The sequence below is a fragment of the Monodelphis domestica genome, chromosome 4, assembly GCF_027887165.1.
Source record: "Monodelphis domestica isolate mMonDom1 chromosome 4, mMonDom1.pri, whole genome shotgun sequence".
NCBI lineage: Eukaryota > Metazoa > Chordata > Mammalia > Didelphimorphia > Didelphidae > Monodelphis > Monodelphis domestica.
In genome coordinates, this window is record NC_077230.1 from 350,635,545 (window position 1) to 350,766,075 (window position 130,531).

A 130,531-nucleotide genomic window follows, 5' to 3' on the forward strand; every position below is an offset into this window, starting at 1 on the left:
GTGCTTCTCTTGCTTGTATTTTCTTTAACCCTTGACCTTTAATAAACCTTGTAAAATAATACTCCTTGCAGAGAGAAACTAATTTCTACCTGCCTCAGTTTCCCTAAATTTTAACTGTCACAGCACTTACTATGTTGAAGGCAGGGATACAATTAATATAAAAGAAGACAGTTCTAAAAAAAAGTGTATAATCACAATTTAAAAAGAGGATACGGGGTCAGCTGCTAGGCTCAGTGGATTGAGAGCCAGACCCAGAGATAGGAGGTCCTGGGTTCAAATCTGGCCTCAGACTCTTCCAAGCTATGTGACCCTGGGCAAGCCAGTTGCCCCCCATTGCCTAGCCCTTACTGCTCTTCTCCCTTAGAACCAATATACAATATTGATTCTATGATTGAAGTTAAGGGTTTTAAAAGAATAAAAAATCAAAAAAATCAAAAGAGTATATAAGCATTCTCTAAAAGGGGAAACAACACACAAAAGAAGGCAGGTAGGGAGAAGAAACCATTGAGCACACAGTGTGGCTTGTGAAATTTAACCAATCAAACAATATGAAGTTATTTCTCTGGGTGTAATATCATTTCCGAACAAGGCATGAAATCTGTTAATAAAGGACAGGTCAAAAGCATGTCCCCATTTCCTCCAAAAACCTAGAGGAAGCGTCAATTTTATACCTAAATGTGTCTTCCTTCAGATTGAACTGACCAGTTATTATTGAAACCTTTCCTGACAATCCTGATTTTGGATATTTTAATGAGGAGATAAGCCAAGCCTTCTCATCTCCTCTCCATTGCCTTGTTGTTGGGAGAGGGAGGGATAACGCTCAACTTGTGAGGGTCAATCTACACCTAGGGGAAATGGCTTGTCAATGTAGCAGAGTATCCCCTCTCTGGCACTTAAGGAGTAGAGTGTTAGCTGGTCTCTAAGCAATCTTGGCCAGAAAACATAAACTATCTCATGCAAGCTTTTCTTGGCTCAGGCTTCCTTTTCTAGATTAGAGCTTTCCAAATTGTGGTAAGGGGAGAATTAAAGACAAAGGGACATGTCACCCTAGCTGGCTCTATTTTAGCCATAAGCTAAAGTAAGGGTTCCTGCCCAGGTAGATGCTTTGGTGCCTAGGGGTGATCACATCCCACACTTAAGAGACTGCCTGCGTTTTCAGCAGAGGGGTCTGGACAAAAATAAGAGGAAAAAGGATGGATCCCATTGATTATTAATATTAATTTTCCTCACTGTCAAAGGGTCATCACTGTTCCATAGAATTGAAACCAGGCAGGGTAGAAGATGCAAAGTGAGTCATCTGACATTTCCCTGATATTTCTCTCTTCTCGTTCCCCTCTGATCACATCAGTGCCCTTTTCTGGATTCTCAGCTGGGGGAGTCCACTGAGGCCCTGTGCTGAGTCCTCTTCTCTGGTCCCTCTGTATTATTTCACTTGGAGATCATTAGCTCCCATACATTCAATGATCATATCTATGATGAGGATATACAATTGTATTCAAACAGATATAACCTCTTATATGACTTCCAGTCTTGTGGAAGGGGAAAGGATGGTGATATTAAAAAAAAAAGGGGGGGGGAAGAAAAAGAATTCTTTTCAATGGAATCATCATAGAGAAGAGGAGAGAGCAAATGTTTTTTTATATGTTAGCATAATGCATAAGCCAGGGGTCCCCAAACTTTTTACACAGGAGGCCAGTTCACTGTCCTTCAGACCGTTGGAGGGCCAGAGTATAAAAAAGAAACAACTATGAACAATTCTATATACTACTGTCTGGGATAGGACAAGCTGCAGCACAGGCTGTGATGGGCCTGTCACACCTTGCACAGAGCCATCACAGCCACCTCTATACTGGGCAACAGTATATACAGTGCAGAATCCCCTGCCCCAGATCGCAGCTCACCATGTTGATGTCTTCCATTGTGAGGCCACATAATCCTTTGCATGTCACCTCCTTCTCATTCAGTTACTCTCAGAACAAGGTGCCATGCAAAAGATTATGTCACCAGAGGTAGTACTGTACCTGAGCGACTCCACACTTTGCAGGGCCACCACATACAGTACTCCAGTAGCACAGGATGTGGATCTCCTCTCACTGACCACCAATGAATTAAGTGACCCTTCTTGAAGTTCAGTGGGGCTGGATAAATAGCCTCAGGGGTTTACATGTGGCCGGAGGGCCATAGTTTGGGGACCCCTCCCATAAGCTATGAGCTTATTTGGTTCAACTCCCCAACAAACCCTGAAAAATGATGAGTACCACTTTGATCCCTTGTACTTGATTATTAATTATCTCTAGAATTTCTGATTGATAATCTATTTTTTTTTTAATATTTAAGATTATTTTATTTGGTCATTTCCAAACATTATTCACTGGAAACAAAGATCATTTTCTTTTGATAATCTATTTTTATTAAAGGTAATAAGTGATTTTCCTTGACTGTCTAACCTCAGGCTCCTCACAGAATAATGAGAAAATTAAGCCCCTGGGACAAAATCATATCTTGTGCAAAACCTTTGTGTATCCAGTCAGAATCAACAGTTACAATACAAGGGTATAGAATGATCTCAGACTGTTAATCAAACAATTTGTTAAAAATTAATGTATCACTTCTCCAATTATCTTAATTCAAACATGTATATTGAACAATGTAGCTGTGTGCCAAGAAAATGGGTATCAAAATAAAAGCTAAAGCTGGGCATGGTGAAATAGCATTTCTTGCAGAACCTTGCCCCAGGCAAATACATACACACAGCTGCCTTTTGCCTCTCATTTTTCACCTACCAAGGAACACTGGACTCCTGAGCAACTGTAATATTTATTGAGAAAGGAAATGGGGAATTGGAAAACAGGGAGATAATGGGAGGTTTGTAGCAGGGTATGGAGGAGAGAGGGGAGTGAGAACACTGCTTGGTGAGGCAAGGGAGGGAGATGCCCCCTGCTGAGAGGAAGCAGCAGGGGTCCGATAAGGCCGATTTGTCTTGGAATGACTGAACTGAAGTTCAGCTCCCTCTATGACCAGAAAAGATAGTCCACTTACCTGACTGCAAATTCAAATAATATAAAATTTAATAACCAGTTGGGGTTGGAGTTTTTTCTCAGCTTCAGACCTGAGGCCAGACCCCAGAGGCTGGCGGAGGGTTCTCCCACTCCCATCTACTCTATATCAGTCCAGTTAGTATAATTCAGAATCTTAGCAGTAGACAGAAAGCAAACAAGAACAGGTCTAACCTTCAGAAGTGATTGGGCCTGAATCTTAGGGCTGAATCAAGAAGAGGTGGCACACTACACCAGACTGGGCTGAACAAGCTCCTCTCTCCCCCAACACCAGGAAGCAAGTCAACCAGGAAGGAAGGAAGTGCTAGTCACAAGACCCAACTGCCACTCCCAGTTGCCCCTTCCCCCACAAACTGTCAGTTTTGTTTCCTTTCCACAGCACAGCTGGATCTGGGCTCATGACAGTCTGTAATATTAGAGTAATTTTAGGTGTGAGTTACCATATGAATGACAAGTGAGTTTTGTCTTGGGCTTTTTGTCTTTTGAGGGTGGCCAGCCTGCTGGTGAAAAGTCTGGGCTACAGCCCTGACTTCTCTGGCTTTTAAATTCCAGACAGATGCGTGGTGGGATATTCCTTTCACTACAATGAATACTTCAGGTATTTAAGCCATGTCTGTACCCTCAGAGAGATAGCCCGAGACAAGTATGTTGTGGCTGTTCAGAAGCTCTGAAATCCTCTGAGGAAACTGGTACCTGAAATATCTCCAGCTAAGTTGCTCACAGGTTTTAGCTCTGGGGAGCACATGCTTAATAAAGTGTTTTGCATGTATAGTACTTAGTCGTGTGCATTTTTACCTTTGAAGAATGTGATTTCCATGATGTGTATAGACCAGAAAGTTCAGGACAGATGGAAAGAATGAATAAGGAGTTAAAACCACAATAGCTAAACTTTGTGCTCAAACTCATCTTAAATGGACAGAGGTCCTTCCATTTGCACTGTTCTAAGGATGAAACCCAGAGGAGATTTACATATGTCCCCATATGAGATATTGTATAGACAGCCAGTTGGATAGGAAGGACCTCTAAACCATCTTATCTTTCCTTTCAGGGAGGGGAATGTCAGTTACACAGCTAGCTGCCGAAGATAAAAAATAGTCTGGAAGAACTGAGAAGTCTAGGACTGCTAGTGCAAAGGTTCCCACTCAATTTCTCATTACATAACATAAGACCAGGGGACAAAGTATACATAAAACAAACCCACAGAGCTCAGATGGATTGTTCCATATGATGTAGCTCTCACCACTCCTACATCAAACAAGGTAGTAGGAAAAGATTCACTATGCCCATGATAACATACTGAAAGACAATATTATGAAACTCCAAGAATCCGTTCAAATACAGATGCCTCACAAATAACCCTTGATAAATAAACATAGAGACCATGAATCAAACAAAATCAAACAAGAAGAAATAGAGATACTGAACAGAGAATGTGAAACAGAAATACAATAATGTCCAAGGCAGATAGTATAAATTTGGATTAGATTAATGAGGATTAGTGTCGCCTGTGAAACACAGGAGAAGTGGTTCCTTGTGGATCCTGGCAGTTTATTTGGGTGGATTTAGAATCCCATAGAATTATTAAACCTATATACGAATTTCAATCTCAAACCTAAACTAAAATATCATTAACTTCTACAATCAACCACATAGGAATAGAATAATTGCATTACAAACACATATTAAGAAAGATACCTACATTCATTCAAAAAAAAATCTCACTTGCACACATGAGGATGGCACAAACATGCTGTATAAAGTTTCACTCACCTGCATCAAAATATTCACTCTTAAATGCACGCTCACATTAATCTCACACACACATGATCCTGTAGTTCAGGATATCTGACATAATCTTTCAAGGTGAGATGACAGGCAAGTATGTATCCTGTAAAGGAGAAGGCACCCCGGACCTGTGACAAACTTCAAGCAACACCAAAGGATGGAAGATACACAGCAAAGAACTTTGAATCAAAGACATTATAGGGAATAATCTTCAGGAAAATGGGTCATGTAAGATTAATCGCCGATCACATTAACTTCCAATATAGGGAAGTACATTCCCATATAAATTGGAAGAAATATGCATCCATCCACCACAACATAACTAGAACATGAACAAATTTCACATTGACATTAGGGGCTGTGCCATAAATAAGGACAGCCCATAAAATGTATATTTGTAAATAGATCTCTTGTACCAGATGATATTTATGTATATAAATAACATGTGAAATGTGTAAAAATAGCAAATATATATATATATATATATATATATATAGCATAATAATGATCTAATCCAGTAATATAGATAGAAAGGAGAGTTAAAATACTAACTGGAAATAGACAGGGACAGAGTAGTTAGGGTGGAAAAGGGAATATTATAACTAGGGAAGGTAACATAGGGACAGAATAAATCAGATTTCATTTAGATACAAGTTTATATATATATATATATACATATATATGCATATATAAATGTTATGAATTGTTACATTGGAATTAGCATTACATAAGGCATAGGATAGCTCAATTTTACTTAAGATTTAAATTTTATATTGATTGCTATAGGAATGACTTTTGTATTAAGAAATTGTTATATTGTAAAAATTTTGTTGGCACATAATCCTAACCCGCTTCCCACAACTCAGTCTTAGCATAAAATAGGAACTTAGATTAGCAAACAGACAGATTAGGATAAGATTTATTATTTTGGGAGGGGGGAGGTTAGATGGGAAAAATAAGTAGCATTGATAGATTAGAATAGACATAGAAGATAAGTAACTGGCATGGGCCAGGGTGGCACCACGCGAACAAAAGGAAATGGAGGATTTGTGATAGAGCCTGGCACTAGAGAAAAAGTGCCAGACTGAAGAGTATATGAAATTGATAACCTTGACGGGGAAGGGGCTAAATATATACATCTCTGTGATATTGAAATCACTTTAAAAAAGACTGATATGTATTAATTTAAGGTGGCCAAGGAATTCACTTATGTAATTCCTAAATGAACCACTCAAGTCAGCTGCCAAATTTTTATGGTGTTTTAATTACAAACAGGAGGAAGAAAGTATTAGAGGGAGAGAGAGAGAGAGAGAGAGAGAGAGAGAGAGAGAGAGAGAGAGAGAGAGAGAGAGAGAGAGAGAGAAGGGAAAGGGAGAGGAGGAAAGAGGTTTAACTCAGACCCCACTCTGGCTTACGCTGAGCAAAAGCAGGCTTTAAGGCCTTGGATTAGCCAAGGCAGGGAAAGGGATCAGACCTTATCATTCACGGGACCAATCTGAAGGAAAACAGTCTGCAGGGCTCCTCCAACTCCAAGCACCAACCTCCAACTGACTCTCTCCTCCTCACAGGAAGCCCCGAGAATTCCTGAGGCTCTTCTGTACCTCACTTCCTGTGTCTCACATGTGCCAATGGTGGCTCTAGCTTGACCTAGGACCACCCAGAGGTCTGTCCTTTTTGCAAATGTCTGTTGAAGGCCATATTCTCAAATAATTAAATCTTGAGTTTGCTGTAGCCCTTCCTAGTCTTGTTACCCTGAAGTGGGTAGAGAATGTAGTTTCTAAGACCTGATTCTGTTATTCCAAGTATCTCTATTGTTATTGATCAAGAAATAGCTAAAACAAAATTTCTAAATAATGATCTGAATAGGGTGGAGTAGTTTTGAAATTCACAATCCCCTCCTGAGACCCAAGGAAGACTAGTCTCTCAGATGGGTCTTGTAATCATACCAGCTATGAAATTACAATAGTTAGAGATAAGGGAAAAATAGGAGAGAGAGAGAGAGAGAGAGAGAGAGAGAGAGAGAGAGAGAGAGAGAGAGAGAGAGAGAGAGAGAGAGAGAGAGAGAACAAAACCAATATTTTGCTGGGCACATTGACAAAATCCAATTAGGGGACAGTACCCTTTGGTAGAAGAATGTACATTCAAAATAAATTCAGTCAACATTCAGTTCAATCAACCACACCCCAAGGTTCATTCTTGATCTTGATATAATGTAGGTTTTTTGGCATCGTAATGCAACAGTTCATTCTCTGGATTTAGGAGTTAGCAAGCTTTTCCCCTGAAGATCTTTCTCAAACAACAACAAAAAAAAACTTTTCAAAATCTTGGATTTTTATTAAAGTACAATCCCCCCCAGAAGAGGGTGTTAAAAAAATCCAGTTCAGCTCAGGATGCATTGTTGAGTTATGGGGGTGTTTGAGTCAGTTATTAAAAAGAATTCAAAAACAATAAAAACAAAACAAATAAAAACAAAAAATATAGAAAGGGAAAAATATGGAAGAAAGTTAAATTTTTAGGAGAAAGGAAAGAAAAAAAAATTCAAAATCAGAATCAAAATACCAAAATCTATGTATAAAATGTTGAGTAAACAAGAATAACTTCATAATTGGCCCTTGTAAAGGTCCAATTTAAAGTAATTTCTATTCCATAAGTCTGTAGGACAGAATGCAGTAATATTTCACTTACCCATCTGTAGCCAAGACTACAGGAAGTTGCCATACTTGTGAATTTTAAAAGTCTCCATCTTGGTATAGCACCCAAAAATTGTGCACACCCACACTACACGGGCATGTGCTAGTCAATGACAAATCAGAAATAACTAACTGCCCACCTGGGCTGTCCTAAGCCAAGCTAGAGCCAACCATTGGCACTTGTGAGGCACAGGAAGTGAGGTAGGGAACAGCCTCTGGAATTCGCTCACTTCCTGTGGAGAGAGCTAGATGGGAGTTGGTGTTAGAAGCTTGGACAGGGAGGATGCCCGCAGACAGCTTTCCTTCAGATCGGTCACGTGAGTTAAGGACTGATTCTTTCCACCTTGGCCTTGGGCCTAAAACTCCCTCTGCCTTGGTCAGAGGTTGAGTAGCCCCTTTCCCTTTTCTCCTCTCTCCTTCTCTCCCTCTCCTTTCCCTACTCCCATTGTGATTAAACCTCCATAATCTCCATTCTGACTTGAATGTTTCATTTTAGGAATTTCATAAGTAAATTCCTTGGCGGCCATTGTTCAATATTACAACAATCTTAAAAAGGTGAAATTTTCATCTTTACAGTTGGCTTACCACTTGGGGGAAAAAAGAACTATATCAATCTCCTGATCTTCTTCCTTCTTGATTCAATACTAATCACCTGGGAGAGGTCCCACCCCGGCTACCCCCTCCGGCTCTTGGCCCTGCTTTAGTACTTTGAAGGTTTCTCGAACCTCAATAATTTTCCTGAATTTTCTTGCCCTCACCCCCACTTCCTCTTCACTCCGTCAGTCCTTTTACCAAATACCTTGGCTTAAAGACACAGCTGCCAGAACAGGTAGGTATAAAACACCTTTTCTCTCTTCTCTTTTCTCCTTAAGTTAAATTGGGGTCAACAGGTTTTTTTTCTCCCCTTCGTCTCTCATTTCCTTCTCCCTTTACGTTAAGGAGGTGACTCAGTGGATTGAGAGGCAAGCCAGGCTTACCTAATCAACTGATTAGCAAAGAAGGAACCTTAGGAGAAGGAGCTCTTAGGAGCAACTAGCCGGTGGGGGTGGGGGGGGTGGGGAGGGGGGACAGCTGAATACAGCTAGGGAGCTAACTTAAAACCCATTTTCCTGCTTTCCTGGCCTTTCTAGTCTTAAAAATTTAAGTGGTCTTTGCTCAAGGAAGATAGCACATGATCCTAGCAGTTTTAGCCTGAGGGATAAAGAAGATTGCTGGGACCCTCCCATATACACACTTTGTGAAAGAAGGAGTTTTAGCTCTACCCTTTGTTTATGGCCTATTCACTCCTAATCAGCCTTTTCATAGCTTCTGCCTTCCCACATAAGGCTTTTGTGACCCCTCCTAGAAGCTTAATAAGGAGAATTTACAACAGAATAGGCCCTTAGCCTGTATAGGGTTGTAGACAAAAAAAAAAAGTTACAGGCAACTTAGTCATTGACTTAAAGAAGGAAAATGTGGTTCCAACCAGTGCATGACCTGCTTCGAAACTGGCTTATACGTTCAATAACCAAGTCCATTAGATTTTTAGTAGGTGTTCCTGTAGGATGGTTTTTTCAGAAACTATAAACCTCTTGGTGACCCTTACACTCATCTTCCTTGGAATTGTAATTGTTGTACTTATAATAATATACCTAAACTCTAAGAGAGAACACTCCCTTGTTCCTTCTATTACTAAACAAATTAAGGAACAAAACACTTTTATTGATCAACAAATTAAGGAACAAAACACTGTTACTGATCAATGAATTAAGGAACTACACACTTTTATTGATCAGCAAATTAAGGAACAAAATACTGTTACTGATCAACGAATTAAGGAACAAAATTCTTTTATTGATCAACGAACTAAGGAACAAAATACTTTTATTGAACAACAAATTACGGAAAAAAATAATTTTATTTATCAACAATTGGTGGAACGGGATGAAGTTAGGGAGAAAAAATGGGGAGAGATAAAAACTTCCTTGGATGAAGTTAGGGAGGAAAAATGGGGAGAGATAAAAACCTTCCTGCAACACATTGAAAGGGAGTTAAAAACATCCCACAATAGGAGTGATTTATCTCTCTATCCCCCATCATTATCAGATTCCCTGACCCACCCTGCCCAAAATGATTTGGCTCAAATAGCAGCCCCTTCACACCAACTAGCTCCTCCCCATCCTGACCACCCATCCCCTCCCCCTGCCATTCTTTCCCCTCCCACCCTGATTTCCTTCTATTCATGTTTCTTACCCTGCCTCCTCAGCCCCGCCCCCTGTTCCTGTCCCAGCCCCTCCCCCTGCCCTCCCCCCCACCTATGCTCATGCTCTAGCCCCGCCCCCTTTTCCTGTCCCAGCCCTTCCCCCAGCCCTTCCCCCTGCCCTCCCCCCAACTCATGCTCTAATCTCCAACCCCCATGCTCCAACAGCCAATAATCCTAACCTTTCCCCTTCTCTTACCTACCCCATTAAAAACAGAGCAAGTAGCCTAGAAACAGTAACACCAGATAATTTAGACAGAAGCTTATTTCCATTGAGGGAAGTACCCACCTTTAATAAAGAAGGGAACTTGGTGTCTGTAAGACACTATACACCTTTTAAACCTGATGATTTAGAAAAATTCAAGCACAATGTTCCATCATTTCAGGCAAAACCAATATTGGTTATAGAAAAATTAGAAAATATATTCAGAAACTTTGACCCTTCTTGGTTGGATGTGGAGAATTTGTTAGATACATTTCTGACAAAGAGAGAGAAAAAATAATGTCATCTCTCTAGCTAATAATAAAAGTGGTAGAGGAGCTCACCACTGGCCAACTGTAGATCCACACTGGAACCCCAATATTATACAGGATCACACAAAACGAGTCCTGGCCAGGGAAGCATTATTTTATTTTATTTTATTTTATTTTATTTTATTTTTTAAAATATATTTTATTTGATCATTTCCAAGCATTATTCGTTATAGACATAGATCATTTTCTTTTCCTCCCCCCCACCCCCCACCCCCCATAGCCGACGCGTAAGTCCACTGGGCATTAGATGTTTTCTTGATTTGAACCCATTGCTTTGTTGATAGTATTTGCATCAGAGTGTTCATTTAGAGTCTCTCCTCTGTCATGCCAGGGAAGCATTATTAAAAGCCATGAGAGACTGCTCTGATAGCCCTGATGCATGGGAAAAATTTGAACAGTCCCAACAGGAAATTGATGAGACCCCCTCCCACTTTATGGACAGACTTATTGACGTAGGAAGTACATATATGGACCTTGATTTGTCCAGAGAAAAGGACAATTAAACATATACGCAGACAATTCATTAGGAATTGTTGTTCAGCAGTAAAAGACTACTTTGAAACTAGCTGTCCCAACTGGGAGTCTATGGACCTCGAAGAACTGAGGAAAGTAGCAGCATATGCCTATAAGAATCGTACAAAAAACCTGAGACACACAATACATCAGTGACAGACTTAAAAAAAGAAATTGAAATTTTAAAGGAACAATTGAAAAGTAAGGGAGAGACCATGGCCCCTTTGCAGGAATCCACAGATAGATCATTAACAAACCCCTTAATATGCCCCTTCTGTGGGAAGAGAGGCCATGCAATGATAGTCTGTAGGAGCTGGCTACGGAAAAATGGAAATAATAACACCTTTAGGAATAATAACTATAGGAATCACAATGCCAATCAAAATGACAGTGCTCGAAATACAGAAAATGATACTACCCCCAAAAAATGCCCAACAACAATATATAAGAAATGGAGCTCGACCATGCTACACTCAGGGTAAACACCCCCAACAGCGTGGAGGGTCCCAAAAAACTGCCCAAGCATCTTTATGAAGGTGTGAAGGGGGGTGAGGGCTTTGGAATCAAAGAATGAAACCTTTGATTTTCCAGACCCTGATATTTTAATGCCAATAATCCCTATATATTCCTCCCCAAACAGTAAGGAACCTCATGTCGCTTTAAAGGTAGGAAATTCATACTATGACTGTCTTTTAGACACTGGAGCATCTAGGTCAGTTCTAGTAAGCAAACCAGATGAGAAATGTGATTCTATTGGCCCCTTAAATGTAGTAGGTGTTTCAAGAAAACCATTAAAGGTCTGGATGCCTGCATCCCCCACAAATTTTCTGGGGAGAGATTTACTATGCAAATTACAAGCCACAATAATGTGCGCCCCAGATGGCTCCCTCTCCTTAGAAGTGCCTGAGGAAACCTTAAATTTACTCCCTGTATTTCTCTCAGAGAGCCAGGAGACAAAGGAGCCTCCCACCTTTGAAATACCTATAGATATATCAGAGTCTCTTTGGGCCACATCTTCTACTGATGTAGGCTTACTTAAGTCAGCTGCTCCCATGCAAATAAAAACTAAATCCAGCCCACCTCCTTGCATTCCTCAGTATCCTCTCTCCAAGGAGGCAACAGAGGGCATTACCCCAATAATAAACTCCTTAATTGACCAAGGAATAATTTTCCCTTGTAAATCTGAATACAACATGCCCATCCTCCCCATTAAAAAACCAAAAAGGGGGCCCGATGGCAAACACCTCTATAGATTCGTACAGGATTTGAGGGCTGTGAACAATCACGTTATAAAGAGACACTCCATAGTCCCCAATATCAATATTATTATTTCTTCTATTCCTAGCACAGCTACATACTTTACAGTAGTAGACTTATGCTCAGCCTTCTTTTCTATATCCATACATGAGAACTCAAGGCATATTTTTGCTTTCACCTGGAATGGCACACAATTTCCTGGAGTTGTCTGCCCCAGGGTTATGTAGAAAGTCCAACCTTATTTGCACAAATTTTGGGATAAGATACAGATAATATAAAATTTAAAAACAGCAAATTAATAAAATATGTAGATGACCTACTCTTGGCTTCCGTGGATGCAGAAGCATGTCAGGAAGATAGTAAACACCTTCTTTCGGAATTGCACAAAAGAGGTCATAAGATCTTGAAGGATCAAGTTCGGTGGTGTCTCCCCAAAGTAGAATATTTGGGGTTCATTCTGACAGCTGGTGCCCGCTCTATTTCTCCCAAGTGAATTGAGAATATTAAAAAATTGAGTGCTCCTACCACTAAAAAACAGTTAATGAGCAATTCTGGGAGCAATAGGGTTTTGCAGACAATGGATTCCTTGCTATGGGGAAATTACTAAACCTCTTATAGCACTAACAAGGGATTCGGACCCTGAACCCCTAAAATTAGAGCCTGAACACCTGTCAGCTCTATCAGAGCTAAAAAAGGCTATCCTATCTGCCCCTGCTCTAGGCATCCCAAATTACAAGAAGCCATTTACTTTGTATGTACATGAGCGAAGAGGAGTAGCCTCAGGCATTTTAACTCAGACTCTGGGGCCTTCTCAGCTCCCAGTTGCTTATTATTCAGCCCAGCTGGACCCAATAGCTTCAGGAGCACCACCATGCCTTAGAGGCGTGGCTGCTACTGCTTTACTAGTGACAAAAACCGTTGATCTAGTATTGGGATGCCCACTAACAATTATGTGTCCACACAAGGTAGAAGCATTATTGCTGAGACAGAGAACACAGGCATTTTCTGATCAGCAAATTACAAGGTATGAAATAACCTTGCTAAATAATGAAAACATTACTTTAAAACGCTGTTCAACCCTTAATCCTGCCACCTTGCTTCCAGACTTACCAACTTCAGGAGAACCATTACACAGTTGTCTAACACTAGTGTCCATGGCAGAAAAGCCTCAAGATGATCTCTTGGACACTCCCTTAAAGAACTCAGACCTGATCTTATTTACTGATGGTTCTTCTTTCATGAGGGATGGCATACGCTACAGTGGAGCTGCTGTAGTCACAGAATTTGCCACTGAGTGTTCAGCTTCACTGCCCTCTAACATTAGCGCTCAAGGAGCAGAACTCATAGCTCTGAAACATGCCTGTATAATTGCCAAAGATAAAAGGGCAACAATTTATATGGATTCTAGATACGCTTTTGGCATTTGCCACTCAAGGAGTGACCACCCCAGGGTCAGGAATGGTCCTACACAGTGTTGCTCATGTAGATGGCAGACTTTCTGGCTTTGGCTACAGGCTTCTAGTGAAGCTCATGAAACACTCTGGGGCCAAGGCACCTAAGGCAAAAAGAGCCAGCAAAGCTGAGTGTGAATTGTTCAGTTGGTAGACCTTCCAATCAGTGCCATGACAACTGCAAGGTGGAATATGCATTGGTGGCTCCTTGTCCCTATCCCTGTTCCAGACATGGCCATAACCATTCTATAACATTTCTATGGCCCTTTCACGGTCTTTGACACAGATGATTTCATTTGAATTTGACTACATTCCTTTGAGGCAAGTGCTATTTACCCATTTTGTGGAAAGGGAAACTGGTTAGAGACAGTACCTTGTCCAAGTTCTCACTGCTAATAAGTAAGTGTCTGAAGTAGAATTGGAATTCAGCAATCTATCACCTCCTACCTGTCTCAAAACTCCTCTGTTCCCTAGTCAAACCAGCCCTGAATCTGGCTTCTATGACCCAAGACTGTGTCCAGAGTTTCTCCAGACTTCCCATTCCATTTCACTTCCTTTTGTATGGGGTACAAATTGAGGGGACCTTGAAAATTTTCAAGATTTACCCTCTTTAGCCACTATTTCAAAAACCTGGGAAGCCATTTTCAAAAATGAAATGCTTTATTGAGAGAGAAAGGAAAAGGTCAGGCCCAAAAGTTACAAGCTCCAAAAGTAAAAAGGACACAAAACAAAAGACAAAAAGCCCAACACAAAACCCCCAGATTACAGAAATACCCCTTATTTATAGAAAAATACAACCTTCAGACTAAAGGACATCATCCTGACACATTCACCCTAGTCAGGTCCTAAAGGAGGTACCCTCCAAATCAACCTTCCCTGGCTAATGGTCAAGGATCAGAATCAGGCCCCAATCTACACACAAACATTTTGGGAGCAGGGCTGATTGGGGGTGCCTTCCAGAGCCTCCCATCCACCTGGACTCATGCACAGGTATTTCTTACCCCCCCCCCCCATGCAAATTACAGAGGTTGAGTCAGTAAGAGATGAGAGGGGACAAAGAATACCAAATTAAAGTGGCCAATGGTTAAACTGAGGAAGAGGATTATAGAACAGGGAAAGTGGAGCAGCTGAGATGCAAATCCCATAGCTGTAATGATTAAGCTGTCTTATGTTTGTTATTTATTTTATTTTATTTATTTTGACTGATCCTTTTCCACCTGTCGGGAACCCTGGGGTTGTGAGTGGGGCTGGACCCTGACCGCGGCAATGTTCAGTGCTCTAAGTATCATATTTGATAATATTTATTAATATTTAACTTGAAGCAAAGGGAAAGTAAAAGACTAGAGAAATAGAGAGAGCTCACCAGCCTCCCACATGGAAAAGAGGAGAGGGAGGAATTACCTCCACTATATATAAACAATGCAGTGAGGCACAAGGGGAAAGGGAAAATGGAATTTTGGGAGCAGGAAAGAATGCTAAGAAATGAAGTACAAAGATACAAAATTTCTACTTATCCAATAAAGACATTAGTTGTTTCTGTCACATTCAGGTCAAAGGTAATTAAAAGGCCTTTGTATTCTGAATGGGGTGAGGAAATTATATCCTCCTAGGGATGCTGTCTCAGAGAGATCAACTTTACTAGCTCTTTCTCGCGTCCTGGGCATATACATTTTGGAGACTTTAATTTTGCCAATATGGTTGAGAATAACACACTAATTTCTCACTCCACACCCTTTGGTTTACACCATCAACTGCCTCACCCTTCATCACCAGTCTTTGAGACCTAATTATTCTCCTCTCCATCCTCCTTCCTTCCATCTTCCCGAAAGTACAATACACATGTCCACACTCCTTCTGAGGAATTTAATATTATCAAGAGGTTCCAGGGGCTGTTACGTGAAAAACTGGAAAGAGAGCCAGATCTGGAGATGGGAGGTCTTGAGTTCAAATTTAACCTTAGACATTTTCCAGGTGTATGACGCTAAGTGCATCACTTAACCCCAGTTGCCAAATCCTTACCAGTCTTATGTCTTGGAACCAATACTTTGTATAGATTTTGAGAAGATAAGGATTTTTAAAGGAAAAAAAGGGACAGGGGAGTTCAAGCATCTCTTGACTAAAAGAAGAGATAGTTCTCTTCCATTGGAAGATAGATAACTGCACTAGTATTTCTGGTCTTAGACTTGGACAGTGATTCATGGATGTAAAAGACATGAGAGGAAAGGAATTTCCCCTTTCTGAGGTGCTGGGGGCCATTAGTCCACGACACCTTGACAGAGTCACGTGTGGTAGCTGGGGAGACCACAGAGTGGTCCTTGGCAAGATGTGACTGCCCACTCTATCCCTCTTGCATGACTTCTTAATTGGCATAATTATTATTCCCCCTAGTCTCAAAAGAAATAATGCAAGAGCAAAACACATGTACCTTAATTCCCTAAAATAGCACCAAAAGATCTGACCCTTAAACCCAATCCCAAAAAGACTATCATGGGGTAACTTTTACTTAGGTGCATAATTCCCAGTGAAACTGCAGCTACAGGCCAAGCCCAAAACTTTCTCATGAAGCCAGCACACAAATCAATCATAGAGGCTCATACAATACATACAGGTACAGTACAGGGGCCATAAGCTTCAATATGCCTCAGTAACTCAATTACACAAATCAGTAACTCAAACTCCCTACTAAGCCACCTGTGACGAAATCATTTATCTTGTGTGCAACCTTTATTCTGTCTTTAATTACAATACAAAAATATAGAATGTTAATCAAGTGATTTGTTAAAAGTTAATGTATCATTTTTCCAATTATCTCACTTTGATTTTGTATACCTGCGTGCCAAGATATGGATATAAAAATAAATCCCAAGCCTGGGAATGGGGAGCAGCTGTGAGATGCAAAGCAGTCCCATGGCCATAATGATTAAACTGTCTTCCGTTTGTTATTTATTTTATGTTATTTATTTTGACTGATCATTTGCCACCTGTCAGGAACCCTGGAGTCTCAATGTTACAAACAAGAGTGGTTGGCATAAACGGTGACCAAGGAAATATGGTTTCAAGACATTGTCTTGAGTAAATCAAATATAAAGTGGTCACCAGGGAAAAATTCCCAAATATGAAATATACCCAAGACAGCTGGGTTTTTATGGAGATTTTAATTAATACAAATAAGGAATTAATGAAAGAGAAAGAGTAAGAGGAAACAATGAGAAAAGGGCTAGGCCAGCATAGGCCCAAGCCCTAAGAGAGAGATCAGTCAGTCTTTAATCCACTCACCACAAGATTTGTCCCAAGCAAGTTCTAGTGTTCAGAGAGACCCACCATTTCAGCTCTTGAGCTCCACTTCAGCTTCCAAGGCTGAAATCCTCCTCCAGAGGCCTTTTGATTCTCCTTTTAAAGAGAATTTTCTCCTATGTCACCTCCCCTAGGTTCTCACATCTACCAATCACAGTAGACGTTTTCACAGGACTGACCATTCTTAATTCACACCTGAGTAGACTAAACTTTTGAGTAATTCACACCTGAGTAGACTGAAACCTCACACCTCTTTTGTTAAGGCTTGTCCCTTACAAGCTTGCAAGTTTCCTGACCTTTATAGGTACTTAGCACCTTCCTAAAAATAGATTTAGCTTAAGGCTTTTGCTTCACCATAAGTATGAGTTAAGTACCTTCATTGTTCACTAAGAAGTTTACAACATTATCTTCCCCTAAAGTATGCTTAAGTATGGGTGGAGTAATGTTAGAGTTCTCACATTCCTGATCAAGTACCTTCATTGTTTAAAATGGGGAATGGTCTTAACCAAATCTTCTGAAGTAGGGTCTGAGAATTTTTAAGATTCACAGCGAGTGGGGCTGGACCCTGACTGCAGCAACTAACATATTGTGAAATAAATTCTTCTACTTCAAGAGATATAAAAATTCCTGAGGTCCTAAACTTTTATTTTAAAATTTTGATTATCTTTCCCTTATAAATAACTAAGTTATATTTGTGACATTTAATTGTAGATTAGTCAGAATCTCAGTAATGCAAGGGAAAAGATTTTGTTTAAAAATATACATGCATAGACCAAGTAGTAAAATCAATTAAGAGCAAGGTATCATGGATATGGTTATTTTTTTCTTAAAGAATAAAAATTCTACCCATTATCAATAATATTCCAATTCTAATCATTGTCATAATTTGGAAATAGGTTGCTTGAATGTTTATATAACCTAGCAATTGTTAAAATATTTACCTCAAATAAGTGTAAGGTTCTCACTAACTTTCCTGGAAAGAAGCTTTATTTATGTCATGTCACTATAGTGGTAAAAAATTATGCTATTCTATCTTAAATTCTATTTAAAATTAGTATGATAGAACTTTTAGTGTTTTCTCTAAGAATTCTCTTAGTGTAGTAGGAAGAGGGAGGGTAACAGGTGAATGAATGTTTCTATCCTAGCAATTCTAAGCAATTCCTTTCAGCGTTAATGTACCTAACTTCTCAAAATGTGATCTTAAATTTATATTATGAATGTATTATGGTTCACACAGAAGCATTTACAGAAAAAACTGACATATATAAAAAGTAATCTAGATATTATCTCAAAAATTTATCCTAACCACTTGAACCACAAGTCTTTCAATTCTAATATATTGACATTAGCATCTTAAACAGTTAATCCAATTATTCATAAATCATTGCATTTTTATTTTTGTTTAACTAATTGTAATATATCAATTGTTGTGATTAAAAGGAAGGCATGTTTTCTAACCTGAGCTTCTTTAGGATTTTGTATTTATAGTTTGGACTTTTGCAGTTGTATCACATAGCCAAATTGTGCAATTTTGATTAAAAATCCTTTTATTCCTGTCTACTTCTAGAAAAGCTCATATTTTTACTTAATAGAAGTTTATAGAAATTATAATATTTAGGCATACTCAAATAAATTCTTAAAATTCCTGCTACTTCTTTAAGCCTTAGTTGTAATATGTCTTATTATCAGATTAAGACTTATCCCAGCTATCAGATAACCTTTCAAGTCTTTCAAATTATAACTCTAAAGTTTAGATAAGAGCTGAACACTTTTATCTGTTTAAAATATTTTGTTGTATTGGTCCCTTAATCTAAATGTAAAATTGTTGCAAGCACTTTTGTTCTCCTTCTAGTACTAGAGGAAAGGGCTAAATTACTTTTGGAACATATCCAAGACTGCTTGACTGTACTTGTAGTCTGAGAAGATCTTTGCTTTTTTTTCAATCCTTTTTTAATACTTTAGTTACATGTTTTTAAAACCTTGATATTAAATCACTCCCAATATATTAATTAAAAACTTAACAATTTCCAAATTCACTTTGTTTAGAGTTCCCCAACAATGTTTCCTTAAGATTCCAGTTTTCCTTTCAAACTTCTGCTCCAAGCAGAATAAAATCTTCAGTTTTTGTCTCTATTACTCTTACTATAAATAGGGGAGAGATGACTACCTTTTACCTATATGTTATAGCCTAATAATGAATCTTATTTTGCCACAGTCAGGGTCCAGTCCCAGTTGCGACTCGAGTGTTTCCCAACTGGTGGTGAAGGATCAGTCAAAATAAATAAAATAAAATAAATAGCAAATGGAAGACAGCTTAATCATTAAGGCCATGGGACTGATTTGCATCTAACAACTGCTCCACAATCCCAGTGTCTTATCTTTATTTTTATACCCATTCTCTTGGCATGCATATACACAAAATCATAGAGAGATAATTGGAAAAGTGATACATTAACTTTTAACAAATCACTTGATTAACATTCTATATTTTTGTATTGTGATTACAGACTGAAAACCAGATAAATGATTTCATCACAGGTGGCTTATTAGGGAGTTTGAGTTACTGATTTGTGTAATTAAGTCACTGAGGCATATTGAAGCTTAGTGTACGTGTACTGTACCTGTACGTTTTGTATGGGCCTCTATGATTGATTTGTGTGCTGGCTTCATGAGAAAGTTTTGGGCTTGGACTGTAGCTGTGGTTTTGCTGGGAATTGTGTACCTAAGTAAAAGTTAACCCATGATAGTCTTTTGGGATTGGTTTTAAGGGTCTGGTCTTTTGGTGATGTTTAGGAGAATTAGGGTACAGGTGTTTTGCTCTTGCATTATTTCTTTTGAGACTAGGGGGAATGATAATCATCTCAATTCATAGGTAAGGTCATACAAGGAGGATAGAGTGGGCAGTCACATCTCACCAAGGACCACTCTGTGGTCTCCCCATGCATGATTCTGTCAAGGCATCATGGACTGATGGCTCCCAGCATATCCCCCCTTTTTAAAAATTTTTTGAGCTGAAGGGACTTCAGTTCAATTTGGTCTTGCTGAATGGTGAACCCTAGGTATCAGATGAGGACTGGAAAGCAAAAAAGAATAAGAAAAAATAAGGCAAGAACAAATCCACAAGCAATAAAGGTATGGATCAAATGATTGTTGGAGATAAGGGAGGAGATGCTATCATAAAAAGAATTAGCAATGGATGAAGCTGAGTAAAGGGAGGTAACAGAGTGACTGATATCCATGATTTGTCTGTGTAGTGTGAACTCCTTCTAGGGAAAGTTGCAGGTGATCTAATGAGTTCACTGATATCCAAAATAAGGGATGCAATGAAGGGTTTAGGATGGTTTAAACTGTTGGAAATTAATTGTAGGGTATAAATGTCTAGATATCATACCAATCAATAGTCATATTAACAGGAAGCATAACAAAAGGTGATTATTTAACAACAAATGCAATGGTAGCAGGAATGGAGGGATTAAGACAATTTGTTAAAATACATAGCAAGAATTTTTATAAGTAGTTGGGGAAACACTTATTCAATCAATGCATAGGCTTGAATGGGTTTGGAACTTTTCTTTTCACTAGAGTGCAGTTATACACCAGGAGGAGAGAGAAGCAATGAATTTCCACAGAGAAAAATGAGTAACAGGAGATAAGGGGCTTTCCATGGCAGAAATACCATGGGGTACAGATAAAATAGCTAGCATGGCAAAAAATAAGGCATTAGTATAATCAGGAGGTATAAATTGTTGCTTGTCCATTCTTTATTTTCCTTGGACTTCAAGTGTCCCAATTTGTCCCCAAGTTGGTAGAACATCTTGTTGTTTTAGCACAGTCTCTGTATCTGCATTCTCCCAGGCTTATTGTTGGGATGGGAGTCATGGCAGGAATGGGTGAATCTTTCTGGAATCCAAGTGTGTATGAGAGTATCCAGGGGAAAAACACAAACAGATCCTTGCCCCCAAAAGAGGGCTGGGACTACCAATGATTAATAATGATACTTTTTCAATTGACCTTTTATCTTTTTTTTTTTTAGATTAATTTGAAATTAGCAAGAGTTTTGGATGTATGTGTTGGGCGATTATCTGTTTTGAAGGTTTGGGAGATACAGAGAGCATATTGCTTCAGTATGGGTGGAAGTAAAAATTTGATTAGAAAAGTTATCCAATGATACACAGATGGGCAGGATTTAACATCTATTCCAAATAACAATTGCTAATATTGATGAAACTTTAGCTGAATTTTCTTTTCTTTTCCTCTTCATAGATCTCGTTTGTCTGGACTATGATCTATGTGGTCCATGTTGCTTTGGATATGTCATTTTATTAAGAAAATTTTGGTGGAACTAGCATATTGTGAAATAAATTCTTAACTTCAGGAAATGTAAAATTTCCTGATGTCTTTACCTTTTATTTAAAAATTTTGATTACCTTTCTCTTATAAATAACTAAATTATATTTGTACCATTTAATAGTAGGTCAATCAGAATTTCAGTAATGCAAGGAAAAAGATTTTGTTAACATAAACTAAGCAGTAAAATCAATAAAAGCAAGTTATAATGGATGTGGTTATTATTTTTAAAGGAACAAAAACCCTACTCATTATAAATAATATTCCAATTATCATAATTTGGAAACAGGTTGCTTGCAAGTTTATATAACCTAGTAATTGTTAAAATATTTACCTCAAATGAATGTAAGGTTCTCACTAACTTTGCTATAGAGAAGCTTTATTTATATACATGTCACTATAGTGATAAAAAACTATCCTATCCTATCTTAAAGTCTATTTAAAATTAGTATAATAGAACTTTTTAGTGTTCTCTCTAAGAATTCTCTTTAATGTAGTAGGAAGAGGGAGAGGTAACAGGTAAACTTGCTGTAAAGGGAGGAAGGGGTGAGTGTGATGAAACAGGTTGACTCAAAAATTAAAATACATCTTTAATAGTATTATTTTAAACTTAAAATTTTAAAGGGATAATGAAATCCCTTTTCCAATAATCAATGAAATTATTTGTAATAAAAAACTGCTTCTGTTTCCCAGCAAGTGTAGGATTAATTATCTCTAAATGTTGGGAAAAAGAAGGAAGGGGTAGCAAGGACTCAGAATGAGTCATCAAGTTTGTCAAAGCAATTGTCAAGCAATTCTAAACAATTTCTTTGAGGGGTTAATATACTTAACTTTTCAAAATGTGATCTTATTGTATGAGCCTCTAGGATTGATTTGTGTGTTGTTTTCATGAAAATAAGTTTCTGTGAGCAGGAAAGTTTTGGGCTTGACTTGTAGCTGCAGTTTTGCTGGGGATTCTGTGCCTAAGTAAAAGTTAACACATGATAGTCTTTTGGGATTGGGTTTGAGTGTCTGATCTTTTGGTGATATTTTAGAGAATTAGGGTACAGGTATTTTGCTCTTGCATTATTCCTTTGGATATTAGGGGGAATAATAATCATGTCAATTCATAGGTAGGATAGGTAAGGGATATTGATGAGAGAGGTCATGTAGGGGAAACTGAGTGGGCAATCACATCTTGCCAAGGGCCACTCTGTGGCCGCCTTAGCTACCACAAGTGACTCTATCAAGGCGTTGTGGCCTGATGGCTCTCAGCACTCCCCCAGCTGAAAATCCAGAAAAGGGCACTGATGTGATCAGAGGAGAACCAGAAGAGAGAAATATCAGGGCAAATTAAGATGACTCACTTTGCATCTTCTACCTGGTCTGGTTTCGGTTCTATGGAACAATGATGCCCCCGTGACAGTGAGGGAAATTAATATCAATAATCAATTGGATCCATCCTTTTTCCTCTTATTTTTGTCAAGACCCTTCTGCTGAAAAGGCAGACAGGCTCTGAAGTGTGTGACCCCAATAATGTGATCACCTCGAGACCCCAAAGAACCTACCTAGACAGGAAGCCTTACTTTTGCTTATGGGTAATAAAGATCCAGTTAGGGTGACATGTCCCTTTGCCTTTCATTCTCCCCTGAACACAATTTGGAAAGCTTTGTTCTAGAAAAGGAAGCCTGAAAAGCTGGGATGAGATGGTTTATGTTTTTCCTGCCAGGTTTGCTAAGAGACCAGCTAACATTCCATTCCTTAAATGCCAGAGAGGAGATACTCTGCTACATCAGAAAGCAATTTTCCCTAGGTGTAGATTGACCCTCCCAATTCCAGGGTTAGTCCTCCCTCCCCCAGCAACAAGGTAATGGAGAGGAGCGTAGGATTCTTGGCTTACCTCTTCATTAAAATATCCCCAAACAGGATTGTCAGGAGGGGTTGCAATGATGACTAGTCAGGCCAATCACAAAGAAGACACATTTAGGTATAAAATTGACCCTTCCTCTAGGTTTTTGGAGCAAATGGGGACATCCTATGGACATGTCCTTGATTAACAGATTTCATGCCTTGTTAGTAAATGCTGCAGTCAGGGTCCAGCCCCACTTGCAACTCCAGGGTTCCTGGCAGGTGGCGAATGATCAGTCAAAATAAATAACATAAAATAAATAACAAATGGAAGACAGCTTAATCATTAAGGCCATGGGACTGCTTTGCATCTCTGAGCTGCTCCACTTTCCCAATGCCTGATCTTTATTTTTATACCCATTCTCTTGGCACGCATATACACAAAATCATAGAGAGATAATTGGAAAAGTGATACATTAACTTTTAACAAATCACTTGATTAACATTCTATATTTTTGTATTGTGATTACAGACAGAATACAAGATAAATGATTTCATCACAGGTGGCTAACTAGGGAGTTTCTAAGTTACTGATTTGTGTAATTGAGTCACTGAGGCATATTGAAGCTTAGCGTACCTGTACTGTACCTGTATGTATTGTATGGGCCTCTATGATTGATTTGTGTGTTGGCTTCAGGAGAAAGTTTTGGGCTTGGCCTGTAGCTGCAGTTTCACTGGGAATTATGCACCTAAGTAAAAGTTACCCGATGATAGTCTTTTTCAGATTGGTTTTAAGGGTCTGGTCTTTTGGTGATGTTTAGGAGAATTAGGGTTCAGGTGTTTTGCTCTTGCATTATTTCTTTTGAGACTTGGGGGGATAATAATCATGCCAATTCCTAGGTAAGGGGCATTGATGAAATAAGTCATGCAAGAGGGATAGAGTGGGCAGTCACATCTTGCCAAGGACCACTCTGTGGTCTCCCTGGCTACCAAGCGTGACTCTGTCAAGAACTGATGGCTCCCAGCAAGTAAATGATATTATATTCAGAGAAATGACTTCATATTCTTTAATTGGTTAAATTTCACAAGCCACACTGGGTGCTCAATGGTTTCCTCTCCCTACCTGCCTTCTTTTGTGTGTTGTTTCCTTTTTTGAATATGCCCATATACTCTTTTTATTTTTTTTAAACATTAACTCCAATCTCAGAATCAATGTTGTATATTGGTTCTATGGTAGAAGAATGGTAATGGCTAGGAAATGGGGGTCAAGTGACTTGCCCAGGGTCACACAGCTAGAAAGTATCTGAGGGTAGATCTGAACCCAGGACCTCCCATCTCTAGGTCTGGCTCTCAATCCACTGAGCCACCAAGCTGCCCCCTATATCCTCTTTTTAGACTATTATTATATACTTTTTTTAGAAGTCTTCTTTTTTATTAATTGTATCCCTAGCCTCAAAACAGTAAATTCTCTTCAGTTCTTGATTGGATTAGATTGGATTAGAGAAAAGGAGAGGTGCTCTCCAACTATTGAAGAAGCCCAAATGTTCTAATTTTTAAAAAAATTTTAGCAAGAAAGCACGTCAGAGGCCAGTGACATTGATTTTGATTCTTGGAAAAATTCTAAAACATGATTGTTATCACTACGCCCTTTCCTAGATGTTTATTGCTATTTCTTCAAAGAAGAGCAAGCTTTCATCAAAAATAATTTCACCACTGAGTGTATTTTCTTTTTTGACAAGGTGCCTAGATTGAGAGATCAAAGTACAATGAATGGTCAGTTCTCTTACAATTTTACAAAGCATTTATTAAAGTTTCATGTGCCAATTTTTCTGCACAAGCCAAAAGATGAGGACAAGAAAATATCTATCTGCCTGTGTGTACATGAATTGTACAATAGAATTCCCCAGGGGATGTGAGGTAAAATACCTCTATCCTAGGGTACCCCAATGGTGGGTGTTACAGAGTAATGTAATGACCTGGCATCCCCTGGCATCAGTGTGAGTATCAACGTGCAATGTCACCATGGAAGAAAGAGCTAGAGGGGTTATAAAGGTAAGCCTGAGAAGGAGAGAGACTGGTTTTACTTCTACCCTTGAATAGATTGAATCACTGGGCTGTTGCTTGGCAAGTGGTAGCATTAGAGGGCGCCAGTCTGGATTGAAACCTGGGACCAGATATTACCTTAAATGAGAAAGGCTGAAATCCCCCTCTTTTCTTTATTCTCTCTCTCATTTTATTAATAAAAGATTATTAATCTGGCCAGGTCCCTTTTTATTGGTTATAAGGATATTCTGCAGGACCCATCACAAATTTGCCAGTTAAAAATTCAGGGCTAAATATATACATCTGTGACTTCTCAGCCTATGGATAAAAATTAAATCCTTGGGAGCAAGTGAGAATCGCAAGTGAAAAAGATATACAGAGTACTTATTTATACAGAGTACTTATTCCAAGATGGAAGGTATGAGTTATATGTTTAAAATTTAAAATAAAAAGAACTTGCTTTTAATTGCTCATCTTGTAAAATGGCTACTATTACTGCTAACCCTAAATATTTGAAAATTAAAATAAGTCAGCATTTCTCGTCCACTGGCATTACAGGACAAAAAGAAAGGAAGGAATGAAAGGGAAGAAACAAGCATGTATTAGTCACCTACTGTGTGCCTGGTTCTGTGCTAAACACAACACATATATAATTTGATTCCCACAACAACCCTAGGGGTAGGAATTGTTATGCTCACTTTACACTTAAGGGAACTGAGGCAGATACAAAGGGTCACACACTGGATCCTACGGTTAGTTGATAGGTGAAATCCCAAATACTACTATATTCTCTTAGAGGGAGCTCTAAGGCATTGTAATTAAAATTAAATCCGTGCTTTAACTCCAAGTAAGTTGTGCTTAAACATCCAAAATGGATTTATAACATTCTCCTTTTGTGGACATACCTTCCCTTCACCACCAATTTTATCTTATCATTCAAGTAAATAAAACTGGAACAGATGGAATTAATTCACATTTCAAAACATTGTCTGACTTTCACACCCAAAATGACAAATTTCTCTTTAAAGTAAAGTTTTATTGATACATTTTGGAGGGTTTTTTCCCCTAACCAGAATTTATCCCATCATATTCTACAAAGAGACATTATTTAAAACAGATCATATTTATTGCAGAGGAAAAAATAGAAAGGAGGGAAAAAAGGTCAAACTGATCAATACATTGAAAAAAATGGCAGTGGTGTCTTGAAAAATCCCTCCTCTAGCAAAGAGAAAGGAGTGGATGCTAGCACCGGGTGAGAAGATGTGTTTCAGGCTCCTCCAGACTGGATGAAAAGGCTGATCTACAGGCATTCTTCACAAGCCACTGACAAAATTTGTCAGGGACTTACTTACTCTCTGGATTGGCCATGGAGGAAAATGCTCTTTTGTACCTTTTCCAAGGCAGGAAACAGTATATTCAATGATGATCTAATTAATGGTGTCATTAGTACCAAGAGAAGAAAACTCTAGAAGCCAGTTCTCATGATTTTGTATGAAGTCGAAGGATACATGATTGACTTTGGTAGCATTTGTGTTGCTGTTCATGTTGGGTGCCTGACAGGAGATGGCGAGACTCGCCAAAAAATGAAACCTACTAGGAACAATATGCAAGTCACGAGAACAAAGTAAATAAATTTGTATACGAAGTAGCAACATGTGCCGCCAGGTTTTGACTCTGGTATTGAATGTATCTCCACAGGAATTTTCGGTTCTTCATAAACTTCATAATCCAAAGTCAGTGCCCATGTCTCTTTCATGAGATTTTCCATTGAAAAATGATCTGGGTAGGGGCTCTTCTAGTAGAAATCCCCAAAGTGATGTCTCAGTTCCTGAGGCAATGATTTCTCTTCCACCACTTGCACCTGCAGAGGGAAAGGTTAATGTTAGATTAGCTTTAAAGTGGTCAAAATGGCCATTTGGGCCCAGGCAGTGGCTGCTTAGCCCAGAGCTCTTTCCACTGTTGGCCTTAACCTTCCTGCACTATCAGGGGGTACCAGCTGATGCCTCCCCTTTTATCTGGTATCCAGATGTTTGCTCTGCCTCCACCCTTTGCTGCTAAATCACTGAGAAGGGGATCCCTTGTTATCTTCAGTTCTTCTGTGGGTTAGCTCAAGCATAGCTTGGAGATGTGAAAGAGGCAGCCGCTGGTGTATGTTCCTTTTTCTGGGAGTTGGACAGTGAAAGGGAAGAAATAGAAGTCAGAGCATCGGAAGAGAGGGGAGAGTCAAGTGATGTCAAAATTTTGAGCAAAATTAAGTGGAAAATGACATGACGAAAAGCCACTAAGTATAATTATGTTTTTCATTCATTTAATTTTTTAAAAGCATTAAGAAAGGCTTTCATTATATTTTCCTCATGTGTTCCTTTTGTACACCCTCTCCCAGAGCCCATTGCCTTGGGACTCTCTTTAAAGGTGGAGGTGACTATCCTGCCATGTGTGAGTGAGGCTGGCCAGAGCAAAGAGAGCTTCCTGTTTTCCTGGAGTCCTTTTGGAAGCCTTGAGTCATTTGGGGACCTTCTGGCTTTGAGCCTCAAGAGATGGATGAGGCCTGACCCACCTCAAGCTGCTAAAAGAAAAGATTCTACAAAGACTTGAGAAGAGGTGAGAGTCTCATGTCCCTCTCTATCTCCAGCTTGCTGTATCAGAGACTTTGGGGACCTTCCCATTGGCTTAGATCTGAGTTACTTCACTGGATAGGAGGAGATTCTCCACTCTGTATTATCTGGTATCTTTATGCTCCTATGAATGCTTCCTCTGATTTCTGTTTGGTTTTTCTTTTAAACCCTCACCTTCCATCTTGGAATCAATGCTGTCTATTGGTTCCAAGGCAGAAGAGTGGTAAGGGCTAGGCAATGGGGGTTAAGTGACTTGCCCAGGGTCACACAGCTGGGAAGTGGCAGAGGTCAGAGTGAACCTAGAACCTCCCATCTGTACTCTGATTTCTGTTTTAATACAGATTGGGATAAGTGGGTTTTCTTGGTTAAGTGCCAGGTATGCCCATTGTGGAACCCATCATTGGTGGGAAAGGGGCTGAGCCTTGGCTATAAACCTTGGGGTCCTTCTTCCCCTTCCCCCCAGTAACAATGCAGCCATCATAATTTAGATGGAAGCTCTCTGTCCCCAGAATGTAACTCCTGCCTGCCATATACCCAAGAATGTTAAGACCAATATGCCACTGGATTGGAATGAGCACATTTCTCCCCATCAGACTTATTACTAGTCTCCATGAATTATCCCATTTGAGGCTGACAGCCTGCTTGACTCAGCCTATTATGGGCATTAAAATGCCTGCCTTGGAGATGAGAAAACTCAAATTTAGATGGAGTAAGACCGTGGACTATGGCCATGGAGTGATGCCCATGTCAGAAGCCCTGATGCAAACCCCATAGCTCTAGTAACTCCAAGGCCCTTCCCAGGCCAGCTCTCAATTTGCACAGATTTGAAGGGGAAAAGAAAAAAGAAAAAAGCATTTGCCCAGGAGGAAACCTACCTTTGCTATGTTGCTGCTGGAAGCTTTCTCAGTCAGAAGCACAGGTTGAGCTGGGCTGTGGGTTCTGAGCCAGCAGGCCTGGGCTTTTATTCCCCTCTCCCAGATAACTCCACCCCCCCTTCCATCCCAAGAAGGTGTCACTTCCTCTCTTCCCATTGTGCCCCTCACTCAGAAACCCTCCCAGGGGGCAGTTGTTTACATTGCCTACTTAACACCTCCTTTAGCTCCTTTGAACTCTGGGATACTTTCTCAGTGCATCAAAGTGCTCAGAGACAGACAGACACATCAGTATCATAATTGTTAACTAAGTGTAAAGTACCCAGAGTGAAGGAGGTTCTAGTTCTCACTTCAAGGCAGGGAGCTCTTTGCCAAATGAACCCACAACAGGACTGATGACAGGAGCTCAGTGGCTGAGTAAATCCCAAGTTTTACATTTTCTGATTTCTGAACTGGAGAACTCCCATCTACTAGGAGGGAGACGAAGTATGCCCAGGAGCTCTAGTTGCTAAGTCCATGGGCCCTGCAGTGCAGCCATGGCATCAGAAACAGCAGCTGGAGGGCCAAACAGAAAGGAGTGACCACCCCAGGCTCAGGAATGGTCCTAGGCAGTGTTGCTCATGTAGATGGCAGACTTTCTGGCTTTGGCTACAGGCTTCTGGTGAAGCCCATGAAACACCCTGGGGCCAAGGCACCTAAAGCAAAAATAGCCAGCAAAGCTGAGTGTGAATTGTTCAGTTGGTAGACCTTCCAATCAGTGCCATGACCACTCCAAGGTGGAATATGCATTGGTGGCTCCTTGCCCCTATCCCTGTTCCAGCCATGGCTATAACATGTCTATGGCACTTTCAAGGTCCTTGACACAGATGATTTCACTTGAATTTGACTACATTCCTTTGAGACAAGTGCTATTTACCCATTTTGTGGAAAGGGAACCTGGTTAGAGACAGTACCTTGTCCAAGTTCTCACTGCTAATAAGTAAGTGTCTGAAGTAGCACTGGAATTCAGCAATCTATCACCTCCTACCTGTCTCAAAACTCCTCTGTTCCCTAGTAAAACCAGCCCTGAATCTGGCTTCCATGACCCAAGACTGTGTCCAGAGTTTCTCCAGACTTCCCATTCCATTTCACTTTCTTTTGATTGGGGTACAAATTGAGGGGACCTTGAAAATTTCAAGATTTACTCTCTTTAGCCACTATTTCAAAAACCTGGGAAGCCATTTTCAAAAATGAAAGAGAAAGAAATGAAAAGGCCAGACCCAAAAGTTACAAGCTCCAAAAGTAAAAAGGACACAAAACAAAAGACAAAAATCCCAAGACAAAACCCCCAGATTATAGAGCCACCCCTTATTTATAGAAAAATATACCCTTCAGACTAAAGGACATCATCCTGACACATTCACCTTGGTCACGTCCTAAAGGAGGTACCCTCCAAATCAACCTTCCCTGGCTAATGGTCAAGGATCAGAATCAGGCCCCAATCTACATGCAAACATTTTGGGAGCAGGGCTGATTGGGGGTGCCTTCCAGAGCCTCCCATCCACCTGGACTCCTGGACAGGCATTTCTTCCCCCTCCAATGCAAATTACACAGGTTGGGTCAGTAAGAGAGGAGAGAGGACAAAGATTACCAAATTAGAGTGACCAAAGTTTAAACTGGGGAAGGGGATTATAGCACAGGGAAGAGTCTATTAACCTATCACTAAACTATAGTTTTAAACCTATTTACAGTACAAACTCAAATGATATCCTCAAATACCTTGTATAATATTTTAAATTTTAAAAAGTAACATTTAATACTCCAAGTATTATATTTAATAATATTTATTCATATTTAACTTGAAGCAAAGGGAAAGTAAAAGGCTAGAGAAACTGAAAGAGCTCACCAGCCTACCACAAGGAAAAGAGAAGGAGAGGGAAGAGCTACCTCCACTATATATAAACAATATAATGAGGCACAAAAGGAGAGGGAAAAGTGAATTTGGGGAGGAGGAAAGAATGCTGAGAGATGAAGTCCAAAGATACAAAATTTCCACATATACAATAAAGACATTAGTTGTTTCTGTCTCACTCAGGTCAAAGGTAATTAAAAGGCCCTGGTATTCTGAATGTGGTGCGACAATCCTATCCTGCTAGGGATGCTGTCTCAGAGAGGTCTACTTTACTAGCTCTTTCTGACGTCCTGGGCATGTACATTTTGGAGACTTTAATATTGCCAATACGGTTGAGAACAACACACTAATTTCTCACTCCAAACACTTTGGTATACACCATCAACTGCCTGGCCCTTCATCACTAGTCTTTGAGACCTAATTATTCTCATCTCCATCCTCCTTCCTTCTGTCTTCCCAAAAGTACAATAGACAAGAAAGTAAAAGTTCCCCCTCTTTGAAGGGACCAATCATAGCTTTCAAATTGCCTAGCACTGCCCATGGTGCAGGAATGGGAGGTTGTGGGGGGATTGGGAGAATGTTGTCAGTTTCACTGTGGGATCAATTTCTCACCTTCTAGAAGGGTGAATTCTCAACAAAAGCGTTCACAGTTTCCTGGCTGATGGACTTTCTCAGGGTGTGAATTCTTGAAGTGCTTTAGGAGATCCTCCACCTAATTCAAGTTTCTGTTGATTCAATCGAAGGGCAGACAAAGGAGAATTAATCCTGTCTTCACCAATCAGCCAAACTACCTAGTGGGTACTAAGTAGAGGTAATTAAGTCATTTTTAACCAAAGTGTTAACTCCACCTAGGCAAAGAGAATAAAGGATTTCCTTTTTACAAGTGTAAACTCAGAGTAGACAAAGAGAACCAAGAATTCCCTTTCTCACTTGTACATAGGAAAAGTAATTAAATAGCTGAGTAGAAGAAGGCCTGGAGTGAGGAGAGACTTCAAGCAGGAGAGATATCTAGAAAGCTATTGCAGTAGCCCAGTGTGAGGCCATGAAGGCCAGTCTGGGGATGATGACAATGGCAGAGAGGAGAACATGGCAATAAGAGAGGTCTTGGGAAGATGGAACAGAAGGGACTTGGCAAGTGATAGGATGTGGGAAGTGACAAAAAGGAATGTTGAGATAACTATACCTAGGTTGTAAGTCTGGGTGACTAAGGATGATGGAAGTGAGTTTAGCAGTATATATATATATATATATATATATATATATATATATATATATATACTGAGAAGAGGGGAGAATTTGTTGGGAAAGTTAACAATTTCCAATATGCTAAAATGTCTTCAGGATATTGTATGAAGCTCTGTCTCTTAATTTATATACCAGCCACTGCCATGGGCTATGTGGGTTTTCCTCTCTGTGCTACTTCTTATTTGGTGAGGGTTCTTTGACAAGCATTGTGGAAGTTGTAGCTAGCCATAAAAATGAAGTAACAGTTCTAGTTGGGCTGAAATGTCTCTTTTCCCTTTTTTAGTAATAAATTCTCATAAATCTGGTGCTGAGCCTCCAGATCACCTTTTATTTGTTACTCCAGTCCAAGGCAGTCCCCAGCTCACCATCAAGAGAGGTCACTTCACAAGCCCAGAAATGGCAAAGAGCCCTTGCCTTCCCCACTTGTCCTGGCTATTTTATCTTGCCCCTAATGTTACAACTACTCCACTTTTCATTGGACAGTCTGAGCCATGTGTTGTGATGGCCAGGCATGTAATTATGCCATGACACTGGGTCAGAGGCCATAGGGGCTGTGGCATTGTCCAACCTTAATGAGTCAACTAGGAGTTGTATTTCTGTTAACTTCATATACGATGGATCTTCAGTGGACATTCACAGCTGAATATCCAGAAAATGAGCTTGAGGAGTGGTCAGAAAGGAGGAGAACCAGGAGAGGTATTGAATGGGTGAGGAAACTTCTGCTGAAGAGACTCAGTTTTTTCAGTGAAATGACTTAAGGTTCTCAGCTGAGAGGGCTAGAGGAGCAATGATAGATTTGAGGAGTAAAGAAAAAAATTTGGAAAACCTGTTATAGTGATAGAGATTGTGAATTGATTAGGGAGACAGAAAAAGAATGTATTTTGAGGATACAGTTGAGATTATGTGATAATATTGTAGTTGACCCAGTTGGCATGGTTTCTTGATTTTCTCCACCTTCATTCAACAGCTAAGTTTGGAAGAACAAAGGCAAGAACTGGTGGGAGTAATTCAAGTTTATAGTTGTTAGGTCAAATCTACAACAGGATAAGAGGGAAAGGGAATCAATAGAAGACTGTTCAGAGTTGAACTGATTTCCTAAGGGGTCATGAGGAAAAGGAGGAGAATCAGTGTGGGGAGTAATAGCCTGAGAAAGAACTGAGAGGTTAGAAGTCATATTGAGGGTTTGGAACAGAGGTATGGGTTTCAAAGTGTAAAAATGGAGACTTGAATCCAGGACTTCAATCCCCAGAAGTTCTTGCTCTACTTCCCCAGAATGCTTTGTAATCTCACTGAATTCTCACCTGGGCCCAGAGCAAATTATGATATTAAGGGTCTCCACCATAGGTGGGGGCTCTTCTCTTCTTGTCTCTGCTGGCAAGCAGACGGGTCTCATGATGTGAGTGAAATTGAATTGGGCCTCTTGGCCCACCTGGCATGTGCCGTTCTTAATTGTATTTTTCTTAAATTCTCAACCTTTAATAAACCTCTGAAAATATCATACTCCCTGCAGAGAGAAACTAATTTCTACCCTCTATCAGTTTCCCCCCTGAATTTTAATCTTTACAAAAGGAAAAGGAAGAGGAGGAATGACCAACAGATTTATTTAAATAAAGGAGTTTCAGAGTACATATAGTAGAACACTTTTAGGTATTTTTGGCTAACTAAAATTCCACAATTAGATAAAAGTCAAAAGTATGATCATCTCTGGTTTATAGGTGAGTTGCTGTAGAGGAATAGGTCACGGAAAATAAGTCACTTATGGAAATGTGAAGTCAGGAAAAGTAAAGTTTCAAGGAGTATCAATATATTTATCTGCTGGACCCCCTTTGTATGAAGAGAATAGTTGGGGAGAAGAAAAAAAATGTGAACCAGGTACTGAACTTGTTGAGAAAAAAAAGGATAATGATCTGGAGGTCAATAAATATTGCCATGCCAGAATTTTGATTAGGTGATAGACATTGATTGAATGAAACTCAAAGGAGCCATTATTGAATAATGATAATAGAGGAAGATGGGGAGCTCTGTCATGAGGAGGGAGTCAGATCTCACTGAATTTTTAAAAAATGGAAGGAGGGAACAGGAAGGTTTCAGATGAAAGCTAGTTGGAACAGACATTTCAGAGAGTACAGTGGATTAGTGGGTCATGTTAACATGGTATGTCTCAGGGTAGGAAGGTTGAGGGCAATGTCAAAAAGAGAGCAGTCCTTGGTCAGTGGGGGATGGAAAATGTGTTCTGGTGAATGACAACTGGAGATCCTGAATCATTGGGATAGGGAATATATGAGAAGATGGGAATATATTAATCATTAATAAATGAGTTCAAGTTGGTTTTCATAATCCCTAGATGTTCCTCCTCTCAGTGAGTTCTCCCTGGACTATCAGGCAGCAGAGGGAAGCTTAAAGAGGGGTGAAGGAGAAATAGGGAAGGAAGCAGTGCTAGATGGGGAGAATTGGAGAGAACATCCCTTCCTTCCCCTTCAGACCCAAAAGAGGCAATTGAAGTTTGGAGGGCTGCCTAGCCTCCTTCAAGGCAAAGGGTGAGTAATTTTCATTATTATGAAATAGGATAGCTTGTTGATTAGGAGATAGAGAAGGGGCAGATTTGGAAAGGAGAGTGATATAGAAAGAAAAGAAATCATTTTCCAAGAGAATGAGCATAGAGAAAAGGAGAGGCACTCTAGGAGTCTTGGAGATTGGAGAACACCCTGATTTTTTAAACTAACAACAGGAATAAAGAAGGTATAAAACTATGACTTTGATTTTATTTCCTGGCAAAATTCTAAAACAGGATTATTATCATCACTTCCTTTTCTAGATATTCAGTGAGTATCCTTCATGAGGAACAAATCACACTGGTGATCCCTGTCTTTTCAGATAGGGTTGTAGACTGATAAATCAAGGAAACTAAGTAGACAAAATTTTCCAGGTCTTTCTTTCTTTCTTTCTTTCTTTCTTTCTTTCTTTCTTTCTTTCTTTCTTTCTTTCTTTCTTTCTTTCTTTCTTTCTTTCTTTCTTTCTTTCTTTCTTTCTTTCTTTCTTTCTTTCTTTCTTTCTTTCTTTCTTTCTTTCTTTCTTTCTTTCTTTCTTTCTTTCTTTCTTTCTCTCTTTCTTTCTCTCTTTCTTTCTCTCTTTCTTTCTCTCTTTCTCTCTTTCTCTCTTTCTCTCTTTCTCTCTTTCTTTCTTTCTTTCTTTCTTTCTTTCTTTCTTTCTCTCTTTCTCTCTTTCTCTCTTTCTCTCTTTCTCTTTCTCTTTCTTTTTCTTTCTCTCTCTCCTCCCTCCCTCCCTCTCTTCCTTCCCATTCTCTTTTAAACCCTCACCTTCTGTCTTAGAATCAGTACTGTGTGTTGGTTCCTAGTAGCACTCTAAGACAGAAGGGCAAGGACTAGGAATTTGTGGCTTCATTATTGTCATCAATATTGTTCTCAACACTGTTTGGGGGGGGGGTGTAAGAATGGATGTAAATGAAGAACAGAGATAGAACACACAGGAAGAGAGATGATGGAGAGACGGATTGCAGAGAAGGGATGCTGGGAGAGTTTTCAACAGACAAGAAGGGAGATTCTTCTGATCCCTAGAAGAGAGTGGAGGTATATCCGGAACCCTGGTGTGAAATTGATATCATCTAATAGCCTGAAGTTTCCCAAAGTAATTGCTGTGACTGATCTAAAATCAATCATCTCAGAGATCTCCTGTGAACCTTTGGTCATCAGAATAGACTCTGAAGATTAAGGATTTTATCCTAAGAGGGCAGTCTGTGTGTCTGACCGGAAGATTGAGCTATCTCTACTACTTCTTTAGACTCAACTATTTAATTAGGTGCATAGGTATATTATATTATAGATTAGTAAGAGAAGAATCTCCAGTAGGACTGATCCTGGCTGATGGCCACAGCAAAGGACTCAAGATCAGTCTGAAGGGAATAGCATAGAGATACCTTGATAACTTCTTTCCCATACCTTTACCCAATTTGTCTTAATAATAAACCACTTGTTCAATCTAATACACAGTCAGATAAGTCTTTGAAGTATTTCAAAGAGGTAGAGGATGATAGAGTGTTCCAAGGTGTCAGCTCTAAAAGACTTCAGTTAAGCAAAAGTTCTGGGGTCATCCGCCATTGCTGACATCCTGGCAGGCTGGTATCAGAAAGACACCAAAGGGTGCTTGGCATTTTGCTAAGTCCAAGCCAAATGTCTATACCTTACCCTTTAGGTATCTTTATCTGAATACTAGATCCTGTCTCTCCCTGTACTGTGTTTCCATCACAGGGACATACATTTGAGACCCTGTGGTCAGTGAGAAAGACAATTCAACTAGCCTCATCAAGCCCAGCTATCAAATAACACCAATTTGGTGCTGTTTTACTTCCCATTTTTTACAGGGGTAACATCATAGTTCTCATCATAAGAATTGCCATCATAATTTTTGGAATCTTTAGCATCAACATCATTGTTGTTAGCAACCCTGATGTCATCAGCATAATGGCTGTCATTGTCAATGTTATGGCCCTTATTATCTTGCCCATGACCATCACAAGACTTTTTGGTGTTGTCTTCATAACTATGACCATTATCATAATTACTCTAATTGTCAAGATCTCTATTATCCTTATCACTATATCTATAATTGTTCTATAATTGTCCTGGATATCAACACCACCTTCATATTTATTGTCACCATCATTGCTTTTGCCACCACTATCATCATTGCTCTTGTCTTCACTTTCATCTTCAGTAGCCTGGTTTGCAAGTAAGAATGTAAGACACACAAAGGCTTCTCCCAAATCTAATAGTGCCACGGTCAAGGTCCAGGTCAAGGTCCAGCCCCACTCGTGACTCCAGGGTTCCCGACAGGTGGCAAACGATCAGTCAAAATAAATAAAATGAAATAAATAACAAACAGAAGACAGCTTAATCATTACGGCCATGGGACTGCTTTGCATCTCCAAGCTGCTCCACATTCCCAGGCTTGGGATTTATTTTTATATCCATATTCTTGGCATGCAGATACACAAAATCAAAGAGAGGTCATTGGAAAAGTTATACATTAACTTTTAACATATCACTTGATTAACATTCTATATTTTTGTATTGTGATTACAGACAGAATACAAGATAAATGATTTTATCACAGGTGGCTTACTAGGGAGTTTGAGTTACTGATTTGTGTAATTGAGTCACTGAGGCATATTGAAGCTTAGTGTACCTGTACTGTACCTTTACGTATTGTATGGGTCTCTATGATTGACTTGTGTGCTGGCTTCATGAAAAAGTTTTGGGCTTGGCCTGTAGCTGTGGTTTCACTGGGAATTATGCACCTAAGTAAAAGTTAATCCATGATAGTCTTTTTGGGATTGGGTTTGAGGGTCTGATCTTTTGGTGATGTTTTGGAGAATTAGGGTATAGGTGTTTTGTTCTTGCATTATTTCTTTTGAGACTCAGGGGAATAATAATCATGTCAATTCATAGGTAAGGGGCATTGATGAAAGAAGTCATGCAAGGGGGATAGAGTGGGCAGTCACATCTCACCAAGGACCACTCTGTGGTCTCCCTAGCTACCACGCGTGACTCTGTCAAGGCATCATGTACTGATGGCCCCCAGCATAATAGTTCTTGAAAACTTTCCACTAACAAAGGAATTTCAATGAAATCTTTATCAGATCTACCCTGATATGCATTTCTATCACTGTCACTTGAAGATGACATGGCATGGTCAGGATGGAGCCTGAACGTATTGCTTCATTATCTTTAGCTTGGTTTCTTAATTCACTCTCTTCTTTCATAGTTCTTCCTCTTTCTCTTCCATTTCTAAAGTTTATTTCCCTCTTTCAACAGATTCTCTAGATGTGAACTTAGACATAATTTCCAAGTTGAGAAAGTAGAGGCAGCTACTGTTTCTCTTTCCCAAGAACTGCACTTTGAATGAAAATAAATAATTATCTTAGGAAATGGTAGTTAAGTGGTCTCAAAATTTCATTTAAAATGTGGAAAATTGCTGGGGGCCATTAGTCCACGACGCCTTGACAGAGTCACGCGTGGTAGCCGGGGAGACCACAGAGTGGTCCTTGGCAAGATGTGACTGCCCACTCTATCCCCCTTGCATGACTTCTTTCATCAATGCCCCTTATCTATGAATTGACATGATTATTATTCCCCCTAGTCTCAAAAGAAATAATGCAAGAGCAAAACACATGTACCCTAAATCTGCAAAACATCACCAAAAGATCAGACCCTTAAATCCCAAACCAAAAAGACTATCATGGGTTAACTTTTACTTAGGTACATAATTCCCAGAGAAACCGCTATTACAAGCCAAGCCCAAAACTTTCCCACATACAGAAGCCTATTCTCATGAAGTCAGCACACAAATCAATCATAGAGGCCCAAGCGATAGGTACAAGTACATCAAGCTTCAGTATGCCTCAGTGACTCGATCACACAAATCAGTAACTCCCTAGAAGCCACCAGTCTAAATTTGAATTGTGTTCCCAAACCCCTCAGCCTCCATGATATAATGGTTGAATTGTCTTCTAAGAACTGCTGACTAATTATTCCATTTTATTAAAAGCAATACGTCATTTTCCTTGATTGTAAGCTCAAAACTTCTCACAGGGTAATGAGAAAATTAAGCCACCTGTGACAAAATCATTTATCTTGTGCGCAACCTTTATTCTTTCTGTATTCACAATACAAGAATATAGAATGTTAATCAAGTGATTTGTTAAAAGTTGATGTATCACTTTTCCAATTATCTCTCTTTGATTTTGTGTATATGCATGCCAAGAGAATGGGTATAAAAATAAAGATCAGACATCGGGAAAGTGGAGCAGCTGTCAGATGCAAATCCCATGGCTGTTATGATTAAGCTGTCTTCTGTTTGTTATTTTTATTGACTGATTGTTTGCTACTAGTCGGGAGTCTTGGGCAAGGGTGGACTTTGCCCGTGACAGAAAATGTCATGGAGTAAAGCAGCTAAAGACAACTATTATTACTTTTGAAATACTTTCAAGTTTTTTATACATTAAAAGTCTTTCATTATATTTACTCCTGTGTTGCTTTAAAGCAATTCAGAAGAAGCAGAAAGATATTCCAGTAGTTGAGAATATCCTGGTCTAAGGGATGTTTGCCTAACTATGAATTTACCAAAGCCAATAAAAGGAAGTAGTGTAGTCTATTGTGAAAAAGAACTTTGGAGATAGAAAAAAATGGGTTTTTAATCTAGTTCTGTCAATTACTACGTAGATGATGTGCATTTTAAAATGGCTCTGAGCCCTGGGAGACTACATCTCCCAGGACTCTCTACTCCAACTTCCTCAGACACATCCCATTTCCTTTGTGGGAGGTGTCTGAGAAGATATAAAAAGAAGGGACACAAGGGAGTTTTGGCGCCTTTTCTAGAGAGGAGCCTTGCCCTGGTTAAGAGTCTATGGTTCCCCCCATTTTCTTTAACATTCCAGACATTTATTTTCAGAGCAAAAATAAACCTATCTAGAAATCCATGAAGTCTGGCTCCATTTTAATTTAAGTCCCTAGCATAATTATAGGCTAGAAGGAAAAACCTGGTAAATTTCACTATAGGGGCTACCAGGAGCAGAAAGGGACAGGGGTCTACCTTCCATTCCCTACCTTTTTCCCTATTTACCCATCAACATTATAATGAGGCAAGTCACTTAAATACTCTTTCTCTCAGTTCCTCAACAGTAAAATGAGGATAATTAGGCTAGATGGTTTCCAAATGATTTTGATCTCTAGAACTCTAAGCTTTTGTTTTATGGTAAAAGGACCACATGTACTCATATAGAACATTGCCAGCTAAGAACTTATAGGCCCCCTTGAGGACACAGAGGGCCACGATGTGCTGGCCTCCCATGTCCTGGAGCACGTCGCCGGCCAGCCTCTCAATCCTGTCCATGATGAGCCCATGAGGGATGAACACCTTTTCCAGATCTTGCGTGTAATTCTTCGGGATGCTAAAGCAGTCCAGGTCGTAGCCTGGTGCATCATCTCCAATCCGGATACTGGGGCTCCTGTTGGCCATGATGCTCTGGACAGCTCAGCTGGGGCTTGGGGGCTGGCCAGAAAGAGGGAGAGTGGAGAGAGGAAGAGGAAGAAGAAGAGGAAGAGGAAGAGGAGGAAGCAGTCAGGGAAGTCTTAAGATGTGCCTCTGCCAGCCACAGCTCTGAGCTGAGTCTCACTGATTGCTGTTTCACCACTGGTACCTGCAGAGAGAAGAAGGAGTGTCCAAGTGACATGGCTGAAAAAGCAATAGGACCCTGGCCAGTGGCTACTGGCTTTCTTTGCCTGTCCTCGTCAGCGTGTCCTGGCTCAGGACTTGCCCTTTATCTGGTTCTCAGAATGTTCTCCCCTCCTGCACCCCCTTGATGTTAGCTACAACCTAGGCTGTGGGCAAAGAAATGAAAGGCAACCACATTCCTCTTCCTAGGAGAGGAAATATGTCAGGGAAAATCAGAGAGAGGGAGGCAAGAGGACTCCAAATGTGAACAAAACTATCTGGAAGAGATCGTGGCCAAAGGGAACAGATATTGTCATCAATGTTTTGGCATGACTTGAAATGTGTTCAAGTAAGTTGGGTGGAGCAGTAGAGAGAGGGCTAGACCTGGAGTCAAGAAGACTTCTCTGAGAATTCACAGCTGGCCTGGGACACTTAATAGTTGTAGGACCTTGGGCAAGTCACCTCACCCTGCATGTTGCAATTTCCTAGAAGGGGTGCAAAATGAGTCCCAGTTTTAGCCTGGTCCATCATCTCCAATCACAACGCATTACATTGCATGTAAAATGGGATGGATATATCAAACCACTGGCATATTTGCCAAGAAAACACCACATGGAGACACAAAGCAGAGGATACACCTCAAAATGACCGTATCTCAACAACTACAAAATCTGTCAAGTGTCAGACTAGCCTTTCACTATACTTTCCTTCTCTATTGCTAAAAAACTCCTCTGAGAAGAAAGATCCTGTAGAAACCCTCTTCACCCACTAAAAAAAAAAGAAAAAAAGAAAAGAGCAAAATTCCAGGTGAGAATTGAGAATACTGAGCTCCACAGGAATTCTTGGCTATCTTTTGTAAAGGTGAAATTGAATGGTTGGACTTAAATGAGATGAAATAATATGGTTGCTGGAATGATTCTATCTCATGTCTGAAGCTTGTTGACCAAAATAGAGGGGAAACAAGGAAGTTGAGAAATGTGAAAGAGGTTAGAGAAGATGCCTATACTAGTCCTCAGCCAGCAGGGCCACAAATGAGGAACCCCATGACCTTCTCCAAGATGGAAGCTAGTCTCTTGGGAAATTAGGAAGTATTTGGTTCCAAGGCAGAAGAGTGGTATGGACTAGGCAATGGGGGTTAAGTGACTTGTCCATGAAGTGTCTGAGGGCAGATTTGAATCTAAACCTCCCATCTGTAGTCTGTTTTCTGTTTTAATACCATTTGGGATAAGTGGGTTTTCTTGGTTAAGTGCCAGATATTCCCATTGTGGAACTGGTCATTGGTGGCAAAGGTGCTGAGCATTGGCTATAAACCTTGGGGTCCTTCTTCCCCTTCCCCCCAGTAACAATGCAGCCATCAGAATTTAGATGGAAGCTCTCTATCCCCAGAATGTAACTCCTGCCTGCCATATACCCAAGAGCATTCAAACCAACATGCCACTGGATTGGTATGAGCACATTTCTCCCCTTCAGACCTATTGCTAGTCTCCACAAATTATCCCATTTGATGCTAACAGCCTGCTTGACTCAGCCTATTATGGGCATTAAAATGCCTGCCTTGGAGATGAGAAAACTCAAGTTTAGATGGAGTAAGACCCTGGACTATGGCCATGCAGTGATGCCCATGGCACAAGCCCTGATGGCAAACCCATAGCTCTAGTGACTCCAAAGCCCCTCCCAAGCAAGCTCTCAATTTGCACAGATTTGAGGGGAGAAAAAAAGAAACAGCATTTGCCCAGGAGGAAACCTACCTTTGCTCAGGTACTGCTGGGAGCTTTCTCAGTCAGAAGCACAGGTTGAGCTGGGCTCTGGGTTCTGAGCCAGCAGGCCTGGGCTTTTATTCCTCTCTCCCAGATAACTCCCCCCTTTCCACCCCAAGAAGGTGTCACTTCCTCTCCTCCGATTGTCCCCCCACTCAGGACCTCCCAGGGGGTAGTTGTTTACTTTGCCTATTTAGCACCTCCTTTAGCTCCTTTGAACTCTGGGATACTTTCTGAGAGCATCAAAGTGCTCAGAGACAAAGAAGAGGGTGTTAACTCCCTGCATCAACTAATCAATCAGCCTCCTCATTGTTTACTAAGTGCAAAGAACCCAGAGTGAAGGAGGTTCTAGTTCTCACTTCAGGCAGGGAGCTCTTTGCCAAATGAACCCACAACAGGACTGATGAAGGAGCTCAGTGTCTGAGTAACCAGCCCAAGCCCAAGTTTTACTTTTTCTGATCTCTGAACTGGAGAACTCCCATCTACTAGGAGGGAGACAAAGTAGTCCCAGGAGCCCTAGTTGCTAAGTCCGTGGGCCCTGCAGTGCAGCCATGGCATCAGAAACAGCAGCTGGAGGGCCAAACCAAGGAGTGACCACCCCAGGCTCAGGAATGGTCCTACACAGTGTTGCTCATGTAGATGGCAGACTTTCTGGCTTTGGCTACAGGCTTCTGGTGAAGCCCATGAAACACCCTGGGGCCAAGGCACCTCAGGCAAAAAGAGCCAGCAAAGCTGAGTGTGAATTGTTCAGTTGGTAGACCTTCCAATCAGTGCCATGACCACTCCAAGGTGGAATATGCATTGGTGGCTCCTTGCCCCTATCCCTGTTCAAGGAATGGCCATAACCATCCTATAACATGTCTATGGCCCTTTCAAGGTCCTTGACACAGATGATTTCATTTAAATTTGACTGCACTCCTTTGAGGCAAGTGCTATTTACCCATTTTGTGCCTCTTCCAGACATTGTATCTTAGGCCCAGGCCATTTGGTCTGTCCTAAGCTTTTGGGAACCCAAGAGACCTGGCTGTTGGACCTTCCCCCTTTTCCTTTTCCTTCCTTTAATTTTGTGAAATCCTTGTTCTCTGTCTTAGAAGCAGTGCTAAGTCTTGGCTCCAAGGCAGGAGAGTGGGAAGGGCAGGGCAGTGAGAGTTCAGGGATGTGCCCAGTGCTGACTAACAGAACTACTCAATGGTCAGAAAAGCCCCTCTTTCATGAAGGAAAGGGGTTCAGGGCTCCATGAGGCCTCCACCCAGAGCTGGGTGCCACACCCCAGGCCAAGCCCTGAAGCTCTTTGCTCTGCTCACTGACCCTGGGAGAGCCCACCGTGCTAGATGCACAACTTCAAGGAGCCATTCAAGGGGTACCTCTTTCTTGGGGAACAGGGGGCCTGAGGATGAGAGGGATAGCTGGTTGGCTTTACCCGGGTAACAAAGGAAAGGAGGAGTCCCAGACAGGGATCACAGTGAGGGGCTGATGCTTCCCAATGGACACAAAAGGGAAGAATCCAGCCCAGGGCTGGGCCACCTGAGTGAAGGACTTGGGCCTAAGCAGAGGAAACTTTGGGACAAAAGAGATACTTCACAGCTGATGGGATTAGCCCTCCCCACTTGGGCTACTTTAACCTAGTGTTAGTCTGAGACTCCAGAAGTAGGACTTTCCCTCAGGGGGAGACTTTCTTGGGACCAGGTCAAACCTGAGGCTTTCACCTTCAAGCTAACTCAACTGGGAGTCATGGAATGTTAGGAGACTGGGAGTTTGGGGCTTCTAGATCCCAGGAGGTCACCCAGCTAGAAAGGCCACATTGGAACCCAGGACCTCCCATCTCTAGGCCTGGCTCTCAGACACTGATCCACCTAGCTGCCCCCTCTCCACACTTCTCTAAAGAATGTTTAATTATCTATTTTCTGCAATTCAGTGGAAGCCCCAGTTCAGTGTGGTTTCCCAGATGATCCTCTGTTCACTTTCATTAAAGACCCTTATTATAAGGACATTGCTCCTTCTGTACTGTTCAGATCCACAGCACCACAGACACTAGAAAGAATGAATGTGAATGGAATGGGGTATAGATCCCTTTTCCAAAGGGCCATGACAGTCAGCTTGGAATCTGGAGAGCCCACGTTTGCCCCTATTCCTTGAGTTCTCCCAAGGGAGCTTTCTGGTCTAGCCATTTCCCATGTAATGAGAGACCTGAAGGACTTCAGGGCCCTAGTTGGGTGTATCTGGTGGCCCCAAATGGAATGTTCAATACCTTTTTGCCCTGGTACTTTCTCTTTGTAGCAGAGTCCTCTGGGCAGGTACTTGGACTCTGCACTCCTACCCCTTAGGTCCAAGTGATCTCGGGTTCTGGCTTTTGAGGGGAGCCGTACCTTCTGATCCAGGTCCAGGTCCAGGAGGAGGGTTCCCAGGGTCTATGCTGTTGATCATCTTGAATTTCGGCGCCTTAGGAGCCTATAGTTTGAGACTGGTCGGGAAGGGTTTTCCGGAGATCTGAACTTTAGCTTTCTCTAAGCCGCCATCTTGCTGACCTGTCCTTTATTAACAGATTTCATGCCTTGTTAGGAAATGATATTACACCCAGAGAAATAACTTCATATTGTTTGATTGGTTAAATTTCACAAGCCACACTGTGTGCTCAATGGTTTCTTCTCCCTACCTGCCTTCTTTTGTGTGTTGTTTCCCCTTTTAGAGAATGCTTATATACTCTTTTGATTTTTTTTATTTTTTATTCTTTGAAAACCCTTAACTTCAATCATAGAATCAATATTGTATATTGGTTCTAAGGGAGAAGAGCAGTAAGGCCTAGGCAATGGGGGGTAACTGACTTGCCCAGGGTCACATAGCTTGGAAGTGTCTGAGGTCACATTTGAACCCAGGACCTCCTATCTCTGGGTCTGGCTCTCAATCCACTGAGCCTAGCAGCTGACCCCGTATCCTCCTTTTAAATTGTGATTATACACTTTTTTTTAGAACTGTCTTCTTTTATATTAATTGTATCCCTACCTTCAACATAGTAAGTGCTGTGACAGTTAAAATTTAGGGAAACTGAGGCAGGTAGAAATTAGTTTCTCTGCAAGGAGTATTATTTTACAAGGTTTATTAAAGGTCAAGGGTTAAAGAAAATACAAGCAAGAGAAGCACGTGTTAGGTGGCCATGAGGCCCACCCAAGTTTCACTCACATCATTAAGAGCATTTTGCATCTTTTCCAAGGTCTTAGCTTAATTAAATATGAGCCTTTGAGCAGCTGCATTTAGCTCTCTACAACCCAGACACGTGTAACTAGGCTAATAGGTCTTTCACCAGTATCTGTGACCCTGGATATATCCCTGAACTCCCAGGTATTTGTACAGTCACATACCATCTCCTTATTTTCCCCTCAAATCTATCGAGGTACCCTGTGCTCAATAGTACATTGAAAGTCCCAGGTCTCTGGTTCTGTGTGTCTTCCTAGATAAATATGCCTACCTTGACTAAAGACCCTCAGATAGAACAATTTTTTCTGGATTTCTTTTCATGTCCTCATGTCCGTGCTTGTGATTTGCAGTTGAACAACATTCACTTTTGATTGTTCTTCATTATTCTTGCCCTTTACTTTGTCAAAAAGAAGTCTTCAAACCTGTCTCAAGAAGGGAGAGAGTGAGCAGAAGCATGTGATCGACTTCCCCAATATATCAGTTGCCCCTGCCAACAAGCTTTTGCTGAGGGAAAAAGGAAAGAATGAGAGCAAAGGGAGAGGAATCTCAGCAGGTGCTGGGCACTGAAGCAAGCTTCAGAGGTCAGTGTCTTGGGGGCTCCCCATCAACCTTCGGGAAGCATCTCAAAAATGGATTAACAGGTTCTGGCCCCTGCAGTTGACTTCTGTCATTGGGAACTGACTCTAGTTGTTCCTCAGTACAATCCATGCTGACAAAGTCTGGGATTGCCTCCTGTTCCTACCAGGGATTGCAGGGTGAGCCAGCCCAAGAAGTTTGAATCCTATGGGAGCAAAGAATTAGAAATGGAGGATGCCCAGTAACTGGGGAATGAACCAGCTATGGTACATGTTTGTGGATGGAAGGCTGTTGTGCTGGGAGGGAAATGAACAAGAGTTTTAGAGAAACCAGAGAAGACTTCTAGGAACTGATGGAGAGTGAAGTGAGCAGGACCCAGGGAACACTGTCTACAACAGCAGCAATATTGCGTGATGATTACTATGGAGGGCTTCGTTTTTCTCAGCATAGGATGAACCAAGACAATTCTGAAGGACTGATTTTGAAAACCAAGTCCAAATGCATTACCAAGCGCATTTTCAAAACTTCATTTTTGGGGGTGGAGTCTGTTTTCTTTTGTTGTTCTTAAGTCATATGATTCATGTCTGACTCTTCATGACACTTTTCTTTTGCAACCTGGCTGGCATAGAAATAGTTTGTGTGACTACACAGGTATGATCTATAGCAAATTGTTTGATTTCTTAAGGGGCAGGGAAGGGAAGAGAGAATTATGGACTAAAATTTTATAAAATGGAAGGTTAAAAATTGGGTTTCTATGTAATTTAAAAATATCATTATCTCCCAAAATGCATGTCAGCATTTCTGGTAGGTTGTCATAATAGTAACATTTAATAGAAATAATATTGCTTTAAATTTAGTACTTAAATACTCATAAAACATAATTACCTCAAGAAAAACTAAATTTTTTAATAGTCACAATCTCTATTAGATTGTTTATTACATCATGAAGGAATGTTTTGTTGTGTTAAAAAATATCAAACCTGGAGTTTTAAAAAACAATCTTTATTTCATTAACAATAAGCATAAACCAAAAACTTGTATTATAAAACATCATTTTAAATTGTTTTTCTTTAATAAAAAGTTGACAAAGTGAACCTCTGGAACCCTGGAAGGGGGAGAACCTGATCTCTTCTCTCAACTCTTTCCATTGGCTCAGTAGTCAGTGTGGCTTCAGTCATTTCCCCCTCATCAGCCAACCACAGCAAGTGCATCGCCTCTCCCCAAGGCCAGTGATGTCTCTTTGAGGTTGTGTTGTGCAAATCACATAAAATCACAGGTAAAAACGCACAAGACGAGCGAGTACTGTACATGCAAAAAGCTTTATTTATTAAGCAGGTGCTCCCCAGAGCCGAAACCCCAGACCAAGTGGGCTGGGGATGTCTCTGGGACGGGTCTCCTCAGGGGCTTTCAGAGCTTCTGCACAGCCAGGGCGTACTTGTCTCTGGCAGTCTCTCTGAGGGTACAGACATGGCTTAAGTCCCTGAAGTAATCGTTGTAGTCAAAGGCGTATCCCACCACGTATCTGTCTGGAATTTCAAAGCCAGAGAAGTCCGGGGTGTAGCCCAGGCTTTGAGGGGTCCTTTTCACCAGCAGGCTGGCCACCCTCACCATCCTGGGGCCATGCTGCTCCACCAGGGGAAGCAGAGCCTGCATGGTTCTGCCCGTGTCCACGATGTCTTCCACAATCAGGACGTTCTTCCCAGCGAGGCTGGAGAGGTCGGCTCCCCCCAGCACTCGCACGTTGCCCGTTGACTGGTCATTGCAGTAGCTGCTCACTCGGATGAAGTCCACCATTATGGGACTGGCCTGGTCTGAGTTCCTGTTCAGGGTCTCCATGGCATTCAGCAAGTCGGAAAAGAACTTATAGGCCCCCTTGAGGACACAGAGGGCCACGATGTGCTGGCCTCCCATGTCCTGGAGCACATCGCGGGCCAGCCGCTCAATCCTGTCCATGATGAGCCCATGAGGGATGAACACCTTTTCCAGATCTTGCGCGTAATTCTTCGGGATGCTAAAGCAGTCCAGGTCGTAGCCTGGTGCATCATCTCCAATCCGGATGCTGGGGCTCCTGTTGGCCATGATGCTCTGGACTGCTCAGCAGGGGCTGGGGGGCTGGCCAGAAAGAGGGAGAGTGGAGAGAGGAGAGAGGAGAGAGGAGAGAGGAAGAGGAAGAAGAAGAGGAAGAGGAAGAGGAGGAAGCAGTCAGGGAAGTCTTAAGATGTGCCTCTGCCAGCCACAGCTCTGAGCTGAGTCTCACTGATTGCTGTTTCACCACTGGTACCTGCAGAGAGAAGAAGGAGTGTCCAAGTGACATGGCTGAAAAAGCAATAGGACCCTGGCCAGTGGCTACTGGCTTTCTTTGCCTGTCCTCGTCAGCGTGTCCTGGCTCAGGACTTGCCCTTTATCTGGTTCTCAGAATGTTCTCCCCTCCTGCACCCCCTTGATGTTAGCTACAACCTAGGCTGTGGGCAGAGAAATGAAAGTCAACCACATTCCTCTTTCTAGGAGAGGGAATGACAAGGAAGATCAGAGAGAGGACTCCAAATGTGAACAAAACTATCTGGAAGAGATCGTGGCCAAAAGGAACAGATATTGTCATCAATGCTTTGGCATGACTTGAAATGTGTTCAAGTAAGTTGGGTGGAGCAGTAGAGAGAGGGCTAGACCTGGAGTCAAGAAGACTTCTCTGAGAATTCACAGCTGGCCTGGACACTTAATAGTTGTAGGACCTTGGGCAAGTCACCTCACCCTGTGTGAATTTCCTAGAAGAGGTGCAAAATGACTCCCAGTTTTAGCCTGGTCCATCATCTCCAATCACAACGCATTACATTGCACGTAAAATGGGATGGAGATATCAAACCACTGGCATATTTGCCAAGAAAACACCACATGGGGACACAAAGCAGAGGATACACCTCAAAATGACCGTATCTCAACAACTACAAAATCTGTCAAGTGTCAGACTAGCCTTTCACTATACTTTCCTTCTCTATTGCTAAAAAACTCCTCTCAGAAGAAAGATCCTGCAGAAACCTTCTTCACCCACTAAAAAAAAGAAAGAAAAAAAAAGAAAAGAGAAAAATTCCAGGTGAGAATTGAGAATACTGAGCTCCATGGGAATTCTTGGCTACCTATTGTAAAGGTGAAATTGAATGGTTGGACTTAAATGAGATGAAATAATATGGTTGCTGGAATGATTCTATCTCATGTCTGAAGCTTGTTGACCAAAATAGAGGGGAAACAAGGAAGTTGAGAAATGTGAAAGAGGTTAGAGAAGATGCCTATGCTAGTCCTCAGCCAGCAGGGCCACAAATGAGGAACCCCATGACCTTCTCCAAGATGGAAGCTAGTCTCTTGGGAAATTAGGAAGTATTTGGTTCCAAGGCAGAAGAGTGGTATGGACTAGGCAATGGGAGTTAAGTGACTTGTCCATGAAGTGTCTGAGGGCAGATTTGAATCTAGACCCTCCCATCTGTAGTCTGCTTTTGTTTTAATACCATTTGGGATAAGTGGGTTTTCTTGGTTAAGTGCCAGATATTCCCATTGTGGAACTGGTCATTGGTGGCAAAGGGGCTGAGCCTTGGCTATAAACCTCGGGGTCCTTCTTCCCCTTCCCCCCAGTAACAATGCAGCCATCAGAATTTAGATGGAAGCTCTCTATCCCCAGAATGTAACTCCTGCCTGCCATATACCCAAGAGCATTCAGACCAACATGCCACTGGATTGGAATGAACACATTTCTCCCCTTCAGACCTATTGCTAGTCTCCATGAATTATCCCATTTGATGCTGACAGCCTGCTTGACGTAGGCTATTATGGGCATTAAAATGCCTGCCTTGGAGATGAGAAAACTCAAGTTTAGACGGAGTAAGACCCTGGACTATGGCCATGCAGTGATGCCCATGGCACAAGACCTGATGGCAAACCCATAGCTCTAGTGACTCCAAAGCCCCTCCCAAGCAAGCTCTCAATTTGCACAGATTTGAGGGGAAAAAAAAAGAAACAGCATTTGCCCAGGAGGAAACCTACCTTTGCTCAGGTACTGCTGGGAGCTTTCTCAGTCAGAAGCACAGGTTGAGCTGGGCTCTGGGTTCTGAGCCTGCAGGCCTGGGCTTTTATTCCCCTCTCCCAGATAACTCCTCCCTTTTCCACCCCAAGAAGAAGGTGTCACTTCCTCTCCTCCCCTTGTCCCCCCACTCAGGACCTCCCAGGGGGTAGTTGTTTACTTTGCCTATTTAGCACCTCCTTTAGCTCCTTTGAACTCTGGGATACTTTCTGAGAGCATCAAAGTGCTCAGAGACACAGAAGAGGGTGTTAACTCCCTGCATCAATTAATCAATCAGCCTCCTCATTGTTTATTAAGTGTAAAGTACCCAGAGTGAAGGAGGTTCTAGTTCTCACTTCAAGGCAGGGAGCTCTTTGCCAAATGAACCACAACAGGACTGATGAAGGAGCTCAGTGTCTGAGTAAACCAGCCCAAGCCCAAGTTTTACATTTTCTGATCTCTGAACTGGAGAACTCCCATCTACTAGGAGGGAGACAAAGTATGCCCAGGAGCCCTAGTTGCTAAGTCCATGGGCCCTGCAGTGCAGCCATGGCATCAGAAACAGCAGCTGGAGGGCCAAACCAATGAGTGACCACCCCAGGCTCAGGAATGGTCCTACAGTGTTGCTCATGTAGATGGCAGACTTTCTGGCTTTGGCTACAGGCTTCTGGTGAAGCCCATGAAACACCCTGGGGCCAAGGCACCTCAGGCAAAAAGAGCCAGCAAAGCTGAGTGTGAATTGTTCAGTTGGTAGACCTTCCAATCAGTGCCATGACCACTCCCAGGAGGAATATGCATTGGTGGCTCCTTGCCCCTATCCCTGTTCAAGGAAAGGCCATAACCATCCTATAACATGTCTATGGCATGTTCAGGGTTCTTGACACAGAAGATTTCATTTAAATTTGACTGCACTCCTTTGAGGCAAGTGCTATTTACCCATTTTGTGCCTCTTGCAGACATTGTATCTTAGACCCAGGCCATTGGGTCTGTCCTAAGCTTTTGGGAACCCAAGAGACCTGGCTGTTGGACCTTCCCCCCTTTTTCTTCTCCTTCCTTTAATCTTGTGAAATCCTTGTTCTCTGTCTTAGAGTCCTCTGGGCAGGTAGCCCAGCCCTTGGCTGCCCCTTTTCCTTCCTATCCCTTGGAAAGCTTCAGCCTCTCCCAGATTATCCTGGCAGGGCTTCCCTTTTCCTTGTAGCCCTGGTCATGTCAATCCATCACACCTCCCAGTCTTTAGTTCCCCAAATGTTATTGATCTTTGGAGAGAATCTAGCTGGGTGCTGCTCTCAGACACTGGGGGCAGCTGAATGGTGGACTCTCCATCTTTCCTGATTAAAGATTTGGGTTTTCTGACTGTTTCAGTAGTTCTGTGTTTTCCCCAAGTTGACTTGACCATTTCTGGGCGAATTCACTGGTGGCTAATTGTCCCCATCTGTCTCCAACAGGGTCCTAGCCGAGATGCAGGAGAGCATCGATGTGGCACATTGGACTTTGCTCAGAGTCTTTGACACAAGATTTCATTTGAACTGTCCTATGTAACAGTGAGCAAACTCAGTTAAACTTGGCTTTTCAGGAAGCTCTCCATTTCACAGAACATTCTTTTGTCTCTCTTGGGCCTGCAGGAGGAAGAGGTCTAGTCTTACTCAGGCAGCAGAAGTGTTTGACATGACAACAAAAGTAAAATGAAAGAAATATGTAGCTTTATAAATGAAAGCAATTATTTAAATATAGAATTATCAAAATTAAAATAAAAAAGTGAGTGGAGATTGGGCTTTCTTCCAACTCATTCTTCCCTCAAAGGAAGTTTTCTTTTCATGATGCCCCTGCCAAAATGGCTGATACCAACTGTGAAAATAAGCTAGAGATTCTATCCTCTGGCATCATAGGGGAACAAAAGGAATGGAATGAAAGAAAGGGACAAGTATTTATTAGCCACATGGTTTTCAACTCCTTATTCCTTCTTTCTACCTATCCTGACCTTTCTGGTCTATAATACACCATGGAAATTCCCCTTTATTCCCAGAGACTTATACACTCTACCACACTCCTCTAGGCCTGGTTCTCAATATACTGAGCTACCCAGCTTCCCCGCTCCCTACCACCACTAACCCACCCCCCAAACCCCCACCTTAGGTACTTGAATCTCTTACATTATTCACAATTCTCTTGGGAATTCTCTTGTTAACTCTTTCCATTGGTTCATTAGTCAATGTGCCTTCAGTCATTTCCCACTCATCAGCCAAACACAGCAAGTGCATCCCCTCTCCCCAAGGCTAGTGATGTCTCTTTGACCTTGTGTAGTGCAAATCACATTCCTCAAAGATAAAAATGCACAAGACAATCAAGTACTGTACATGCAAAAATCTTTATTAAGCATGTGCTCCCCATAGCTGAAACCAGGGACCAAGTGAGCTGGGGATGTCTCGGGGACGGGTTTCCTCAGGGGCGTTCAGAACTTCTGCACAGCCAGGGCATACTTGTCTCTGGCAGTCTGATGGTACAGACATGGCTTAAATTCCTGAAATATTCATTGTAGTCAAAGGTATATCCCACCACGAATCTGTCTGGAATTTCAAAGCCAGAAGTCTGGAGTGTAGCCCAGACGTTGAGGGGTCCTTTTCACCAGCAGATTGGCCACTATCAGGATCCTGGGGCCATGCTGCCCCACCAAGGGAAGCAGAGTCTGCAAGGTTTTACCGGAGTCAAAATATCTTCCACAATCAGGCAGGATCAGGCTTGGAATCTAGCTTTGCCATTGACCAGATAAAAGTTCAGCTATAGCCAGTTTCCCCAATCAACGTAAACCAAGATAATATTCTTTTTTTTTTTTTTCATGGTTGATATTACTGGCAGTTTCCAGATGGATTTCATGTTTCTTTGTGTTTTCAGTCATCATCCAATTAGAGAAGGCAGAGATGGAGCCTGGAGTGTCATTCTCTGGGTTCCTTTTTGATGGCCATGGTCCAGAGGAGTGGATGATCTGTTTCCACGGTCACAACTCCAGAGCCATCATAGGTATTGGAAGTGCTGACTAGCGTTCCGAACATGAGGACATCCTTGGTGAGGTTCCATTTGAGGCCTGTTGTGGTGACTTGCTTACAGGGTTGTCCAACAGGAACAAGGCCACACCAATCCCCCTCCAATCCCGTGTCTACATGCAGTTGGTGCTTTCCCGGCTGAAGCAGGCAAATGAGGGAATCTGCGTGTATGATGATAACAGGCACTGGAGTGATGGCACTTGCATGAAAAAGGGTCTCTACAGAAGCCATGATCTGGTCCACTCGTCCTGCCAGGCCACCCAGTGCCACAATCATGTCCACCTGGAGATCTTTGTCTACTATCTTCTTCTGTAGGACTTGAAGGCATTTCGTAAAATGGGTGTCATTTTGATCAGGGGTTTCAACAAGCTCACATCCCTTGACTTGGTAAGCCAGCTTTGCTGGCTCTTTTTGCCTGAGGTGCCTTGGCCCCAGGGTGTTTCATGGGCTTCACCAGAAGCCTGTAGCCAAAGCCAGAAAGTCTGCCATCTACATGAGCAACACTGTAGGACCATTCCTGAGCCTGGGGTGGTCACTCCTTGGTTTGGCCCTCCAGCTGCTGTTTCTTGATGCCATGGCTGCACTGCAGGGCCCACGGACTTAGCAACTAGGGCTCCTGGGCATACTTTGTCTCCCTCCTAGGAGATGGGAGTTCTCCAGTTCAGAGATCAGAAAAAGTAAAACTTGGCCATGGGCTGGTTACTCAGACACTGAGCTCCTGTCATCAGTCCTGTTGTGGGTTCATTTGGCAAAGAGCTCCCTGCCTTGAAGTGAGAACTAGAACCTCCTTCACTCTGGGTACTTTACACTTAGTAATCAATGAGGAGGCTGATTGATTAATTGATGCAGGCAGTTAACACCCTCTTCTTTGTCTCTGAGCACTTTGATGCTCTCAGAAAGTATCCCAGAGTTCAAAGGACCTAAAGGAGGTGCTAAATAGTCAAAGTAAACAACTACCCCCTGGGAGGTCCTGAGTGGGGGGACAAGGGGAGGAGAGGAAGTGACACCTTCTTCTTGGGGTGGAAAAGGGAGGAGTTATCTGGGAGAGAGGAATAAAAGCCCAGGCCTGCAGGCTCAGAACCCAGAGCCCAGCTCAACCTGTGCTTCTGACTGAGAAAGCTCCCAGCAGTAACTGAGCAAAGGTAGGTTTCCTTCTGGGCAAATGCTGTTTCTTTTTCTTTTTCTTTTTTCTTTTTTACTCCACCCTCTCTATAACTGCACAAATTGAGAGCTCGCCTGGGAAGGGCCATGGAGTCACTAGAGCTACGGGTTTGCATCAGGGCTTGTGCCATGGGCATCACTGCATGGCCATAGTCCAGTGTCTTACTCCATCTAAACCTGAGTTTTCTCATCTCCAAGGCAGGCATTTTAATGCCCATAATAGGCTGAGTCAAGCAGGCTGTCAGCCTCAAATGGGATAATTTGTGGAGACTAGCAATAGGTCTGAAGGGGAGAAATGTGCTCATTGCAATCCAGTGGCATGTTGGTGTGAACGCTCTTGGGTATATGGCAGGCAGGAGTTACATTCTGGGGATAGAGAGCTTCCATCTAAATTCTGATGGCTGCATTGTTACTGGGGGGAAGGGGAAGAAGGACCCCAAGGCTTATAGCCAAGGCTCAGCCCCTTTGCTGCCAATGACAGGTTCCACAATGGGAATACTTGGACTTAACCCACTAAACTCACTTATCAGTATTAAAAGAGAAATCAGACTAGAGAAGGGAGGTTCTAGGTTCACTCTGGCCTCTGCCACTTCCCAGCTGTGTGACCCTGGGCAAGTCACTTAACCCCTATTACCTAGCTCTTACCACTCTTCTGCTTTGTAACCAATACACAGCATTGATTCCAAGATGGAAGATGAGGGTTTAAAAGAAAAATCAAACAGAAATCAGAGGAAACATTCATAGGAGCATAAAGATACTGGATAATACAGAGTGGAGGATCTCCTCCCATCCAGTGAGGTAACTCAGATCTCAGCCAGTGGGAAGGTCCCCAAAGTCTCTGGTACAGCAAGCTGGAGATAGAGAAGGACATGAGACTCTCACCTCTTCTCAAGTCTTTGCAGAATCTTTTCTTTTAGCAGCTTGAGGTGGGGCAGACCTCATCCATCTCTTGAGGCTCAAAGCCAGAAGGTCCCCAAATGACTCAAGGCTTCCAAAAGGACTCCAGGAAAACAGGAAGCTCTTTTTCTCTGGCCAACCTCACTCACACATGGCAGGACAGTCACCTCCACCACTAAAGAGAGTCCTAAGGCAATGGGCTCCGGGAGAGGGTGTAGAAAAGCAAGACATGAGGAAAATATAATGAGAAGCTTTCTTAATGCTTTATAAAATTAAAGCAATGATAAATATACTCATACTTTGTTGCTTTTCGTCATGCCATTTTCCACGTAATTTTGCTCAAAGTTTGATGTTGCTTGACTCTCCCCTCTCTTCCGATGCTCTGACTTCTATTTCTTCCCTTTCACTGTCCAACTCCCAGAAAAAGGAACGTGCACCAGTGGCGGCCTCTTTCACATCTCCAAGCTATGCTTGAGCTAACCCACAGAAGAACTGAAGATAACAAGGGATCCCCTTCTCAGTGATTTAGCAGCAAAGGGTGGAGGCAGAGCAAACATCTGGATACCAGATGAAGGGGGAGGCATCAGCTGGGACTCCCTGATCCTGCAGGAAGGTTAAGGCCAACAGTGGAAAGAGCTCTGGGCTAAGCAGCCACTGTCTGGCCCAAATGGCCATTTTGACCAATTGAAGCTACTGTAACATTAACCTTTCCCTCTGCAGGTGCAAGTGGTGGAAGAGAAATCATTGGCTCAGGAGCTGAGACATCACTTTGGGGATTTCTACTAGAAGAGCCCATACCCAGATCATCTCAATGGAAAGTCTAATGAATGAGATGTGGGCACTGACTTTGGATAATGAAGCTTGTGAAGAACAGAAAGTCCCTGTGGAGGAACATTCGATACCAGAGCCAAAACCTGGCCCCACATGTGGCTACTACGCATACAAATTCATGTGCTTTGTTATCCTGGCTTTCATATTGGTCCTAGTCGGTTTGCTTATGTGGCTGCTCATGCCATCATCCAACATGAACAGCAACAGAAATGCTACAGAATTCGACCAGATGTCTTTAGACTTCATACACAATCCTGAGAGCTGTTGTTTTAGAGTTTTCTTCGCTTGGTACTACTGACACCATCAATTAGATCGTCACTCGATATACTGTTTCCTGCCTGGGAAAAGGTACAAAAGAGGTTCCACTTTCCTCCATGGCCAGTCCAGAGACCAAGTCCTTGACAAGTTTTGTCAGTGGCTTGTAAAGAATGCCTGTAGATCAGCCTTTTCATCCAGTCTGGAGGAGCCTGAAACAAATCTTCTTCTTTTTTTTTTTCTTTAAACCCTTACCTTCTGTCTTGGAATCAATACTTAGTATTGGTGGGCAGAAGAGCAGTAAGGGCTAGGCAATGGGGGTCAAGTGACTTGCCCAGGGTCACACGGATGGGAAGTGTCTGAGGCCAGATTTGAACCTAGGACCTCCCATCTCTAGGCCTGGCTCTCAATCCACTGAGCAACCCAGCTGCCTCCTGAAACAAATCTTCTTATCCAGTGCTATCATCTACTCCCTTCTCTTTGATAGAGGAAGGATTTTTCAAGTCACCACTGCCAATTTTTTTCAATGTATTGATCTGTTTGACCTTTTTATTTTCTATTTTTTCCTCTGCAATAAATATGATCTGTTTTAAAGAATGTCTCTTTGTAGAAGATGATGAATGAATCTAGGGAGAAATTCTGGTCATGGGGAAAAAAACCTCCAAAATATATCAATAAAAATTTACTTTAAAGGGAAATTTGTCATTTTGTGGGTGAATGTCAGACAATGTTTTGAAGTATGAATTCATTCCAGTCTGTTACAGTTCTATTTACTTGAGTGGTAGGATAAAAAAGAGAAAGTTATAAGCCTAGTTTGGATGTTTCAGCACAATTGACTGGCAGTTAGAGCACATTAATTTTGATTACAATGCCTTAGAGGGAGAAAGAATAGAGTAGTATTTGGGATCTCAACTCTCAACTAAGGGTATGTCCTGGGTGTGTCCCTTAGTATATATCTGCCTCAGTTCCCTTAACCCCTAGGGCTGTTGTGGGATTCAAATTATATATGTGTTGCGTTTAGCACAGAACCAGGGACACAGTAGGCGACTAATACATGCTTGTTTCTTCCCTTTCATTCCTTCCTTTCTTTTTGTCCTGAAATGCCAGTGGATGAGAAATGCTGACTTACTTGAATTTTCAAATATTTAGGGTTAGTGGTAATAGTAGCCATTTTAGAAGCTGAACAATTAAAAGACAGCTCTTTTTATTTTAAAGTTTTAAACATATTCTCATATCTTCCATCTTGGAATCAATACTCTGTATATCTAGAGATTCTCCCTAAGGATTTAATTTTCATCCTTAGGCTGAGAAGTCACACAGATGTATATATTTAGCCCTGAATTTTTAACTGACAAATTTGTGATGGGTCCTGCAGAATATCCTTATAACCAATAAAAGTGGGTCTGGCCACAGTAATGTTTCAGTTAAAAGAGTGGTTGCCTTAAACTGTGACCAGGAAAATATGGTTTCAAGACTTTGAATTGCCAAAACTACATTTTTTTTGTGTGTGTGTCTTGATTTAATGTTAAAAATAAGATGGTTGCCATGGGAAAAATTCCCAAATATGAAATCCCCAAGTCAGCTGGGTTTTTATGGCGATTTTAATTAATACAAATAAGGAATCAAGGAAAAGGAGAGAGAGAGTAAGAGGAAATAATGTATGAGGGGCCTAGGCCTGAGCCTTAAGAGAGACCAGTCAGTCTTTAATCCACTCACCACAAGATTTGTCCCAAGCAAGATTCTAGTGTTCAGAGAGACCCTCCAGTTTAGCTCCTCAGCTCCACTAAGTTCAGCCACCAAGCCCTCCAATTCAGCTTTGGCAAGCTGAACCCCCTCAGAGGCCTTTCTGACCTCCTTTTAAGGAGAATTTTCTCCTATGTCACCTCCCCTAAGTTTTCACATCTACCAATCACAGTAGATGTTTTCCAAAGGACTGACCATTCTTAATTCACACCTTCTTTAGTTCTCAACTTCTCTGGGTAGACTAAAACTTCACACCTCTCTTGTTAAGCTTGAACCTTGCAAGTTTGCAAGTTGCCTGACCTTTTAGTGATCAATTTGACCTTCATAGGTACTTAGCACCTTTTTGCATTAGATCTAAAAATAGACTTAGCTGTAGGGCTTTTGCCTTTACTTTAAGTATGGGTTAAGTACTTTTCATTGTTCAGTAAGGAGTTTACAACTTTATCTTCCCCTAAAGTATGCTTAAGTGTGGGTGGAGTAATGTTAGAGTTCTCACATTCCTGATCAAGTACCTTCATTGTTTAAAATGGGGAATGGTCTTAACCAAATGTTCTAAGGTAGAGTGAGAATTTTTAACATTCACAAGTCTGAGAAATTTTAAGATTCACAGTACTAATCATTTATTAATAAAATGAGAGAGTGAAGGAGAGAGGGAGATTTCAGCCTTACTAATTTAAGGTAATATCTGGTCCCAGGTTTCACCCCACCCTGGTGCCCTCCAATGCTGCCACTTGCCAGGCATCAGCCCAGGGATTCAGTCTGTTCAAGGGCAGAAGTAAGAACAGACATTCTCCTTCCCAGGTTTGCCTTTTAAACCCCTCTAGCTCTTTCCTCCAAGGTGACATTGCATGTTGATACTCACACTGATGCCAGGGGATGCCAGGCCATTAAATATGACATTACTCTGTAACACCCACCATTAGGGAGCCCTAGGATAAAGGTATTTTCCCTCAAATCCCCTAGGGAATTCTTATTGTACAAGTCATGTACACACAGGCAGATAAATATTTTCTTGCCCTCATCTTTTGGCTTGTGCAGAAAAATTGGCAGGTGAAACTTTAATAAATGCTTTGTTAAACTGTAGTCATCCCAGCTGTGTGACCCTGGGCAAGTCACTTGTCCCCCATTGCCTAGCCCTTACCACTCTTCTGCCTTGGAGCCAATACTATGTATTGGCTCCAAGACAGAAGGTAAGGGTTAAAAAAATAAATAAAAAAAAAACTGTAGTCAAACTGACCATTCATTGCACTTTGATCTCTCAATCTAGACACCATTTCAAAAAAGGAAATGTGTGTGGGAGCAGCTGGGTATCTCAGTGGATTGAGAACCAGGCCTATAGATGGGAGGTCCTAGGTTCAAATCTGGCCTCAGCCACTTCCTAGCTGTGTGACCCTGGGCAAGTCACTTGACCCCCATTGCCTAGCCCTTACCACTCTGCTGCCTTAGAGCCAATACACAGTATTGACTCCAAGATGGAAGGTAAGGGTTAAAAAAAAAAAGAAAGGAAATGTGTTCAGTAGTGAGATTATTTTTGATGAAGGCAGGTTCTTCTTTGAAGAAATATCAATAAACATCTAGGAAAGGAAGTGGTGATAGCAATCATGTTTTAGAATTTTTCCAAGAATCAAATTCAATGTCATTGGCCTATGACTTGTTCTTTCTTGTCACAGGCAAGGTCCAGCCTCACTCATGACTCCAGGGGTTCCTGACAGCTGGCAAATGATCAGTCATGAAAATAACAAATGGAAGACAACTGTATCTTAAGGCCATGATAGCTGCTCTGTCATCCCCAGGCTTGATGTTTATTTTCATACCAATTTTCTTGGCACACAGATACAGTTCCTAAAACAGATGTCTAAATGGAGATAATTGGAAAAATGATACATTAATTTTCAACAAATCACTTGATTAACATTCTATATTCTTGTATTGTGATTGCAGATTCTTGACAGAATAAAGGTTTCACTCAAGACCAATGATTTCATCCCAGGTGGCTTAATTTTCCCATTACCCTGTGAGGAGTTTTTTAGCTTACAAACAATCAAGGAAATTTACTTATCAGAAGTAATCAATCAGAAGTTCTTAAAGACAATTCAACAATCAGACCATTGAAGCTGAGGGGTGCTGGGAACACAATTCAGATTTAATATTAGACTGATCATTTTTCAGGGTTTACTAGGGAGTTTTCGTGTTATTGGTTTTCACTGAGGCACACTGAAGCTTAGTATACCTGTAGTGTACCTGTATGTCTTGTATGGACCTTTATGATTGATTTGTGTTCTGGCTTCATGAGAATAGGTTTCTGTGAGTGGGAAAGTTCTGAGCTTGGACTGTAATTGTGGTTTCACTGGGTATTATGTACCTCAGTAAATGTTAACCCATGATCGTCTTTTTGGATTGGGTTTGAGGGTCTGATCTTTTGGGGTATTAGGTATTTTGCTCTTGCATTATTCCTTCTGAGACTAGGGAGAATGATAGTCATGTCAATTCCATAGGTAAAGTATATTAAAGAGAGAGGTCATGCTTCTGGGACTGAGTGGGCAATCACATCTTGCCAAGGGCCACTCTGTGGCCTCCTTAGCTACCACACGTGACTCTGTCAAGGCATCATGGCCTGATGGCTCCCAGCACTTTCTTGCTAAAATTTTTTAAGAATCAGAATATTCGGGCTTCTTCAATACTTGGAGAGCACTTTTTCTTTTCTCCAATCCAATCCAATCCAGTCAACAACTATAGACCACTTACTATGTTGAAGCTAGGTATACAATTAATAAAAAAGAAGACAGTTCTAAAAAAAGTATATAATCATAGTCTAAAAAGAGTATATAGGGGGCAATTGGGTGGCTCAGTGGATTGAGAGCCAGACCCAGAGATGGGGGGTCCTGGGTTCAAATCTGGCCTCACACACTTCCTAGCTATGTGACTCTGGGAAAATCACTTAGCTCCTATTGCTTAGCCCTTACCACACTTCTGCCTTGGAACCAATACACAGTATTGATTGTAAGATGGAAGGTAAGGGTTTAAAAAAAATAAAAAAAATATAAAGAGTATATAAGCAAACTCTAAAAGGGGAAACAACCCCCAAAAGAAGGCAGGTAGGGAGAGGAAAACATTGAGCACCCAGTGTGGCTTGTGAAATTTAATCAATTAAACAATATGAATTCATATCTCTGGATGTAATATCATTTACTAATAGGGCATGTAATCTGTTAATCAAGGACAGGTTCATAGCATGTGCCCATTTGCTCTAAAAACCTCGAGGAAGGGTCAGTTTTATACCTAAATGTGTCTTCCTTCTGATTGGCCTGACTAGTCATCATTGCAACCTTTCCGGACAATCCTGATTTTGGATATTTTAATGAGGAGATAAACCAAGACTCCTCAGATCCTCTCTATTACCTTGTTGTTGGGAGAGGGAGGGATAATGCTCAGATTGGGAGGGTCAATCTACACCTAGCTTATGGAAAGCATAGCACCTAGTTTGCATTAGCATATGGAAACTCCAAGAAGAGGTTAAATTTCAATCATTAGCTTAATTACATACAGCTTCACTCTTCTTTACCCTTTCCCACTCCCAGGCTTTCACATGAACCTTTGATTAAGTACTCTTTTGCACAGGCAAAGGGTATTTTATTAGTTTCCTATAAATTGGAAGTTCCTCTGTATATCTTTGGGTCTCTGACAAGCACAATAAACAATAAAACTGCATCTATTTGCATCTTATCTTGGCCTCTCTGATTATTTGAATGATTAAAGGGTGCCAGATCTATTTCTGGAAGCCCTAACTTTGCCCCCTGTCCTTTAGGAAATTGCTTTGGGGGAAGCCCCCGACTGACCTGATGGATCCTACCTCTGACTTGGAGGTACTTAATGATGCCAGTTTATATAAGAGTCCATTAGTAGTCATTCAAGCCTTATGTATCCTTGTTTTATTCTCAAAGTTTATTGACCTTATCCAGGCAATCCAGCCCAAACTGGAAAGATCTTTTTGCAGCTAGTGTTAAAGCATCAGCCTCTTCCTGTCAGTCCAGCCCTGGGCTCCTTCTTTCCTTGTATCCACTGCAGAGCTAGTCAATCATTTTCCCTGCCCTTTGTTCCCCAAAATATAAGACCCCCCCAAGTTCTGTCACTTTTTGGAGAATCATGTTTGGTGGTGCATTCTCCCAGAGACACTGTTCCCAGAGTCCCGGAGCTTTGGCTCTGCATGGTTTTGAAATGCTTTACTCAGTGTGGCAACTGAATATTAAGAACTTGTCTCTTGCCTGATTAAAGACTGGGCTTTTCTGACCATTTTAGTGGTTCTGTGTTTTTCAAAGTTAACAAGGGGTACATCTTGTGATATAGAGACCCCCCAAATTCCCACTCCAGACATAGCTCTAGAACTCTTTTCTAATGGACTATATTGCTCCCATTTATTGGCTTAAGTAAATTCCAAAGTTAGGCAAACATACCACAGAGCAGGGTGTTCTCAACTACCAACTAGCTTTTGGGGGAGGGAGGTGGGGTTTGCAAGTAGGAAAGAGACTTCCTGCAACATTTTTCATGATGATCCCCTTCTGAATAGCTTTAAAGCAACAAAGTAAGAAATATAATACAGGACTATGATCACTTTTTCAATTACATTCAGAAACAATTTTTGACAATTGCTCTCTGACATTGTGCCTTTCAAGTGCCTCCCCCGCCCCCTGTAAATAGTGTGATATAGAGGTGATGTGTATTTTTCTCAGCCAGTCTGAAAGAAAACAAGAGGCAAAGCCCAAACCAGTCACAGGTTTATTGAGAGAGATTGGTGGACCTCAGCAAAGCATAAGCTTTCCTCACACCTAAGACAATAAGACAGCTGAATGAGTTTCCAACAGTTATATACCCTAATACATCCCCGTGTGGACGTCCAGAGGACACATCACAGGGTCAGAGGCCACCCCTGCTCCTTCAGAGGACAAGCCCTAGAGGGGAACATGGATATTCCTTATGTGAAGAGGGGAGATCCCTTATATGATAACTGAGTTAAAACGTCTGCTCACAGGTCAGGATCCACACTGAGAAAACTAGAACCTCCTTCACTCTGGGTACTTTACACTTAGTAATCAATGAGGAGGCTGATGTGATGAATTGATGCAGGCAGTTAACACCCTCTTCTTTGTCTCTGAGCACTTTGATGCTCTCAGAAAGTATCCCAGAGTTCAAAGTAGCTAAAGGAGGTGCTAAGTAGGCAAACTAAACAACTACCCCCTGGGAGGTCCTGAGTGGGGGGACAAGGGGAGGAGAGGAAGTGACACCTTCTTCTTGGGGTGGAAAAGGGTGGAGTTATCTGGGAGAGGGGAATAAAAGCCCAGGCCTGCGGGCTCAGAACCCAGAGCCCAGCTCAACCTGTGTTTCTGACTGGGAAAGCTCCCAGCAGCACCAGCACCAGCACCAGCACCAGCACCAGCACCAGCACCAGCACCAGCACCAGCACCAGCACCAGCACCAGCACCAGCACCAGCACCAGCACCAGCACAAAGGCAGGTTTCCTCCTGGGGAAATGCTTTTTCTTCCCTTCATATCTGTGAAAATTGAGAGCTGGCCTGGGAGGATTCTTGGAGTCACTAGAGCTATGGGGTTTGCATCAGGGCTTGTGCCATGGGCATCAGTGCATGGCCATAGTCCAGTGTCTTACTCCATCTAAACCTGAGTTTTCTCATCTCCAAGGCAGGCATTTTAATGCCCATAATAGCCTAAATCAAGCAGGCTGTCAGCCTCAAATGGGATAATTCATGGAGACTAGCAATAGGTCTGAAGGGGAGAAATGTGCTGATTGCAATCCAGTGGCATGTTGGTCTGAACTGTCTTGGGTATATGGCAGGCAGGAGTTACATTCTGGGGACAGAGAGCTTCCATCCAAATTCTGAAGGCTGCAGTGTTACTGGGGGGAAGGGGAAGAAGGACTCCGAGGTTTATAGCCAAGGCTCAGCCCCTTTGCCGCCAATGACCAGTTCCACAACGGGCATATCTGGCACTTAACCAATAAAACCCATTTATCCCAATCGGTATTAAAAGAGAAATCAGACTAGAGAAGGGAGGTCCTTGGTTCAAATCTGGTCTCAGACACTTCCCAGTTGTGTGACCCTGGGCAAGTCACTTAACCCCCATTGCCTAGCCATTACCATTCTTCTGCCTTGGAACCAGTACACAGCATTGATTCCAAGATGGAAGGTGAGGGTTTAAAAGAAAAACCAAACAGAAATCAGAGGAAGCATTCATAGGAGAATAAAGATGCCAGATAATACAGAGTGGAGGATCTCCTCCCATCCAGTGAGGTAACTCAGATCTCAGCCAATGGGAAGGTCCCCAAAGTCTCTGGTACAGCAAGCTGGAGATAGAGAAGGACATGAGACTCTCACCTCTTCTCATATCTTTGCAGAATCTTTTCATTAATAGCTTGAGGTGGGTCAGGCCTCATCCATCTCTTGAGGCTCAAAGTCAGAAGGTCCCCAAATGACTCAAGGCTTCCAAAAGGACTCCAGGAAAACAGGAAGCTCTCTTTGCTCTGGCCAACCTCACTCACACATGGCAGGACAGTCACCTCCACCATTAAAGAGAGTCCCAAGGCAATGGGCACATGAGAAAAATATAATGAGAGGCTTTCTTAATGCTTTATAAAATTAAAGCAATGAAAAATATAATTATACTTTGTTGCTTTTCGTCATGCCATTTTCCACTTAATTTTGCTCAAAGTTTGATGTCGCTTGACTCTCCCCTCTCTTCCGATGCTCTGACTTCTATTTCTTCCCTTTCACTGTCCAACTCCCAGAAAAGGAACATACACCAGCGGCTGCCTCTTTCACATCTCCAAGCTATGTTTGAGCTAACCCACAGAAGAACTGAAGAAAACAAGGGATCCCCTTCTCAGTGATTTACCAGCAATGGGTGGAGGCAGAGCTAAAAGTCTGGCTACCAGATAAAGGGGGAGACATTAGCTGGGACTCCCTGATAGTGCAGGAAGGTTAAGGCCAACAGTGGAAAGAGCTCTGGGCTAAGCAGCCACTGCCTGGACCCAAATGGCCATTTTGACCACTTTAAAGCTACTCTAACATTAACCTTTCCCTCTGCAGGTGCAAGTGCTGGAACAGAAATCATTGCCTCAGGAGCTGAGACATCACTTTGGGGATTTCTACTAGAAGAGCCCATACCCAGATCATCTCAATGGAAAATATCGAGTTGGAAACCAAAGAATCTTGGACACTGGCTTTGGTTTACGAAGATGATCAAGAATTATACCCCACTCCAGTGGAACATTCAGCACTGCCCTTCTTTGTATCTGAGGGGAAATGTTCATTCTACTTCTCCAAACTTCTTCCCAAACTTATAGTGACTTTTGTGCTCTTCTTAATTGCTATGCTTCTTTTGGGAAATCATCCCGTTACCCTTTTTTGATAATATAAAACCAACCCCAGCACTGTGAAATTCAAGCATGTATCCTTGGACTTTGTACAAATTATTGTCTGTTAAGAGGAACATAAAGAGTCAGAGGGAAGGGTTGCAGGGAACACTCTTGACATGAGTAATACTGACTAGTCATGGACAGATCAGAACACTTTTGACCTGGGCTTCTTTATGGGTCATTCTGGCATAGTACATTCCAATTCCCAAAAGACCTCCAAGAGCTGTTGGTCTCTAAGGCTCCAGGCCTCTAAGGACTCCTGTCCTCGTTATATACAGGGACAAGAGAAGAGGACTCAGCACAAAGTCTCAGTGGACTTCCCCAGCTGAATATCCAGAAAAGGGCACTGATGTGATCAGAGGAGGACCAGAAGAGAGAAATATCAGGGAAATGTAAGATGACTCAGTTTGCATCTTCTACCCTGCCTGGTTTCAGTGCTATGGAACACTCCATAGCACATAGCACTGCATAGCACCTGGTTTGAATCTCATTCAAGCTTTTCTCGGCTCAGGCTTCTTTTTCCAGATTAGAGCTTTCCAAATTGTGGTCAGGGGAGAAGTAAAGACAAAGGGACTTGTCACCCTAGCTGGCTCTTTTTTAGCCATAAGCAAAAGTAAGGGTTCCGGCCCAGGTAGATTCTTTGGGGTCTCGGGGTGATCACATTATTGGGGTCTCACACTTCAGAGCCTGTCTGCCTTTTCAGCAGAGGGGTCTTGACAAAAAGCAGAGGAAAAAGGATGGATCCCATTGTTCCATAGCACTCAAACCAGGCAGGGTAGAAGATGCAAACTGTTCTTGGAGTTTCAGAAATATTGATTGAATATTGTTACTTTTGCTAACCAAAAATACATTAAGAATGATACACTCATTTTCACTCCATATAGACAGAAGGACTGAGTTGTGAATCCAGTTCTGTCAATTACTATGTAGATGAGCCAAGTCACTTAAACACTGTCTGTCTCTCAGTTCCTCATCAGTAAAATGAGGATAATTAGGCTAGATGGTTTCCAACTGATTTTGATCTTTAGAACTCCAGGCCTCTGTTTTATGCTAAAAGGACCACAGGTACTCATATGGAACGTTGCCAGCCAAGTTTTCCAGTTTCCTGGCTCCTTACCATGTGCCTGGATATACCCAAATGGGATAAGAAGAATCCCCAGGAAGCCAAAATGAAACCTCATGGTTATTAGACTGCAACACGGAGAAATAAATAGCACATCTGTGGTAGAAAAAGCCTTTTGCTAGGCTACAAGAAGATCTAGTAGAACAACTTGGGGAGACTTGTAATAACTGACTGATTTATCTCTTAGGACTGAGGTCTAGGCCTTATTGGCTTGAGGCCCTTGATTCTTATTCCTTTCTTACTTTCTCTCTTTTTCTATTGATTAATCAGTGTATTATAAATTAAATTTCTCTATAAAACCCAGTTGGCTTGGGCATATTCATAAATTGGGAATATATTCCCCGGCGACCATCTTATATTTATATAAAACCAAGACACAGTAGAAAACATATTTCAGCTGTCATAATTGTTATATATATATCCCTTGCTCCCAAACATTTTAATTATCTCAGTTTATGGCTCCCACTCTCTTATCTACAACTACTTAACGCTCAAAACTATTTTAAATCTAACAGAAATTAGTGTATTATTCTCAACCATATTGGCAATATTAAAGTCTCCAAAATGTATATGTCCAGGATTCCAGAAAGAACTAGTAAAGTTGATTTTTCTGAGAAGGCATCCCTAGCAATATAGTGATCAGATATCAGAAGATAATGGCCTTTTAATTACCTTTTACCTGAGTGAGTGTATGGGGTGCTCAGGGAGGGGTAGTATCTCTGGTATGGAGGGCTTGTTGTGCCCTCTTAGGGCAGCTCTCCAGCCTCTGACCCTCAACTGACACCCAGCTCTCACTTGTGGCTCCCAGTAGCTGCTAGCATGCAGCAGCGGCCACACCCCGGGCAACGGCTTCAGCAGGCTGGCTAATACTTGTGAGGGTAGCCATTGGGTCATCAACCCCTGGTGAACCAGGGCTTTGCTCACCCAGCATGTGAAGACTGCTTCAGCTGAACAGATGGAAGAAACCAATAAGAAGGTTCAACAGCTGAGAGGGCAACGCAGCAAAGCACTGTGGAGTGCTTAGGGCGTGTTGGAGCACAAAAGACAACATGGCCATCCAATGCCGCTGAGGAAGTCTCCAGGTTTAAAGACTTTTCATGCCACTTGGACCCAGGCTTCCAACACCGAGAGAGTGGGACTGTCTCTGTGTATCGACTTTTCCACTTAAATCTTCATGCACAAGTGTCTTTGTGCACAAAAACACACAAAGACAATAGTCATCCTCGCTTACCGAGAGACTACTACTATTACTACTACCTGAGTGAGACAGAAACAACTAATGTCTGTACTATATTGTATAAGTGGAAATTTTGTATCCTTTGGACTTCATCTCTCAGCATTCTTTCCTCCTCCCCAAATTCACTTTTCCCTTTCCTATTGTGCCTCCTTACATTGTTTATATATAGTGGAGGTAGCTCCTCCCTCTCCTTCTCTTTTCCATGTGGTAGGCTGGTGAGCTCTTTCAGTTTCTCTAGCCTTTTACTTTCCCTTTGCTTCAAGTTAAATATTAATAAATATTATTAAATATAGTACTTGGAGTATTGAATATTACTTTTAAAATTTAAAATAGTATAAAAGGTATTTGGGGATATCATTTGAATTTGTACTGTAAATAGGTTTAAAACTATAGTTTAGTGATAGGTGAATATACTCTTCCCTCTTCTATAATCCCCTTCCCCAGTTTAACACTAGGACACTTAAATTTGGTATTCTTTGTCCCTTCTCATTTATTACTGACCCAATCTGTGTAATTTCCATTGGGGGGGGGTGCAGTGCCTGTCCAGGAAGCCAGGTGGATGGGAGGCTCTGGAAGGCACTCCCAATCAGCCCTGCACCCAAAATGTTTGCATGTAGATTGGGGCCTGATTCTGATCTTTGATCATTAGCCAGGGGAGGTTGATTTGGAGGGTACCCCCTTCAGGACCTGACCAGGGTGAATGTGTCAGGATGATGTCCTTTAGTCTGAAGGTTGTATGTTTCTACACATAAGCTGGGGGTTTTGACTTGGGCTTTTTGTCCTTTGTTTTTTGTTCTTTTAACTTTTGGAGCTTGTAACTTTTGGGCCTGGCCTTTTCCTTTCTCTCTCTCAATAAAGCATTTAATTTTTGAAAATGGCTTCCCAGATTTCTGAAATAGTGGCTAAAGAGGATAAATTTTGAAATTTTCAAGGTCCCCTCAATTTGTACCCCATACAAAAGGAAGTGAAATGGAATGGGAAGTCTGGAGAAACTCTGGACACAGTGTTGGGTCATGGAAGCCAGATTCAGGGCTGGTTTGACTAGGGAACAGAGGAGTTTTGAGACAGGTAGAAGGTGATAGATTGCTGGATTCCAGTTCTACTTCAGACACTTACTTACTAGCAGTGATAACTTGGACAAGGTACTGTCTCTAACCAGTTCCCTTTCCACAAAATGGGTAAATAGCACTTGCCTCAAAGGAATGCAGTCAAATTCAAATGAAATCATCTGTGTCAAAGACCGTGAAAGGGCCATAGACATGTTATAGGATGGTTATGGCCATTCCTTGAACAGGGATAGGGGCAAGGAGCCACCAATGCATATTCCACCTGGGAGTGGTCATGGCACTGATTGGAAGGTCTAACAACTGAACAATTCACACTCAGCTTTGCTGGCTCTTTTTGCCTGAGGTGCCTTGGCCCCAGGGTGTTTCATGGGCTTCACCAGAAGCCTGTAGCCAAAGCCAGAAAGTCTGCCATCTACATGAGCAACACTGTGTAGGACCATTCCTGAGCCTGGGGTGGTCACTCCTTGGTTTGGCCCTCCAGCTGCTGTTTCTGATGCCATGGCTGTACTGCAGGGCCCACGGACTTAGCAACTAGGGCTCCTGGGCATACTTTGTCTCCCTCCTAGGAGATGGGAGTTCTCCAGTTCAGAGATCAGAAAAAGTAAAACTTGGGCTTGGGCTGGTTACTCAGACACTGAGCTCCTGTCATCAGTCCTGTTGTGGGTTCATTTGGCAAAGAGCTCCCTGCCTGAAGTGAGAACTAGAACCTCCTTCACTCTGGGTACTTTACACTTAGTAATCAATGAGGAGGCTGATGTGATTAGTTGATGCAGGCAGTTAACACCCTCTTCTGTGTCTCTGAGCACTTTGATGCTCTCAGAAAGTATCCCAGAGTTCAAAGGACCTAAAGGAGGTGCTAAATAGTCAAAGTAAACAACTACCCCCTGGGAGGTCCTGAGTGGGGGGACAAGGGGAGGAGAGGAAGTGACACCTTCTTCTTGGGGTGGAAAAGGGAGGAGTTATCTGGGAGAGGGGAATAAAAGCCCAGGTCTGCTGGCTCAGAACACAGAGCCCAGCTCAACCTGTGCTTCTGACTGAGAAAGCTCACAGCACCAGCATAGCCAAGGTAGGTTTCCTCTTGGGGAAATGCTTTTTCTTTTTCTTTTTCTTTTTCTTTTTCTTTTTCTTTTTTCTTCTTTTTCTCCACCCTCTCTATAACTGCACAAATTAAGAGCTGGCCTGGGAAGGGCCTTGGAGTCACTAGAGCTATGGGGTTTGCATCAGGGTTTGTTCCATGGGCATCACTGCATGGCCATAGTCCAGTGTCTTACTCCATCTAAACCTGAGTTTTCTCATCTCCAAGGCAGGCATTTTAATGCCCATAATAGGCTGAGTCAAGCAGGCTGTCAGCCTCAAATGGGATAATTCATGGAGACTAGCAATAGGTCTGAAGGGGAGAAATGTGCTGATTCCAATCCAGTGGCATGTTGGTGTGAACTCTCTTGGGTATATGGCAGGCAGGAGTTACATTCTGGGGATAGAGAGCTTCCATCTAAATTCTGATGGCTGCACTGTTACTGGGGGGAAGGGGAAGAAGGACCCCGAGGTTTATAGCCAAGGCTCAGCCCCTTTCCCACCAATGACCAGTTCCACAATGGAATACTTGGACTTAACCCACTAAACTCACTTATCAGTATTAAAAGAGAAATCAGACTAGAGAAGGGAGGTTCTAGGTTCACTCTGGCCTCTGCCACTTCCCAGCTGTGTGACCCTGGGCAAGTCACTTAACCCCTATTGCCTAGCCCTTACCACTCTTCTGCCTTGGAACCAATACAGAGCATTAATTCCAAGATGGAAGATGAGGGTTTAAAAGAAAAACCAAACAGAAATCAGAGGAAGCATTCATAGGAGCATAAAGATACCAGATAATACAGAGTGGAGGATCTCCTCCCATCCAGTGAGGTAACTCAGATCTCAGCCAATGGGAAGGTCCCCAAAGTCTCTGGTACAGCAAGCTGGAGATAGAGAAGGACATGAGACTCTCACCACTTCTCAAGTCTTTGCAGAATCTTTTCTTTTAGCAGCTTGAGGTGGGTCAGGCCTCATCCATCTCTTGAGGCTCAAAGCCAGAAGGTCCCCAAATGACTCAAGGCTTCCAAAAGGACTCCAGGAAAACAGGAAGCTCTTTTTCTCTGGCCAACCTCACTCACACATGGCAGGACAGTCACCTCCACCACTAAAGAGAGTCCTAAGGCAATGGGCTCTGGGAGAGGGTGTAGAAAAGCAAGACATGAGGAAAATATAATGAGAAGCTTTCTTAATGCTTTATAAAATTAAAGCAATGATAAATATACTCATACTTTGTTACTTTTCGTCATGCCATTTTCCACGTAATTTTGCTCAAAGTTTGATGTCGCTTGACTCTCCCCTCTCTCCCGATGCTCTGACTTCTATTTCTTCCCTTTCACTGTCCAACTCCCAGAAAAAGGAACGTGCACCAGTGGTGGCCTCTTTCACATCTCCAAGCTATGCTTGAGCTAACCCACAGTAGAATTGAAGAAAACAAGGGATCCCCTTCTCAGTGATTTAGCAGCAAAGGGTGGAGGCAGAGCAAACATCTGGCTACCAGATGAAGGGAGAGGCATCAGCTGGGACTCCCTGATAGTGCAGGAAGGTTAAGGCCAACAGTGGAAAGAGCTCTGGGCTAAGCAGCCACTGTCTGGCCCAAATGACCAACATTAACCTTTCCCTCTGCAGGTGCAAGTGGTGGAAGAGAAATCATTGGCTCAGGAGCTGAGACATGACTTTGGGGATTTCTACTAGAAGAGCCCCTACCCAGATCATCTCAATGGAAAGTCTAATGAATGAGATGTGGGCACTGACTTTGGATAATGAAGCTTGTGAAGAACAGAAAGTCCCTGTGGAGGAACATTCGATACCAGAGCCAAAACCTGGCCCCACATGTGGCTACTACGCATACAAATTCATGTGCTTTGTTATCCTGGCTTTCATATTGGTCCTAGTCGGTTTGCTTATGTGGCTGCTCATGCCATCATCCAACATGAACAGCAACAGAAATGCTACAGAATTCGACCAGATGTCTTTAGACTTCATACACAATCCTGAGAGCTGTTGTTTTAGAGTTTTCTTCGCTTGGTACTACTGACACCATCAATTAGATCGTCACTCGATATACTGTTTCCTGCCTGGGAAAAGGTACAAAAGAGGTTCCACTTTCCTCCATGGACAATCCAGAGACTAAGTCCTTGACAAGTTTTGTCAGTGGCTTGTGAAGAATGCCTGTAGAACAGTCTTTTTCATCCAGTCTGGAGGAGCCTGAAACACATCTTATTCTTTTTTTTTTTCTTTAAACCCTTACCTTCTGTCTTGGAATCAATACTTAGTATTGGTTCCAAGGCAGAAGAGCAGTAAGGGCTAGGCAATGGGGGTCAAGTGACTTGCCCAGGGTCACACAGATGGGAAGTGTCTGAGGCCAGATTTGAACCTAGGATCTCCCATCTCTAGGTCTGGCTCTTAATCCACTGAGCAACCCAGCTGCCCCCTGAAACAAATCTTCTTATCCGGTGCTAGCATCTACTCCCTTCTCTTTGATAGAGGAAGGATTTTTCAAGTCACCACTGCCAATTTTTTTCAATGTATTGATCTGTTTGACCTTTTTTTCCCCTCCTTTCTATTTTTTCCTCTGCAATAAATATGATCTGTTTTAAAGAATGTCTCTTTGTAGAAGATGATGAATGAATCTAGGGAGAAATTCTGGTCATGGGGAAAAAAAACCTCCAAAATATATCAATAAAAATTTACTTTAAAGGGAAATTTGTCATTTTGTGGGTGAATGTCAGACAATGTTTTGAAGTATGAATTCATTCCAGTCTGTTACAGTTCTATTTACTTGAGTGGTAGGATAAAAAAGAGAAAGTTATAAGCCTAGTTTGGATGTTTCAGCACAATTGACTGGCAGTTAGAGCACATTAATTTTGATTACAATGCCTTAGAGGGAGAAAGAATAGAGTAGTATTTGGGATCTCAACTCTCAACTAAGGGTATGTCCTGGGTGTGTCCCTTAGTATATATCTGCCTCAGTTCCCTTAACCCCTAGGGTTATTGTGGGATTCAAATTATATATGTGTTGTGTTTAGCACAGAACCAGGGACACAGTAGGCGACTAATACATGCTTGTTTCTTCCCTTTCATTCCTTCCTTTCTTTTTGTCCTGAAATGCCAGTGGATGAGAAATGCTGACTTACTTGAATTTTCAAATATTTAGGGTTAGTGGTAATAGTAGCCATTTTAGAAGCTGAACAATTAAAAGACAGCTCTTTTTATTTTAAAGTTTTAAACATATTCTCGTATCTTCCATCTTGGATTCAATACTCTGTATATCTAGAGATTCTCCCTAAGGATTTAATTTTCATCCTTAGGCTGAGAAGTCGCACAGATGTATATATTTAGCCCTGAATTTTTAACTGACAAATTTGTGATGGGTCCTGCAGAATATCCTCATAACCAATAAAAGTGGGTCTGGCCACAGTAATGTTTCAGTTAAAAGAGTGGTTGCCTTAAACTGTGACCAGGAAAATATGGTTTCAAGACTTTGAATTGCCAAAACTACATTTTGTGTGTGTGTGTGTCTTGATTTAATGTTAAAAATAAGATGGTCGCCATGGGAAAAATTCCCAAATATGAAATCCCCAAGTCAGCTGGGTTTTTATGGCGATTTTAATTAATACAAATGAAGAATCAAGGAAAAGGAGAGAGAGAGTAAGAGGAAATAATGTATGAGGGGCCTAGGCCTGAGCCTTAAGAGAGACCAGTCAGTCTTTAATCCACTCATCACAAGATTTGTCCCAAGCAAGATTCTAGTGTTCAGAGAGACCCTCCAGTTTAGCTCCTCAGCTCCACTAAGTTCAGCCACCAAGCCCTCCAATTCAGCTTTGGCAAGCTGAACCCCCTCAGAGGCCTTTCTGACCTCCTTTTAAGGAGAATTTTCTCCTATGTCACCTCCCCTAAGTTTTCACATCTACCAATCACAGTAGATGTTTTCCAAAGGACTGACCATTCTTAATTCACACCTTCTTTAGTTCTCAACTTCTCTGGGTAGACTAAAACTTCACACCTCTCTTGTTAGCTTGTCCCTTGCAAGTTTGCAAGTTGCCTGACCTTTTAGTGATCAATTTGACCTTCATAGGCACTTAGCACCTTTTTGCATTAGATCTAAAAATAGACTTAGCTGTAGGGCTTTTGCCTTTACTTTAAGTATGGGTTAAGTACTTTTCATTGTTCAGTAAGGAGTTTACAACTTTATCTTCCCCTAAAGTATGCTTAAGTGTGGGTGGAGTAATGTTAGAGTTCTCACATACATTCCTGATCAAGTCCCTTCATTGTTTAAAATGGGGAATGGTCTTAACCAAATGTCCTAAGGTAGAGTTTGAGAATTTTTAACATTCACAAGTCTGAGAAATTTTAAGATTCACAGTACTAATCATTTATTAATAAAATGAGAGAGTGAAGGAGAGAGGGAGATTTCAGCCTTACTAATTTAAGGTAATATCTGGTCCCAGGTTTCACCCCACCCTGGTGCCCTCCAATGCTGCCACTTGCCAAGCATCAGCCCAGGGATTCAGTCTGTTCAAGGGCAGAAGTAAGAACAGACTTTCTCCTTCCCAGGTTTGCCTTTTAAACCCCTCTAGCTCTTTCCTCCAAGGTGACATTGCATGTTGATACTCACACTGATGCCAGGGGATGCCAGGCCATTAAATATGACATTACTCTGTAACACCCACCATTAGGGTGCCCTAGGATAAAGGTATTTTCCCTCAAATACCCTGGGGAATTCTTATTGTACAAGTCATGTACACACAGGCAGATAAATATTTTCTTGCCCTCATCTTTTGGCTTGTGCAGAAAAATTGGCAGGTGAAACTTTAATAAATGCTTTGTTAAACTGTAGTCGTCCCAGCTGTGTGACCCTGGGCAAGTCACTTGTCCCCCATTGCCTAGCCCTTACCACTCTTCTGCCTTGGAGCCAATACATAGTATTGGCTCCAAGACAGAAGGTAAAGGTTTAAAAAATAAATAAATAAATAATGAAAATAAAAAAAAAACCTGTAGTTGAACTGATGATTCATTGCACTTTGATCTCTCAATCTAGACACCATTTCAAAAAATACACAGTATTGACTCCAAGATGGAAGGTAAGGGTTAAAAAAAAAAAGGAAATGCGCTCAGCAGTGAGATTATTTTTGATGAAGGCAGGTTCTTTGAAGAAATATCAATAAACATCTAGGAAAGGAAGTGGTGATAGCAATCATGTTTTAGAATTTTTCCAAGAATCAAATTCAATGTCATTGGCCTATGACTTGTTCTTTCTTGCCACTACGGGCAAGGTCCAGCCTCACTCATGACTCCAGGGGTTCCCGACAGCTGGCAAATGATCAGTCATGAAAATAACAAATGGAAGACAACTGTATCTTAAGGCCATGATAGCTGCTCTGTCATCCCCAGGCTTGATGTTTATTTTCATACCAATTTTCTTGGCACACAGAAACAGTACCTAAAACAGATGTCTAAATGGAGATAATTGGAAAAATGATACAGTAACTTTCAACAAATCACTTGATTAACATTCTATATTCTTGTATTGTGATTGCAGATTCTTGACAGAATAAAGGGCTCACTCAAGACCAATGATTTCATCCCAGGTGGCTTAATTTTCCCATTACCCTGTGAGGAGTTTTTTAGCTTACAAATAATCAAGGAAATTTACTTATCAGAAGTAATCAATCAGAAGTTCTTAAAGACAATTCAACAATCAGACCATTGAAGCTGAGGGGTGCTGGGAACACAATTCAGATTTAATATTAGACTGATCATTTTTCAGGGTTTACTAGGGAGTTTTCGTGTTATTGGTTTTCACTGAGGCACATTGAAGCTTAGTATACCTGTAGTGTACCTGTATGTCTTGTATGGACCTTTATGATTGACTTGTGTGCTGGCTTCATGAGAATAGGTTTCTGTGAGTGGGAAAGTTCTGAGCTTGGACTGTAATTGTGGTTTCACTGGGTATTATGTACCTCAGTAAATGTTAACCCATGATCGTCTTTTTGGATTGGGTTTGAGGGTCTGATCTTTTGGGGTATTAGGTATTTTGCTCTTGCATTATTCCTTCTGAGACTAGGGAGAATGATAGTCATGTCAATTCCATAGGTAAAGTATATTAAAGAGAGAGGTCATGCTTCTGGGACTGAGTGGGCAATCACATCTTGCCAAGGGCCACTCTGTGACCTCCTTAGCTACCACACGTGACTCTGTCAAGGCATCATGGCCTGATGGCTCCCAGCACTTTCTTGCTAAAATTTTTTAAAAACCAGAACATTCGGGTTTCTTCAATATTTGGAGAACACCTTTCTTTTTCTCCAATCCAATCCAATCCAGTCAACAACTATAGACCACTTACTCTGTTGAAGCTAGGTATACAATTAATAAAAAAGAAGACAGTTCTAAAAAAAGTATATAATCATAATCTAAAAAGAGTATATAGGGGGCAATTGGGTGGCTCAGTGGATTGAGAGCCAGACCCAGAGATGGGGGGTCCTGGGTTCAAATCTGGCCTCACACACTTCCTAGCTGTGTGACTCTGGGCAAGTCACTTAGCCCCTATTGCCTAGCCCTTACGACTCTTCTGCCTTGGAACCACTACACAGTATTGATTGTAAGATGGAAGGTAAGGGTTTAAAAAAAATTTAAAAAATATGAAGAGTATATAAGGAAACTCTAAAGGGGAAACAACCCCCAAAAGAAGGCAGGTAGGGAGTGGAAACCACTGAGCACCCATCGTGGCTTGTGAAATTTAACCAATTAAACATTATGAATTCATTCCTCTGGATGTAATATCATTTACTAATACGGCATGTAATCTGTTAATCAAGGACAGGTTAATAGCATGTGCCCATTTGCTCTAAAAACCTCGAGGAAGGGTCAATTTTATACCTAAATGTGTCTTCCTTCTGATTGGCCTGACTAGTCATCATTGCAACCTTTCCGGACAATCCTGATTTTGGATATTTTAATGAGGAGGTAAACCAAGACTCCTCAGATCCTCTCCATTACCTTGTTGTTGGGAGAGGGAGGGATAATGCTCAGATTGGGAGAGTCAATCTACACCTAGGGGAAATGGCTTTTCAATGTAGCAAAATCCCCTCTCTGGCACTTAAGGAATGGAATGTTAGCTGGTCTCTTAGCAAACTTGGCCTGAAAAACATAAAGCATCTCATCCAAGCTTTTCTCGGCTCAGGCTTCTTTTTCCAGATCAGAGCTTTCCAAATTGTGGTCAGGGGAGAAGGAAAGACAAAGGGACTTGTCACCCTAGCTGGCTCTTTTTTAGCCATAAGCAAAAGTAAGGGTTCCTGCCCAGGTAGATTCTTTGGGGTCTCGGGGTGATCACATTATTGGGGTCACACACTTCAGAGCCTGTCTGCCTTTTCAGCAGAGGGGTCTTGACAAAAAGCAGAGGAAAAAGGATGGATCCCATTGTTCCATAGCACTGAAACCAGGCAGGGTAGAAGATGCAAACTGAGTCATCTTACATTTCCCTGATATTTCTCTCTTCTGGTCCTCCTCTGATCACATCAGTGCCCTTTTCTGGATATTCAGCTGGGGAAGTCCACTGAGACTCTGTGCTGAGTCCTCTTCTCTTGTTCCTGTATATCACAAGGACAGGAGCCCTTAGAGGGCTGGAGCCTTGGAGGCCAACAACCCTTGGAGGGCTTGTGGGAATTGGGATGTACTATGCCAGAATGACCCATAAAGAAGCCCAGGTCAAAAGTGTTCTGATCTGTCCATGACTAGTTAGTATTACTCATGTCAAGAGTGTTCCCTGCAACCCTTCCCTCTGACTCTTTATGTTCCTCTTTTTGCCTTTAAAAAATTGTCAGTGTCAATGGTCTGAGTTTCAGGTTTTGAACTGAGAGGAAACCTGTAGACTGCTGGCCCTGTGATCCTTCAGTTACAAAAAAGCCCTGTCTCTACTCAGAAGGGTCTCCCAGCATCTTATTTTCACAGATGGAAGGGAGGAAGAAAACAGAACCCAGATCAGCAATTGTCAAATAATACACATTTGGATGAATGCAATCTCTGTCTAGCTTCCAGAAAAGTGAATGTCCAGCATGAGAAGGTGTGAGGCTATTAAACCACTGCCAAGTTTTGGTTTCTTTAGCAACACATGAAATTATGGAAGAGCTCAAACCAAAAAGTTCAAACTTATTGTTTGCAAATCTGACTTTCGAATATTGTAGACAACTTGGAGGACTACTGTGAAATCCAATTCCTAGATTATGTGTTCTTCAAAGAATAGAAAGACTTTGAAGTCAAAAATCTTGGTTGTGGGTCCCATTAGATCTCCTTATTGGGGTAAGCTATTTCTACTTATAGTCCATTATTTTAGCCATGATATATCTCAGGGCATGCAGGATTTCAATGAAGGGAGCCGAGGACTGATGCAGAGAGAGGTTACATGACATGCCTACAATTAACTAGCTAGTATTATTTTTATTTTAAAAAAAGTTTTATGAAACTATAAAACATTATACATGTCACATATATTATTGTATAACATACCATTAAATAATATAGTTTTTGTTGATATTTTCTATTCCTAATCTACCAGTTATTCCAAATATTACTCCCCTCCTTCCCAGAGGGCCATCCTTTATGACAAATAGTATTTTTTAGAGAGGAATAAAAAATCATTTCAACCAGTTGGTACTTTGAAAAGATCTGAAAAAATATATACTACTTATAATAACTGTGGGTCTCCCACCATGATAAATAAATAGTACTATTTAAAATGGTCTTTTTAAAAAAACCCTTTCCTTCTACTTTGGAATTGATAACTATGTATGGATTCTAAGGCAGAAAAACAGTAAAGAGGGTGGGGTGGGGGGGATAGTAAGCAACTTGTGCAGGGTCACACAAATAGGAAGTATGTTTGAGGTGAGATTTGAACCCAGGACCTCCCATCTCCAGGCCTGTTGCTCTATCCATTGAATCGCCCAATTATGCCCCCAGCAATAGTCTTCTTTTTTAAAGTAAGTTTTTATTCATATCTTTTGTTTTTTTCTATCACCTAAATTTCCTCAAATGAAATAAGAGAGATTTGGGCTCCTCTTCTACAAGTCCTCAAAGTGATGAGCCTGGTCATTTGGCAATGATTTCTATTTCATTGTTTTCTCCTTCAGAGAAAAGGGCAGGTGTCAAAGAGGCTTTGGTTGGCTGAAATGGCAAGGGTACTTACTGTTGGCATCCTTTCCCTGTACCTTCAGGGGCCCTACCTAATGATTTCTTTCTTATCCAGTAAGCAGACAGTTGGTGCCTCTACTCCTTGAACCCTCATCAATGGGAGGGAGAATCACTTTTCTTTAGCTTTCTGCAGGTGAGCTCAAACACAACTTCCAGGTGAGAAAGAGGTGGCATCACATGTACATTCATTTTTCTTGGAGCTGGACTGTAAAAGGGAAGAAATTGTGGTGACTGAAAGACAAAATGACTGAGGAAACAAAGGTTCAATCTTGTGAGAATTTACATTCATTAAGCCATGCATGGCAACTGCCCAACAAATCAGGAACAGGCCTCTCAGCTTAGGGATGGATCACAAATACGGAAAGAGATTTTTATATACTAAAAACAATCAGACAGGGGTAATTAATTAAGAGGACACATTAGGGAATCTGATTTTCAATTGGATGAAAGATTAGGGACTTTCCAACTTGGAAAGCACAGAGTAAATAAGTACAATTACCTGAATTCAGAAAAAGAGATGTCTCACTCCTCCCAAGTCTTTGTAAACAACCAAAGGAACAGGAAAACAACTGATTGGACCAGTAGGGGTTGGTTTTCAGATAAGACATATGGATTTAATTAATTTAGAATATGTTTTCATGGTTACATAATTCATGTTCTTTCCCTCCCCTCTTCCCACCCCACTCATGTAGCCAATGAGCAAATCCATTGGGTTTTACATGTGTCGTTGATTAAGACCTATTTCTATATTATTGATAATTGCACTAGGGTGATCGTTTAGAGTCTACATTCCCAATCATATCCTCATCAACCCATGTGATCAAGCAGTTTTTTTCTTCTGTGTTTCTGCTTCCACAGTTCTTCCTCTGAATGTGGATAGTTTTCTTTCTCACAAGTCCCTCTGAATTGTCCTAGATCATGCATTGCCATTAATGGAGAAGTCCATTACATTAGATTGTGCCACAATGATTCAGTCTCTGTGTACAATGTTCTCCGGGTTCTGCTCCTTTCACTCTGCATCACTTCCTGGAGGTCTTTCCAGTTCACATGGAACTCCTGCAGTTCATGATTCCTTTTAGAACAATAGTATTCCATCACCAACATATGCCACAATTTGTTCAGTCATTCTGCAATTGAAGGGCATCCCCTCATTTTCCAATTTTTTGCCACCATAAAGAGCGCAGCTATGAATATTTCTATTTATTGCTGGAGATCGATAATTATGAGAGAAAACTCCTTGTATGTCTGCATTATCTGACTGGGTTTCTGGTCAACATAACCCAGGTATGGTCAAACATCGCTAAATAGCAGGTACTCTAGGTGATCTGGTTTCCCAAGCATGCAGGGTAAGGTTAAAATAATGCAATAAATTTTTCTTCCAATTCCCAAAATGGAATAAAGTTTTCTCACAAGACAGAATTTGTAGTAGAACCATTATTGAATGGAAAGGGAACTGAGCTAGATCCAGAGATGGAGTTAGTGTGATTCGCTCAATTCTTATTATCACTTACTGTCCTAATTCCAAATTGAGGATGGAGCATTTGAGGAGAGAGTTCAGTCTAATGGTTTCACAATTTGAAGAAAGTTATGTGGAAAATATTTTCATTTAATACAAAATATAATTGCTTTTCATTATTTCAATTTTTTAAACATTGGTCCTTAACAGACAATAATTTGTACAAAGTCCAAGGGTATATGCTTGAATTTCACAGTGCTGGGGTTGGTTTTATATTATCAAAAAAGGGTAACGGGATGATTTCCCAAAAGAAGCATAGCAATTAAGAAGAGCACAAAAGTCACTATAAGTTTGGGAAGAAGTTTGGAGAAGTAGAATGAACATTTCCCCTCAGATACAAAGAAGGGCAGGGCTGAATGTTCCACTGGAGTGGGGTATAATTCTTGATCATCTTCGTAAACCAAAGCCAGTGTCCAAGATTCTTTGGTTTCCAACTCAATATTTTCCATTGAGATGATCTGGGTAGGGGCTCTTCTAGTAGAAATCCCCAAAGTGATGTCTCAGTTCCTGAGGCAATGATTTCTGTTCCAGCACTTGCACCTGCAGAGGGAAAGGTTAATGTTAGATTAGCTTTAAAGTGGTCAAAATGGCCATTTGGGTCCAGGCAGTGGCTGCTTAGCCCAGAGCTCTTTCCACTGTTGGCCTTAACCTTCCTGCACTATCAGGGGGTCCCAGCTAATGTCTCCCCCTTTATCTGGTAACCAGACTTTTTGTGCTGCCTCCACCCATTGCTGGTAAATCACTGAGAAGGGGATCCCTTGTTATCTTCAGTTCTTCTGTGGGTTAGCTCAAACATAGCTTGGAGATGTGAAAGAGCGAGCCACTAGTGTATGTTCCTTTTTCTGGGAGTTGGACAGTGAAAGGGAAGAAATAGAAGTCAGAGCATCGGAAGAGAGGGGAGAGTCAAGCGACATCAAACTTTGAGCAAAATTAAGTGGAAAATGGCATGACGAAAAGCAACAAAGTATAATTATATTTTTCATTGCTTTAATTTTTCAAAGCATTAAGAAAGCCTCTCATTATATTTTCCTCATGTGCCCATTGCCTTGGGACTCTCTTTAATAGTGGAGGTGAATGTCCTGCCATGTGTGAGTGAGTTTGGCTAGAGCAAAGAGAGCTTCCTATTTTCCTGGCGTCCTTTTGGAAACCTTGAGTCATTTGGGGACCTTCTGGCTTTGAGCCTCAAGAGATGGATGAGGTCTGCCCCACCTCAAGCTATTAATGAAAAGATTCTGCAAAGACTTGAGAAGAAGTGAGAATCTCATGTCCCTCTCTATCTCTAGCTTGCTGTACCAGAGACTTTGGGGACCTTCCCACTGACTGAGATCTGAGTTACCTCACTGGACAGGAGGAGATCCTCCACTGTATTATCTGGTATCTTTATGCTCCTATGAATGCTTCCTCTAATTTCTTTTTGGTTTTTCTTTTAAACCCTCACCTTCCATCTTAGAATCAATGCTGTGTATTGGTTCCAAGGCAGAAGAGTGGTAAGGGCTAGGCAATGGGGGTTAAGTGACTTGCCCAGGGTCACACAACTGGGAAGTGTCTGAGGGCAGATTTGAACTTAGGACCTCCCTTCTCTAGTCTGATTTCTTTTTTAATACCGATTGGGATAAGTGGGTTTTCTTGGTTCAATGCCAGATATGCCTGTTGTGGAACTGGTCATTGGTGGGAAAGAGGCTGAGCCTTGGCTATAAACCTTGGGGTCCTTCTTCCCCTTCCCCCCAGTAACAATGCAGCCATCAGAATTTAGATGGAAGCTCTCTGTCCCCAGAATGTAACTCCTGCCTGCCATATACCAAGAGCGTTCAGACCAACATGCCACTGGATTGCAATGAGCACATTTCTCCCCTTCAGACCTATTGCTAGTCTCCATGAATTATCCCATTTGATGCTGACAGCCTCCATGACTTAGGCTATTATGGGCATTAAAATGCCTGCCTTGGAGATGAGAAAACTCAAGTTTAGATGGAGTAAGACAGTGGACTATGGCCATGGAGTGATGCCCATGGCAAAGCCCTGATGCAAACCCCATAGCTCTAATGACTCCAAGGCCCCTCTCAAACAAGCTCTCAATTTGCACAGATTTGAAGGGGGGAAAAAAAAGAAACAGCATTTGCCCAGGAGGAAACCTACCTTTGCTCTGATGTTGCTGTCAGCTTTCCCAGTCAGAAGCACAGGTTGAGCTGGGCTCTGGGTTCTGAGCCAGCAGGCCTGGGCTTTTATTCCCCTCTCCCAGATAACTCCTCCCTTTTCCATCCCAAGAAGAAGGTGTCACTTCCTCTCCTCCCATTGTCCCCCCACTCAGGACCTCCCAGGGGGTAGTTGTTTACATTGCCTACTTAGCACCTCCTTTAGCTACTTTGAACTCTGGGGTACTTTCTGAGAGCATCAAAGTGCTCAGAGACAAAGAAGAGGGTGTTAACTGCCTGCATCAATTCATCACATCAGCCTCCTCATTGTTTACTAAGTGTAAAGTACCCAGAGTGAAGGAGGTTCTAGTTTTCTCAGTGTGGATCCTGACCTGTGAGCAGACGTTTTAACTCAGTTATCATATAAGGGATCTCCCCTCTTCACATAAGGAATATCCATGTTCCCCTCTAGGGCTTGTCCTGTGAAGGAGCAGGGGTGGCCTCTGACCCTGTGATGTGTCCTCTGGACGTCCACACGGGGATGTATTAGGGTATATAACTGTTGGAAACTCATTCAGCTGTCTTATTGTCTTAGGTGTGAGGAAAGCTTATGCTTTGCTGAGGTCCACCAATCTCTCTCAATAAACCTGTGACTGGTTTGGGCTTTGCCTCTTGTTTTCTTTCAGATTGGCTGAGAAAAATATACATCACCTCTATATCAGACTATTTACAGTGAGGGGGGGGCACTTGAAAGGCACAATGTCAGAGAGCAATTGTCAAAAATTGTTTCTGAATGTAATTGAAAAAGTGATCATAAAAAAGTCCTGTATTATATATTCTTACTTTGTTGCTTTAAAGCTATTCAGAAGGGGATCATCATGAAAAATGTTGCAGGAAGTCTCTTCCCTACTTGCAAACCCCACCTCCCTCCCCCAAAAGCTAGTTGGTAGTTGAGAACACCCTGCTCTGTGGTATGTTTGCCTAACTTTGGAATTTACTTAAGCCAATAAATGGGAGCAATATAGTCCATTAGAAAAGAGTTCTAGAGCTATGTCTGGAGTGGGAATTTGGGGGGTCTCTATATCACAAGATGTACCCCTTGTTAACTTTGAAAAACACAGAACCACTAAAATGGTCAGAAAAGCCCAGTCTTTAATCAGGCAAGAGACAAGTTCTTAATATTCAGTTGCCACACTGAGTAAAGCATTTCAAAACCATGCAGAGCCAAAGCTCTGGGACTCTGGGAACAGTGTCTCTGGGAGAATGCACCACCAAACATGATTCTCCAAAAAGTGACAGAACTTGGGGGGGTCTTATATTTTGGGGAACAAAGGGCAGGGAAAATGATTGACTAGCTCTGCAGTGGATACAAGGAAAGAAGGAGCCCAGGGCTGGACTGACAGGAAGAGGCTGATGCTTTAACACTAGCTGCAAAAAGATCTTTCCAGTTTGGGCTGGATTGCCTGGATAAGGTCAATAAACTTTGAGAATAAAACAAGGATACATAAGGCTTGAATGACTACTAATGGACTCTTATATAAACTGGCATCATTAAGTACCTCCAAGTCAGAGGTAGGATCCATCAGGTCAGTCCTGGGCTTCCCCCAAAGCAATTTCCTAAAGGACAGGGGGCAAAGTTAGGGCTTCCAGAAATAGATCTGGCATCCTTTAATCATTCAAATAATCAGAGAGGCCAAGATAAGATGCAAATAGATGCAGTTTTATTGTTTATTGTGCTTGTCAGAGACCCAAAGATATACAGAGGAACTTCCAATTTATAGGAAACTAATAAAATACCCTTTGCCTGTTCAAAAGAGTACTTAATCAAAGGTTCACGTGAAAGCCTGGGAGTGGGAAAGGGTAAAGGAAGAGCGAAGCTGTATGTAATTAAGCTAATGATTGAAATTTAACCTCTTCTTGGAGTTTCAGAAATATTGATTGAATATTGTTACTTTTGCTAACCAAAAATACATTAAGAATGATACACTCATTTTCACTCCATAGACAGAAGGACTGAGTTGTGAATCCAGTTCTGTCAATTACTATGTAGATGAGCCAAGTCACTTAAACACTGTCTGTCTCTCAGTTCCTCATCAATAACAACAAAAAAATCCCCATCAATAACAACAAAAAAAAATAAAAAAAAATCAAAAAATAATTAGGCTAGATCGTTTCCAACTGATTTTGATCTTTAGAACTCCAGGCCTCTGTTTTATGGTAAAAGGACCACAGGTGCTCATATGGAACGTTGCCAGCTAAGTTTTCCAGTTTCCTGGCTCCTTACCATGTGCCTGGATATACCCAAATGGGATAAGAAGAATCCCCAGGAAGCCAAAATAAACTTCATGGTTATTAGACTGCAACACGGAGAAATAAATAGCACATCTGTGGTAGATAAAAGCCTTTTGCTAGGCTACAAGAAGATCTAGTAGAACAACTTGGGGAGACTTGTAATAACTGAATGCCAGCTTAGTTTAAGGATAACAATAAGTTCAAGGACATCTAGTAGCCAATCCTTTTGATTGAATGCCTTGCCCCCTTGTTCTATTGGAGATCATGCCTGGTCAAATCCCAGCCTTAGGGGTTTCTCACCAAGGCTTCCAATTCTGCTTTTTGTGCTGCTAAATGAAGTGGGAGAAAGTCACAAAACTAAGTTAACTGGATCCATTATAGTTTGGTGTTATAGTCTCAATTTAGCCCTAATCCTTTTGCATCTCTCTAATTGACTTACAATCCCATAAACCACAGCAGTGATTCCAAACATTTTCATTCCCCTTCAAGGCTCCCACAGTGCCTCCCCCCATCCTCTGAGTTGAGGATTTTACTTAATACTTCATTAAAAAAACCTGAGACCTTGGATAGGCCTCCCTCATGTCATCTCAATGAGTTATCTTCCCCATTATTTCCTGTACTCTTTCTCACTGAGAGGTGGCCCTTCTTGCCAAGGGAAGCCCCTCTGCTTACATCTTTGAGACCAATGCTACCCTCCTTCTGTAGCATCTTGTCTACTTTCCTATCCCTACTCTCTGATCTTCACCTTCTGCCTCTCTACTGGCTCCCTGCCTTCTGCCTGCAAACCAGCCCATGAATCCTCCATCCTTAACAAAATCTTACCTGATGCTCAGTAGGTTTTGATGACAATGCTCTCTCCTAATTCTCCTGACTGCTCCTTCTCAGTCTCCTTGTCTGGTTCTTCACTGAAGTCTTCTGAATTTAACAGAGTGCTTGGCACATAAGTGCTTGAGAAATAGGTGTTGACTGACTGTTTGCCTACTGATCACCCAGGTAGGTCCTCTCAAGGAAAGAGATCAGTGTGGTATACTCCAGTTTCTTTTGGATTCTAGCTTCGGGACCTCTTGGAGAACTGAGCTTCACCATTCTCCCTCAACAAGATAGTCTACCCATGATGTGGAAGGTGTGGCACAAGTGACCCATCATGCCCGAGGGGGCTGCTCTGTTCCCCCTCTCTACCACACCTGGGGACAATGTTCACATGTCCCACCCCTCTGCCCTGCAGCCCAATGGGAGTACTTCCTCCCTCTGCTGTCTGGGGCTCACAGGCTGCTTAAAGCTGCAGTTTGGGCACTTGATCTCTAAAAGGTTCACCAATGCTGGTCTAGACCAACATAACCATGGATCAGAAGAAAGACATTGCTTCCTTTCTGAGTGGGCTTGATCTAAATGGTATCCTCAAGCTAACATCACAACCCGTTTCCTGCCAATCTCTGGATAGTTGATATTAATTGGCTGGGTGAATAAAGATATTGTAGGTGTTAAAAGTCACCATTTTAGGCAGTGTAAGAAATTTGACAGGGGCCATGGAGCCATGACTGTGTTTCAGACACTGACATAAGCCCCATATGCTATTGCCCTCATGTTCCCTCAAAAAGCCTGCTCTCAGTTTTCCTAAATCTGCAAGAAAAAAAGGCAGTCCCCCAAAAGAAAACCTACCTTTGATATCCTCTCAGTTAGGAACACAGCTCCAGCTAGAACCTGGACCCTGACAGGAGATTTCTCAAACTGAGCTACTGCTGGGATTTTGTATTACTTTTCTTTCCATGGTTCTCCTTTCCTTTCCTTTTAAACCCAACCTCATCAGGACACCTATAGTAGAAAAATCCTTCCTTCTCCCTCATCAATTATTACATTTCAGTGCTTCATTATCCTCTCAGCTCTCTATTCAGTACCTGATTTAATTAACATTTAACTCTGAAACTATATCTGAAAAGTGTATCAAAGAGCTCATCCCACAGAAACAAGGAAGAGGAAGTTTATGCCCTTGATCAATTCAGCACAGCAGCCAACAAAGCACCTACTAAGTATAATCTACTTAGAGGAAGGGCAGTTGGGTGGTCCACTGGGTTGAGTACTAGGCTTGGAATCATGGAGATTCATTTCTTGAGTTCAAATCCAGCTTCAAACACTTACTAGCTGTGTGACCCTGGGCAAGTCACTTAATCCTGTTTGCCTCAGTTCCTCATCTATAAAATGGGCTGCAGAAGAAATGGTCAATGACTCCAGTATCTGCCAAGAAAACCTCAACATTGGATCAAAGAGAAGCCAGCACAGTTGAATGTCATCATTTCAAGGAAGGAGAAAACTCCATGGAGCACATCTAAAAAGGCAAGTGGGTTGGTGAGAAGGCTAGAAAACATGCCACCTCAGGCAGGAAGAGTGAATTTTTACCCTGCAAAGGAAATAGCAAGATTAAAAGCCAGAATGTAGTAGATTTGCCTCTGCTTGGAGTTTATTGTTAGGATTAGAGGGTTATTCTTGGTCTGCTCTCTATTGGCCAAGATGACCTCTGAAGTGCTTTCTACCTGTGTGAGATAGACTTGTAAACAGGTAGACCAGAATAGACATGTATTAGCACTGTGCCTTTCCCATAGAAAATGCTTAATAAATACAGATTGACTGACTTTACTCATAACAGCCCTATATAGGAGACAGCCCAGGTTATAATCCTTCATACAAAGGAAAGCATGGGGGGGGCTCATAGCACTGACTAGAGCCAGTAAGTCAACAAGCACTAAGTGCTTACCATATGCCAGGCACCCTGCAGCCTGGGTCTTTCAATTCTTCCACATTATATTGTTTGTTCCTAATATAGATCTGGGACTTGAATCAATTTTATAGAGCAAATATCAAGAATAAGGGCATCTAGGGAGGGCAGCTGGGTGGCTCAGTGGATAGTCAGGCCCAGAGATGGGAGGTTATGGGTTCAAAGGTGACCACAGACACTTCCTAGCTGTGTGACCCTGGGCAAGTCACTTAACCTCCATTGCCTAGCCTTTATCGCTCTTCTGCCTTGGAAGCAATATACAGTATTTATTCTAAGTTGGAAGGTAAGGGTTTAAAAATAAATTAATTAAAAAAAAAGAATAAGAGCATCTTCCTTTTCCTCTTTGCAGTTTTCATTTTAAAAATTCTTTATTATAAAAGTAAAATAGAAATCTGTACCAAGGAAATAAGAGAAGAAATCCCTGTCTGGATGATTTTCTCTGCCTGGATGAGAAGCCAACTGATATTTAGAAGACAAGATATAAAATAATGATGATCAAAATTGTACAGGTTAACCTAAATATTTGTACCACTCAGTAAAAGAATATACTGTTGGTTGTATCCAGGAAAAGCTCTGAAACAAATGGGGCATCTGTGCCAATAACAAAAGGCAGTTATTCCCCAACAAGCAAGTTGGTACCACTAAGGGTCTAATTCACATGCTGTAGGCCACAGGGATCATATTAACAAGGAATTGGCCAAGAGAAGTGATTTTTACTTTAGGTGTCCTCAGAGGCTAGTCAGTAACTAATTGAAAGAAATGGCTCTTAACCCATAGATTGGCATTGACCCAAGATATGGTTCCATCCTGGGAGGGGAAAGGTAAGTCATCTCTGTGGTGACTGCTCCCATGGTTCCATTTATTTACAGGCTGTGATATTAGCAGTTCCTGGGGGATAGAAATAGAGAGTAAAATGCATATTAGTGTTCTCTCTGGTCTTATTTGATGTTCAGCTTCTAGGGCTCACTGCCCATTATGCCTTTGCTAGGTGATGCCACTTTCTGCCAGGCTGTACCTAGGTCCTAGGCAGGGCCTAGATATTGGTTAGGATTGGCCCAAGTATTTGTTGGTACATATTAATGGAAATGTGATAGACTGGAGAAAATGGATGCAGGCTCAGGTCATGGGAGCCAGATCCTACTAGAAAGCAGAGGAGAAGGGGGCAGCTGGGTGGTTCAGTGGATTGAGGGCCAGATCTAGAGACAGGAGGTCCTAGGTTCAAATCTGGCCTCAGACACTTCCCAGCTGTGTGACCCTGGGCAAGTCACTTGACCCTCATTGCCTAGCCCTTACCACTCTTCTGCCTTGGAGCCAATACACAGTATTGACTCCAAGACAGAAGGTAAGGGTTTAAAAAAAAAAAGAAAAAGGAAGGAGAGGAGATTCAAGGAAGCTAGGTGGTGACAGAGTGTTGGTCCTGGTATTTAGAGTGCTTTACTTTCAATTTGTTTTGGATTCTTAGCGGTGAGAATCTGGGCAAATTCCTTAAAGTAGTTAATCTCTTTCAGCCTGTTTTCCCATGTGCTAAGTGAGTATAATAACAGCTATGGTATACGGTTTGTTAGGATTAAAAGAAATAGGTGAAAAGAGCCTTTTAGTAATAATGTGTCAAATAATATTAATTATTTTTACTATTATTTTTAAAAATTATTTACTATTTAATTTTCCTCCTAAAGTTTGAGCCAAATTTTCACCTTTTCTCCCTCCTTTTCCTTCCCTTCTCCCAGAGATGGCAGATAATCTGATAATGATTTACATGTGTAATAGTATAGAACATGTTATCTAGGTGATCTCTATTATTATGACTATGTCTAGGATAAGGATGGGGCAAATGAGTCACTGCTTTGTATTCTTCCTTGAAATGGTGATGACACACAAAAGTTACACAGATAAAGCTCTTTGCATTCATTCTTGCTGTTGCCCAGGTACCTAGATTTTAGGATCTTTCATTTCCTTCAACTGAATCTTGTGTCCTAACCTAGAAACCCAGCCAGCTAATATTAGTACCCCCGTCCAGGACTATTCCTAAGTTTGGGGAAGCCACTCTTTTTCTGTTTGTGACTCCAGTACTTTGTTTGTGGAGATCATGGCTATACTGCATGTGTGAGAAAACCTTATTGCATTATTTGAACCTAACTGTGTGGCTGAGAAGCTAGAACACTTCTTTCTACATGCTGCTTAGAAACCCTTTATTAGGAATCTAGATTATGCTGACCAGAAACCCAATCAGATCCAAAGACTGATGTTTTCTCACAATTATACATCTCAATCAACCCACAGGTCTTATCTGAAAAACTGACCCCCTACTGGTCAATCAATTATTGTTTCTGTGTTCCTTTGCTTAAATACAGACACTTGGGAGAAATTGGACACCTCTTTTTCTGATTTCAGGGAATTTGCACTTTTTGGCTCTTTCCTTCCTGACTTGGAAAATCCCAAGTCTTTCCTCCAATTAGAAATTAATGGAGTTAACACTAATTGGGTCTTGTTCAAAGAGTTGTTTGATGATTCAAACTGACTCCATTCCAAAGAAATGAGCTTTATTATAAGAGAATGTAGTAACAGAGTAGCTAGTTTAGTGAGTGGTTAATGGAGGAAAAGAGCTGTGATGACTAAAGGTTGAGAGTGAGAGAGAGTGTGTAGTTCTCAGGAATGCTTTTTATCTCGAGGATGATTAGTTACTCAAGTAATTGGATGCTAATGATATGCTAAAGACTCTGGGGCAACTTTAGATCAAATTTTGCTCTATTCTGTGCAGACTCTAAAGGAAGAAACTGTGGAAAGTGGGCATAGTTTTGGGTGACTGGGAAACTGTCCAGAGATGCCAACCAAGGACTTAGGTTATATTGAAAGATTGATGTGAGGACTTTTTTCATAACTGTGAATCTAAGCCACTTATATATTCTAATCAACTGATTGTTTCTATGTTCTTTGGATTGTGTACAGTTCCTTGGCAGGGCTGTGGGACCTTAGAGCTGCCATCAAATGACAGATGACCTAATGTTGTATCTTGGTTAATGTTTTCTTTTAATTAGTTGGTCTTATTTAACTAATTATTTTTAATACATCAAATGTGTCCCCTGGTATTTAGGGTCCAATGCCAGAGCTGAAGAAGGCCACTGGTTTTTTGTTATATATTGCTTAATAAAATACTATGCTTATGTCAACATGGAAATCTAGAGATCCCCAGTTTATTTAGTCGGGAGGTAGAAACCCCTGGTTTTGACCTTGTTCACTGGAGAGGTTCCCCCTGAGGGAAGGTCCCACTTCACCAGACAATAGGCATCCACTTCAGGTGGGGAGGTAAATCCCATCTGAAGTCAAGTAGCTCTTTTGTCTCCAGAAGCCTTTCCCAGTTTATCACACCCTCCTTCTGAGGATGGAACTGGGGACCTTCCAGCTTGTGAAACTGATGGGTTCCCTACTGCACCAGCTGAAGTGGATGTCTATTGTCTGGTGAAGAGGGACCTTCCCTCAGAGGGAAACTTTCCTGTGACAAGGTCAGAACCTGGGGTTTCTACCTCCTGACTAAATAAACTAGGGATCTCTAGATTTCCACGTTGACACTTAGAAGCTTGAACCTTTGATTCCTCAATCATTTCATCTTCCATGATCCCTATTACTGCCCTGTTCCAAAGACTGTGGCTACTGAGGAAGCTTTGAGATTCCTCTAGTGATTCTTTTTTTTCTTTTTAAACCTCTACCTTCCACCTTTTTTTCTTTTTAAACCTCTACCTTCCATCTTGGAATCAATACTGTGTATTGGATCCAAGGCAGAATAGTGGTAAGGGCTAGGCAATGCAGCTGGGAAGTGTCTGAGATTTGAACCCAGGACCTCCCATCTCTAGGCCTGGCTCTCAATCCACTGAGATACCCAGCTGCCCCCTCCCTTCTAGTGATTCTAATAATACTGCAGAGATCAGAAAAAGTGAAGCTTGTTGACTTGCTCAGATATTGGGACCCTTTCCTCAGGGTAGAAGAAATATGTGATCATTTGGTAAAAAGCTCTCTTGTAGCAAAGAAGACTTGAGCCTCTCTAAGTACATTACACTTAGACAATGCTTAGGAGACTGATGTGATTAAATCTTTAGACCTTGTATCTGAGGATTAGATATTTTGATATACTCAAAGTGTTCTGAGTTCAATGTAACTAAATAAAGTACTTGAGAAGAGGGTATTCAAGTACTGAAGGGTGTTCCTTTGTTAGGGGAAACAAAATAATTTTCTACTCTGACTCTCATTATGAGGATGGCAATTCACATGCCAATGGGAAAGGGAGGAGATCCCTGGGAAAAGCACATAAAAACCCATTATTGGCTCAGTTTGGAAGTTTCCTCCTCAGAGTCCAGTCTCCAGCTGCAGCTGTATTCCTGACTGAGAAGCCACCTAGCAGGATAGCAAAGGTATCTTTTCTTCCTTTCTCTTTCAGATTTGTGAAAACTGAGAGCTCCCCTGTTTAGGGACTTAGTTTAAAGAGGTACAGTATTTGAATCAGTTCCTAGTGATCATGGGTCCATGATTATGGTCACTTTTCTTACTCTTCTTAGATTTCATTTTCCTCCTGTAAAACAAAGATGTTAATGTCCTAACTCTGACAGGCTGAGAGCGTCAAATATCCAGTAATTGCTAGGGAGCAATATCTTGATTATGATGTATGGCTTGTTCTGTAGTATGAACTGTCTTGGTTAGTGAGATTGGAGAAGTCCTTAGTCAGCTTCCTAAAGACAGTGGAGTGATCCAGAACTGTCTTTCTTGGCAGGCAGTCAATGAATTAACAATCATTTAGCAAGTACTTGCTATGAGCCAGGCACTGTCCCAAGGGTAGGGAATTTGGATGAAGAATCCAACAAGGAGAAGAAGAAAGAGTAGTCAGATACCTCAGAGAATTAAGGAGAGAGAATTGTCATGAAAGCCTAGGGAACATCAAATGATATAGTATGGGGGAGTCATGGGCCTCTTTGTAGGTAGAATTCAAAGAGCCAATAGGCAAGCCAATGATTAGGGAGAACGGGGAAAATAGAGTGGACAATCTGTTGGAAAGGAAAGGATGGACTGAGATCAAAGGTGCATTTGGTAAGGGTTTCCCTTACCAAAGAATAGGTCGACATCTTCATAAGAAAAAAGGTAAAGGAGATAATGGAAGAAGACATCAGATTTATTTGAGGTCAGGAGGGAGAAAGAGGGACTTATGCCCAAAGATTCAATTAAAAAAAAATGAGGCAAATCCTCAGCTGAATGGGTAAGGAAGAGAGAGTGTTCTGGGATGGGAGGCTTGAGAGGCATAAAAATGTTTATAATAGTCTACTGTAGAACAGTAAATATAGAGGATTGCCTTTCTGCAGGGAGAACCCTGTTGAGAAATAGGTAATGGACCAGGTTAGCATGGATTGGTCACTTTCTCCAGATTCCTTTAGCAGCACATGAAAAGGAATAAAAAGAGCAACCGGTGGTGGAAGAAATCCAAGGTTGGGGTTTAACAAGGCATCATCCCTGCCATGCTCCAAATACCAAGAGAAGGACAATGGGACAATTTTTGTTAACATCAGTTATTAAAAGCTGACCAAGCTCCTCTACAAGAGACTTCTTGTAGACTAGCAATAGGTTTTTCTTTTTCAGAGATGTGATGGTTCCCATCATGGCAGTCCATGAAAGTTTAAAGGCTATGAAGTTCATCTTGGACAAAATGACTGGTACTTCTTGGAGCCTCTTCCAAAGCCCTTCTGCTCCCAGTTTGGTGGATCCAAGAACATACTAACTTGAAATAAAAAACTCAGCTGGCAAAATAAAATATGCATCAAATAATAACATTGTCACCCAGTGTACAGGAGGGTATAATGCTGAACTAAAGATCATAAAAACATCATAGACTTAGTGTCCTAGATATAAAAAAAAATTTAGAGACCATTTAGGTCAGCCTCCCTCATTTTACTGATTAGTATGCAGAGAGGCAGAAACAGTTTAGATGCCTTGCTGAAAATCCTAGGTAAATGGCAGAACTAGATTCAAACTCAGCCTCTCTTTCTGAGTTGTCTCCAAGGCTTTTTCCACTTCACTACACTGTCTTTATTGGTCTAAGTGAATTCATAGGTAGGCAAGAATTCCAGTGAGTGTGGTATTTACAGCTCTCAGACTGATTTTTTTTTTTTGGAGGAGGGGAGTAGCAAGGGACAAATTCCTTTAGCACCTTTCTTATTGACCTTGGGGGTAATTTTTTTTAAACCATTTTCTTTTTTTCTTAGAATTGATATAAGTATTGCTGCTAAAGCAGAAGAGCTATAAGGGCTAAGCAACTGGAGTTAATGACTCTGGACAACTCGAGTCACACAGCTAGGAAATATCTGAGGCCATATTTGAAACCAGGACCTCCTTTCTCTGACCTGGTTCTCTAACCCCTGAGCAACCTAGCTGCTTCTAAGAATAGCTTTAATGCAACACTGAAAGAAAAAATAATGAAAGGCTTTAAAAGCTAGGTGATATAGTGAATAAAATGAGGGTCCTAGAGTAAGGAAGATATCTTCCTGACCTTAAATCTGGCCTCAGATATTTCCTAGCTGTGTGACTCTGGACAAGTCACTCAATCCCCATTGCCTAGACTTTACTGTTCTTCTAAGATAGAAGGGAAGTTGTTGGGTTTTTTTTTTTTTAACCCAACAATGGCTTGTTAAAAAAACATAAAAAAAAACAAAACAAAAAAAACCTTGCCTACAAAACTGCCTTTCCATCAAGTCTGGAAAAGCCTGAAATAGCTCCTCTTGCCCAGCATTCTTATCACTTAGAGAAGTAATTTTTCAGGACACAACTTCCCATTTTATATGGATTTCAAGACCAAACACTACTGGCCTACAGGTAATTTCTTGCCTCTAAACTGGGCTGAATTCCTTTCTGTGACTGATCTACACCTCCGCCATTGTTGCACTCTTAGCCTCCCACACCTGTTGATTGATAGCTGTTACAGCTGTGATCATCCTTTCATAGGGATTGGGGGAACCATTAAATGGATAGAGATGTCTAGTTGTTAGACCATCAGACTATAGTGAAATGATTGTAGCTCCTGTTTTTCAGAGGGTTTGGGGGAAGCATTTTTAAGGCTTGTGTTTGTTGAATCATTTACAGAAAATCTAGTGTCTGGCACATAGTAGGCCTTAATAAATGTTTATTGGTTTGACTAGATTTCTCTTAACAGAAAAAGAGTAATTGGATCTCATGGATAGATGGTGATGGCCCCAGGGGTTGTTTTTGCTTACAGGGTGGGAAGACTGGAGAAACCCTGGATACAGATTCAGGTCTTGGGAATCAGATTCAGGGTTAGTCTTATAAGAAATCAGAGATATGAGGCAGGTGGTGACAGATTGCTGGTCTTAGTATAAGTAACACCTGAGTTCCAATCTTGCTTAAGACTGTAGGTATAAGAACCTGAGTGAGTTATTTAAATTATTTAACCTCCTTCAGTCTCTGTAAAATGGGTATAATAATAGCAACCTCCCAGGGTTGTTGTTAGGTTCTAATGAAATCACATGTGCAAAGAGCCTTTAGCAAACCTTAAAGAGCTTTGGAAATATTAATTATTATTATGACTGTGTCTGGGAAAGACATAGGGCAAATGAACCAGGGCTATGTTTGTGCAGTGAAAGGGTGCTAACATTTATGAAAAGATACCCAAATGTAGCCTTTCAGATTCTTTCTTTCTATTGCCTCAGGTGTCTAGGCTTTGGGGTAGCTCATTTCCTTAATCTAAATCCTGCTGCCCACACCAGAAACCCAGCTAGTTAACATTGGTACCTGGTCCAGGACTCTTTCTCAGCCTGGGGAAGTCACTCGTTTGTCTCTCTAGGATCTTTCTTCTTGGTGCCATGGCTTTGTGGCATGGCCCAAGTAACTTTCCTGCCCCAGGCAGCAAGATTCTTGAGGATGCTTTGGCTCCCTTCTAGTAGACGGTCCAGAGATCAGAAAAAGTGAATCCTGGGCTTTGGTAGGTTTTCTCGGAAGACACTGGTATCTTCCAGGAATAGGTGGACATTCAATAAAAATATCTTCATTACAAAGAAGACTGAAGCCTCCCTCTGTCTTTACACTTAGTAAGTATTTAGGAGACTGGTATGATCAAGTGGTCCAGGGAATAAACTCTCTTCATTGTTTCTGAGGTGTGAACACTTTGTTGTACTCAGAAAGTTCTCAGCTTTAAAGTAACTAAATGAGACTCTCTGTCTAGAGCTGGTTGGGTACTTTAAGCCCTGAGAAGTGGTCTTGGGTGAGGATGGACAAAGATTTTTTCCATCAAGCTACTTATTACGAGGTTGTGAATTCATATCGTTCTAACTAGTTGGATTGAGAAAGGAGAGATTCCTGGGGAAAGCATTGTATAAAAAGCCCCGAAATGGCTCAGTTTGAGATTCCCTGCTCAGAATGTAGACTCCAGCTGCAGCTCTGTTCCTGATTTCTAGAAGGAAACAAAGGTAAGTTTCCTCCTGGGGAAACAATCTTCTTAAAATTGAGGGATGGCCTGTTTTAGGAGACTTAAAGTCAATTAGAGATAAAGGGCTTGGAAATGTCCCATGTGACATGGTTATAGCTCCACGACCAAAGTTTTTACTTATTCTGTCTAAATTTCAGTTTCATTATCTGTTAAATAGAGATCTGAATACCTGTAATATCCTAACTCACAACTCTAAGTAATAAAATGGGGATCGTAGAGCCTGGCTGTTTGTTTGTTCTCAGGTTAGTTTGATTTTAGCAGTAGATCCGTCACAGAGAAAAAAGGGGGTGAAAGGGTGATGGGAAAGGCCTGGTCCAGAAAGTGGCATATTTGAGCTGAATGGTGAATGAAGCCATAAAGGTCAGTGGGTAGAGGTGAGGAAGGGAGAATCTTCTAGGCTTCAGGGGGAAAAGGCACAAGGTCAGACTTCTCTACACATCCAAATCAGTTGCCACATCCTGTCATTTCTACTTTTACAACATGCTGAGATAGACCTTCACCCCATCATGACTAGACTATTATAGTAGCTTTCTGAAGAAGAGAACTTAGCTCTGAGATGCTGCAGTGTCAAGATCTATTACTACTGCCTTGTCTCTTATAGTTTCTTTGTCAGAAGGGAAAGTGGACCCACAGGGAAATAGAATTTTGCACTTAATCTTAAACTTAAACCTGCCTTAAAAAGCAAACTAATTATTTTTGTGGTTCAAAAAATTATAGTATTATGTATTTTCTTTCCTCTCTCTGTATCTTATTATAGCATTCTTTCTCTGTGGACATAACCACTGTTTGTATTTCCCTTAAAGAATTTGTCAATTAATAAAAAACAAACTTTCCTCTCTTCCTATTGCCATCTCTCCTTCACTCAGCTACCAAACTGACCTTTCCAAAGTTCAATTAGGATCATGTCACCTCTCTTCTATGTACAATAAACTTCCTGATGGCTTCCTATGACCTCCAAGAAGAAGCCTTTGCCTTTTAAAATTAGCCCTTCATAACCTGGTCCCTTCTTATATATATTTCCAGTTTTCTTCTTCTTTTTTAAAAAATAGCCCTTCCCTTCCCTCTTAGAATCAATACTGGATATTGGTTCTGAGGAAGAAGGGTGCTGAGGGCTAGGCAAAGAGTGACTTGCCCAGGGTCACACAGCCAGGAAGTGTCTGAGGTCAGATTTGAACCCAGGACCTCTTGTCTTTGGGTCTGACTCTCAATCCACTGAGCCACCCAGCTGCCCCCTATTTCAAGTCTTCTATTAACTCTACCAAGCAGCAATACTGGCCTTCTTGCTATTTTTCCCATAAGACACTACATTGCCTAACTCCCATGCTTTTTCACTGTCTCCCATGACTCAAATGTCCTTTCCTGTCTCTTGGCTTCTTTCAAAACTTGACTTGAAGCCTTTCTCTTCTCTATCTACCCCTTCCCCAACCCTGGCTCTGAGATTACTTCCCATTTATGCAGTGAGGGTGTTTTTGCCTTTTTTGTACCCTTAGCATCTCAGCTTAGTGTCTGGCAGGATAGTGATTTTGCTTTATTGACTATCTCTTCCCTCTTCCAGCCCTCTCTTCTATTTTCTTCTTATATTTAATGTATCCTTACCCCAGCTGTGTGTGTTTGGTGCAGCTTTCACCTTTGCCTAGTTTAGAGCAAAGTGAAGTTCATGATAAATATTCTGACTCCTCCTAGGTAGGTGGAATGCTGAATAGAGCTGGGGAGAATGAATAAGACGAAGTTCAATTCAGGTCTCAAATACCAGCTGTATGACCCCGAACAAGTAACTAAACCTCTATCTGCCTTAGTGTCAACTGTAAAATGGGATGAATAATCTTCAAGGGCTATTGTAGAGTATTAAACAATATGATATTTCTAAAGTTCTTAATGAAGTTTCTGTCATATAGTAGGAGCTTAAAAAAAATGCTCTTTCCTCCTCTACTCACCTTCAGGTTTATATTCTTTAATACAGTCTAATTGTGTGAAAGAATAAAATTCTATCCATACATTTGTTCCCTTTTCCCTCCATTTCCCCCACTTGAAACCAATGAAAAAGGAATTATTCCCAGTTCCTATGTTAGTCTCTTTACTCCTTTGTGGATCTTAAAGACTCTGAAATGACCCTTTTCTAACTCTGCAAGAATACAAGCCCTTCATTGAGGAAGCCAAGTGGCACAGGAGAGAGAGAGAGCCAGGTGTGGAGTCAGGAAGATTCAACTTCCTGAGTTCAAATCTTAGCTCTGTGACTGTGGACAAGTCACTTTGCCCTATATGCCTTAGTTTCCTCAGCTATCAAATGAGTTGGAGAAGGAAATGGCAAACCATTCCAGTATCTTTGCCAAGAAAATTCCAAATGGGATCAAAAAGAATGACATGACTTAAAAAGAAAGACTCAACTGCAATAAGCCCTTTATGACCATTAAGCTCCTTTCAATGGCTAGAAAACATTTACTTTTATAACATGTATTGGCATTTCAAAGCCTCTATTCTTTTCATCCACAATGCTAGAAAGTCCTCTATTCTACTAAAAATCAATTTTTCCTTGTAGGAATATACCAATATTTATATAGGATATCTTTGGCTATCTTATTTTTTTTTTTTACTTTTTGAAATGCATTCCAAGATAGTAATAATAGCTAGCACATATATAGTGTTTAAAGGTTTGTAAAATACAATAAATACGACTCTGGGACTTATGTTTTTACTTTCTCTATTTTTCATAATGGGGAAACTGAGCCTGAGAGGTAAAGTGACTTTATTAGCTATGTTTGTGACAGAATTTGAACTTGAGTCACCCTGACTCCAAGTTTAACACTTTATCCATTTTACCACTTAGCTATCTTTCTTTATCTTCCTTAGAAGACATTCCTTTGTTATCTTAGCTGCATGATCTTCCATGATCATGATTTGTGAGTTTTTTGGGGCAAACTCTTCCTTTCCAGAATGTTACACTGTTTTACTTTGACCTTGAATATCTGGAATTTAGCTTTGATGTTTTTGTTATTCTGAATTTCACAGACATGAACATTTCTATATACAAAAAAGGATGAAAGAATATCATATTACCTATGAAACTACAAATATCCATTTGGTTTAGCTTGCATTTTTCAAAATTATGTAAAGAATTATACATGCAAGTTTCAAAGCTGTACTCTGTGTAGCTGCTGTGTCTCCTGAACTTTCTATTGTCTTCTATTTTGATTAAGATACTAAGACTCTTTTCTTTTCTTTTTCTTTCATTCTTTTTTCCTTTGGCATTATCTCTAGTCCTCTTCTCCCAAATTTTCCCATAAAACTAAAGAAGTAAAGTCATGCAAAACAAATATACATCTACCTCTCTTGTCAGGTAATGGGGTTACTTGCTTCATAACTAGTAGTCTTGAATAATGACTGTTCATTGTATTGTTCAGATTTCTTAAATCTGTTAGGTTTTTTGTTACAATGTTGTAGCTATTATTTTCCTGGTTCATCTAACTTGTCCTTGCATCACTTCATATAAGTCTTCCCATGTTTCTCTGAATCCACCCCTTTCATAATTTCTTATACTATAATAATATTCCATTCCATTTTATATACCATACTTTGTTCAACCATTCCCAAATGGATGTACTTAGATATTATTTACAGGTTTTGCTAAAACAAAAAGTAATTCTAGAAATATTGTTCTAAATATGGCTCTTTTTTCTCTTTAATCTCTTTGGGATATATAAACTCAGTACTGATACCATTGGGCCAAAGGATATATATAGTTTAGTGTCTTTGGGGATATAATTTTAAATTATTTTCCAGAATAAATGGACTAGTTTATAACTCAACCAGTAGTACATCAATTCACCTATTTTTCTTGCAGTCATTCTTACCTCTTTCCTTTCTTGTCATTTTTGCCAATCTGATGGGTGTGAGCTAAAGTTTGAATTTGAATTTCTATTAGTGCTTTAGAACTTTAAAATATCTCTACCTATCTACCTACCTCTCTGATTGCTTTGATTTCTTCCTTTTGAGGAACTGCTTGTACATTTCCCTTAGCCATTTATCTATTAGGGAATGACTCTTGCTTTTATATTTGAACTAATTCCATATGTATCCTTCATCAAATGTTTTTCCCAGGTAACTCTTTTCCTTCTAAATTTAACTGCATTTATTTTGTTTGTGCAGGTTGGTGGCACAGCAGACAGAATACTGTATTCAAGAGTCAGGGAAGCTCAAATTTGACCTCAGACATACACAGTACTAGCCACATCACTCCTGGGTAAATCATTTAAGATTTATCTGCCTTAGTGTAAAATGGAGTAAATGATAACACCTCCCTCCCAGAGTTGATGTGAAGATGAAAATGATTTATTTGACAAGCACTTTCCAAAACTTAAAATACTAATAAATTCTAGCAATTATTGTGCTAAAACTTCCATTTTATCCAGTATGATCCTTTCAATCTTATTTACTTATGATTTCTTTCCCTCTCCATATTTGTGAAAGGAATCTCCTCCTCTGGTTTTCAAATTGATTTAGGATGTGACTCTATGTCTAAGTATTCATTTAAAACTTATCATGGTCTATGTTGTGAGAAGATGGTTTGAACCTAGTGTCTGCCAGAAATCTTCCTCAAATTGTTTTAGAAGTTTTTGTGGAATGGTAAGTTCTTTCAACAACTTCTAAATAAGAAATTTCTCAACAAAAAAAAGTTCCATGGTAGCAAAATTGTAGTATTCTGAGACAATTGCTTGCTTTGACAAATAGCCTAGACTAACAAATTAGGGGAAATTTTTCAAATAAAATACTAGCAAAAGAATCTATATACTATATCTATAATATATTGTTTAGAGATAGTCGAAAAGAAAATGTCAGAAGGTTATGGGTACTCATCATCTCTTCATGGTCTCCAAAAATATAAATGTTAAAATCAATGATTTGGCTAAATATATGAACATTATAGATCTTTTATTTTTGAAAGAGTGAAAGTAGAGAAATGCCTATCTAACAAAATATTGTTCCAGTGCTTAGCTCAGCCAGGGCTTGTTAATTCAACCAGAATTAAACTCTCTACAGAAGACAGGAAGGGAAAGGCAGCTATCCACTCACCTAAGTTCCCTCCAAGAGGCAGGTCAAGACAATGATTCAAGCTGAAGGTGACTCCTGAGGCCAACTTTTTCCCCTTGAGCCTGATTGAGTTAAAAAAAAAAAAAAGAGTGGAGCTCTCCACATATCTTGATGGCTTCTCACCTAGTACTAAGTAAGGTGTGAGTTTTCTAAGTGATTCCTAAGGAAGCTCCTCCACCTAGTTCAAGCTTGTGTTGATTCAATAAAAAGGTAGACGAAGGAGAGTTAATCTTATCTTCACAATCTAGTGAGGTGTTAACTCAAGATAGCCAATAAAGTAAAGAATTTTCTTTCACAATTGTTTATTTAACTCAGTCAGAAACTTGTGAATTCATTTAAGAGTTCACACCCTTGGAAACTGTTTAATCAGGAAACTGTGAACACTTTTAATGAGAATTCACCCCTCCAGAAGGTGTGAACTGGTTCCCACAAATACTGCCCCCTGGGCAGTGCTAGACAATTTGGAAGTTGTGACTGGCCCCTGTGAAGAAGGGAGGAGACAAGAAGCCACTATAAAAGGCCCTAGTAGTTGGACTTCAAGAAGGAAGTCAGCTTAAGGAAGAAGGTCAGCTCAAGATAAAAAGCTGGCTTTCCCTTCTTGTCTTCTGAAGAGAGTTTAATTCCAGTTGAAGGTTAATACAGTTAAAGGGAATGATATGATGTTTTATTTAGAGAATCCCTTTCACAGATAACATGATGTTTATTTAGAGATCACTAGAGTCAACTAAACTAATTTATTTTCTTTGCAGAGAAGGTGAAGTCAAGGATCCAGTCACATTTCAAGCTGTTTCTGCCACTAACTAGACAAGATGATGCTGAACACCAAAGGAGAAGAAGGCTTTGTGGTGAAGGTCCGGGGCTTGCCATGGTCATGCTCAGCCAGTGACATTCAACAATTCTTCTCAGAATGCAAAATTCTAAATGAGGAAGCAGGCATTCATTTCGTCTATACCAGAGAGGGCAAACTAAGTGGAGAGGCATTTGTTGAACTCAAATCTGAAGATGAAATCACACTGGCTTTGAAAAAAGATAGAGAAACTATGGGGCACAGATATGTGGAAGTATTCAGATCAAGCAACATTGAAATGGATTGGGTGTTGAAGCATACTGCTCCAAATAGTCTTGATACTGCCAGTGATGGCTTTGTGCGCCTTAGGGGACTCCCATTTAGATGTAACAAGGAAGAAATTGTTCAGTTTTTTTCAGGGCTGGAAATCATGCCAAATGGGATAACATTGCCAGTGGACTTCCAAGGGAGGAACAGTGGCGAAGCCTTCGTGCAGTTTGCTTCACAGGAAATAGCTGAAAAGGCTCTAAAGAAAAATAAGGAAACAATAGGGCACAGGTACATTGAAATCTTCAAGAGCAGCCAGGCAGAAGCTCAGACCTATTATGATTTTCCTCGAAAGCTAATGGCTAGGCATCGTCCAGGTCCTTATGACAGACCTCAGGCAGGCAGAGGCTATAGCACTCTAGGTAGAGGAGTTGGGTTTGCAGGAATGAGATGTGGTGCCTATGAAGCTGGGTACAGAGGCTATGATGACTACAACTGGTATAATGATGATTACTGCTTTGGAAGATACCTTAATTTGGAGATGTCTGATCATAGCTATGGAGACAGCTGGTCTACCTTCAATCAGAGTCCAGCAGGCCATTATGTGCACATGAGAGGATTACCTTACAAAGCTACTGAAAATGATATCTGTGATTTCTTCTCACCACTCAAACCAGTAGGAGCATACATTGAAATTGGACCTGATGGCAGAGTGACTGGAGAAGCAGATGTTGAATTTGCTACTCATGAAGATGCTGTGGCAGCTATGTCTAAAGACAAAGCAAACATGCAACACAGGTATATAGAACTCTTCTTGAATTCTACAATCGAGGCAGACAGCAATGTTTATGATCCCCAAATGGGAGGAGGCATGAGTTTGTTAAATCAGTCTACTTATGGCATTCCACCTAACCAGGAACTGAATGAGGGTTACGGAGGAGTCTCTGAAGGTCATATCAGCATGAACAAATATGACCAAGTGTTACAGGAAAACTTCAGCAATTTTTCATCCCCACATGGCACAGAGAACCAAGGAGAGGTCAATAATGGCTACAACAATTGGGGAAGCTTTGCAGATATGGGAGAGAATAGAATGGGAGAAATATCTGGCATATCCAATATGGGAAGTGAATGTGGAAGATATCCTGATTATTGATTTGTCAACTTTTTACAAAAGAAAAATAAGCTTATGATTTATGCTTATGGTTAGTGAAATAAAGGTTGCTTTTTAAAACTTCAGGCATGATTTATTTCAAATACGGGAAAACCTTCAATAAGCAAGCTACTAAAGATTATGACAATTTTTCAAGGTAGTTATATTGCATGGAAAACATGTCAATAGGATTAAAACATTCTTGGTTCTATTAAATGTTGCTCTTAATGCCAAACTACCAGGAATGCTGAAATGCATTTTGGGAAATAGGTTTTTGAAAAATAGTTATTTTTTTAATTACATGTAAATGAAACTTTGTTATGAAGATTTCCCCCTCAGCTTGTTGCTTTCCTCCTATTTTTGGTTTCATTGGTTTTTAATTTGATAGAATCAATTTACATTTTTTAATGTTCTCTATCTCTTTCTTGGTCTTAAATTTCTCCCTTTCCCACAGATCTGACTATTCTATGTTCACCTAATTTATTCACCATTTCATTCCTTATATTTAAGTCATTTGCTTATTTTGAATTTATCTTGGTATAGGGTGTGAGATGTTGATCTAGAACTGATTTTTTCCCATACTGTTTTCCAATTTTCCCAGCACTTTTCATCAAATAGTGAGTTCTTGTCCCCAAAGCTGGGATATTTGGGTTTTATCATACACTATCTTGCTGAGGTTATTTATCCCAAGTCTATTTCACTGATCCTCTCTTCTGTCTCTTAGCCAGTACCATATTGTTTTGATGACCACTGCAGTTTAAGATCTGGTTCTGCTAAGTGCCGCAGTCAGGGTCCAGTTTCACTCACAACTCCAGGGTTCCCCACAGGTGGTGAATGATCAGTCAAAATAAATAAAATAAGTAACAAACAGAAGACAGCTTAATCATTAAGGCCATGGGACTGCTTTGCATCTCAAAGTTGCTCCAACATTCCCAGGCCTGGGATTTATTTTTATACCCATTTTCTTGGCATGCAGGTATACAAAATCAAGGAGATAATTGGAAAAGTGATACATTAACTTTTAACAAATCACTTGATTAATATTCTATATTTTTGTATTGTGATTACACACAGAATACAAGATAAATGATTTTGTGACAGGTGGCTTACTAGGGAGTTTGAGTTACTGATTTGTGTAATTGAGTCACTGAGGCATATTGAAGCTTAGTGTACCTGTACTGTACCTGTATGTTTTGTATGGGCCTCTGTGGTTGATTTGTGTGCTGACTTCATGAGAAAGTTTTGGGCTTGGCCTGTAGCTGTTTGCTGGGAATTATGTACCTAAGTAAAAGTTAACCCATGATAGTCTTTTGGGATTGGGTTTAAGAGTCTGGTCTTTTGGTGATGTTTAGGAGAATTAGGGTACATGTGTTTTGCTCTTGCATTATTTCTTTTGAGACTAGGGGGAATAATAATCATGTCAATTCATAGGTAAGGGGCATTGATGAAAGAAGTCATGCAAGGGGGATAGAGTGGGCAGTCACATCTCACCAAGGACCACTCTGTGGTCTCCCAAGCTACCACACGTGAGAACAAGACAAGAGCAAATCCACAAGCAATAAAGGTATGGGTCAAATCACTGTTGGAGATAAGGGAAGAGATGGTATCATAAAATGAATTAGCAATGGATGAGGCTAAATAAAGGGAGGTACCAGAGTGACTGATATCCATGATTTATCTTTGTAGTGTGAACTCCTTGTAGGGAAGGTTGCTAGTGATGCAATGAGTGCAGTGATATCCAATAAGGGGTGCAATGAAGGGTTTAGGATGGTTTAAAGTGTTGGAAATTAATTGTAGGGCATAAATGCCTGGACCATCATACCAATCAATAGTCATATTAACAGGAAGCATCACAAAAGGTAGTTATTTAACAACAAATACAATGGTAGCAGGAATGGAGAGATTACAACAATTTGTTAAAATACATAGCAAGAATTTCTGTAAGTTGTGGGGTAAACATATTGTACAATCAATGCATAGGTTTGAGTGGGTTTGGAACTTTTCTTGTCACTAGGGTAGAGTAATACAGCAGGGGGAGAGAGAAGCAATGAATTTCCACAAAGAAATATTAGTAATGGGAGAAAAGGGGCTTTCAATGGCAGAAATACCAGGAAATACAGATGAAATGGCTAGCATGGCAAGAAATAAGTCATTAGTACAACTGGGAGGAGTAAATTGTGGCTTGTCCATTCTTTGTTTTCTTGGGCTGCAAGTGTCCCAGTTTGCCTGCAAGTTGGTAGAACATCTTGTTGCTTTAGCACAGTCTCTGTATCTGCATTCTTCCAGTCTTGTTGTTGGTATGGGAGTCATGGCAGGGATGGGTGAATCCTTCTGGAAACCAACTGTGTATGGGAGTACCTGGGGGGAAAACAGAAACAGATCCTTGCCCCAAAAAGAGGGCTGGGACTACCAATGATTAATAATAATACTTTCCAAATGACCTTCAGGTAAGAGGCACAGATGACAATAATGCAGTAATAATTCTAGCCAGACTCAGAAATAATCAGATTGGAACATTCCTAATTAAAAGGAAATAACAAAATTGTTAACATAAATTGGAAGGGTTTCCAATAGGTTGTCTCTTCAGTTTTTTTCCACATAAGAACCTCCACCTGTAACAGTTCTGGGTCACACTCCTTCTGAGCAACTTGTGGCTTTTTCTTTCATGGTGGATGAATGACTTAATTGTCCATCAACTATACCTCAATTCAAAATTCAAAATAATATCAGTTGCAGTCCCAAGAGCTTTTACATCCAATGGCAAACTTCATGAACTATAGCTTAGGGTTGAATGCAATTAAGTTTACTCTCATGGAATAAACAATAAAATAAAAAATTTAAGGACTCATACACATGCAAGAGATTTCACTTCATTGCCTTTTTTTCATATTAGACTCATCCTGGCATAAAAATCAGTCATTAAAAATCATTTCTATGCAAATTAAAACAACTCTGAGGTACCAACTTACACCTAGCAGACTGGCAAATATGACATCAAAGGAAAATGATAAATGATGGAGGGGGTGTGGCAAAATTGGGACACTAATACACTACTGGTAGAGTTGTGAATTGGTCCAACCATTCTGGAGGGCAATTTGGAACTATGCCCAAGGGGCTTTAAAAGACTGCCTTCTGACCCAGTCATACCACTGTTGGGTTTTTACCCCAAAGAGATAATAAGGAAAAAGACTTGTACCAAAATATTTAAAGCTGTGCTCTTCATACTGGCAAAAGAATTGGGGAATGGCTGGACAAATTGTGGTATCTGTTGGTGATGGAATACTATTGTGCTGAAAGGAATAATGAACTGGAGGAATTCCATGTGAACTGGAATAACCTCCAGGAATTGATGCAAAGTGAAAGGAGCAGAACCAGGAGAACATCATACACAGAGACTGATACACTGTGGCACAACAGAATGTAATGGACTTCTCTACTAGCAACAATGCAATGATTGTGGAAAGGAAAACTGAATCAAGCTCTGGACTTTCTGCCACTGAAGTGGACCAAAGAGCAGTTGGAAGGTTAGAGTGAAATTTATGAACAGTGATGACAGTTGGTCAGGGGAGGAGCAACGTAGAGAGTGACAGTTGTTCTCTAGGTCTCTCTTCCTTGGCCCTCAGATTGGAAGGAGTGCTCTCTCCCTTTCTCTGGATAGAAGTACCTCTATTCCTGGATTTTCCCAACTGTAGGCTCTACCTGGATTCCTGTGGATCATATCATCTAACAAAAGGATTTAAGGGGAGCAGTTTGAAGTATAAGCCTGGTCTTTAGGGGCATTAGCCCAAAGAGACAGGCCCAACCAGCAACCAACCTCTTGTTGTCTATTGCTAAAAACTTTGAACTGAAGAAAAAGAGCATAGATTAGCATAGACAGGAATAAAAGAAACCCTCTACCAGTGCCATGGTCAGGATCCAGCCTCACTCTTGATTCCAGGGTTTCCGACAGGTGGTGAACAATCAGTCAAAATAAATAAAATGAAATAAATAACAAACGGAAGACAGTTTAATCATTACAGCCATGGAACTGCTTTGCATCTCTGAGCTTCTCCGACATTCCCAGGCCTAGGATTTATTTTTATATCCATATTCTTGGCATGCAGATACACAAAATCAAAGAGAGATAATTGGAAATGTGATACCTTAACTTTCAACAAATCATTAACATTCTATATTTTTGCATTGTGATTACAGACAGAATACAAGATAAATGATTTTGTGACAGGTGGCTTACTAGGGAGTTTGAGTTACTGATTTGTGTAATTGAGTCACTGAGGCATATTGGAGCTTAGTGTACCTGTACTGTACCTGTATGTTTTGTATGGGCCTCTATGGTTGATTTGTGTGCTGGCTTCATGAGAAAGTTTTGGGCTTGGCCTGTAGCTGTGGTTTTGCTGGGAATTGTGTACCTAAGTAAAAGTTAACCCATGATAGTCTTTTTGGAATTGGGTTTAAGGGTCTGATCTTTTGGGGTTGTTTTAGGGAATAAGAGTATAGGTATTTTGCTCTTGCATTATTTCTTTTGAGACTAGGGGGAATAATAATCATGTCAATTCATAGGTAAGTGGCATTGATGAAAGAGGTCATGTAAAGGGGGTTGGGTGGGCAATCACATCTCGCCAAGGACCACTCTGTGGTCTCCCCAGCTACCACGAGTGACTCTGTCAAGGCATCATGGTCTGATGGCTCCCAGCACACCAGCCTGTGAGGCTTGATCTCACCTCAAAAGCTGAGAGACTCAAACCTAATGTAGGGAAATTCAGATTCCATCTTCTATGATATCTCCCCATTCCAAGCTTGTTATTCAATTTATCTTTATTTAAATAAACTGCAGTAGATAAGAGGACTATCATTTCAGGAGGACATAGAGGGAGCAGAACCTAAGGTCTGCCATTGAACTGTAAACATACTTATTGGACCCCTGCCATGCAACCTTAGGGGTGGGGAGGCTTGTCCCTCAGGGGGGTCAGTGCTTACCTGCCCTGGGGTATCTTCAACATCAATAGAGAAGACATCGCCTCAGTGGATCAGACTTGGCCCATTCCTCAGGAACCCCATTTTTCAAAGATACCCTTTCAGAAGGGGTATCTCTCTCCTTTGACCTCAACAGCACCTATATTCCCTCCAACTCCTCCATTGGAAGGTTACAAAACCTTCCTTATCCCCTGTACCTCTTCAATCCTCTATAATTCCTTTAACTATTACATGATCCAGGACAATTCTGAGAGACTTAAAAGAAAGAATGTTATTCACATCCAGAGAAAGAACTGTGGGAAAATAAACACAGAAGAAAAACAGGACCAATCACATAGTTCCATGGGGATAAGATTAGGGTTTTGATGTCAGAAGATTGCTCTACTGCAAATATGAATAACATGGAAGAAGGTTTTGAACAATGATTCATGTATAACCCAGGGGAACTGCTCATCAGCTCTCTGAGGGGGGAGGAAATCATGAATCATTGAAGGAAAGGATTTTACACAGATATGAGATGGAATGCAGGAGAAGCAGAGATGACAGGCAGGAGCAGTTGAAATATTTGGGAGCAATGCATCATTGTTTTAGATCATTTTGATTGGGCCCTGATTGAAGGACCTGTTATGACAATGACAATGAAAATTATGACAATATGACAATGAAAATAATAAACAGTAATAGGATAGCAAACCATCATACGACAATTTCAATCTGAACTCTATCAAATGTGAGAACAACAGTAATAACTTCTGTTTCTTTAGTACTTTAAGTTTTACAAAGTAGCTTCCTTATAAGAGATCTCTGAGATAGATAGTATTATCTATAATAACAGAGGTAGCATGATGGGTTATACTGAGCATTAACATTCCCTTCCTGTCTTCAGTTCAACAGATGGAACTTTAAGATTCATTTTACAGCCTTGATGACTCAGGGATTGCTACCCTGTGATAATAAAAAGTCTTTTAATTGTCTGCATAAACCGAAAGAACGGATGACTCGGGAGGAGCTGAAACAGAAATAAATGTTACTTCTTTGGCTAAACATCACTTTCCTCATCTCTCCAATCAGGATTTAGTGCCTCTGGCATCCTCACTGAGGGAGACTCAGAATCCAGTAGGATAATGCATGGAGATGGCCAGAAGGTCTTGAGAAGGTACAGATGTAATAGAAAGGGAGCAGCGTCCTGATTCTGATTCAGTGAGAATATTCTCTTGGGTTATGTTGATTGGAGAAACTGAAATAACTGAAATTTCATCTGGTCAATGGCAAAGCTAGATTTCCAAGCCTCATCCTTTGTTTCTGAGTTTTCTCCATTGCTCTTTCTACTCACTACACCAAACTGTCTCCTTTTAGTAGCATCAACGAATCCGTAGAGTGAAAGGAAATTCTTGGTTCTCTTTGTCTGTTCTGAGTTTACACTTGTGAAAGGGGAGTCCTTGGTCCTCTTTGCCCTGTTGGAGTTCAAACTTTGGTTAACACTAACTGAAGTACCTCACTAGATTGTGAAGACAGGATGAAGTCTCCTTTGTCTACCTAGAGAATTCACACCCTACTTAGTGCTAGGTGAGAAGCCAGTAAGATACTTGGAGAGCTTCCCCTTTTTTGAACTCAAACAGCCAGAAACTTTTGAATTCTCTGAAGAGTTCACAAACTCAGAAACTTGTGAATCCAAACTGGGTGACAACTCAGAAATGTATCAAGGATGCCCTTGGGGGTTGCCAGACACTTCGGAAACTGTGATTGGCCCCTGTGAAAAGGGGCAGGGACAGGAGACCACCCTAAAAGCCTTTGACTGGGGCAGTCTATTGAAGTTGAGTCTCCTAGAGAGTGTCTCCTGGAGATCATCTTCAAGGGAAACTACACTGGAAACTGCAGTGTGCATCCTGACTTCATCTTAGACTCTGACTCCTGGACTACTTGGTTGGGTGAGTGAAAAGGCTGATCCCCTTCCTAGTTTCTTAAAAGACTACCTTCTGTCTTGGAGGAGGCCACAAGCTTACTCACTCTTGGCTGAGGACTAGTATAGGCATCTTCTTTAACCCCTTTCACATTTCTCAACTTCCTTGTTTCCCCTCTATTTTGGTCAAGAAGCTTCTGACATGAGATAGAATAATTTCAGTGACCACATTATTTCATCTCATTTAAGTCCAACCATTCAATTTCACCTTTACAATAGGTAGCCAGGAATTCCCTTGGAGTGCAGTATTCTCAATTCTCACCTGGAATTTTGCTCTTTTCTTCTTCTTCTTCTTCTTCTTCTTCTTCTTCTTCTTCTTCTTCTTCTTCTTCTTCTTCTTCTTCTTCTTCTTCTTCTTCTTCTTCTTCTTCTTCTTCTTCTTCTTCTTCTTCTTCTTCTTCTTCTTCTTCTTCTTCTTCTTCTTCTTCTTCTTCTTCTTCTTCTTCTTCTTCTTCTTCTTCTTCTTCTTCTTCTTCTTCTTCTTCTTCTTCTTCTTCTTCTTCTTCTTCTTCTTCTTCTTCTTCTTCTTCTTCTTCTTCTTCTTCTTCTTCTTCTTCTTCTTCTTCTTCTTCCTTCTTCTTCTTCCTTCTTCTTCTTCCTTCTTCTTCTTCTTCTTCCTTTTTCTTCTTCCTTTTTCTTCTTCCTTTTTCTTCTTCCTTTTTCTTCTTCTTCTTCTTCTTCTTCTTCTTCTTCTTCTTCTTCTTCTTCTTCTTCTTCTTCTTCTTCATGTGTGAAGAAGGTTTCTGCAGGATCTTTCTTCTCAGAGGAGCTTTTTAGCAATAGAGAAGGAAAGTATAGTGAAAAGCTAGTCTGACACAACAGATTTTGTAGTTGTTGAGATACGGTCATTTTGAGGTGTATCCTCTGCTTTGTGTCCTCATGTGGTGTTTTCTTGGCAAATATGCCAGTGGTTTGATTTCTCCAGCCCATTTTACATGCAATGCAATGCATTGTGATTGGAGATGATGGACCAGGCTAAGATTTGGACTCATTTTGCATCCCTTCTAGGAAATTGAGACACACAGGGTGAGTGACTTGCCCAAGGTCCTACAACTATGAAGTGTCCCAGGCCAGCTGTGAATTCCCAGATAAGTCTTCTTGACTCCAGGCCTAGCCCTCTCTCTATTGCTCCACCCAACTGACTTGAACACATTTCAAGTCATGCCAAAGAACTGATGACAATATCTGTTCCTTTTGGCCCCGATCTCTTCCAGATAGTTTTGTTCACATTTTGAGTCCTCTTGCTTCCCTCTCTCTGATCTTCCCTGACATATTCCCTCTCCTAGGAAGAGGAATGTGGTTGCCTTTCATTTCTCTGCCCACAGCCTAGGTTGTAGCTAATATCAAGGGGCTGCAGGAGGGGAGAATATTCTGAGAACCAGATAAAGGGCAAGTCTTGAGCCAGGACACGCTGACGAGGACAGGCAAAGAAAGCCAGTAGCCACTGGCCAGGGTCCTATTGCTTTTTCAGCCATGTCACTTGGACACTCCTTCTTCTCTCTGCAGGTACCAGTGGTGAAACAGCAATCAGTGAGACTCAGCTCAGAGCTGTGGCTGGCAGAGGCACATCTTAAGACTTCCCTGACTGCTTCCTCCTCTTCCTCTTCCTCTTCCTCTTCTCCTTCCTCTCTCCTCTCTCCTCTCTCACTCTTCCTGGCCAGCCCCCCAGCCCCAGCTGAGCTGTCCAGAGCATCATGGCCAACAGGAGCCCCAGCATCCGGATTGGAGATGATGCACCAGGCTACGACCTGGACTGCTTTAGCATCGCGAAGAATTACGCGCAAGATCTGGAAAAGGTGTTCATCCCTCATGGGCTCATCATGGACAGGATTGAGAGGCTGGCCCGCGACGTGCTCCAGGACATGGGAGGCCAGCACATCGTGGCCCTCTGTGTCCTCAAGGGGGCCTATAAGTTCTTTTCCGACTTGCTGAATGCCATGGAGACCCTGAACAGGAACTCAGACCAGGCCAGTCCCATAATGGTGGACTTCATCCGAGTGAGCAGCTACTGCAATGACCAGTCAACGGGCAGCGTGCGAGTGCTGGGGGGAGCCGACCTCTCCAGCCTCGCTGGGAAGAACGTCCTGATTGTGGAAGACATTGTGGACACGGGCAGAACCATGCAGGCTCTGCTTCCCCTGGTGGAGCAGCATGGCCCCAGGATGGTGAGGGTGGCCAGCCTGCTGGTGAAAAGGACCCCTCGAAGCCTGGGCTACACCCCGGACTTCTCTGGCTTTGAAATTCCAGACAGATACGTGGTGGGATACGCCTTTGACTACAACGATTACTTCAGGGACTTAAGCCATGTCTGTACCCTCAGAGAGACTGCCAGAGACAAGTACGCCCTGGCTGTGCAGAAGCTCTGAAAGCCCCTGAGGAGACCCGTCCCAAAGACATCCCCAGCCCACTTGGTCTGGGGTTTCGGCTCTGGGGAGCACCTGCTTAGTAAAGCTTTTTGCATGTACAGTACTTGCTCGTCTTGTGTGTTTTTACCTGTGATTTTATGTGATTTGCACAACACAACCTCAAAGAGATATCACTAGCCTTGGGGGAGGGTATAAAAAATGCTTAAATGGAAAGACTTTTCTTAAAAAAAAATTGCTGCTCTTTGATGTGGCAGATAACTTTGGAGACTTTACTTATTACTCTATTGGGAACCCAATCCCAGCTCATTTCAGTGACTCCCCTCAAGGCCTAGAATTGGTAAGTTGTCTTGTGGTCATTTTGGCCTCTCCAGGTCACAAGCATCTACCTCCCCCCATGTGATTGTCAGGCCATCCCCAGGCCTGTCCGAACCCCCCCAACCTACCCCCCCCCCAGACTCTGCGGCTTCCTGTCACCACCTGAGTCTTCTATTACTAGTCATTGCCTCAAACCTCAACCCAATCTGAATGCATCAGTCCAGAAACAGAGAGGCAACAGAGGAACCAGGGAAGGCTGACTATCCCTAGAATCCAGGACTGTGTTGTGGAGCTCCATTATAGCTTGCACCAGGGTACATAAGGGGGTGGAGGGGAGTGGGGTTATAGAGAGGTCCTGTATGGCACTTGAGGGTCAAGAGAAGGGCTAGCAATGAGGGAGGTGTCCACTGTGGTCTTTGAAAGGGAAATTTCTATTTATTTTTAAGGCAATGGGTGTCAAGTGACTTGCCCAGGGTCATATAACTAGGAAGTCTCTGAGGCAAGATTTGAACCCAGGACCTCCCATCTCTGGACCTGGCCCTCAAACCACTGAGTCACCCAGCCACTCCCTGAAAGGGAGCATTTTAAATAGTAGTAAGTATTAAAAAGGTGACAGGATAACCACTTCTTAGAACCATTTCTATCTAAAATTGAAAGTAAAAAGATGAAAAAAAATGATAATGAAAATAAAAACAAACAGTAATAGGATAACAACCCATCATCATGGGACAGTTTCAACGAGAACAACAATAACACCTATGTAGTGCTTTAAGATTTCCAAAGTAGCTTCCTCATAAGAGATCTCCAAGATAGTATTATATGTAATAACAGGGGTAGCAAGCGCAGATTTGCCCTCCTTGATGGGTTATACCGAGTATTAGCATTAATATTAACAGATAGGACTTTGAGAGCCATTTTCCAGCCTTGATGACTCAGGGGTTGGTATCCTGTGATGATAAAAAGGCTTTTAATTGTCTGCATAGCTGAAAGAACTGATGACTCAGGAGGAGCTGAAACACAAATGTACATACAATCTCTGTTTCCTCTCTAAGGGGGTCTGCCAGGTGGAGAAGATGCAGTGGCTACATTCTACTTGGCTACTCTGTCTAAGCACAGGCAACCTTTTTCTTTTGTGTTTGTTTGCTGTGTTGTTGATGGATTAGTATTCTGAGATGTCCCGGAGGACCCAACCAACCATCAGTTAGGGAGTGGAGGTGCCACTGGCAACCAGTCTATAGTAGGTACCACTGGAAGTGATAGTAGCTAAAGAAGTCAGAAGTGATTGATGTCTAGAAAGCAGTCTTGCTTCAGAACCAGTTCCAATGGCAGGTCATACTCTGTTCTTTCTCCACTGTGCTTGAGAAACCTCTTCATCCTGGAAGCTCATTCCAGCCCCAGAATTCACATATTGGAAGATTCCTCTAGTCCTGTAGTCTCTCTGATTGGATGGATACTCCCAGAATCTCCATTTAAGAGAATGCCAAATGGGGCAACAAAGAGGGATAGCTCAGTGGATTGAGAGTCAGACCCAGAGACAGGAGGTCCTGGGTTCAAATGTGGCCTCAGACACTTCTAGCTGTGTGACCCTGGGCAAGTCACTTAACCCCTATTGCCTAGCTCTTAGCACTCTTCTGCCTTGGAACCAATATACAGTATTGACTCCAAGACAGAAGGTGAGGGTTTAAAAGGAAAAAAAAAAGAAAATGCCAAAGCCAGCCATATATCATTCTATCCCTAGGCTGCAATCCAAATTTACTCTACTACTCTCCTGTGCCAGCTATGTTCACAGTAGCAAATAAGCTAGCATGCTTCTATCAGGACAAAAAACTGGCTGGAGATCAGGGAGGACTGCAAGTTTCCATCTGTCTCTGGGCCTGTGCATGTCTCTGCCTATCTCGGTTTCTGTCTCTCTGTGTGCTCCTCCCTCCCCGCCTCCCACTTCCTCTCTCTTTCACAAAGCAAAAGTAAAGAAATCCCCACCAAATCCAAGGGTGGTTACAAATCCATAGTAAGGACCTTGGAAGTGAGTCATTGCAACAGGGCTCAGACAGGTTTATTCAAGGGCTCCAAGGTCCCTAGAAATCCGTCCTTAGATACCACTGAAGGGCCTGAAGGTCCAACATTCTGAACTTCAAGCATCCAGTTTGGGCTGAATTTTAGGAGGCAGAGGGAGGAAGAAAAGACCATGATACATAGCCATAGTTGACAATCTAAGGCTAGAGACACAAATAGGACATCAGTATAAAAACTTGTCTTGGCTCAAGAGATGCCCAATATTTCAACTTAGAAAAAGAGAATAAGTTCCAAAAAATTGCAATAGAGATGCAAAAAGAAAATAGTTATTTCCCACAAGGACTACATAAATACCTAGGAGTAATGAAGCAAGAGACAAAAGTGAAATAAGAATTCTGGAAGAAAGAATTTGAATGAGAATAAAAAGCTTAGAGAAAAAAATAGTAAACTTTATCAAGTAATGGACTCCCTAAAAATTGGAAGAGACCAAACAGAAAATCATGATTCCATTAGCAAGAAACAGAGAAAAAAATCAAAAGATTGAAAAAAAGAAAACATAAGGCATTTATACATTGTTTTAAATTTTTTCCCAAGTTACATTTTTTTTAAAATTTAATTAATTTAGAATATTTTTCCATGGTTCCATGACTCTTGTTCTTTCCCTTCCCTCCTCTCTCTGCCCTCCCATAGCAATTCCACCAGGTTTTACAAGTATCATTGATTAAGACCTATTTCCATATTAATATTTGTAATAGAGCAATCATTTACATCCCCAATCTTACTCCCTGAAACAGAGCACATAGACACAGTGTCCAAATTTGAAGCAGGCCTGATGGGTACTTTAAAAAACCTAATAATGTTGAGTCCCTTTAGCTAGACAGATAAAGTGATTCCTTTCTCTTCCTACACCCCTTAGTCGTCCCCTGTGACAGACTCCCTGGAGGCAAAGGAGGTTGGAAAGGACCTCTCCAGAGGCTTTTACCTTCCATATGAATCCTTCCTCCCATTTCTTCATAGCCACAGACAACTGGGCATAGACTTCAGACTCTTCTTTCTTGCAGGCTGAGGAAGATCAGGAAGAAAGCTTCCTTGGTGAGATGGGGGATGAGGGAGTAAAAGAACAAGTTGGGACCTGATCAGAAGACACATGAAATATATAATGTTTCCATTCTGGCTGTCACATTTTAAGAACTACATTAACAAGTTGAGGTATATGCAGAGGAAGGGGTGGTAGGAGACCACACCATAGGATTATCAGATAAAGGAAATGTGGATAGATAGATAGATAGATAGATAGATAGATAGATAGCTAGATAGCTAGATAGATAGATAGATAAAACCAGGTGAAGAGAAGACTTAGGGGATCTATAAAGTCTTTCATTAAATGTTAGGAGATCTGTTCAATAAGAAAAAACATTCAACTTTTTCTGCTTGGTCTTAGAGAGAAGAAGTAAGAGAAATGGGATGTTGGAGAAAAACGTATTTTGGCTCAATATAAGGAAGAATTTTTTAAAAATCACAGATATCCCAAAATGTAATGGGCTTCTTTAAGAGGTAGTAAATTTCCATCCATTGTATATGGTCTCCCAGCAGATTCTGGATTACTACTTGTCAAGAAAGGAGGATTCCTACTTTAGGAAGAAATAGTACTGATTGATCTTTGAAATCCTTTTAAATTGTAACTATGATTCTAATTCCTCAAAATGAAGGCACCTCTTCAATAATATCCCTGCCAGGGGGTTAGATAGCATCCGATTAAATACCTCCACTAGGGCATTCTTGACTTTGGAAGGCAGCTTGTACCACCGTTGGATAATTCTAATTGTAATAAATCTAGCTTCTAGAACATCTACCCATTGGTCCTAGCTCTGCTGGGATCAATTTGTCCTTTTGCTGGTACTTCATTGCATCTCACTTATGAGGCCTGCCTTTCTTGCATTTGGCTTTACTTTCCAACTAGACCATGAATTCTTTCACCATGATACTTCTTTTTCCTCTATAGCAACAAGCACAAAACTTTGGACACAGTAGAAACTAAATGAAAGTTGGTTGTTGGATTGGATTCAATCTGTGCCCAAATGGATATTTACTCATAGTGGTAAATCCGAAGACCTAACTTCTAACCCCAGCCCTTCTACTAACTCTATGATTTGGTGCAAGGCACTTTCCTTCTCTGTGCCTCAGTTTACTCAACTATAAAATAAGGTTGAACTAAATCACAAATTCTTAGCCTAGAGTCCACAGACTTGGCACACAAAAAGATAAGAATCTCTGGACTAGATGATCTCTAAAATTCCTTCCAGCTCAGGTATCCTATCTTATGTCCCATACTAAGGAATTGAGGTATCTTCTTTTAATTTTGAGGATAATCTAAAGTTGATTGGATTGTGTTGATTTTGAGGTAATGAGAATTTTTCTGATTACATGTTTATATTTCCTTATTTGATCTTTGGTGGGGGGAGATACAGTTGGACAATCAGATAGTTACCTAGGGGAGCACCACATAGATACTAAAACATCAAAGCATTTCCCATTTGGCTGAGGGAAAACCAGGAATGAGAAGAATGAACCACTGAGCTCCTGAGAATCCTGGTGGATGAATCTGAATTCAGCTCAGCTGTGCTCTGAAGCAAAGATGATGTCATCTCCTTCTGGGGTCAAGAGAGAAGCAGATACAGTGATAGGTATTAGATAGCTAATCTGCTTCTGGGGGGGATTTATAGAATAGTTTAGAGTCACCTAGTCTAGATCTGGGTAGACTTTATGTATAAATATATCTAACATTTCCCTCATGGATCATTTCTGAATTTAGAGTTTAGCCATAGAAAGTATAAGGCAGGTATCTAAAGTCTAACAATGTGACTGAATGGGGTAAATTAAGAAATGAACAAATAAAAAATATTTATTGAACGCCTACTATGTGCCAAGAAAGGAATTTGAGGGATTAGAAAAAGCCATATTGCCAACTATATTTCAACTTAAGACTCATGGACACACTTAGATTTTTTAAAATACATATACAAAAGAAAGAAGCTAAGGGAGGTAACAGGGAGCAAGCTATGAAAGAGGCAGCTTGGGACCACCATGGACAGAACACTACAGTACCTAGACTCTGGAAGACCTGAGTTCAAATTTGATCTCAGACACTTCTTAGCTATGTGATCCTAACCAAGTCACTTAACCTCTATCTGTCTCAGTTTCCTCACCTGTAAAATAAGAATGATAATAGCACCCACCTCTCAAAGTTGTTATGAGGATTGGATGAAATTATATTTGTAAAGTGCTTTAAAGTTTTTAAAGTATTATATAAGTGGTAGCTATCATTATTGTTACTTAGGAGTAACAATGGTCTTGGAATAGAATTGGGAATACTAAAACTCCAATTTATCTTAGCCTGGTGAATTCTAAGTACCAAAAAAGAATTTTTAAAAAGCCATTTTGTGGCCAGAGGAAGATCAATAAGGATAAATAACTGCCTCTCAGAGTGAATGGGGTGATAGCAATAATCAGTAGAGAGAAGTCAGAATGACTTCACTCTTACTTCACTTGAATTTTCCCAACAAAGAATTAAGCTCTTTGGACTGGTGAGGACAGAACAAAAATAGAATGAGAGAGTTGAAACCCAAGAGGAGTGAGACACCTGCATGCTCTCAATGAGTCTGTCAACAGCTCCAGTTGAACTGTATTCCAGGGTAACAAAATGATCTGGGGATATGATGGCGGCACTGTATCCAAGATCTGTGAAAGATTAAAGAGAGCAGGTGGGTACCACAGGATGGAAAATGGGTGACTGTCACCATGTTACGTTTCATGATTGTATTTGGCTCAGTATCCTACACCACAAGGTCAAAATGTTTTTCACAATCCTACTAACATGTTATAGTTTCTAAGAGAATAAGCATCAATACATGATAGCTCACATAGACAAAAGATCCTTGGGGACCTCAATAACTGGAGGAGTGTAAAGGGGTCCTGAGACAAAAAGTTTCTAGTCTATCAAAACATTTTTAGAAACTGACTGCCATCATTCACTGTGTTAGCTATTCTGTCTGTTTTGTGTCATTTTCAAACAGATAAGCAAACTCTAGACAGCTTTTCAGTAATAATAGCCAACATTTACATAGTTCTTTAAAGTTTACAAAGTGCTTTACATATGTTAATTCTATTAATCCTCACTACAACCTGGGAAGGGAAAGTATTATTATTATCCCCATTTTACAGACCAGACAACTAAGATCCAGTGAAATTACATGAGTTACTGAATGTCACACAGTTAGCTAGTATTTGATGCTGGATTTGTACTCGGGTCTTTCTGACTCTAAGTCCTGTGCTCTATCCTATGTGCCATCAACATAGGGTCAAGAGTCAGAAATGAAGTCATACCTTGACTGTAGGTCATGAACACCTAGTCTTTGTGTCCAGTTATCCAACTCTGAATCCACCAAACTGTATTTTCATCTAGCCCAAACTTCTCACAAGCTCACGTAAGACGTGCTTTGCTAAAATACAGGTAAACCATATACAACATTCTCCTGGTCCAGCCCTCTAATAACCCTGTCCACAAAGCAAATGACATTCATCTGATGTGAAGCCAACTATGTCTTTGTGAGCATGGCTTCGTGTTCTAGATGTTCGCTGTTCCATTGATAAAATGTCCCAGATTTTTGTCAGCAATTGCAGTCAAGGTCATTCTTTTGTTTCTTTTATTGCTCATCACTGCTTCCAATATAGGTCTCTTAAAAATTTAAGTTGGTCTGAATTCCTTGTGTATCCACACTAGTCTCTGTAAACTGCTTCCTTTTCCTTCTTGAAATTATTTCTGTTTGTGTCTTCATCATTTGATTCTTGAAAGATTCATATCCTTCCCCTGGAGAATTTAGTTGCTGTATATTTTCCTTAGAACCCTGTGAAATCTACTTTGCAAACCTTAAGTGCTATAGGAATATCAGCCATTAATAAGACCTTTGGCTTCATCTTGGCATCCCTTAACTAGACTCAGATCCCAAGACAGTAATTGATTCATGATATTCTGTTCCAACAGCACCAAATTCCCTTTCTTGTTGCCTACCCAAGATTATGGACAATGGAGGAACATGAGAACACCACAACCTCCAATATCTCCTACACAGACTTCTTCCTGGTGGGCTTTCCTGGGCTGTGGGAATGGCGTTCCCTCTTGGTTCTTCCCCTTTCCTTCCTCTATGCCTTGATTCTGTCTGCCAATGCCTTGGTCATCTGCACTGTGGCCATCCATCGAAGCCTGCACCAGCCCATGTACATGCTCATTTCTTTGCTCCTGGCTGTCAACATTTGTGCTGCCAGTGCCGTGGTGCCCCAGATGCTGTCAGGCTTTGTACACTATGCAAACGCCATCTCACTGGAGGCATGCCTTGCTCAGATGTTCTTCATCTACTTCACCCTTCTCCTAGACTACAACCTCTTGCTGGCTATGGCTCTGGACTGCTATGTCGCCATCTGCCACCCACTCCGCTATGTAGACCTGGTGACACCACATTTGTTGGGCTTGCTGGCTGTGGTTGCCCTGATCCGCAGCTTGGCTGTGGCAGTGCCCCTGGTGGTGCTGACTTCCCGAGCACACTTCTGTAGGACAGCGGTGATCCGCCATTTTGCCTGTGAGTATATTGCCCTGCTGAGCATTGCGTGTGGGGACATAACCTTCAACAACCGGCTGGGGTTGGCTATGAGGCTGATCACAGTGACCTTCAATCTGTCCTTGCTGGGGGCCTCTTACACCCGAATCATATATGTTGCCTTCCAGATTTCCTCAGGCAATGCCCGAGCCAAGGCTCTCCACACATGTGGCTCTCACCTCTTGGTCATCTTCACCATCTACCTCTCTGGCCTCTCCACATCGATTGTCTTTCGGTTTGCTAAGTCTGTGTCTCAGGATGTGCAGAACTTGCTCAGTGCCATCTACCTGCTTCTCCCAGGAGCCCTAAATCCCATCATCTATGGGGTGAGGACCAAGGAGATCCAGCAGCATGTAGAGAGATTGCTTTGGAGAAGGAAGTCAGGACTGGTGATGGGGGACCAGTCAAAGAGGCTACAAAATCCCTAACCAGAGAGGGGGGGACTACTGGGTGAGGGGGCTTTAGCAACTCACCAAGGGCTAGGAGCCCTAGGGCACTTTCTGTTTACTGCTGCACTAGAATCTCCAAGGAAAGGTGAAGCTTCATTTAGGACTCATCATTCCGTTGATGAGGTCTGGTGGAAATTACAGTGAGGATAGTATATAGCTATACTGCCTAATTTTACTAACCATATGTGCCTTTACTCTTTCCCCCATATGCCTTTGCTCAGTTTCTGGGTGAGGCATACACCAAGTTACACTCAGGCTCAGGCCCTGTCCTTAGAGGCCTCCACTCTTCCTTAGAAAGAGCTGAAGTCTATCTGTAGCCATAAGTCATTTTCTCTACTTCTAGGACAAGGAGAATAAAGTGAATCCTTCTTCCACCCAACAGCCCATTTGAGGAGGATACCGATCATGTTCCCCCTAGATTTTCTCTTTTCTAAGCATTCAGCTCAGTTACTTCAACTCAGACTCATAATTGAGTCTACCCCACCCTCACCGTGACTAGGTTGGCCACTTTCTTCTGGATGTGTTCATTGTCAGTCTGCTTAAAATATAACTCCCATAAATGGGCTTGGTATTCCAGCTGAGGCCTGGTCACGGTGGGATTATTTCCTGTTTGGACAGCTCTCAACAGTTAGATGCTCACCAAAAGGCAATGATGCTCATACACAGTGTTAGATTTCCAAAGATATTTTATAGAATATCAATCAGCAAGACAGAGGTGAGAACTTTTTCCCCACTAGCCCTGGAGGATTGAGGTGATAGACTCATTACTCAGAAGCTGGTGGCCCACAGTAGCTTCTGTGTGAATTCTTCTGTTGTCATTTATTAAGTGCCCACTACATGCAGAAAATGCACTTGGTGGGGGCAGGAATACAAACACATATAACATATAATTTGTGCTTTGAAGGACCTTATGATCTAGTAGGTCGGAGGGACAAGACATGTAAATGTAACCTATGCTTCAGAAGCTCATCTCTGAGCTCACACAGATTAGGTTTGGGTTTCTGAATAATCATACTTTTGGACTCATTCTTCCACCCACAGTAACTCTTGGGAACAATAAAAATGTGGTTTGGTTCTCTTTAAGTATATTATTGCCCTTCCACATGCCCTCTGAAAGGAAAAGGTTAACCAACCCACTGCCCTGCCAATAGGTACCCATTTCTCTAATCCTACTCTCAAGTTTTGGGGGAAATATGAAATCATGCTAAGTTCATTAACAATTTATACGATTCCAATAGAGCATAGATTCACAGCCAATAAGGATTTCAGAGGCTATGTTGGTCAACACCCTTATTCTACATGCAAGAAAACAGAAAACTATAGGTCAAATGATTTGCCAAAGGAAAGAAAGGTTGTAGGCAGTAAGGCTGGGCTTTCTAATCTGGCTCCTAATCTAGCAACATGTGACCCTTTTATACCAGATTGGCAAACCTATGGCACATCTGCCAGAGCCAGAGAAGGGCTACTCCCTTCCCCCTCTCCATGTACACCTGAGGACATTTCTTACACCACCCACTCCTCTGCCCAGTAGCCCAGTGGGAATACTTCTTCCCTCTCCTGTCTAGGGCAAGGTGGGGGACTCACATGTGGCATGAGGATTCCAATATGGACGCTTAGTCTCTAAAAGGATTGCCATCGCTGCTCTAGTGGCACTGACTTTTCTTTCATGCACTCTCTCAAATCTAGTTTTTCCTTCCCATCACCACTGACCCCAGCCTTAGAAACATCTTTCCCTTTCCCTAGAACTCTATTCCAATATTTCTGACTAGATGATCCAGTAAATTCAGTGTGTCCAAAACTGAAGACATCACCTTCCCCTTAAAATCCAATTCTCTTTCTACTTATTCCTGTTGATGGCATCACTCTTTCCCATTTCCCCAATCTTACCCCAGGCTCAAAACCTCAGAGAAAAAGTCATCTTTGATCCTTCTCTCTCTCTCCTACCACATCCCATTACTTTCTAGATCCTGTTGATTCTCTCAGTAATACCTTTCATACCTGTAGCCACCTCTCCATTCCCTTTGGTGGAAAATTAATATTGAATTGGAATATTTTTTGAGAAATGGTTCTCATTTTGGCCCTCAATAATGGTTTAATTTTAAAACTATAAAATGGTCTCTCAACTGGGTTGTATCTAAGAGGCATATCTTTGGACTGACTTTTGTTATAGGCAGAGTGAAGAAATTTTTTCAGTTCCTCATTTTTTCTTTTGCTTATCTCTCTGTTCAACATATCCAAAATTGAAAAAGGGACATTGAAACCTCCTGTCACTATTAGGTAACTTTTTTTTTTTTTAGCCTCTTCCTGACCTCCCTGCATCACAGAAGGTATTGTCTGGGAGACAGATATGTTAATATAAATTAAGTCTTTCATGTTTCCACATTTCAGTTCACTCTCTGGAGGGTAATATCCATAATTCGTTCTTCTGGTATTAATTCTGTAGCTATGTATATTCTCTTGGATCTATTCATTTTGCTCTTTATTATCCCATGTAGTTGTTTCCAAGTTAAAAAAAATTAGTCTGCTTATCATTTCTCATGGTACAGTAATATTCCATCACAGCCATATATCACAATTAGTTTAGCCATTTTCTAATTGATGGGCACCCCCTCATTTTCCAATTCTTTGACACCACAAATAGAGCTCCTAAAAATATTTTGAAACATTTGGGTCCTTTTCTTTTTTCTTGAATTCCATGGGGCATACACAGTTTTATAACTCTCTGGGTATAATTCAAATTACTCTCCAAAAGGGTTAGATAAATTGATAGCTCCAAAACAGTGTAGTAGTGTCCCCATTTTTCCACATCCCTTTCAGCATTTGATATTTTGCCCTTTTGTCATCTCAGCCAATTTGATGGGTATGAGATGATATCCCAGAATGGTTTTGGTTTGCATTTCTTACTGGATCATCTCTTAAATCTATTGGAGCATTCATCAATAGGACTGCCTCTCACTATCCAATTAGAACCTTCTTCTTTGTAACCCTCATCTTTACCACCCCATCCTGTGATGAATATTTTTTTCAACTAATCTGAAAGAAAACAGAGGCCAACTCCAAGTCAATCACAGGTTTATTGAGAAACTGGTGTCTCTCAGCAAAGCTGGGTCATTAGGCTTCCTCCACCTAAGACAATTGAATGAGGGTTTTCCCTTGCTTATATACCCTAAAATTACATTGCATCAGGACATATTTCATAACAATAGGTAGAGAGATCATTTTTGTTTCCTAAAGGGATGAGAGATACAATTTTGTGACAAGGGCTGGGAAATACATTTTCTGACATTACACCATGATATATTTTTTCAAATGGATGGGATATTCTATATAGGATGGGAATGAATGGGAACTAGCTTCTTGAGGTGTTTCAGCTTCCTAATGAGTCCTAATTGGTTAGGATGGTTCTTAAACTGATAGATTAAGTCACAACCTCTTTTGGATATGCTCTATATGGTTGGTGGACCTTCCACTTAGGATGCTTGCCTTCCCATTATTCAATCACTCTGCCTGAATGGAGCCACGCCCTGTTGCAAAATGTTGGCTTATAGGAAAGTTAAAGAAAAAACAGTTAAATATGTTATGGTATATGTGAAGTAAATCATTTAGAAGATGTTGATCCCAAGTACAGAGTCTAGGTCTGGTGTATGGGCATCCCTAGTGTCAATGTGCCATGGAAGGGCAGACTTTTGAAAACCACTGACCAAGGAAAGGGAGGTGGAGGGCATAGGATTTTTTTTAAGGAAGGTGGAAGCCAAGTAGTCTCTCTTGGCTTCATGGGGCTGGCATTTTCTCTCAGTGCTTCAACTTCTCTTGGTTCTTGATTTCTAGTGCTGAGAGGCACCATGCATAGCCAGCCACATGGAGAATTAGATCTAGAAAGGTTTTTTGCTCTCTAACTTTCTCTTTACTAATAAGTGCTTTTAAACTTGGTAAATAGTCTCCAGATCAATTTTTATCTGTAACAATTATTGGTAGACCATGGGGCTGGTGAAGAGCCATCTCATTCCTTCTCTTGGCTTTCTTTCCTATCCCTCTATGAGTTTTTCATGAAAACAGCTTATTAGAAAGCAGAAGTTCTGGTTTTGGGAGACACACTCTAGGGTTGGTGAGATCTTTTTTTTTTAACATTATTTTATTTGGTTATTTTCATACATTGTTCATTGGAAACAGATCATTTTCTTTTCCTCCCCCCTGACCCCCCGCCACCCCTTCCCTAGCCAACACGATTCGTCTGGGTATCACATGTGTCCTCCTTGCTCTGAACCCATTTCCTTGTTGGTATTTGTATTAGGGCGCTTATTTAGCGTCTCTCCTCGATCATGTCCCCTCAACCTCTGTAGTCAAGCAGTTGCTTTTCCTCGGTGTTTTTACTCCCTCAGTTTGTCCTCTGCTTGAGGATAGTGTTTTGTTTTTTTTTTCTCTTAGATTATTGCAGGTTGTTCAGGGACGTTGTGAAGCCATTACTGGAGAAGTCCATCAACTTCAATTGTACCACAATGTATCAGTCTCTGTGTACAATGTTTTCCTGGTTCTGCTCCTTTCGCTCTGCATCGCTTCCTGGAGGTTGTTCCAGTCTCCATGGAACTCCTCCACTTTATTATTCCTTTTAGCACAATAGTATTCCATCACCAACATATACCACAATTTGTTCAGCCATTCCCCAATTGAAGGGCAACCCCTCATTTTCCAATTTTTGGCCACCACAAAGAGGCCTTTCCTAAAAATAATAAACAGTATATACCTAAAACCATCAGCAAACATCATCTGCAATGGGGAAAAACTCAAAGCCTTCCCAATAAGATCAGGAGTCAAACAAGGAAGTCAAACATTATCATCTTTATTATTTAATATTGTACTAGAAACACTAGCAGTAGCAATTAGAGAAGAAAAAGAAATTGAAGGAATTAAAATTGGCAATGAGGAGACCAAGCTGTCACTCTTTACAGATGATATGATGATTTACTTAAAGAATCCTAGGGAAGCAACCAAAAAGCTCATCGAAATAATCAACAACTTTAGCAAAGTTGCAGGATACAAAATAAACCCACATAAGTCATCAACATTTCTATATATCTCCATTCCAGTTCAGCAGCAAGAATTAGAAAGAGAAATTCCATTTAAAGTCACCCGAGTGCTAAAAGAATATCTACCCTTTGACCCAGCCATAGCACTGCTGGGTCTGTACCCCAAAGAGATAATGGACACAAAGACTTGTACAAAAATATTCATAGCTGCGCTCTTTGTGGTGGCCCAAAACTGGAAAATGAGGGGATGCCCATCAATTGGGGAATGGCTGAACAAACTGTGGTATATGTTGGTGATGGAGTACTATTGTGCTAAAAGGAATAATAAAGTGGAGAAGTTCCATGGAGACTGGAACAACCTCCAGGAAGTGATGCAGAGCGAGAGGAGCAGAACCAGGAGAACATTGTACACAGAGACTAATACACTGTGGTATAATCGAACGTAATGGACTTCTCCATTAGTGGCGGTGTAATGTCCCTGAACAACTTGCAGGGATCCAGGAGAAAAAAACACCATTCATAAGCAAAGGATAAACTATGGGAGTGGAAACACCGAGAAAAAGCAACTGCCTGAATACAGAGGTTGAGGGGACATGACAGAGGATAGACTCTAAATGAACACTCTAATGCAAATACTATCAACAAAGCAATGGGTTCAAATCAAGAAAACATCTAATGCCCAGTGGACTTACGCGTCGGCTATGGGGGGTGGGGGGGGAGGAAAAGAAAATGATCTATGTCTTTAACGAATAATGCTTGGAAATGATCAAATAAAATATATTAAAAAAAAAAAAAGAAGTTTAAGAGACTGCAAAAAAAAATAAAGTCACCCGAGACAATATGAAATACTTAGGAATCTATCTGCCAAAACAAACACAGGAACTATATGAACACAGCTACAAAACACTCTCCACACAATTAAAACTAGATCTAAACAATTGGAAAAACATTGATTGCTCATGGGTGGGACGAGCTAACATAATAAAAATGACCATCCTACCCAAACTTATCTATCTATTTAGTGCCATACCCATTGAACTACCAAAAAATTTTTACTGAATTAGAGAAAACCATAACAAAGTTCATTTGGAAGAATAAAGGATCAAGGATATCCACGGAAATAATGAAAAAAAAAATACAAAGGAAGGTGGCCTTGCAGTCCCAGATCTCAAACTATATTACAAAGCAGCGGTCATCAAAACAATTTGGTACTGGGTTGGTGAGATCTTAATCTCATGTTCTTTTAAATTGGATTGTTTAGCCTATGGGAGCATCAAGATAGAATCTAGAACCCCCAACATTGTAGCAACTTGAGATCTGAAAACCCCCAATTTTAGTTAGCTTGAAAGTTGAAGATCTCAAGTTTGACCTTGTCACAAGAGAATTTCTCCCAAGGGAAATCCCAACTTCACAAGTTTCAGACTAACAATAGACCTTAAAGTACTTTAGGTAGAGCTAGCAGTCTCAATCAGGTGTGAAGTACCCTCCTTTTGTCCTGGTAGTTTCTCCCTTTGTGTGAAAGTCCTTTAAGGTAACCAATCCCTTTGGTTGGATCTTTCCCTTTTGAGTCCATTGTAATGTAATCAGCCTCTCCCTGATAATCCTGGGGATAAAAATCCCCATTTTCTTTGTAGCCATTGTAAAGTCAATCATATTTCCCTGTCCCTTGGTTCCCCAAAAGGCATATAAATTTCCCAAATTCTATGGTGCTTTGGAGCTATCAACTCACAGAGTGATTTCTCCCAGGGATACTGCCCCAGAGTCCCAGGGTGTAGACACTGTAAAAGTTTTGGCACCCAGGCTCTGTGCAGTGGCTGAATATTGAACCTATCCCCGGCCTGATTAAAGACTTGGCTTTTCTGACTATTTTAGTACTTTTGTATTATTTCTAAGTTAACAAGAGTTAGAAGGTGAGAAAACCTTTTTATTTGAGCTCCAGGGAACTGGATATTTTGAGTGAAAACATGACTGTTTTTGGCTCAAAAGTAGCCACTGCTTGAAGTGATGAAGCTTCAGATAGAATTAAAAAAATTTTTAAGAACTTTTAAAGAAAGAGATTAAAAGTTAAGCATTAAATGGTGAGGGGGAGAATCCTGTAGTAAGATTAGAAAACTTGATTTTTAGTTGTCTGTGTGTGTGTGAGTGTTCTCCCTTTTTCCTTTTTGAGGAATTTTTTTTAAAACTTGGACAATAGGAAATGTCCCAGAGACTCTGAAAATTCCTAAATGGATCCCAAAGGAAAGCCCAGTGTATCAAGTATTGATTTCATGGAATGTTAATAGTTCACATAGAGCTGTGGGTGGTGAGGAAGGGAGCAATTTATTTCTGTAAATCTTGGTCAAAATGGGGTATCAACATGGAATCTGGAAGTCCCCCAAACTTGTAGCCTAGGAAGAGTTAATGACACCCCCCCCCCCCCCAGTTTACTTAGCTTGAAGGTGAAAGTCCCAGATTTGACCTTGTCACAAGAGAATTTTTCCCTGAGGGAAAGTCCAACTTCAGTATTCTTAGGCTGATAGACTTTAAAGTAGTTCAAGTGGGGATTATGATTCCCATCAGGAGTGAAGTATCTCTTTTGTCCCAATGGTTTCTCCCCTTAGGCCAAAGTCCTTCACCAACAAGGCCCAGCCCTTGGCTGGATCTTTCCCTTTTGTGTCCACTGTAAAGCATCAGACTCTCACTATTGTTCCTGTCTGGGACTCCTCATTTTCCTTTTGTTACCATTATAAAGCCAATCAACTATCCTTCTCATCCTCAGTCCCCAGGTTCCACTAAAAAGTATATAAGCTTCCCAATTTTAATGGCTCCTTGGAGTTATCAATCTCACCTAGTTGGTTCTCCCAGGGGTCAGTGACCAGAGCAATCAGAATTTCAATCCTCCTCTTGCATAACCCAGTGTGGAGGCCTAATTTAGCCAAATAAATAAATTTCTATTTTTATTTCTATGCTGTTATGTAATCTTGTATTCTTGCAAAGGGTGCCTCTCTCTAATCTGGGGTTCACTTCAAGTCCCCCCAACATTTTGGTTAAATATTGATTGATCTTTATATCTGGGGTCTTATTTAAAGGGATCAGGGATTCTCATTCTCTTCACTCCTCACCCACCTCCTGGAGGCTCTTCATGGCACCTCATACCTTCCTCTCTCTACATTTACTACATTTACACCCCTTTTATATGCCCTGCACAAGTCATGATAGTTCCACGCAACAATCCTGATTTAACTGTAGGGCAGCATGTGGCTCTTCTCTGCTAGAAACTCACTGGTCTCCCTTCTGTCACTCTTTCTGTTCTGGACTGCTGCATTCATATTCACTCCATACTTTTCTGTTGTTTTGGGTATTGGAAAAGCAGATACCTCTTCAGTACTGGTTGCAACAAAATTCAGACCATGATCAGTAAGAGGAGAAGCAGAAGATGGCAGAGGAAGCTCTAGGGTCTAAGGAGTCATGGGGATGAACTGAAGACCATCACTTTCATGGGCCAAAGTAACTGCAGAGAAGTTGTCCATTTTAGTCTTTGAGGGGAGCCACTGAAATGAGCTGTGATTGTGTTTTTAGTGCCCTGGATTCTAGCCATAGTCGGCCTTCCCTGGTTGCTCTGCTGCCTCTCTGTTCCTGGCCTGATGCATTCAGATTGGGTTGAGGTTTGAGGCAATGACTAGTAATAGAAGACTCAGGTGGTGACAGGAAGCCGCAGAGTCTCAGGAGGGGTTCAGACAGGTCTGGGGATGGCCTGACAATCACATGGGGGGAGGTAGATGCTTGTGACCCCAGAGGCCAAAATGACCACAAGACAACTTACCCATTCTGGGCCTTGAGGGGAGTCACTGAAATGAGCTGGGATTGGGTTCCCAATAGAGTAATAAGTAAAGTCTCCAAAGTTATCTGCCACATCAAAGAGCAGCAATTTTTTTTTTTAAGGAAAGACTTTATTTTAAAGCATTTTTTGTACCCTCCCCCCAGGAGAAGTGATGTCTCTTAAGGTGTGCAAATCACATTCCTCAAAGGTAAAAACTCACTCACTCTTAGTACTAAAACATCTTCCTGTAGACCTCGTGGTCAACATTGAGGTAATCCCAGGAAGAGGAACTTTTTAAGCAGTTTCCTGTAAACCAGAAGACAAAAATATGTACAGTGTGGCCAGGCGACCATAGGTTTAATTTTTTTTTCTTTTATTTACCTGCCATCACAGAATCAACACTGGATATTGGTTCTAAGGCAGGAGAGTGGTAAGGGCTAGGCAATAGGGGTTAAGTGACTTGCCCAGGGTCACATATCTAGGAAGTGTCTGAGGTCAAATTTGGACCTCCGATGTCCCTTCTCTAGCCCTGGTTCTCAATCCATTGAGCTACCCAGCTATCTCCCTCCCTACCACTACCCCCCACAGCCCCCTTAGGAACTTCAATTTCTAACATTATTCACAATTCTCTCAACTCTTTCCATTGGTTCAGTAGTCAGTGTGGCTTCAGTCATTTCCCACTCATCAGCCAAACACAGCAAGTGTATCCCCTCTCTCTCTCTTCATCTGTTCCCTTTCATTAAAGACCCTTATTATAAGGACATTGCTCCTTCCTTACTGCTCAGATCCATAGCACCACAGACACTAGAAAGAATGAATGTGAATGGATTGGGGAATAGATCCCTTTTCCAAAGGGCCATGACTGTCAGCTTGAAATCTGGAGAGCCCAGGTTTGCCCCTATTCCTTGAGAGTTCTCCCAAGGGAACTTCCTGATCTAGCCATTTCCCATGGAATGAGAGACCTGAAGGACTTCAGGGCCCTGGCTGGATGTATCTGGTGGCCCCAAATGGAATGTTC

At 41.3% G+C, this 130,531-nt stretch overlaps 6 protein-coding genes across 8 annotated transcripts; 3 read left to right on the forward strand and 3 right to left on the reverse strand.

Moving 5' to 3' along the window:
• Positions 1 to 39,411: 39,411 nt before the first annotated feature.
• On the reverse strand, positions 39,412 to 40,049 carry LOC130458986 (hypoxanthine-guanine phosphoribosyltransferase-like). The gene has a single exon (XM_056826143.1). The coding sequence runs from the start codon at positions 39,691 to 39,693 to the stop codon at positions 39,412 to 39,414; it is 282 nt and encodes a 93-aa protein (XP_056682121.1). The 5' UTR covers positions 39,694 to 40,049.
• Positions 40,050 to 46,430: 6,381 nt separating this feature from the next.
• LOC100017526 (hypoxanthine-guanine phosphoribosyltransferase-like) lies at positions 46,431 to 47,717 on the reverse strand. The gene has a single exon (XM_056795073.1). It carries the CDS (start codon positions 47,490 to 47,492, stop codon positions 46,821 to 46,823), a length of 672 nt encoding a protein of 223 aa, XP_056651051.1. The 5' UTR covers positions 47,493 to 47,717; the 3' UTR covers positions 46,431 to 46,820.
• Positions 47,718 to 52,352: 4,635 nt separating this feature from the next.
• On the reverse strand, positions 52,353 to 55,229 carry LOC130458987 (thiamin pyrophosphokinase 1-like). Its single transcript, XM_056826144.1, has 3 exons — positions 55,120 to 55,229; positions 52,779 to 52,920; positions 52,353 to 52,634 (listed from the first exon to the last, which is right to left on the reverse strand). The coding sequence occupies exons 1-3, from the start codon at positions 55,227 to 55,229 to the stop codon at positions 52,389 to 52,391; spliced, it is 498 nt and encodes a 165-aa protein (XP_056682122.1). The 3' UTR covers positions 52,353 to 52,388.
• Positions 55,230 to 93,966: 38,737 nt separating this feature from the next.
• On the forward strand, positions 93,967 to 103,345 carry LOC100017632 (heterogeneous nuclear ribonucleoprotein H-like). 3 transcript variants are annotated; one of them, XM_001371094.4, is made up of 2 exons: positions 93,967 to 95,650; positions 101,505 to 103,345. In XM_001371094.4, the coding sequence occupies exon 2, from the start codon at positions 101,565 to 101,567 to the stop codon at positions 102,963 to 102,965; it is 1,401 nt and encodes a 466-aa protein (XP_001371131.1). In that variant the 5' UTR covers positions 93,967 to 95,650; positions 101,505 to 101,564; the 3' UTR covers positions 102,966 to 103,345. The 3 variants fall into 3 exon arrangements, with proteins under 3 accessions (XP_001371131.1, XP_007491153.1, XP_007491152.1); XM_007491091.3 differs by having other exon boundaries at positions 93,967 to 95,272; XM_007491090.3 differs by lacking the exon at positions 93,967 to 95,650 and adding an exon at positions 99,799 to 99,907.
• A 6,420-nt stretch (positions 103,346 to 109,765) lies between these two features.
• LOC100017665 (hypoxanthine-guanine phosphoribosyltransferase-like) lies at positions 109,766 to 112,326 on the forward strand. The gene is made up of 2 exons (XM_056795074.1): positions 109,766 to 109,864; positions 111,403 to 112,326. Exon 2 carries the CDS (start codon positions 111,591 to 111,593, stop codon positions 112,260 to 112,262), a length of 672 nt encoding a protein of 223 aa, XP_056651052.1. The 5' UTR covers positions 109,766 to 109,864; positions 111,403 to 111,590; the 3' UTR covers positions 112,263 to 112,326.
• Positions 112,327 to 119,673: 7,347 nt separating this feature from the next.
• LOC130458988 (olfactory receptor 52L1-like) lies at positions 119,674 to 120,669 on the forward strand. Its single transcript, XM_056826145.1, has one exon. The coding sequence runs from the start codon at positions 119,674 to 119,676 to the stop codon at positions 120,667 to 120,669; it is 996 nt and encodes a 331-aa protein (XP_056682123.1).
• The last annotated feature ends 9,862 nt before the right edge of the window (positions 120,670 to 130,531 follow it).

Excerpts from the sequence above, each read along its gene's own strand:
- LOC100017632 (XM_001371094.4), top strand. The coding sequence starts at position 101,565 with ATGATGCTGAACACCAAAGGAGAAGAAGGCTTTGTGGTGAAGGTCCGG.
- LOC130458986 (XM_056826143.1), bottom strand. The coding sequence starts at position 39,693 with ATGGCCAACAGGAGCCCCAGTATCCGGATTGGAGATGATGCACCAGGC.
- LOC100017665 (XM_056795074.1), top strand. The coding sequence starts at position 111,591 with ATGGCCAACAGGAGCCCCAGCATCCGGATTGGAGATGATGCACCAGGC.
- LOC100017526 (XM_056795073.1), bottom strand. The coding sequence starts at position 47,492 with ATGGCCAACAGGAGCCCCAGCATCCGGATTGGAGATGATGCACCAGGC.
- LOC130458988 (XM_056826145.1), top strand. The coding sequence starts at position 119,674 with ATGGAGGAACATGAGAACACCACAACCTCCAATATCTCCTACACAGAC.
- LOC130458987 (XM_056826144.1), bottom strand. The coding sequence starts at position 55,229 with ATGGCCATTTGGGCCAGACAGTGGCTGCTTAGCCCAGAGCTCTTTCCA. Across the intron at positions 52,921-55,119 it reads GATGCCTCCCCCTTCATCTG|GCACCTCAGGCAAAAAGAGC; the intron begins GTATCCAGATGT and ends CCTGGGGCCAAG. Across the intron at positions 52,635-52,778 it reads TAGTAGACAAAGATCTCCAG|CCGGGAAAGCACCAACTGCA; the intron begins GTGGACATGATT and ends TGCCTGCTTCAG.